A 144,179-nucleotide genomic window follows, 5' to 3' on the forward strand; every position below is an offset into this window, starting at 1 on the left:
GCTGCAGAACCAGTAGAGGGAGCACGTATGAAATAAGGAGGCCTGTTCCCAGCTTTTTCAATGCATGGGCTACAATAGAAAACATTTTCAAAGGTGAACCCTATTTCACATTTATTTTCTCGTATATCAAGCTCATTATTTTAATGGCAGTAACTGTTCCTTTCGGTATTACTTCAGATCAAGTCCTGCTGGTTTACAAAGAAGTGACTAATGTAGAACAGAGTTGGCTACTACTCTGTAAGGGCACATCTATACAGCAGTGTTATTTCAAAATAACTAGCATTATTTTGAAATAACTAAGCATCTACACAGCAAGCACGTTATTTTGAAACTAGGCAATAAGACTGTCATAAGATGAGATTTTCAGGTCTCTCCTCTATGTCGGTCTTCTCTCCTGAGCACGGGGACCAAACGGTCGCTTGCACCACTTGCTCCCATGTGACGGCCTGGCTGAGCAGCGCAGAAGTCAGCTGAGCACCACGGCGGGAGGCGAAGGGGGGCGGGGCGGTGACGTACACAGCCAGGGGGCTGGGCCTGGAGCCGCTGTCATGCTGCACGTCACCGCCCGCCCCCCTTCGCCTCCCGCCGTGGTGCTTGGCTGACTTGTGCGCCGCTCAGCCAGGCCGTCACGTGGGAGCAAGCGGCCGTTTGGGCCCCGTACTCCCCATGCAGCATGGACCGTCTAGAGGGAACAGCCAGCATTTCAGCATTACAGACTCTCAGACACTGGGCTACTATATATATGATAATAGGCATCTTATTTCTAATTCTGTAACCCTCATTTTATGAGGAATAACACCTATTTCAAAATAGCTATTTTGAAATAGAGTGTGTGTAGACAGGGCAGCTAGAGTTATTTTGAAATAAGTGGCCTCCAGGGTTTCCCACAGGTGCCCTGCTCCCCACACTCATCAGAACTCTATAGTTCCGCTTTCCCTGCAGTTCTTAAAGCCACAGGGGAAGGGCTTGTCACACCCTGATAGCCCTGTGCCACATTGCAGCAGCCATCACAGCTGTCCCTGCTGCCATGAGCAACCCCCGTGCTCTGTCTGAGCCCTCCATGGCTGCAGCCAAGTAGGCAGCCAGCTCCCAGGACCCCGTCTGGGGACCCTTCCTGGTCTGGTGTAGAGATCCTGGATGTCATTGAGGTCTGGGAAGAGGAAGCAGACTCCAGGATCTCCATACCAGGCGCAGGAATATGGATGTCCATGGCCGGATGGCTGGCAGCCTGGGCCACAAGGGCCACATATGTACCCAAGAGCAGGTGAGCATGAAGATCAAGGAGCTCAGGCAAGCCTATTCCAAGGCCAGGGAGATCTACCCTTATTACGACCAGCTCTACCGCATTGGGGGGGGGTGTCAGTCTCTTCCCCCCTCTTGTTGTGGACTCTGGGCTGGAGACGCCCATCATCACCCTCCTTGGGAGACAGAACCTGTGCAGAGGAGGAAGAGAAGCCAGATGAGGCCAGCACCATCTTGATGCCCACTAGCCAGGAGGTCATGTTCACCTTCGAGCCAGTACCCCCCCCTTCCCAAAATGTCTCCCAGGCTTCATCCAAAGCTGGGGAAGGCCTATTAGGTGAGTGCCATTACTTTCCCTAGACACACATGAGTGGAGGTAGCAAGCACTGAGGAGCTGCTACATGCTCCTTGCTTGCTCTTCTCGGCCTGGGGATCAGACAACAGCTTGTGCATGTGGGTGCACATGGACCACCAATCCAGGACACACAGCCCCAGCAGGCTACACCAGAGGGCCCTTGTGCTCTTGCTCACAGGGTGTCTGGAGAGGTCTGCCTTATTCCGAACACCGGGGTAGGACACCCTCCCATCATAAGCCACCACTATAAGAAGGCTGGGGACATGGACACACACACACACACACACACGCACAGAGCAGTGGTGCACACGGCACAAGGTCATGCCCACACTCTCAGGGCAGAATGTGCTCTCAGGGACAGCGCGGTTAGGTAGAGGACACTGAGCCCCTGCTAGGGGAGCCTGTTGGGATGGGAAGGAAGTGGAGGGGACTCCCATACACTTCCCTCCAACACCCTACCCCCACTCCTCCAGCAGGTAGGGATACAAATACTCTGAGGGACACTGCCATTCCTGGACCTGGTGTGTGCATAGCATGGAGGGAAGCCGAGCTGCCCCATCCCCCATCACTACCCTCAGGCTCCTGGCCTGGCTGGCACATTCCCATGCCTGCTTGTCCCCAGCATGGAGGTGGTGGGGGGGAAAGGAGTGAGGCCAAAGCAAGGAACTCTTTGATAGCAGGCTCAGCAGGGCCTGCATTGTTGCAGAGGGTGTCTTTGGTCATCTGAAAGGGAGGTTCTGTTGCCTGGCTGGACCTGGGCAATCAGAACATCCCCCAAGAGGTGGCTGTGTAATGTGTCCTCCACAACCTTTGTGAACATGGTCCCCACCTTGGATATTTCCTCTTGAGACGGATGTTTCAGAACCTCAGGCTGAAGGTGGAAAGGATTATTGGGGGTGCGGACCCTATGATGGACATCCTTGCTCCCAAGAGCCCTTCCACAGTTGTCCTCCCATTCATCACAATGATACAAATGAGCACTAAGATGTTGTGGCAAACCCCAACATCCATACCCCCTATGGCTAAAGGGGGGGGGGGGGAGGCATGGATACCATTACTTCATCCCCCATAAGGGGTATGAGCTAGCGAGGTAAGCAACTACTCAATTAGTTGACTACCCGATAAGGCTAGGCTTAAAAGCCAGTTCCCCCCAGCTCCATCTCTGTGGGGAGACAGGCAAGGCAGAGGCACAGCAGTCTAGGACCTGGCCTGATCCTGGACTGCTCGATACCAGTTACTGGCTGGGTCCTGGATAGCCAGATACTGGCTGAGTCCTGGATCTACCCCCACTGCTGCTCTGCATTTTAACTGTAATAAGAGCCCAGCAGCTCTTATTACATTTCAAATGCAGAGGTGGAGGTCTGAGACCTGGTTCCAGCTCACACTAGATCCCAGACCAACCCCTGCTGTGGCTCTGTAGTTTAAATGTAGTACATGAAAACTACATTTTAGCAGTCTAGGCACAGCCCCTGTTTATAGAAACCACTTACCATCCTGCACACCTGTGCTTCAGGCACCTATATTTTCTCCCTTCAGCCACCTGTCACCTGTGATCTTGACCAACAGCCTTCTTGAGATAAAGTATTTTATTTAGCAGTTATAACAAAGCATTAGAGAAAAATAAATTTTAAACAAAACACCTTTTAGGCATATTTAACCTTAGGTTTCACTATCAGCTAAGTTAGATAGACTTTCCATTTAAGTTACAGTAACAGAACAGAATGTATAGACCTTTAGCAAACCTACATCCTCCTGAGTCTCTGTGGCCCTCTATTTCTCTCATTTACACTGGTTTGGGTGCCTCCCACAAGAGCAAGCTGGTCATTGAAGCTACTTTCTCTGGCTCTGTCCTTTAGGACCCTCAAATGTAAGCTGTTACTAAGCAAAAGGGTCTCCTCTCCATATATATGATATCCACCCTGTCATGTGGTTCAATTTTTAGATACAAGAGGAGACAGTAAAAACACCTCAGATGAACTCTTGTTAACTTTATTGTGCACAGAATAGTAAAGGAAAGCAGTGCAGTTACACAGATCTATTTCAATACATGGGATAGTTAGCACAGACAGTATAGTAACACCTTTACCTAGAACAATGCACAAGCTACTCACTTATAAGAATATGAATATACATATACTTATTCCTTTGCATCACACACACACACACACACACACAGAGTTCCAATGCTGTTACCCTTATGATTATCAGACAGGAGGTCAAGGGCTCTTTCTTTCTCCACTTGCAGAGGCGTCCACAATGCATCGGGCAGTAGGAATTGGTTCACCTTCTTGTTGCAGTGAGTAAGATAGTGGGGACACCTTACTCAATCCCTCCCACTGATTAGATCTTCTACCCTTATATTTATAGCAAAGCGAGACTTGGTCGTTCTAGTAATATCTACCAATAAACTACATTTTGCATAAAATACCTATTATGCCAGTATCTAGATACATTTTGCAATGCCAAAATATTGCAAAAGCATTTCATTAATACTTTTTCTGGCTGTCTCTGGAATTTTTCTTTTATCAAAAAAATGGGATGTACTGGTTGAGCAGGTTGTTTCTGCTCTTTTTGGCCTGGTCTCACTGTCCTGTACAAGTTCTGCATAATTGGGCAGCACTCCTGACTTTCCCCTTTCTGACCTGGCCTGCGTGCGTACATATGTGTGTGCCCTGGCTCGAGTCAGACCTAGGGTGGTTTGTTAGAGATCCATACTTTGGACAAGGCCGGAACAAGGCCTAGCACTGAAGACATTGTTCTGGTCAAGGAAGGGCCGTCCAGGCTCCCCTACACACTCCAATATATGGTTCAGATAAACGATGCAGGTTGTTTGCAGAGCAGTTGTATTCATGTCTGTTCTGGGATATTAGAGACATGAAGTAGGTGAGGTAACTAAAAGCATATTTCTCATCAACGGAAGTTGATCCAATAAAACATATTACCTCACCTCACTACATAGGTGACAATATATAGGATAGTAATTACTAAAGAGTACCCCTACATTTGTACATCAAGGAATCCACGCACTGTTGTGCAATAAACAGTTACAGTTATTACTGAGTGGCATTCCTGTTAGAGAACAACTGCCTAAATAAATACACACCTAAAAATTTTCCCTAGGTTTTTTACATCTCTTCTTTTTCAAGTGTGATTCTACTTTGACTATTAGCTGTGTAAAAATGGCATAATGAGATTCTATATTTGAGTCAACTTTGTCAGCGTACAAGTAAAATGAAGGCTTTAGTAAATTTCAGGCCTGCAAAAAGCTACTAAAAACCCACAAGCTGTGTTATTTTTGGCTTGTGCATGAACACTGGATTCTGTAACTCAAATTACACCTGTGTAATGCAGCTACCTTCAAATTCCACAGAATTTGCCCCTGGAATTGGAACAAGCTGCAACACAAGAGAGCACTCTCTAAGTTGTACTGGACTGTTAGCACAGATTCAAATAAAAAATAGTACAAACATTGGTGTAGCTATAGTAGCTGATCTACATACAGAGAGGAGCAGATAGACAAAAGGTGGGGCAGAGGGGTTAAGCACAAAATCTATTTCAGAACTGTTTAAAAAGAAATTCTGTTATTCACAAAGGCTAAGGTTCTGTGCGCTGGTGAGCAGTGGATTCCATGGAAGCTACAGATCACCAGCACCTCTTAAAATTTGGCCCAGTGCAACAACCACAAGCCCATGTAAGGTCTTTCATAATCTTAGGCTTGGTCCACACTAGGACTTTACATTGAATTTAGCCATGTATGGTCGATTTTCTAAATGATGCATCCACACTACCAAGCCTATTGTGTCAACCTTAAGGGCTGCTGAAGTCAATGCTGTTACTCCTAATTTAATGTGAAGTAACACTATTTCCCATAGTCGAGTTTACAGTAGCATAGACACAGCGTTGGTGAAAGTTGAGGCTATTGGCCTCTGGGAGGCATCCTACAGTGCCCCACTCTGAACACTCTGGCCAGAACTTGCATCTCTACTGCTCTCTAGGGGTATGTCTACACTACAGCGCTATTTCAAATTAACTTATTTCGAATTAGTTAATTTGAAATAAGCTAAATCGAAATAATGCATCTAGACACAAAAACTAATTCAAAATAGCGTTTTTCTAATTCGAAATAGTGCGTCCATGTTGCGTAGACCTGAATCAAAGGTAAAGCTGGTCGTTACCAGTGCCAAAAGGGCATCAGGGTCGGACTTAGTGTGTGGGGCTGCTGTCTCAAGCTAGCCGAGGTCCACACCAACCCCGTGGTGGTGCATGAGCTCCTTGGGGCGAGCTGGGAAACACCGGCCCCCTGTGCATGCTGTTCGGCAGCTGCAGCCCAGCTGACAGGTGCAGGAGCCGGATGCCGGGGAAACCCTGAGCGTCAGGTCACGTCAGTGACGTCAGGATGCCCCCACCCGGAGGTCAGTGGGTGATGTCAGGGAGAGTGACGCCAACGGGGAATAAAAGGGGAGAAGGAGAGCTGAACGAGGGATGGAGGGAGAAGGAGAGTACTGGAGGAGAGTCTAGAGGAGGAGGCTGGGAAGGAGAGACGGGTGAGGAGAGCAGAAAGAGGGAGACAGAGCCAGGAGAGCCTGGAGATGAAAGGTGAAAAAGAGGAGCCCAGAGTAAGAAAGAGAAACCGGGCTTGAATCAGGGGAGGCAAGCCAGTGCAGGGAAGCACTGCTGAGGTCAGTGGGGTAGGAAGCAGCCCAGGGCAGGGCATACCAGGATTTGCCAGTGGGCTGGTAAGTTTCGGGGATCAACCCCACCAGCCGGACAGGACGCTGTGAGAGCCTGTTCTTAGGGCCCTGGGCTGGGGCCCGTGAGAGAGGGCGGACCCCTGACTGAGGAAAGAGGGGGAATTGTTATTCAGAACTCTCCCCGCACACCGGACAAGGGGGCATAGCAGGCATTGGACCTGCGTGCGCGAGCGGCACAGCTGAACTGAGAAGCATATGCAGGGGTGGGTGAAAGGACACCTTTGTATAATATTGAAAAGGAGAAATCCTGGCTTAGCTTTTTTTCGCTTTTTATTCTATTCTGAAGAAAGAATAATTTAAACGTTGCACACTGTGTCTGTATTTCTTCATTGGGGTTCCTAGCTCTGAGAGCCCATGGTTTTTTCTAAGCTAAGAACAACTTGTACAAACATCTTCACCTCCTCTCTCCTACTTTTATCAGCTTCCATTTCAATATTCCCAATGTATCTCTGATAGCAGAACTTTAAAAAGCCTGTCCCCCTCTCCCCACACACAGAATAATATGTACCTAAAATAGCATAATGCAACTGAATTTGTTAGGATGTAATCTGTTTCCTGAATGCTCTACAATCCTATTGTAATTAAATTGCAGCCACTAAAGAAAAGTCAAGCATGTTAGGAGTATAGAGTATCTATACTTTAAAAAGGCCTTATCCATGCCATTTGGCCAGAGGTTATGCACTAATAAGAGGCAAAAACACTCTAAGGGTATGTCTATACAGCAAAGTTATTTCTAAATAACAGCTGTTATTTCGAAATAACTTTCCTAGTGTCTACACAAGCCAACCACTATTTCAAAATTAAATCAAAATAGCGGAGCGCTTATTTCGAATTTGATAAACCTCATTCTACGAGGAATAACACCAAATTCGAAATAGCTATTTCGAAATAAGTGCTGTGTAGACACTTATTTTGAAATAGGGAGACTCCAGCCTTCCCAGGGTGACCTGATGGCCACCCAGCCTCAACCAAGAACACTCTTCTCCCTCCCCCCTCCCTGGAGCCCTTAAAGGGGTAGACTCAGGCCACAGTGCCTGTACCAGCTCCAAGCCTGCCAGCCCAGAGCCAGCAGTCACTGCCCCGACCCAAGTTCATGAAAATACGTGTATTTTATTGACATCAGGAAGGAGAGTTAGGGAGGGGTAAGTAGAAGGACGTGAGGGAGGAATGAGGCACAGGCCTCCAGTGGGGCAAACCAGGGAGGCTGTTAGTGCTCCTCAGGGTAGAAGCTCTCATGCAGGGCCTCCTGGATACTGACAGCCCCCCGATAGACCTCCCGGATGGCAGTCTGCAGGAAGTGCAGCCAGGCACGCAGCAATGCATCCAAGAGAAGCACCAGAGTGCCTAGGGGCAGCTCTGGCTCCATATTGCAGAGTGCTGTGGTGTCCCGAGTGAGGGCAACCAGAGCATGCAGAGACAAAATACTTTGCTGTCCCTCAGTGAGGTAGACAAGCAAGCAGGGAAACCTGAGAACTGGCTGTCCCTTTAAGCACAGACCTCAGGCAGCAGCCCCACACAGTAAGTCCTGTCCTGGTGCCCTGCTAGAACTGGTTCCGGCCAGCCTTAAATGCACTCAGGGTGGACATGCTATTTCGAAATAGCAAAATGCTGTTTCAAAATGCATTTTATGCATAGACACTTTATTTCAAAATGAGCTATTTCAAAATAACACCGTAGTGTAGAGATACCCTAACAGAGCAGACATAAGGCCATACTCTGCCCTCCATCTGTGCTTCGGAACTGTCCACTAATTTCAGCTGAGTTTCAGTTAGCAGCATATGACCATTTAAATTGTATTCCCATTGTGTTGAGATATTGGGATAATAAATGTATTTGCTTGCATTTGGTAGCCAATCATTGGCTTTTAAAAAAAAAAAAATGTTATCAGCACAAGTATTTCAATTTTGTCTGTACTAGCTGATGTTGTACATAAATTGTAAAATTAAACTAAAGTTTTAATTGCTTAAGCATGGTAATAGGAAATACTGCTTATTGCATATGATATAGTTATTTTATTGACAAACTGCCTCTCACTCACTCCTTCCAAATGACATGGGAAATACAAGAGGTATGAAGCTGCCATTTGAGTTCTCTGTAACCAGAGCTTTCATGATACAAGTTCTTTTTCCACCTGAAATTCTTTATGTCTAAGTAAAACAACTACATGCCAAGCTAGGACAGAAGTCCTTGCTGTACTTATCTAGAGACTAAGAAAAATCTAAGGTTGTGATGTCAGTAACAAACATGACATAGTAATCAATACTCAGCAGGATCAGACAGGGTAAGCAGATCAAACATGTGGATGGATAGACAGAAGCTCAGACTCAGTCAAAAATATCTGCAGTAATTTGTGAAGTAAAATAAAAACAAGAATGCAGGATTTTACCTCATTAGAGTTACAGTACCAAACAATAGCAGAATCCCTAATAGTGGCTAGTTTTGTATTTTTCAAGAGACTAGCAGAAATGGTACTTGAACAAATTGTTTATTAGCTCAGCCATCCTATCCCCATGAGACTTTTTTTAAAAGCAGCACTGTACATAGGGGAATCAGGAGGATGCAAAAACTGAATATAGACTAATTAACTAGAGACAATGTGCAGTAACAAACCCTTTACTCTTACATCTGAGGGATTCATTGTTTGTGTTACCCTTACTTATCAGGCAGTGTATAACTGCAGTCTTTTAAATGTATAGAACCTGTATGAAAGATTTTACTGCCAGGCACATCTAAGAACAAACCTAGTGCTACAATATGTTACTGTGCAGGGCAATATAAAAGATTTAATACATACTAGAAATAGAAAACAGGATTAGAATTGAGATTTCTGCCATTTTCTCTTCTTTGCCCTTCTAAACTAGGTTTTTAATCACTTTCAAAAGAAAACTTCAAAACTAGAGAACCATCTTTAATATTATTTTCTTAATGTGCATTTAGAACTCTCCCACCCATATTCTTCAAAATTCTTTGGAGTCTATAATACATGAATAATAGACATTTTACACAAGTGAATCCAAAATAAAGTCTTCAGGTTGTTTTGTCTTTTGCCCTCAGAGAAGATGATCCCAGTAGACAGACAGCTTCTACAAAGTTAAGTAAAAAATTGTCACTGCAACAAGTTGTATGAAGATTCTACAGTGATAAGAACTATCACAATAAGTTAGGCCATGTATGGTCAAGATTTCTAAAGACTCAGAATTTCCCATTAGAATACCACTTGGTATAAAAGTGATGGAAGCTGTTTTCTCCCAGTATGCAAGTTTACAGTTGCCACACACTTTATAAGGAAATGGCCAACTGAAATTTTAGAAATTCAGTTTTGAGAGTTCTTTTTAACTAGTATTAAAAGGGGAAAAATACTTACTTTTAACATATATTGATGTAAATGACTAAGTGTTCATGTTCCATTTATTTTAGAAGGAGTGTAGGTGGGCCTTAAAGCAACACAAAAATGCATAGAGCCTCTGGATACCATCTTTATAAAATTAAATATTGAGTTTGAATTATGGGCAAATTTCAGATAGACAGCAGACCCTAAAAAAGAAGAATTTGTTAACAGATTTCTGTTTGGCTAGCAACCACTAAAAACAATTAATCATCATGATCTTGACTCAGCCAAAAGGAGCCCAAAGTATTTTGTCCATATTCAGCATTTACCTCATTTTATAGCATCCCTTTCTTCTTCCCAGGGCTCAGTGACAATGTTCCCCAGGTAAGAGAGAACTGGACTGAATTTCTTTCAGAAGTCACAAACAAGTCTTCTTGCCATTGCTAGAGGTGTGACTGAAGAGAGACAAAAGTGCTTTTTCTTTTCAGATTTAAGGAATAGTAATAAATCTCAATGAAACTCAGCAGTGAACATTCAGGGCTTGAATAGTACATCAAAAAATTATTTCCTTGACTAACAACTGTAAGGGCAAGTAAACATCATGCCAAACCTAGTGCAAAATCTGACCTCTATTTTCCTAAAATCTATTTACAGAGTGTATAATTTTTCATAGGTGTTGTAAAGATAGTTATAGGAATTTTTTTAGCAAAACTGCACCTTTATTTATCTTTATTGTACATTATTTTCCATGATGTTAAAATGTGCTAAAACATATAAAAAAATAAGGTAGAGTCCTTTCTCAGATAAATGCTCATCATAGTGTTCTGTGGCTAACCTTATTTCTGAGCAAGAGGCATTGTGATTGTGGTGAGTCCAAGCGTTTGGGTATTTCAGGACACATTGCTTTTCAGTTCTGCAGCTTTGTTTAAATTCCCCACTTCCTTCTTCAGGACATTTAGCAGCATTCTAGAACTATCCAAAATCTTCATATAAGCAGCTTCAGTTTCTGCAAGGATTTTATCAAGCTCGTTCCGTGAGGCTGTCTTTTGGGTCAAAGTTTCACAGACACACTCCAGTTGCTCATTCAGGATTTGGATTTCATGCTGGAGTTTATTTTTTTCCACTTCCGCTTCCTTGATCTGTTTGTTCAGTTCTTCTCTTTGCAGGCATAAGTCTTCCATGAATTTCACCAGCTCATTATTGTAACCCTGCAGAACCGCTCCCTGCTGAGTCATCCTCCAGGCTCCACCCTCTAAGTGGACTCTGCCACTGCTTTGAGTTTTCTCTCAGCAACACCCTTCAGCACTTTTATTTAAAAAAGAAAAACAAAATAAAAACGCTTGTAGCTGGGCTTTTGTGAGCAACCCTATGCTAACAAACCAGTACAAACATAGCCATGATAGAACACTCTGCTTAAAAGAAAAAACACATCATCTCCTCAGACTTAAGTTTTACAGCCCCAAAGATACAATTTCTGTGGTGTTCCCAGGCTTTTCCAATCTAGAGAATAAATGACTAGGGCCAGAATTCAAGGTCCCAGAATTTCCATTTATTTGCTGAGTGCTTAAATGAGTGTCTTTTAATAATTATTGGATGTTTACATTAAATGAAGTCCAACCCTTCATTACAACAAAACTATCACAAACCAGTTTTCATTGTAGCTGCCTATTTATCAGACATGCATGACTTTCTTGGAAAAAAACCTAACTCCTTTTGGGCTCAAAATTTCAGTGTTTGATCACTGATATAAAACTACTCTACAAATATGGTCTTTTCTATTGAGAATAGAAATGTAGGGATTGTTACTAGAAATACTCAAAGTCAAGGATAAAGAAAGGTATTTTCTCCATATGATACTTAAGCATAAGTACCATCTCCACTCTCAGTACCTCCCAGGTCTGCCTATAGTGAATCAATTCAGTACTCTATTTTCAAATGCATATATGAGCAGGGCTTAGAAGGAGATTTAGCATTTCGATTAGAGAAGCATGTTTTGTGAACTTGCCCGCCTCTGGAGAGCTGCTTTTCTTCGCTCTCCTCAGGACACAGGGAGCAGTTTGGATAAGAGCACTCTGCAGTGAAGGATGCACATTGTCTACACGGAAGAGCTTGGTAGGGCCACCGAGACTGGAGCTGGTGCGAGTGCCAGGGATACCCCAACATTCACTGCTCTCTACCCTCTTGCTACTAAGTGTAGGCCAAAAAGCAAAACAAAAAACCCACCACCAAACACAACTGGAGACGCTAGAGAGAAAAAAAAACCTGCCGGAGACGCTAGAAACAGCTCTGAGAGCTACAAAAAGCCTGAGAGGAAACCCCACAGGAGCGGCTCTTCTTATTGCTACCCAACTCCCACAGCAACTATGGCGGTGATAACTAAGGCACATGCCTAACACAGATAGGAACAAAGCTCCGGCTTTCGAGTCTTAGGACTTACACATCCACTGGGGCTGCTACGAGACAAACAAGCACCGCAAAGGGCAGCGCATGGGACACACTCACAACCCAAGCAGCCAGCTGCGAGCCTCCCACAGGGTCGTTTTAACCTCTTCTCTGCCGCGCTTTCTCTCCGAACACAGGACGTATATAAGCTGCTTCCTAGGCTTGAGGCGGACCCTTTCCAGCCTCCCTTTTCTCAATCCGGCTTGGAGAAGCCCCTCTCTCTTGCTATTGCCCCTGCTGTGTCCGACCTGGCCAAAGAGCCTCCGCCGGCAGCCGGCAGAGCTACTAACTGGTAAGCAGCGCTCTCACCCCAGGCTGTCGGTAGCAGCGCGGAGCACGCCTCTCAAGAGCTTGCCATGCCCCGCAAGAGGAGAGGGGCTCTTAACCAATGAGCCAGCCCGGCGCTCCGACCAGCTGCTTTCCCCGAGCGCTCCAACCGGCAGTGGTCGCAGAGCTGGGGGGAGGGGGGGTGAAGGGTCACGGAAAACCCCGAAACTTTCCGAATACAGAGGAACGTTCTACGGCGATAGCCGATGTTTTCCCGGGGCTGGTTGCGGACTAGCGGAGGGCTGGTGGCGGAAAGAGCCGATGTTGCCCGAAGGGGGAAGATTAAGGGCGTTGGACTTGGCGAAAAGAGCCGATGTTTCCCGAAGGCACGGCCGCCCTAGAGCAGAGGGGACTGAGTGGGAGGAGTGTGCCGAAAACAGCCGAAAACACCCGACGTGAACCGAACACGGCGTCGCCCGAGTTTCCCGGATGTAGTTGGAGGAGCGGCGGCGGCTGTGGGCGCAGCGGGGGGAGGAGGCAGCGGCAGCGGAGTCTGAGCTCCTCAGTGTCTCAGAGTGTGCGGGGCCGAGCTGTGGCGTGTCCCCTTCCGCTGTGCGGAGCGGAGATGGGCCCGTGAGCGCTGCTCCCAGCTGAGCTGCCTGAGCCGCCCCCTCCCTCCCTCCCCTTCCCTGTCCCGGTCGGTGGTGAGGCGGAGCGCTGCCTCCCCCTCCTCCCCCCTCGGCGCCTGTGGCCCGGCCGCGGCCGTCCCCTCCTGGTCCCCTCACATTCACACACACAGGCCGGGCATTGATGGTAATGTATGCGAGGAAACAGCAGAGACTCAGTGATGGGTAAATCCCCCTCCTTCCTCCCCGCCACCCGCGGGGGGCTCCCCCAGACCCTCCGCCATGTTTGTGGTACCCCTCCCCCTCGGCGGCCGGTAACGGTTGTTCGCTAACGTCTCTTTCTCTCTCTCTTCCAGCTGTCACGACCGCAGGGGGGACTCCCAGCCCTACCAGGTACTTGCAGCGCCGGCCGCTAGGCCTAGGAGGAGGAGCGGGGGAGAGAGCGGAGGGGGGAGCTACTCCAGCGCAGGCTTCGTCCGCCGACACAGGCCGCGGTGCAGCCACTTCCCTGTCTCCTCCCCTCACAAGCCCCTTAGTCCTGGGGAGGAGGGCGCTTACATGTGAGGGGCGCGAGGTCCCAGTTACCTCTGCGCCGCCCGGGACAGAGGCAGAGAAGTGAGGCGAGGCCTAGCGCGGTCTTGTGTAGAGTTCGGCCTTCAGTGCCGGGAGGGGGGGGGGCGGGAGAATGAGTCAGTATCCAATTAGTGAAAAATAGATAGTAAAATTTGTTCTCTAAAGGCCCCTTTGGAAAGCACCTCCTGCTCCCCAAATCCCTGCTTGGGACTGTGACCTGAGCAGGGCACCCTATAGGCACCAGATTACTGGGGCTACAGGCTGCACTCAGAAATCTGCATCAAAATCCTTGTGCCAACTAAGAAAGTACTTTGAGAGGCATAATGTACTCCCTCTCCTTGTGCACATGGAAACCCAGTTCTTGGGGAGCAGTGGGTATTGCACTGTGTATTTTGAGGACACTTATCACCATGAGTAGTATAGTGGAGTATTGTGCTCTCTTGAGTGTACACATTTGAGGGGCTGTTATGAAATTTCTAGGCATGTGGCAGGCTGCTTGTGAAACAGTGTGACAACTGAAAGTTGTCAGTGACAGTTCACCTAAATGTAAACATTCCCCCATCCTGAAGTTTGCATTATGAAAGCAAATGGGTGAAAGATGTTGATCATGCTGCTTCCAATGTGTACATTTTCCAGAATGAACACAAAGTAAGCTTCCCGCTACACCCCGCACACCTGCTTATTCAGTCTCATTTTAAATACTATCTTAGTTCTTGTGCTCAAATAAAGTTTGTTATGGAAATTCAAGGTGGTGGGTGAGCTTAGGTGTCTTGATGAAATTTGTAGTGTGTACACTGTGGTTCAAGCAGAATTTGTAATCTGTTTTTATTCAGTTACTTATTAAACACCTGAATATTTTGTCCTCCCCAAAATGAAGAAAGCAGTCTGTGTAGTGCTGAATGTATGTAACACAAGATGAATAAGAATTCAAGGAATTGCAGTTTAATTCTAATACCCTATTATAGGAGATATTCCACACTGAAACCACAGTAGGAAAATTAGGTAAAAAAGCTAAATTAGAATTTTTTACTTTATATATATAATTAACATAGGAAAGCCTTATTCTACTTGTGTTCCTAAAGTGCTAATATGTGGCTTAAATATTCACTGAAGTGAAAATTTTTACTTATCTTGAAAAATTAGATTTTCTGTTAGTTGGAAGTGATGTTAACTGCTACAAAAATTAAATTAATTTAAAATGTATTTTCTTGCAGACTCTTAAATACTCATCAAAGAGTCACCCCAGTGGTGGTGATCACCGTCATGACAAGATGCGAGACACCGCAGATCCTTCACCACCAAATAAAATGTTGCGACGGTCTGATAGCCCTGAAAACAAATATAGTGACAGCACAGGGCACAGTAAAGCAAAAAGTGTGCATACTCACAGAGTTAGAGAGAGGGATGGAGGTGAGTTGTTTCTAATCATTTTTATTTAAGCAGTAATCTGATTTAAATTTTATTGAAATAATAAGTAAAACAGTTACAAGTGACATGTCTTACACAATGGTGAGAAGACTGTGCACTGGTACTCAGTTCCACCAGAGGTCATTGCCTTGAGTCTTTTATATTAAACTGATTCTTTTTTTCTTCCAAAAAATAGTAGATGTCAACAAAGACACCAAGAGATTAAAGCAATTAATTTTTTTTGGTATTGGTGCATTTTTAAGGTGACTTCTAAAGGTGCTGGAAAGAGTAGTTTATGAGAACATCTTAATTGGATTACATTTTAGATGTTTCCATAAGCAAAATACATTTTTATTCTTCCATTGGTTTTGAAGCATCAGAGTTCCAGCTGCTGATAGTGTGTCATCTGTTCAATTATTTAATTATTCATAATGTGTTCGTGCATAAGGAAATGTCCACAGATTAACTTGGATTAATATTTTTGATGTGCTGTTCATCTAAATGTTACATTTCCAAATATGATATATGCCTGATAAGCTTCTGTTCTGCAGTGCCATTTAATTTCTAGTTCTAGTTACTTGCTCTCGAAGGCCCTGATCCTTCAAACACTTAACACTTTTATTTTCCTTAACTTTTTACTGCTCTGAGGAGTTCAACTGATTTCCATGAAACTTACCATAGGAAAAGTAAGCACATGTGTAAATGTTTGAAGGGTCATTACAGAAGCATTTGGAAGGGAAGGAGTGGGAAGCTGAGTATTGAATACATTTTCTCTGTAAAATAGGAGAAGTAAATTGAAGTTTTCAAGTCCACCTGAACTGAATGGTTGGTGATGCAGGGTTTTATTGCATACAGTGGTGTTGGGGGATAATGTAGTGGATAATGTAGTGTAGATATTGGAATATCTAGAGGCAACAGAAGGTTACTTCTCCATTTCCTCCTCTTTCCCCTTTCCTTCATAGAGTGAAAAATTCAGTGTATTTTGATAATGGTGACATGTTCAGAGTGGTTTTAGTAGGTGTAACAAGTAGTCTTAAATGTTTGCATAAGTGAATGCAAGCCCTTTTAAATAAAGTTTAAATGACAAAAAGTGAAATAGATTGAAGTGATTGTTACACTCTAAGTATTCTTTACATAGTTAGAAATCATGTCTTCCTTACATTTCATAAACATAATATAATTGTTTCACTCAATGTTAAATTGTCAGTAACAGAAATTGTATAGAACAAATGGGCAGAGCCTACTTACGCTCTGGAATAGTTACACAAAAGTTTAAACTGCATGCATTTTAATTAATGATACCATTAAGAAGAATGGCATACTCATACTATTTTTATGAATTGGAATGAGCTGTTTGGACACAACTGGAACTTCTTGACTAGGTGTTGATATATCTATGTCCATAATGCCCAGTACATATAAAGGGCTACCTGATTTTAAACACAGGTTAGTGTGTTCTATAGTTGCACTAAACTATACTGTTGATTGTTCCAGTATGTGACTAACTGTATCCATGCTGAAGTAGTTACCTCAGTACTCCCCCTGTATCTCCAATTTCAGGGTTACAGAAAACTTACATAACATAATTTGTTGAAATGCACAGATATTTTTAAGTTAGTTTAAAATAAACCTTTACTTAAATGCTAATAAGACCTAAGACTATTAACTGAAGTAAAATTTGTAATATTTTCTCTTATTTAAATGTGCTTAATCTTTGGCTTTTTCTTAGTTTGGACAGTGAAAATAGATTAGTTTCACTTTTGTATTTATTCATTTTCTAGTCAGTTTCATTATCATGGTGTAGGAATGTTTGAATTGGAACTACTGCAAAGGAATGATTACATTTAAACAAAATAGCAGAAAGAAAAAATCATGGCAGTATTTCACTTAAGTTTTGTGTTTAAAAAAAGTGCACCACACCATGCTTGAGTGTTAAACACTCAGCTAGAAGTCTAAAATCACATATTGCTCTACTTTTAAAGTTAATGTTAAAAGTCAATTTTTCAGTTTTTCAGTCTCCTGGTTCCCATTCTTCTTAAGGTCATCTGTTTTGCTCAAAGTGGTGCAGTGTGCTGATGTTTCAAATGTATTCAGTCCTGAATCTGTTCCAGTATTCTGTGGTAAAGCAAAATTGACCTAACTTTATACAGGGCTCACCTATACGCAGAGTATTTTGTTTTGTACTATTATAATGTGCATTGGTTAAGAGATTAATATAGCTAAAGTGGAACAGCTATAATACCACTTTAGTAGATTAGTATGGATATAGTTATACATACATAAAAGCACTATTGATATAGCTTATTCTTGAAATAAGTGGTATGGATATAAACATCTTTGTACTGGTTAGGGATGTAAAAAGTAATAAGGAACTGTGTAACTGCTTAAAATCTTAGCGGTTACTTAGTTACGCACGCTGCAGGCTCTGAAATATTAAGCTAAGCTTTATACTGCAGAGCTTGCAGCGAAGCCTCCCTGGGAGTGGGGCTGCCAGCCCGGCTCCCAGGGACGCATCTTAACTGCCCTGCCTCAGCGAAGCTGCCTCCCTGGAGCCAGCTAAGTTCAACCGATAACATTAACCGATAAGCCTCATCACTTAAACTCTTAACCGTAGTACTGATATATAACTACATGTGCAATAGGATGTTATACCATTGTAACTATATTGGTTTCTAAATACAATTAATAGTGATATCAAAAGATCCCCAAACTGTGGATATGCCCTGTGTGTTGGGATAGTACAAGTAAAGCATGTTTTTATATTGGGTTGAGTAGTCAGTCTCTCTTTGTCCATGGAATGAACTTTACCAGGTTTATTGTAGGTTTTTGACACATTCTCTCCTCTTACTGCCCAAGGAAAGTCAACATAGATATGTTAAGACATATCAAACTAAACATGCAGCATAAAAATTTGGCTGCACTACCACTGGTAGAGGAGGCGATGTGAGTGTGGATTCAGTAGTTTACAAAAAAAATCATTGGCATGTGACCGAGTTAAAGCAAATATTCACAACTGTGTTTAGCAAAATTATTACCTTGTGTTTGTGTTCTTACTAGAGATGTTAAGTTTAGATTAATTGGCTAATCAAAGAGCTAATCAAAGAGTCAATGCAATTTGTATCAACTATTCGATTAGTCAATAAGGGTGCCTCCTCCTTTAAAGTGTAGCAACAGCCCTAGGGGACAGGGCTAGCGGGGGACTCAAGCTTTGAGGCTCCACGTGAGGTTTCAAAGTGGCAGATCCCAGGCTCCACATGACGCTGTAGTTTTGAAGCACCCCCATCTCTTCCTCCCCTTGCTGATGGAGGCAGCAATCGGAGGGAGGGGGAGAAGTGACTAGTGTGTCGACTAGTCATTCACATCCCTAGTTCCCACATATTGGAAGCATAATCCTTGTCCTGAAGAGCTTAAATTCTAAGGAGACAATCAATGCACAAAGTAACTGTGCCATACAGATCCAAAATGTATTATTTGTTGACCAGTTTCTTGTAGAAATCACAGATGTGGGTTTATGTATCAGTTCCAGGGGAGGAATCCATGCTTAGGAACAGCCACCCTGAGGGAAGTGAGCAACTAAAACTAGCATTGTTGGCAGGGGAGAGATAGCCATGAAGAGGCTTTAAGGTGAGGAGAAGAAACGTGAATTTGACTTAGTGGAAAAGGGGAAATCAGTGGATGGATTCAAAATGTTTTCTAGGGGAGAGGCAGACTAAATGTCAAGGCAAGTGATCCTAGCAGTGGTGTTTTCAGAACACTGAATGGAGAGAGAAGAATTTCAGAGAACCTAAATGAAACCTGGTAAGTACTTCAGATATGGGAATGGTAAAAGAGCTGAACTTAAAATAGAGGGGAAAAAAGTTGCAATATTTGAATACATCTTTTAGGTCAAGGGAGGCATTGTGAAAAATCACTTCAGGTTTATGCTTGGGAAACAGGGAGTGTGGTGGTATTGTTGTCAGGGATGGAAATGTAAGGAGGCAGAAATAGTTTAGACAGAGTTCTGTTTTGGCCATGCATACTCCAGATCTATCTAAAAGCAGGTATTAGTTGATATGTAATGATTTTAGGCATCCTGCTGTATCTTAAGTTTATGAGGATCTGTGAAAATCTATATGTTTTTTGTCATATTCTTAAAATACAGGTAAAGTGCTTACTTAAATTAATACTGTTCAAATTGTATTATTTTACACTGCATCAAACATTTGAGATCATGAGCTACATTTTCCCCTTCATAGGCTGATTCCATTGATCTAGTCTAGATATCAAAACTTAACTATTCCCAATCAACTAAAGTTAATGTTGTTGATTACTGTTAGTGACTTGTGAACAACAGAATGGAAGAATATTAGGTATAAGAAATTATGAATCTGAATTTTAGAATGTATTCAGTAATATAAAAAGCCACTTCTACCACTCCCTAATCCCTACTGAATGGCGTGGCTTGACAATACCCATTATAGCTAAAATGGAATATTTTACAACAGGAGTTTCTACATGGATTTGTGGAGCTTTTTCTGAAGAGTTGGTATGTCACAGGCTTCGGGCTTGCCTTGTCTACCAAGATTCCTGGATATTAATTGCAAAAAATAGACTACATTTCTATTGATATGTTTGGAAACGAGTTAGCTTGCTGCCTTGGGGGCCATTGCTATGATGGAAAGGAAGTGGACATTCACCATCAAAGAAAATGAAAAATCTGGCTGTAGGCAGACAAATGAAACCTGACAGCCTCAAAGCATATATTCAGGGGGGTGCGGAAATAGGGCAAAAATAGTGTTAAATATGCTTAATACACTAAAAGCAGTTAGTGTTAGAGACCTATTTTTTCAGCTACAATGGAAGCAGTGCCTTCAAGATACTGCTTATTCACAGATGGGAAGGAAGCAGACGTCTGCGTGATTATCAGTGAGAGGATGGTTGGTCTAGGAAACACTTTGGAAGACTGTAAATTCTCTTAGCCTTCAGATGATACAAAAATTTAATTTCGGATTCCAGCAATTCTTGAGGTATCTTTTGCTAGGAGAATGTGGAAGATTGGTGCCCTTTGCACCACAGGTGGGGGGCACTCTAGCCTGGTCAGAACTGTCCCCTCCTGCTGCGGGCCCAGCCTGGCTGTAGCTGCATTGTACCACTGGCAGGGGATTGTTCCTCCCTGGCTGGGTCTACCGCTCCTTGCCCATGGGACCCTATTTAAATGGATTACAATTTTAACAAAATATTTAATTGGTTAACTGATTAAATGGGATTTTACATCCCCACTCTTAACATATTTGATGACTAAGTTGTCTCTTGAGTCATCTTTTCTGAAGACTAATACCCATTTTTCTAAGCGTTTTTGTCACTTTTGTTACTTTTCTATAGACCAGTTTATCCATATCTCTGTTAGACTATGGAGCCCAAAAATAGACACTATACTCCAACTGAGACTTCACCACCCTTTAGTGGAGCGGAACATCAGCTACTTCCTGTGTCTTACTGTTAATACAACCCAGTATATTCGTCTTTTTCATATCTGCATCACATTTTTTCTCATTTAGAGATCCATTATAACTTCCATATTTTCTGCAGCATTATTTCCTAGCCAACTGTTCCCCTTTTTGTACTTATGTATTTGATGTATTTTCTTTTGTAAGTGTAGCACTTTGTACTTGCTTTTACTGAATTTTTATCATTTTGATTTCAGACCAACTATCTGAATTTGTCAAAGTAATTTTGAGTTTTAATTCTGCCCTCCAGTTATTGCAGCTCCTCTCAGATTGATGCCATCTGCAAATGGTATAAACTCTCCCCTCCACTTTCCAGCTGCGTCTAGACTGGCATGATTTGGCGGAAATACTTTTAACAGAAAAGTTTTTCCGTTAAAAGTATTTCTGCAAAAGCGTGTCTAGATTGGCACGGATGCTTTTGTGCAAAAAGTGCTTTTGCGCAAAAGCATCCGTGGCCAGTCTAGACGCGATTTTGCGCAAGAAAGCCCCGATCGCCATTGTAGCCATCGGGTCTTTTTTGCGCAAAACAATTCTTCCCTGTCTACATTGGCCCTCTTGCGCAGGTATTCTTGCGCAAGAGGGCTTTTTCCTGAGCGGGAGCGTGAAAGTATCTGCGCAAGAAGCACTGATTTTGTACATTTGTGCTCTTGCGCAAATTCAAGCAGCCAGTGTAGACAGCTGGCAAGCTTGCCAGTCTAAACGCACCCTCCAAGTAATGAAGGCAAATGAATAGTACAGGTTGAACCTCTCTAGTCTGGCACCCTTAGGACCTGACAGATGCCAAACCGAAGAATTTGCCAAATCACAGGAGATCAATTGAGATCAATATTGTCTAGCACATTACCAACATTTTCACTGATTGCTGAGCTCTTAGAAGACATTTAAGGGTAAAGTAGAGCTAAGTAAAAGCACAGAACATAGGGAGCCAGGACTGATGGTGGTAAACAAACTTTATGGGACTGCATTCAACTTGGCCACCTGTGTAGGTGGACATCCAGCTAACTAAAATCTTTCCAGACTATGGATGGTGCTGAATTAGAGAGGTTCAACCTGTACCACAACACCCATGACTGACTCTTACAGGAGCCAACTAGATTGGCCCTCCCAGATTGACAGGTGAACCGTTGGTAACTATTCTTTGACTATGGCCTTTCAGCCACTTTAGCACCCACGTGTTCCTGCTAGTACTTTGCCTCCCTACTTTGCTTATGACAATGCTATATACGATTTAAAAGATTTACTGAAATCTAGGTTTCCCCCGTCTTTACTTTACCGGTAACCCTGTCAGAAAAAACAAATAGTTTGGCATGATTTGTTTTTGGCAAATACATGTTGTCTTTTAGCACCAAGAAGATAAAAAGATAATAATTTACTGATTGATGTTTTATACCAGTATCTTTCCAGGTATTGATGTTAGGTTGATCTCTTTGATTCACTTTTTAAATTAAGTATTGTTTGCGCCCTTCTCCAGTCCTCCATGAGTTATCAAAATAATCACTAATATTTCTGAGATTGCTGTAGCTAGTTCATAAAATATCCTACAGTGAATTTCATCAGGGCATGAGAACTTGACTACATTTAACTTCTCTAAATATTTTTAACCTGTTCTTTCCCTCCTAGCATCCCTAAGTAAGTTTCATTGTGGATATGTTATATCAGTGGAGGGCAACCTGAGGCCCATGAATCCCCTTTGTCTCCCTCCCACATGTGCTTCTTGCACACTGGGACAATGGAGCCTCAGACTTTCTACTCCTCCCCTTTTCTCTCAGCACTTTTGGAATGCCACGAATTGCCTTATTTGCACACTCTCCCAGCTCCTCCCCTTTCTTCCCAGAGTTTGAAAAGCTGCAAACAGCTGATTGGCAATGCTCCATTTCTGGGCGGGAATGGGGAGGAGTTGGGACAGAGTACAAATCAGCAGATTCGAGATGCTCTGAAAGTTCTGGAAGGGAGAGAAAGGAGTAGGAAGTGTGGGCTCCAGTGCACAAGAAGAGCATGAGGGAGGGCGAGACAGGGAGTCCGCAGGCTATAGATCAAGACCCAATGGAGCCTGGGCTATTATGGCATACTCACTGTCCTTGGTTGCCCATCACTGTCTTATCTAGCCTGTCAATTTTCCCATTTGCGGTGTCTTTCACGTAACAGGGAGAGACGTTTTTGAAATCAGAAAAATGTGACACTAAAACCACAGTCAGACGATAGTCTTGAAACTACATTTTTTAAAAATTACTTGTTTTGAAGTTCATTGTCTTTAAAAAGCAGTTGTAAAGCTATGATATTAAATAGCAAGTGATTACATGAAGGTAAATATGTCTCCAACTGTATTTTCTCAAATCCACTTTTGAAGTTAATGCAGAGTATCCATAGTAGTATTTTTAATGCTTTTAATAAGTTTTATACCTTTTGAGAAAGGAAAGTAGTCTATTAATACTGCCTGTAAACAGGTCTTGTTAAATTTGCTTGTCAGAGATATTTACCAAAGCATTCCCTGATGGGTTTTCTCCCGTATTGTTTTATTTTCCCTTCCATTCTCTTTGCTCTCATCATTTATCTGTCTAATCTTTAAATCATCAAATACATTTTCAGGTATATCTCCTATTATTAAAACTATGCAAAGCTAAGAGGGAGCATATCATGTGTTTGTCTCTTTATTGGTGGCAGCTATGGCCAAAAGAGAAGCTGATTTTACTGAAGTATGAGGGATCACTTTTCTTACAAGTTTCACAAGCATCTACTGGGGAAAAGTTCCAGTATTAGAGTATAGAGGATAACTTTATGTGCATGCGTGTGTTTCCTTATTCTGCTAAAATAGCATTTTGGTGGGGAAAGAACCAATCAGTACCAATGCAGAGTCTCAGCACTCTGATATTTGGAACTTATGTTTAGGCAGTAGTAAAGTATTTTTTTTTAAATGTTGATTTACCTAAATAAAGGTCTTTAAAAAGAGTACACTCTCAAGGGACAGCTGTGTTTTATTTTTACGGAGGCAGGATTGATGATCTCATTTTCTTGTTCATTGTGTCACTGGGAGAAATGGTACACTACAATTTCAGCATTTTTGCTAATGTTGCAGATGAAGGTTTGCCATCCCCAAAGTGGGTATTCTACTGGGAGAATATCATAGAAGTATGTTCTTGTTTTGGTAACATGTCTTCGCTCTATTCTAAAAACCAAGTGTATATTTTAATAAATCAGCATTTGTATAAAACAAAACAGTTTAAGATCTTAAAATTTCAGCTTCCAAATCACATAGCTTGATTTGTAAGGCAAATCTTGCTACCTCCTTCCCCTTCGTTTTTTGGTTAGGGAAAACAAGTGTTTTGATTATTTACTTTGGAGGTTGTAAAATGTAGTTTTGGTTGCACTGTTAGTTGAGCTGTTCTATAATTGCATTTTGCAAAGATTCTGTAGTTTAGAAACAGTAGTTACATTTCTGCAGTGTGCAAAACGAAATCCATTTGTCAATGGGAAAAGATCCAGGAAGGATAAAACAGAAGAGAAAATATGTGGCAATTTTTGCTCTAAAATACATATCTGTTCACACTTGCTCCAGAAGCTTAGTGTGACTGATCCCCAGACGAATAAGACTATTTCTGACTGAGATGGCTATTTGAGGGGCTTTCAGTGCGCAACTCTGGCCTGCTGGTTCTGTCTCTTTACTCTGCCGAACATCTGCATTCTTCACCTACCTAGTGGCTAGATATGTTGAGAACTTCAGGATGCTTATTGTTACTCCGTTCATGTTAGCAGTATCAAAATAGTTCTGATGATTGACAGTGCTGATTTGTGAAAGCTTTTTAAAAATCTGAACTTAAAATCTTTAGATTGTTTTAAAGTTGCATTGACCTTGAACAGAAGGATTTAGGCTTTTCACAAGTGTATTTTTGTTGCATATGTGATTATGCTGTAGAATATTTATATATGGTACCCTTATACCAAAATAATTATGGAAATTATTGTTAAATTTTTTGGGTTGCAGTTCAGTTTACAGGCATTTTGTGGTAAAGTTTTGAATGACATTTTTATTTTACTAAAATTTTTAAAAAATTGGCAAGATCTAACTGAGTTGACAAAAGCCAGCAAGTTGAGTTCATTTTGCTTTTTTTCTAATGGGTTACAAAATGCTTCTGAAACAGAAGAATTTTCTTTGCATGTTTTCACCTGTTCTAAAATGGGAACCATGGTAGGCTAAATGAATTTAAATGTGAAATTTTGCTGTACCAAACTACTTTGAGGTGTCCTGCACTGTAATACTAACTTTAAAACTTAATGCACTTCAGCTTATTGAATTATAGCAGATTCCTTAACTTTGAACAATAAAATTACCGTGGAAAGCGGAGAAATGTTTCCTTTCTCCAGTGTAAGAGCAGTGCAGAAACCTCTTTATTGATAGTACCTTTTGTTTGTGCTATAGAGAGGTCAACATAAGGCAGCTTAAGTCAACCTAATTATGTCCATGTATACATCACAGCCTTGCTCTCACTGATGTAAGTTTCCTATTACACTGACATAAGCCCTAGACCTCTCCTGGTGTTGGAGTGTGCAGTGAGGGCAACACAGTGTCCATGTAAATACTTAAGCTGTTGACTGCCATTCTTGCCAATTTCATGGCTCCATGCAGAGCTGCACCACCAGTTCAGATCCTGCCTATCCCTTCCTCCCGGCTCTTAGACTGATTCAGTTTGGGAACATATATTTTTTCAATCTAAGAGGCATTAATGATTGGAACTAGGGATGTTAACAGGTAGCCAGGTAAACAGTTACCCACTAAGCATCACTGTGCGAGCAGCTAGGCCATTGCTCCAGCTCCACCAGACCCCTGCTCAGGCCTGCCAGCTCCCAGCCCATGCGGAGGTGCCAGGGGCAACCACAGCAGCCTCTGTGTGGAGGCTAGGGGCTGTGCTGGTGGCTGGGAGCAGCTAGTCTGGAGAAACCTTTGCCTGTGGTGGGAGCTGCTCCAGCCCAACCCCAGCGGGTGGGAGGGTCACTCCAACCCTGCTAAAACAGCTCCCCACCATGCCCGATTAATCTGTTAAATGCAGTATTAGCACTACATTTAACCATTTAACCAATTAAACAGGATTTTACATCCCTCATTGGAACAGTTTATCAAGGGTAGTGATGAATTCCATCACTGACAATTTTAGATCAAGACTGGATATTTTTCTAAAAGGTATTCCACAGAACATCCCCAAAATATTCTTAGAGCCTCTGTTACAAAGGAGGTTGCAGTAGATGAACCCAATGATTCCTTCTGGCCTTGGAATCTATGGTGTTTCAAGACTCAGTTTTGTAGTAAGATTTTGTAACTATCATCTGTATTTGATCATCTCATCTGTCAAAGATACTTAGTTTTAGGGCGAAGTAGTAGGGTAGAAGAATGTGTGAATCAAAATTATAACTTAATCCATTTATTTTCCTCACAGTTTAATCTAATTACTACTTTCAAGGCCTTAGGATGTCATTGTTTTGGATATTTAAATGGCAATTCTGCTTTGAAAAGTGATCCTGTAGAAATGATTATGACTACGAAATTTACCTAGTTTATAAGTAAAATTCACCTGCTGTTAATACTTGCACATTTCTGTTCGAGATTATTAGGCTTTCACAGAAGAATCTTCAAGCACTTGTATGCCCGTATCACAGTAATATGTGAACATGCCACAGTCATTAATGGGTAATGTGTGAAACGTTAATGGACAACCTGTGTAATAGAAATAACACCTTCCTTTCCATTTTATAGAAGAGGAACTGAGGTTTTCAATAGATAAATGACTTACCTGCAGGGTCACATAAGTCTGTGGCAGAGTCCCTGGCAACAAATGGCAGAATTGATCCCATATCTCCAGAGTCACAGTCCAGTGACTTAAGAACTAGACTCTCTTCCCTCCCACAGATGTAATTGAAAATACATTTATATATGCCAAATTGTCTTATTGGTGAAGTATGAAATGGAACAAATGGTTGTCAGATAGCTGGGTAAATGTTTTCTTCCTCTAAGTTGCCAGCAATCCAATCTTAAATTTAAAAAAAAGGAACAAATCTTTCATGGAGTTACTGGCGCAATGGCTTTGGAACATTGTTTACCGCTTGAAAACTAAAAATGCACTTTAGACCAAAATCACACTGGTATATCATCAGACCATGTCTCTGAAGCAGCATACCAAAGAGAAAAAGGAAGGTGTGAACATGAGAACATGATTATAGGAAAGTAATAGCTATTGATGGATGTCTTTAAAAAGAGCAAATTCTAAGTACTAATTAAATGAGTTCCATGTAATTTGCTTTGTTAGCAGTATTTAAAGTGAAATTCTTCCTACTTGTCCAAATCAGTGCTGAACAAAAAGTGTTCATCTAAATTTTACTAAAATGATACTTTTGAGATTGGCATCATGAAAAGAATCTACTGTGGTTTTATAATTTCTGATCAAAATACTCTTGATGTTGCTCCTTCAAGGGCACTACTACAGAAATTTTTTTCATAAAAGTAATAAGAAATATGTTTGTTCAACTGAGTGTTTACAAGGTTATGGATTATAAATTTTGATTTGAATCAAAATCTGGTTTCAGTGCAGTTAATCTCCAATATCTGAGCTCTATAATAACTAAAGTTAATAGTTTTGTTTTTTTCATAAAACAACCTCTTTGGATTTTTCACTAACCAAAACAGATGTTTTTTTTGACTGCTGTAATAGTCAGGGCTTGACAAACCCTGGCGAGAGCCACTTGCCAGCCCCGTACTGTGCATGCGCAAGACCAGCACTGAGCATGCGCAAAGCGCTGGTGAATGGGGCTCACGGAGCAACCGACTGAAATCTTCTCACCATGGGCGAGTAGAGTCAGTGGTTTGTGGAGCCCTGGTAATAGTCATATTTTTGGTTAAGACAGGCTGTTCATTTTTGAAGGAAAAATGTTGGACTTTGAATAAAATAGTCAGGAAAATTGAAGTATTTTAATTTTCTAGTAGTTCTCCCCCTTTACAGACTACTGTACCTCTTGCAGGAGTCTGGTATGTCTTGTGTATCACAAGTTTCACCTCACATAAAAACTTACAAGAATCAGACATGAAAGTACAAAACTGTCACAACACAGTGTTACTGAAAAATTGCATACTTTCTTGTGTTACTATTTTTAAAAGAAAGCAATTGGAATATGCACTTTGTGTTTGAGTCCTGTTTTTCACATGTGAGCCTTGTCTGAAGTAGGGATGTTAAATTTAGATTAATCATCTAATTGAACAGTTGATGCAGTTTGCATTGACTATTTGATTAGTTGATAAGGCCTCTGCCTTGGAAGTGTAGTAACAACCCCAGTATGTCTGTATTTATATATCACCTTGGAAATCTCTGAGAGATAAGGTGAAAATACTGAATTTTTTGAAGTGACTGGTCAGTTTTTTGGGTGACCAATTTGAGACAAATTTAAGGTACCTCATTTTTCAGAAAATGGGCACCCACCTCTGAAAAGTAGGTTAATGTTGTCTTATATTGGATACCAAAAATCGCTAGTTGCTCTGAAAATTTAAGGCAATACCTATAATCTTAAACTTATTTTTCAGCATTTTCTTAGTTATTCCCTAATTCATTTGGGTTTATGCAAAAAGCCATATTCTTTACAAAATGGAAATGCACTACCAGTTGAGGAAACACAATTTTGTGTCAGATTTAACAAAAGATGCTTCTATTGGCTGCCTACTAATTTTTAAAATTAGATACTTCTGTTTGCATTTGTCTTCATCTATTCAAGAATTCATCCATAAAATGCATTCCTTTTCAAAATGTGTCAAGTTTTGATCTAGCAACACGTTTGATTATATTATTTTTGGAAATCTGGTTTTTATGTTTGATAAAGCAAATTTATTTCATATACTCTTCTGCATTACTATACCTTGAAGCTTTAATTTCTAAACATTTTTTTTGTCAGGCCTCGTCTGTACTAGGAAGTTAGGTCAGTGTAATTACTTCACTCTTTAGTAGTATAGTTGAATTGATTTAACCTCTGGAACAGGCTGCACTCAGGCAACAAGAGAATTCTCCTGTGGACCTAGCTACTGCCTCTGAGAGGTGAACTGCTATGTCCGTAAGAGAAGCCTTCCTCTTTAGCCTCTTCACTGAAGTACTACATTGATGCAGCTTTAGGTTTCCAATGTAAACTAGCTCTTACTAATGTATTGGGATCGTTTAAGTATTGTGTTGGAGAGATAATTAAAGTAGCTCAAAAATTGGAAAGGTTGTAGAAAGAAGGATGTATTAAACATACGAAAGCAAATAATGGCCTCAACTTTTCAACTTCTGTAGTTTGCTGTGCTGTAGTTAAGGAAAGCTGACCAATCAGTTTTTAGTACCAATCGAGTTAGATTCTCTTATTCCACAGACAAATAGGGAATCGGAGCCTCATAAATTAGCAGTTTTATTACACTTTCATTTTTTTCTTTCATTTAAATGATATGTTTGTATGAGGAGAGCATTGTATTTTCTTGAGCAAAAATTTACATTTTTTTTTTATTTGCATCTACCTGATAGGAGTAAAGCTTAATTAAAGCTTGACATGACTACAGAATTAATCTGGACTCTTACTAGGGTTTGTCACTCACCCTGTTCCTTGTTGACACACACAACCTCTGACCTAAGTTTGATGCTTTAAAATTAGGTTAGCTTGTCTGTCTTGGAGTATAGGCTAAACTTGCATTGATAAACTGCCCATTTTGCAGTGAGCAAGAAGGCTAGGCTGTTTGGGCACTGGAGGACTGTCAGCATTCAATCTCACTTGTTCCCAGACAAAGTTCTCTCTCATTTCACTAAGAGAATTGTAGACTGCTTGAGCTTACAGCAGTTCTAAGAGCCATAGGATATGCTCCCCAAAGGCCAATGTCACACTTAAATGTGCAATACCAGGAACTGAAATACGGTTTTTCAATGTGGCTGCTCACACTCAGGCTGGGTCAACTAAAATATTGAAGATGTGTATTGAAAACATACCCTTACTGGAAATTACTATCTATCTATTTTCCTGTTAAATTACAGTTTCCAAAATAATTCTTGTCTATCCTCTATGACAAATAAAGGATAGAAGGTTGTCTGAGAAGTGGGATGACAGAAATAAGAGGTTCCCACTGTTCTTAAATTTAGGATGTCTAAAAAGGAATAGTATTTCTGAAGACCATACCATCTAAATTTGTAGTTTTTCTCCATTTAGCCTCATCGGAGGAAGACGTTCCTTACATATCAAAGTGATCCATAAAACTATTGTACAAATAGGTTTTAATTTGACTGCTTACTTTAAATGACTGCATTGCTTCTCATAGCTTTGAGTAAGTTTGACATTTTATCTGTGCAACTGCTATCTTACCAGACAGAGCAAAATTGGCGGTCTTATCTGTTCACCACTCTTATCCTTCAGCCGCGCCTCAATCTTTCTAGAAATGTACATCTCTGTATTTCTGAGCAGCTGTTCCTTCCCCACTAAGACTGAAAACTTATTTTGCTTAAACTTGGATCCTATCTTGCACATGCTGCAGATGGGTTGTGGTTGTATGTGTACAGTGATGTAGCTATATTTACATATAGGGTACGTCTAAACTACATGCCTCTGGCGTACGTCTAAACTACATTCCTCTGGCGACAGAGGCATGTAGATTAGGCTACTTGGCATAGGAAAATGAAGCGGCAATTTAAATAATCACCGCTTCATTTAAATTTAAATGGTTGCCGCGCTGAGTCAATCAGCTGTTTGTCGGCTCAGCGTGGTAGTCGACATCAAAGGCATTTGTCGACCTCCCAGGTATGCCTCCTGGGATGAGGTTTACCTGGGAGGTTGACAAATGCCTTTGATGTCGACCGTGGAGTGTCCAGACTACCACGCTGAGCCGACAAACAGCTGATCAGCTCAGCACGGCAGCCATTTAAATTTAAAATTAAATGAAGCAGCGATTATTTAAATCGCCGCTTCATTTTCCTATGCCGGGTAGCCTAATCTACATGCCTCTGTCGCCAGAGGCATGTAGTCTAGACGTACCCATAGTAGAGCAGGGCTACTCAATATGCAGCCCGTGGGCTGCTCGCAGTCCATTTGTTTGTGGCCCACGGTGCGGTTTGGGTTTATGCGGGGCTCAACGTGGCCTGTGGCAGGGATCCTTTGAACATGGCCTCCACTAGGAACACGCTCCACGATGGGGAATCGATATAATGGTCTTCTGTCGATACACATTTTAGTAGTTAAATTCCTGGACTGTTATTGCTTTTTAAAAGTGATGTTATATGGGTAGAAATCCGGTAAATATTGCATTTTATTAATATCAGCAGAACGGACTTAAATGGGGCCTGCATGTTGTGTAGTCTTGCCTTAATTTTTGTATTCATGCTCGTCAGTGTGAAAGAAGCTTTTTGCATATATTTGCATGTATATGCAACCACACTTAAGTTGCAGCCCTTGGCATGTGCTGTGAGTACCATTGTGGCCCCAGAGACTTCCAAAGTTGAGTAGTTCTGTAGCAGAGAAAGGTAGGCAATGGCTTTGTGGATTTCAGGAGTGATGTCAGCTGGAAATCAGGTTATTTAGGAGAAAAGCTTCCTTTTTGGATGGGAAAGAGCATCAACTGTGGAAGATAGCTTGCTGCAAACATAAGCTCTATGATTAGAACTTGGCAGGTGCATCTGTGTGTGTTTGGGAGAAAGTAGGACTTAGCTTACTTTGCTCTGTCCTTAGCAGATAGTCAGCTAGTCTATTAGTTGCTTATATCCCTATCCCAAAGCACTTGCCATATTTACATTGATACAAAACTATGCACTAGAATTACTTCATCCACCTGTGGAATAAAAGCATCTCTGAGTTGAAAAGTTCAGTTAGCAGTGATCAAGTGGCCCTCCTCAACAAGTTAGGAAATGTATGACAGGAAGTGGAAAATGCATTTTTCTGGATGAAGTAACAGAGAAAATTTTAGGTAGGTAGAATTTAATTTTAATTGAGATGTAATTTGGTCAGGACTTGTGAGTTACCAACCCTATTCTTCTTATAAATTTAGAATTGCTGAAGAAATGCTTGATTTTTGGATTTTAAATTTTCTGGAATTCATTGGTTTGTCTCATAACAGCTTTCAGATTTAATAAAGATATATAAAAACAACCAGTAACCATGGAATCATTAGTGTGCTGTTGGTCTGTGTACCTGGGAATTCTCAGTTGTCCCAAAACTTGTCAAGTTCCTTTTGATATGCATTGACATGCTACCCTTTTTACTGCCTCCAGCTCCCTTATATATTCTTACGTTACAGTTGTAGCCTCTCATATTGTTTTGCTTTTTTCTGTTGTCTCTCTCAAAAAATATTTTCCCTCTCTATTTATACATGACTTGCTTTTGTTTTAACATGTAGCTCTGGTGTATCTTCCCCGCTCTTGCATTCATTAGAATGTTTTTGGTGTGGTAGAACTAAGCTGAGTGCCATGAAAGCAGATAAAATACGCTCATGCTCATGGGCTGTTGCCTGAACTTGCAGCTCTATATTCTTGTTAATATTGGTAAACTTTATCATGTCCAACGTCTTAAATACATCTTAGCACATAGAATTGAACGGCACAAAATCCTGTTTAAAAGCACTATAGTAGTTATTGCATAGAGAAAGCTCTGAACTTTACTTGTATATTATAGTATACAAAATAAGAACTGCATATACAAGCAGTCAGTTTGAGAGAATTACTTTGTAGAGCTTGCCATTTGGAGTCATGTTTTTATAAATTCAAAGCTAATTATTGTATAATATGCTAAGGAATGTTGGGGCCTGTGTTTGAAACCATCTCTAAAGTTTGGCTGAAAAATGCACAAGTAATCTTGAGTGTTATTCCCCAGTGCCCCATGCTCTGAATTAGCAACACATTCACTTTCAAGCTATTGTCTGCTTGTTAATTACAGCACACAAAGTTCTTAATTGCCACTGTCCTGTCAGAATGCTGGTGATCTAATTTTTTTTCTGGGAAATGGAGCTATCTTTTGTAACTTTGGGCTGTCTTTCAGAACATTAATTTAAAAAGTAGAATAAAACATAAGCTTTTAGTACTTAAGGTTTTTCATGTAGAATCTGAACTTGTCATGGAGATGTTTGGATAGATATATAATATGCATATATGTTGCCAACATTAATATTTATGAAACACTGAAAATTGGGGTGGATCAGTATAGTGTTCAGGGTTCCCTCTAAGCTGTGTGTTTGTGCGGGTGCACAGAAAAAAATTCCACACTCTCCACCTCCTACACAGAGCCATGTGGTGGGTGGCAGGCAGCTGCTCTGGCGGCCAGAGGAGCTGTGAGCTGCATGATGGGCAGCAGGAAGCTGTTCCAGAGGCCAGGGCTGGGGCTGAAGCTGCTGCATGGGACCCCTGCCAGGAGAGTGGCAGAGCAGGTACCAGGGTTTGTACCAGTGGGAGAGGCAGTGGGGTCCTGGCACAGAGGCCATTTGGGTGCAAAGGCACCAGCCCATCGGTGGTGGTGGGAGGTACCGAGTGCAGGTTAATTCTGGGTTGGGGGAGAAGAGGGAAAGGTACAGGATCTTACACAGGTTTCTAGGCAATGTGGGGGGCGTGGAACAGAAGGGTTGAGGCACAGGTTTCTGGGTGATGTGTGGGGGGAACAGGTGAGATGTGGAGCTGGGCACAGGTCTCTGGTAAATGGTGCCTGGGCTGTGGGCTGTAGGCAGCACCAAAAGCTGAATGAAGTTATTTCGACATCACAACGTAATTGAGAGAGCTGAAGTTGTGTAGTTTAATTTGACTTTAGCCCTGCTGTGTTAAATCCTCAGATTAAATTAAATTAAATTAAATTTGTTATAAACTTCCTTTTCAAGGAAGATACAAAGCCCAGTTTCACTGAATTCAGTGCTGGATTGCAGTAGCAAATGAATTTTGCCATAGAATTTAGATCCAGCTTTGTGGGTTGTTTGTTGCCTTAGTGTATTTCTGTTTTGTAGAAATACATTTATTAAAAAAAGGTATAACTAAACATATTTCCTCATCTGGCTACAGTTTTAAAGTATTTCATAATGGAGGATGCAGGTATCACATATAGTTTCTATTGTGACCTCCTATTTTCAGATATTTATACCTGTCTTTAATGTTCACTTAGTGGTCTCCACTTTTTTCCATGCTTGAACTGTCCAAAAATGTGTGTTCAGATTTGAGTAAAATTCCTTGATCAATGTTCAGTTGAAAGGTAACGGGACAGTGAGCTATCATAATATGTATATAGCCCTACTTTTGACTGACTTTTTAAAGAAACCACATAACAAAAAGCTAATTACAGGGTAGGAGTAGTCAGCGAGTAGAGGGAAATTTTAAGTCCTGCTGTGTGTATGACTAGAGAAGATACTTAGAGCCTATGCAAACACAGACATTTCCAATTTTAACTAACTGAACTGTTAATATTTTTTAAAAGCCATGTACTTCTTTCGCCATGGGTTGTGTTCATATCAAGTTTCAAAGTTCAGTCTTTTGAGTTTTCCTTCTGGAGAAAAGGATTGCAACAGTGTTTTCTAATGGCAGAAAAACATGTTAACTCTTTCAGTTCAGATACGTTGTTAGCACTAGGTTAAACTTTTTAACATTGATTTTGGACAGATTAGAGTTATGGAAAATTCCTGTTGAAAAGGTTAAATATTTGGTTAGTCATGACCAACTGAAAGCAGTGTCCTAGGGTGACAGATCTCTGTAAATGAAGCTGGTCTAGGTCTCCAGTGCCTGAATAGGTGCTCCCAGTTTGACCCGTTAAAAAGGTGTGTCTGGACCTAAAGCCTGTAAAAGATCAGGGAAAAGCTGAGAGGGGGAAAGTCCCTGGAGGAAGTTGGAAAACAGAGAGTTCTAGTGAAAGAGTCAGGTAAGTGTGTGTGTGTGTGGGGGGGGGGGGGGGGGGGGGGGGGGGGGAATATAAGAGACTAGTTGACAAGCAGAAACTTATCGAATAGTTGACTAGTGATGTGACCAGTCACACTCTCCCTCCTGCTCCCTCTATCAGAGAGAGGCAGCTGGTGCTGGGGGGCAGCTAGATTAAAAGCCGGTTCCCCCCAGCATTGTTTCCATGGGGGGCAGGGGAGGTAGAAGCACAGCGGAAATGTCAAGAGGGGACCGAAGCAGTCTCTGATCGTGCTGCTTCTGCTGTGGTTCTGCTTTTGAACTGTACAAGAGCCCCAACAGGGCTCTTGTACTTTTGAAAAGCAGAAGCCCTGCAGGGAGCGCAGAGCCAGCTGGGGACTCCGCTCCTCCTTATCCCCCCGGAAGGATTTTGTATATTTCAGTGGCTCAGGTGCCGCAGGGAACATGGGGCTAGAGCAGTCCTGCTCCCTGTAGGACTTCCTTTTGAAATGCACAGGAGCCCCCCTGTGGCTCTTGTACATTTAAATGACTGAGGCGCTGCAAGGAGTGCAGGACCAGCGGGGGAGTTCCCTTTCTGCAGTGCCTAATGGGGCTCTTGTACATTTCAAAAGGAAGCCACGTGCTCCCTGCAGGGCTTCTGCTTTTGAACTGTATCACGATCTCAGCAGGGCTCTTGCTAGAGTTCAAACGTGGAGGTGCCGTTATAGACTAATAGTATGCAGGAGGCCCCCCGACTTATGACGCAATCCGTTCCTGGGGAAGCATTGCAAGCCGAGGGCATTGTAACTTGAGCCCTTATTTATGATAGGCGCCATGCACCTGTCATAAATGTGGGCTGAGGACATAAGTTGCGGGTTTCCAGCCCCCTTCCGCACTTACAAAAATGGTTGTAAGTGCAGGGGGTTGCAACTCGGGCGGTTGCATGTTGGGGACCTCTGGTAGTCAATGGAAATCCTATCAGCTATTTGTTGACTTAATCTAAATTTAACATCTCTAGTGGAGAGGTGTCTGGAGACAGCTGCACAAAGCTTTCTTCAGTCCCTCTATGGAAAGAGGGAAAGGATTATTTGAAAGCCAGTTGAGGGGCTAGCCAGCTGTCCTTTCTGAGGGTACAGCTACACTGTGGGGGAGTTTTTCGAATAAGGTATGAAAATTGCGTTTGCATTTGCATATCTTCTGGTTCTTTTTCCCGAAGAGGATTTTTCTGATATTTGGCCCGTCTACACAGAGTCAAATGTTGGAAAAAAACTCTTTCTGATGCCCCCTTATTCCTTGTAAAATGAAATACAGGCAGTCCCCGGGTTACGTACAAGATAGGGACTGTAGGTTTGTTCTTAAGTTGAATTTGTATGTAAGTCGGAACTGGTACATATTGTAGGGGAAACTCTAGCCAAACATTTCTCCAGAGCTCAGTTTTATTCTCCCACACCTCACTTCCCTCAGTCCTTTATTCTCAAGCTGAGGTGTCTGCTGAGAAAAGCCGCTCCACGTCTCTCTGGTCTGCTGGGGCGGGGGCGGGGGAGCGCTAGCTTCGCGTCTCCCTGGTCGGCTGGGGGAAGCAGCTAGTGCGAGGTTGCCTCACCCCGTTTGTAAGTAGGGATCTGATGTAAGTTGGATCCATGTAACCCGGGGACTGCCTATACAGGGGGTTTCCAAAAGACGGTTTTTTCCTGACATTTGGCCCCGTGTAGATGGGCCAAATATTGGAAAATCCTCTTCCGGAAAAGGAATCAGAGGAAGATATGCAAATGCAAGTGCAGTTTGCATATCTTCTTTGAAAAAAACCCCATAGTGTAGCCGTACCCTGCGACAAGGATGGAGAAGACTGAGACTGCCCATCCATCAGCCCTTTTCATGCTATCCCTCTTACTGTCTTCTCCCTGCTGTACCCCTTCACCCCCTCAGTCCTGCTACTCCTCTATATCTCGGTTGACAGGTTGCATCCTGCTCCCAGCTTTGTATGGAGAACAAGCCCCTGGTCAGATTATTCAGCTTGCCAACAGTCTGGTTGGTAGATTCCTTCCTTCCCCTAGTGCCCCTGGCTGGGCTGGCAGCTGTGGAAAGCTCAAGATCCGTCTGGCCCAGGACACTGGTCAGGAGGAGCCAAGCCCTGACTGTGCCAAAACTCCGCACAGTGCTTTCACAGGAAAGCTTCTCTGCCCCTCAGCTTCCTTGCCACCACTCTATAACTTAGCTATTTCCAAACCATTTGCTCCGTGATACTCTAGTGCAGGGGTTGACAACCTATGGCTCGCAAGTCAAATATGAGCCAGATATGACTCTTTTGAAGCTTGAGCCTAGCCCTCCTTGATCCCCCTGCAGCTGGGAGTCTGAGCTGGCACTATAGCCTTGTGGCCCCCTGCAAGATTTAGAGAGTCAGCGCTGGCTTCCTGTGAGGGGACATTGGGGGGAAAGCCCCGAGGTAGCCAGAAACAGAGGGCAGAAATGGCTGTGCACTGCTGCTGGCGCCCCTTCCCTCTCCTCCCTGCCAGGGGAACAGCAGCGCACTGACACACTTTCTGGAGCCGTTCCCCGCTGTTTTGATAGTAGCAGGGAAAGCCTCCAGTGCCTGGGAGTGGCACACAGCATAAGAGAAAGTAAGTGCCCCCCCACCCTCATGCTCGGACCCTGTACATCCAGCCCTCTCATGAACCCTCTTCCTTGCCAAGACCCCACACCCTGCTCCTGCCCCCTCCTCCCTGAACAGACACCCTGCCCCCAGCTTGCTCCTGTATTCCATCCCCTCCCAGCCAGACACCTTCTCCCTGGCAAGACACCCTCCTCCAGCCTCTCTTCTGGTCAAACACCCTGCCTCCAGCCTGCTTCTCCATGCTATCTCCCACCCTAATCCCCTCCTGCACCCCACCTCCCACCCAGATCCCGCACCCCCATCCCTATCCCACTCACTGGCATCCCTCTCCTGCACACTGAACTCCATATTTTTGGCCGCACTCCAGAACCTAGGCGGGCCCACAAATTGCTCAACCCTGGAACCCCAGAAGAGTAAATCTGACCTGAGGCCTTGAACCTCAGTCCCTCCTGCCCTTCCCGCCCCCCAACATCGGACTGGAGTACCTGGGGAGTTTCAGTTGGGGTCCACATCAGTGAGGATTTTTGGAGGGTTGTGTTTTTTCTCACTTGTGTGGTCCCTGACTGATTTTTTTTCGGGAGTCAGTGGCTCCTGACTCAAAAGGTTCTACACCCCTGCCACAAATGAAGACCGTGTTGGACATAATATTCTACTTTATTTAAAAATGAAGGCTGGCCAGCAAGCCCCCAATAGGGGCCTAATCCCCATGTGTCATAACACTCCTGAGTGCAATATACACCTGAACCTCCTGCCCTGAGCCCCTCATATCCCCACATCCCCAGCCCCCTGCCATAACACTCCTGCCCCTCCACACAGACTCCAACCATGTGCTCTGAGACCATTGTACACCCAAAACCCCTGCCTTGAGCCTCTTATAGACCTCAACTCAGACTCCTGCACCCACACATCTCCAAACCCCCACCATAAGATTGACAGAAGACATCCTGAATACATTCATGAAGCTAGATTTGACCAGCTATGATGTAAACTTAAAATGTGCAAAAAGATGCAACAGCAGAAGTCCTATTAAATAAAGTTTGTGAGTCTGCTCCCACACTTTTTCCTGACCCCCAGGCAGTGCAAGGCTGCTCTGCCCCCTAGGCACACTCTGTTGCTGAGCTGGCTCTTCTGGCTGATTTCTCTGAAGCCCTTGCAGTCAGGTTCTCTGGACCCTGCACAGTGCATCCCTTTTTGCCTACTCTGTAGCAGTGGGACAGGAGGTGACTGGGATATGTTGGTGGCCAGCAGCAGCTTGAAGGTGTTAGCTATCTTTGTACAGGCAGGAAGGGACAAGCTGCTTCTAGTCATAGGAGAGTGGGGCGAGGGTCGGGGGGAGAGAGAGAGATTCTCTGTAAAGACATGGCCAAGTCATCCCTGCCCCGACCCACCTATCCCTTTCCTCTTGCACAGTGCCAAAAGACTGCTGTTGACAACGTTCTGGGGTGTACCCTCAGAAATCTGGGGAGAGAAGTAAGGATGCTAAGGACTAGTCGATTCCGCCCCCCCTTCCCGCCTTGCTGCCTCTATTAGATAGAGGCATCAAAGGGTGGGAGAAGAGAGGGTACTTCAAAGCGGCAGCGCTGCATGGAGTCCAGTGTCAGCTGGGGACGCTCTAGCTGACTGGCCTCCCTGGGCATTTCTGTGGAACCTGGAGTCATCTGATCCTGGACTTCATGTGGCACTGCTGCTTTGAAATCCCACGCGGAGCCTGGGTCAGCTAGGAAGTCACGAGCTGATCCCAGGTTCTGCAGAAATGCTGTACAGAGCCTGGGATCAGTCCCCAGCTGACTCTGGGCTCTGTGTGGCATTTCAAAGTGGCAGCACAGCATGGAGCCCGGGGTCAGCAGGGGACTCTGAATTTCCCACTGACCCCAGGCTCTATGAGGGCACTTCCACTTTGAAATGCACAAGAGCCCCCACTGGGAACTCTTGTACATTTCAAAGCTGGCACACTGCCTGCAGCCTAGAGTCATCAGGACTTCCCGCTAGCCCCAGGCTGCAGGCAGAGTTATGCATTCCTCCTTTGAAATGTACAGGAACCCCCTCTGGGGATCTTGTACACTTCAAAGGAGGAATGCGGAACTCCAGGTGGAGCCTTGGGCTAGTGGGAAGTGCCTGTTGAGTAGTCGATGGAAATTCCATCGATTACTCGACTAGTACGTTACTCGTTACTTCCCTCTAAGGATGTTAACTATGTGACCCTATGTGCCCCCCATACATTTCCTTAGAAGTCGTGTTGCCACGTACCAGGAGAGGTGGATCCATTACCAGGAGAGGTGGATCGATCCTGGGGCACAGCCAGGCATGGAGGATAGAGAGTACTCGGCAGGGAGGGTTGGATCAGGTCAGTCAGCCAGCCCCCCTATCCTTGTGTGAGAGACGTGTATGGGAGTGATACCTTTTCCTGTGAAAGCCTTAAACTAAAGATAAGAAGGTAAATAAAAAGACTGTAGCTATGCAATATTTCTTTTTAACGGGGGCTCAATCGTTTGTACTGCATAGTTCTGATTGATTGCTGTTGAACTCTCTTGAATACCATTAACTTTTCCAGTTGTCCCATATTCAGCATAGGGAAATGTGGTCACCCTAATCAAGCTACTTTTCATATTTTGTAGTTTAAGTGATCAAAGGGTTTATATCTATTTTCTCTTTACAAACTAAGGAAAATAGAGCCTTTGTCCAGTGACCTATCACATCTGGTCAGTGATCTCAGTGTTTTTTTTCCTGTACTACTCTCAGGAACATATGCATAGTTTTGCTTTGTTGACATCCACTTTTTATTTCTCTTCGTATTCAGGATTTTTCAATATATTTAATAAAAAGTTAATGTAAATAATATAGGAGGAAATACGGACTTTAAAACTGGCATTCATCAGCAGTTCTGTATTTTCCCACAGATATTTACTGGCACTAGAAGCTGTGGAGTTAGTAACATTGCTCCCCTGCACTGAATATTTAACCTATGGTGCCTTCTGTGAGTAAAACTGATTACGTGTTTCTAGTCAGTTTTTTTTCTTATAGTAGGTGCCACGGGTATGTTAAACATTATTGGAGAAAGCAGATGGAATTCAGTGCTAGAAACTGTTTTGAACCTAAAGAAGAAAGAAATAGTCAAAGATGATGTGGGGGAACATTCAGAAAGTGACAATGTCCATACTTTTTAATATTCCTTGAATTTCATTTTTTTAAGCTATGAGATACTACAACTCACAATTAGTAGTTATATTTGGGGGCATGTTATGAGTCATGTAACCTTGCAAGTAGATCATAACTGGGAAGAGTTCATAAACCAATTCAAGAAGCTTTGCTTCTGCTCTAGAAGAAATTAATATATTGCTTCAAATACTGTAACTATTTCTTTTCTGTAAAAACATTTTTCTTCATTTCTAAAAAAAAATGGAGTCAAATGGAAATACTTTATATCCATGTCTATCTAAGCTGTTTTTATTTTAACAGAAGGATAAGTCCAAAAAGCTTTCAGATACTACAATGTATTTGCCTTACAAAGTTAGCCAAAAAAGGCTTCATAAACTTATTGCATTAGACATGCATGTTCCATTTTATGTAATGTAGTTTTAAATGGGGAAGTACAACTTAAAACTATTTTTGCCATAAATGAATACTTATAAGACTACTGCAATGAATGAGAAATTAGTTGAAATGGGACACACAGTTTGTGTAGATCTTAGTAAGCATTTCTGAGACTCCTGTTGCTAGCTAATAATACATAACTTGAGGGTTTACTTTTTATTTAGCAGTCAAAGGTGATGTATCAGTGGCAGAAGAACCCAGAAGAGTAGATATGTAAAATAAGTGACATTATGTGAAGTGTTTTGAATTCTAAATAAGAGATTACATAAAAGTCTTGGGGGGGAGAAGGAAAAATACTGGTTTTAGATTTTTCTTTGATATAGTATTTTCCCTTTAACAGGATTGTTTTTAAACATCTGTAAAGGCAACTAGTTTTATAAATGAACTGCACTTTCCTGTTTACTTTTGAGTGGGTTCAGTATGTTTTAGATTAAAAAAAACAGGAGCATTAAATATCCTCACCACCAGTTAGCTGGGTTTCACCTGTTCATGAGGCACAGTGGCCATACCTTGTTTCAAGTGCCTGTTCTTTCTCTCTAATTACTGGATGATAAATTTTATGCTGCATTTTGTTTTGCTGTCACCCTGCGCTGCTGCCTCTGGCAGCTAGTCCTTGAGGGGAGTTGGTTTTTAAACTGTCTCGCCTCATGGATCAGCTCCCACCTGGCACCCCATGCTCCTGCCTCTGCATCAGAGGCAGAAGCGTGGAGTGGCAGGGGTTCCTCTGGAGTAGGGCCAGAGAGCACTGGCTGCTGGCTCCACCTCCGGGTACTATAGAATAGTCAAGTAACCGATAAGAATTCATGAGGTTAATCGACTATTCAGTTAACTGATATTTAACATCCTTAGTTGCCGGACCAGAGAATCCTAGATTTTAGAGGTGCAACCTTTAGATACTTTTTTGCCATGTTGTATACATAATATATCCTAATAAAATATTTATTTTATGTGTATTGAAACTCTGATTTGGTCAGAGGAACTGATTGATGAAGTGTGTACTACTTGTTTGAGGAAATTTAGAATTTCATAATCTTAGATGAGATATTCAGAGCACAGCAACATTATATCAGCCTAGATTCAAGAGTTAATTTCACTCCAGGCCATAGGAATTCCAGGTAATTGTCTTTTCCAGCTGTTGTTGTTCTCTTGCTTGAAGTTACATTTTTTACTTTACAACTTCTCAGTGTTTGCTCTGGAAATGGTTTGATAAAGAAGATAACATCGGATGAAGAAATAGAAACAGTAATGTTTCATTGGTCATCTTTCATTTTTATGTTCCTCTTCTCAAAAATCCTGTTCCTGTATTGGATGATCTTAGAGAAACATTATTATTATCCTTTAAATGTCTCGTAAAAATAGTATTAAATAGATAATATTTTGAGACAGAGCCTGACTAAAGGTGGTTTTTGTGTGATGTACTGTTTTACCTGATAAGGGACAGTTAGCAGCAGTGTTACACCTACTATTGTGGGACAATAAGAAGTGATTTTTTTTATCCTTATACCCCTCCTTCCAGTAATTCAGCTTGGCAAGAATGAGGGACACACGAGAATTTACAGCAGCTCATGCGAAGGGAATCCATGAGTCCAAGTGGATTCTTTGCTATAGGTGCACTGAACCTCATCTTTTTCTAGGGCGGGGAGTGGGAAGGTGCTTTCTATCTGTTACCTGTGGCAGAAGCATCACTTCATACCTAATCTTCTTACTTCAAATGGATCCAGAAGAGGAGCAGGTGAGAACTGGTACAAATTGATAGCTAATGGTGATATCTACGCCTACTGTGTTGGTGATAATAGCTGAGTAAACAAAATGAAAGAAAATGACTCTTTGTATCAATCTGTTACATGGGCGGGGAGGGAGACCCTACTTACTTTGTATCTCAGTGATGGCCCCATATTATGAAACACCAAAAAGTAGGTGTATTTGTGTAATGATGATAGATGGGACATAGGACCATATTTAAAATCTTTAAAAACTAAAATTCTCTTATATTTGTGTCCTCAACAATTTAAAGAGGAGGAGGAAGGGTAAATAAACAAAGTTTTGCTATATAAGCAGTATTGTTTTAAAATGGCTTTGTTTCAAATGTGTTGGTGGGTATTCAAAATAGTTTAATATTGCATATGTTTGAAATACTTGTTGTTTTAAAATTCCTTTCTTATGGATATTTATTCATAGGAACAGAATTGTAAATCTACTTTAAGGGAGACAAATTTAAAATAAGGTGACACATGATTAAAACCAGTACATTAATTCAATAGTATAGCAATTTTTTTAAAAACAGTGATTTTACCAATGATTTTAATTGTTAAAAGTAAAAAATTATCCATAGTGGCTACTACTAGAGCCAAAATAGCTTACTTATTAAAAGTGTGGGCAAGCCTATGGATAATAATTACTGGTGGTGTTTTGACAGTGTAGTCACTTTCATGCTGATAAAGTTCAGTATTTTGTGTCATAGAAACCATAGATGCTTTAGATTTCTGCTGTCATGACCATCAGTGAAATAAATAACATCTTAAATGCTGTTGTTAGGGTTCAAATTTTGAACATGTCTATTGAAATGAAAGGGAGCAGTTAACTGCTCTTGGGGTTTCTGAGACTTTCTACATATTCATCATTAACCATTGTGTTGGTTATATTAATTTCTTCTTTCAAGGTTTGTCCTCATAACCATAAGGGTTAGACTAACTTTATTTTAAAAGGAAAGCTTATATTCTGAAGTCAATTTCTTCAGCCAGTTATCTATTTGTACAGCATTTGTGTTTGCGTATAATTGTATTGTTTAGGGCTTCAGCCTAGACTATCTGTCATGCCAGTATTTCTATTTGATAACGTGTGCGCGCGCGTGCCTCGTTCAAGAAATGATGTGGCTTAACAGAGAACCTTTTCTTCAGACTTCTTGTTTGGGAGGGGAAAGTGGATGTTACTTTACAGAATTATTAATTTATCACAATAGAATATATTATATTTTTATTAGAATTAAACTTAAAAGCTTCTAAAGCAACAGTTTGCAGTTCAACTTCTATCTTTATATTTGGCAGGCTATCATTTGAAAAAAATGTACTAGCACTACTTTCTTATCCCTATGGGGGAGCTTTGTGTTATATATACATATAAAATAGGAGGAAATAAAATATTCAGACTGTGTATGGTTGAACCTCTCTAGTCCAGCACTCTTTGGTCTGGCAACATGGTCCAGCATGATTTTAATTAGACTTCTCATATGTGTGGTGAAATTTCCCAGGGTCCCATAGTTTTACAGCCACAAGTCCTGGCTCTCGGGGTTCTGCGCTGTTATTTAGCACTAATATCCCTAAATATCGTCTAAGAGCCCAGTAAGCAGTGACGGTGTTGTTAATGCTGCTAGACAATGTTGACTTGCTGTGGTTCAGAAAATTCTCTGGTTTGGCACTGGTGAAGTCCCGAGGGTGCCAGGCTAGAGAGGTTCAACCTGTAGCATTATTGTCAACTTGATAACTAGCACCCTTTCATAGCTTTGATTCTTGCTATGTCTTGGTTATACTCATTATATTTGATTCCTGATTCTTTTTGGCACTGCCAGTAGGTACAGGAACATTTCCAAAACATTCCCAAATCCATATTTCTGGAGGGCTAGAAACACAGAAAATTCCCCTTTTCCCTCCACCCCCACACTCACATTCACATTCACACTCACATCGTTGTGCAAGAGTTTACTGATGGTAAAAGAAGCTCTAAAATTACACTGGAAGTTTATTCAAAATAGATTCCAAAAATAACTCTGTTCTGCTTGAGCGGGCTGGGAGCCAGTAACCTCCCCCATCTCCACTGCTACTTCCTTCCCTCCCAATCCTCTGTGAGGCTGCCGGCTCCCAGCCCATGATCCTGCGCAGGCTGGGAGCTAGCAGATGCACTCCTTACTCCCCATGTGGGCTGGGAGCCAGCAGTTCTGCGGGTCTGGAGCGGTCCTTCACTCACTGTAGGGTGGAAGGGGAAAATCCTTTTTATCAAGCTTGGGTTAAACACATTCGGAGTGGGATGTGGCATAGTAGAATAGAGTCTTCCTTCCACAGACTGCTTTGCAGATGCTTCTGTAACTCTGTCCTGTATGTGCTGCTTCCTTCTTGATCTGCGGATCCATTTAGTTATTCAAATCAGTGCTGTCAAAGAGCTTTTACACTGGAACATAGCATCCATACCCCATGTTACACAAAGTTATTAGATGGTGTGGAATTTCAAAATACCACCCTTATCCTAGATAGGGGAGTTTATTACATTAGATGAAAAGATGGGTGCTAGCCTAAAGTTGTCTCAGAGCTCATCGACACAGGCTTTAAAAAATATCTTCTTTTGGGATGTCCTCTACCACCCATCACGGTAATAGCTAAGCACTGTCCAGTTTTATTGATCATGTCATAGGTGGGATTGGGCATTGAGCTATGTGAGCTCTATTGTTTGTGTTATGACTCTACTTGACTGTTACATATTTAGAATGATCCATGCTCACATTAAATTGTTTTTTTCTTTCACATGTATGTCAATATTAGATAATTAACCATAATAGTTGGTTAAAACAAGCCTTTTATTTTTAAGTGGTTTTAAAACAAATATGCATATATGCCATGCCTCCAATTCAGTTGCCTACCATATGCCTGTCTGTCTAGTTACTTTTCGGGCAACAGTGGAATCTGCTTTTTGTGTTAAGAGTTCTCATTTAGTGAACTCCTGGTATTCTCCCATTATTTCTCATGACCCTGAAAAGATTTGTCAGTTTTGCATTGTCTAGAGGAATATTCAGTGTTGCATCATGTTTGACCATAGGAGGATCTCCTTTAAAAGGATCCCAAATGGCCTTCTACCTCATGCTGATCTTGAATTCCTACAGAAAAATAGGGCTTATTAAACTAATAAGGTTACTCTGTATGAATTCTTCTTTAACATTTTATATCCTTTTTACTGTTTACAGTTTATTTCAATGGATTGTAACTGTTTTTGTTACTGGAAACAATTTATTTATTACTAGTGGTTCTTGGAATGATTTATGTGAAGGTCTTATTGTCCTGTTAGTTTCTGGGAGTGTACTGAATAGTAGTTGAAATTTCCTAAAGTTTAGGAAGATATTCCTATGACAGAGTCTACATGGCATGTAAAATATAGCTTTAGAACACCAGTTATCGGTAATGGTTTGAGGAAGTTGTAATGAATTGATAGATATTTGTGTTTACTCTTATGACTATTTTGTGGCTTATTTTCCCTGTTTAATTTTTGTATTTCTTTCTACTTGGATTCAAAAGGTTAAGCCAGGCTCAAGGTAGGCCCTGGCATATTTAGGAAGCAACCAAAGACTCAGGCCTGGTCTATACCCAAAAATTAAATCCACATCACTAGATTACTCAGACTCATGAAAAATTTGATGCTCAATATGACACAGTTAGGGCACCCTATTCTCTACTTAAACACAGCCAGATTGACAGAAGAATTGTTCCATTGACTTATCTGCCATCTCTTAAGAGAGGCAAGTTTAACTACATCCAGGGAAGAACTGCTTCCATTGAAGTAGGAAACATCAGCACTATTACAGTACAGTTACAGTGGCTGTGGAAATACCCACTGTCTACAGTGCACATTTCTTTTGTTGGTGTATTGTGTATTTGAGTAGCCCCCAGCCCAGGTTTTAGTAGCTGTGTAGATAGTGAGGCACAGCTGAAGCATGTAGTGCACAGATATGCCTCTCTACTTGGCCAAGCTGTGCCTTCCTACACTGTCCTGATTCTCAATTGCTGAAGTGTTCCGTTGTCTCAAGAAAAGATGCCAGTAGAAGAAAGGCTCTGCTAGCTCCCTACTGCCTTCCCATATCAGAGCCCTTCATTGACATGTGGTTGCATATTACTAAGTGGACACAGTTTATTTTTCTTGACACATGGGGACATCGTCAGTCTCTGGTGTGTAAAGTAGTATAACCTTAGTTAAGACGGTTTAAGGCCTACGCTTTCAAAGCAGCTAAGAGAACAATAGAGATACTACTTCCAAGTATCTGCAAAGTGAAAGCTTTTGTTTTTATTTAGTTTAAGATACTAAAGATAAAAAGATTATATAAAACATAACTGGATGTGTTGGCTTGTCAAGGTTGACTCCCGAACTAGCTAGCATGCTACATGGTGCTCAACTGTCTATAATAGGTCATGTTTAAATGCAAGTTAAGTTTTTTATTAAGACTGCCTTTTCTATAATCTAGACACAGATCAAAGGCATAGAATTAGAAATAGTTCATTGTGTTAGCGAAGGCTGTCATAGATGAGATTGGTCAATAGGAATCCCATGGAGGGATGATAGGGAAACATCAGGGGGCCTCAAATGACCTCCCCTGGTCTGGAAAAATCCCTCATTTGGGACCAGTCAGGTCCTGAGGGTGCTGAACTAGGGAAGTCCAACTTGTATAAGTTGTCCTGGTTTTTCAACTCCCAGTGGATTTCTTAGATTTGTGTTACTAATACTAAACAATGAAAATCTCTCAGTGCCTGTAGAGGAAACTACTGCTATGAAAAGTAGGGGTATAAAATTCCATTTAATATGTTAATCAGTTAAACTGTATGTTTTAAATGGCTAGTTGGCCCATGGTTCGGTGGGCCCAGCTGGGCAGGAGCAGCCTATAGCACGCTGCGGATAGGGGACTGCTCCGGCCAGGTTCTGGTTAACCAATGTACCCTGATAAGCATTCCAGTAAAGTAATGCTTATCAGGTAACTGGTTAACCTGTTACATCCATAGTCAAAAGCTGTCTTAGCAACTGAAGGATCTCTGTTTCAAGGTGCCTGGTTAAGGATACCCACCAGTTCAGGGAGGGTGCCTTTGTTCAAAACATCATCTGTAAACATGTACTGATTATATGGTTTTGCTCCAGCCTTGAAATGTATTATGACTGGTATAACTGAGGAGTGACTTTGAGATGCCCGTGCCATCGCAGCATCAGCATCTTCAGAAGTTAGGCATCTGCCTTTTTTATCTGTGGTTAAGAATGTTTGCAAGAAAATGAGGTGGTGTTTGTGCTAGATCCATTTGCTTCTTTATTGCCTGTAGTAAAACTTTCTGGTGAGGTATTTTTTTTCATCAATATCTCTTGAAGTGCCTTACAAATTTCAAGAGCATCAGCAGTGCAGCAGCCATTTCTCTGAAGTTTGTTAAAGGTTGTGGATAATAGGTTTCTATATACTGAGCATATCCTTCACATTCCTCTTTATCCCACTGTTACTTACTTTGGATGAGATACCTCCATCTGTGTAATTATGGTTTTCTTGACAAAGTTCTATGAGAATAGGTCAATTCTTAATAAATTGTTCAAAGCAGTCAACCACAGAATTCCATCAAATATTTTGAAGGAGAATTAGTTTGGATCCTCCTGCTTTCCTCAAGTGAAGCAGAAGCAAAATGGCTGTTTTGAAATTATTTTGTGACTTCAGCAACATTTTCTTTTATTCCTGGAGGATACATACTTAAATCTTCTTGCCCACCGCTGCCATAAGCATAGAACAGAAACAATCCAGCCTTTGTCTGTTTTTACATTCTGTTCTTTGTCTGTTACTTCATTCTGCTATGAAACATAATTTGAAAGCCTAGAACTTTCAAGGAGTAAGAGCTGGTAGTTAGACTGGACAGACTAGAGCCATTAATTTGTTTTTATGAGAATGTAAGCTTAGGTGTAGCAAGTTTGTGATGAGATTGAATTGAAACTGATTTTATTTTTAAATGGGAAAGTGTGTGTGTAAGTGTAAGCTTGTTAGCCATATCCTGTTCAGATTTTCTGTCTTTTGGCAGAATAGAGAGCATTGAGGCAAATGTATTACTAACTTATTGAGGATTTTGTTGCATTATCAGTATGTTCATTAAGGGCATGTTTACTGTAGGGGGAAAAAATGGTGTTTTTATAACAAATTACCGCATGTTGTAAATTCCTAGTGTACAACATATCGGCATTATTAATGTATGTTGACTCATGCAGATTCTGTAGTTATCACCTTGTGCATTTCATACTTGGCTCCCTGTGTTGGTGGTGCATGTATTCACTAGGACTGCTTGTATCAATACAGAATGTGGTGCACCCTGTAGAGCTGTTAGAGTGTACAACTCACCATCTTCCAGTACACTGTATTTTGAGAAGTTTTGGCAGCGTGTAATGGCAGTAAGGGTTCACTTGCTAGTTTATAGCTGTCTCTCTCCCATAATGTCATTTGTATCCCATCATTTTGAAGCCTTTTCCCCCCAATGCTTCACAAATCCACATGGTCCACTTCGCTGTTTGCCATCTGGCACAGTATGGAGCCTGTACAGCTCTGAACTTTTGTCATGAATAGAGCCCTGCAAATCTGTGGATATCAGCTTTATGTCCGTGGGCATCCACATCTGCAGACATGGATGCAAGTATCCGCAGCTCATTTTTGCAGATACAGATTCATATGCGGATACAAAATTTTGTATCCACGCAGGACTCTAGTCATGAGTGTTAAAAGAAGAGGGTGCACAATCCTGTGGTATTTGCAGAGCTGCAGGGAACGTGACAGTTTCTTGGAGAACAGAGTATGTGACAATTGAAGATTGTTGGTGGCATTCATAGAGTAGCTGCATATGGTGGTGCCGAGTTTCTGGGACTGAGAAAAAATCACTATGTGGTGTAATTGCATTAGTAATACATTTTGGGATGATGAGCAAGGACTGAAGAATTTTTAAAAATGAGAGGTCACGTTCCTATGTCGGTGTGTTCAGGTTGCCCCAGCCCTGCAGCATAGGGACACCAATATCAGATCTGCACTGAGACAAAGGAGAAGCAAATGGCAGTTGCACTGTGGAAACTTGCAATGCCTAATTGCTATCGGAAGATAATTTTGGAGTTGGGAAAATCCACCATTGGGGCTATTGTATTGCGAGTGTGTAGGGCCATTAAATGCCTCCTGCTATGTAAGAGAGTGACACTCAGATATGTGTGGGACATAGTGAATGAGTTTGCAGCAGTGGGGATCCCACATTTGTTGTGGAGCAATAGATAGGCATGCATTTTTCTATTTTGGCAGCAGACCACTTTGCCACAGAACACATCAACAAAAATGGCTTCCACTATAATTACATGAGCATTGGTGGCGCCTGGCCAATACTTCTTCAATATCAGCGATGTCTCATCTCGAAACACACAACACTGGAAAGCTACAAGCATGGGCTTTTTTCCCCTGATTGGCAGATTAGCTCTGGACATGCTGAAATGCCAACCTATCCCTTACTCCTTAGTTCACGAAACTGAATGCTGACCCATTCAGCAGCAACAAACAATGTTTAAGTCTCAACAGGTGAAGAATGGCAATTGAATGTGCATTCGGTTGTTTGAAGAGATGCTGTTGGTGTTTACTCACTAGTTTTGACCTCAGTGAGGAAAATATCCCAGTGTTTATAGCTGTCTGCCGTGTTGTGCACCATATCTGTGAATCAAAGAGGAAAAAGTTTCTGTAGAGGTTCAGGGCAGTGATGGAGCTTCAGTCTGCTGAATTTGAACAGCCTAATAGATGGGCTATTAAAAAAGCTCTATGAAGGGCTGCATTGGTTAGGGAGGCCTTGAAAGACCATTGTATAGTGAAACCTTTGTTATCCGGCACTCTGTTAACCAGAAAACTTTGTTAACTGGCATTGCCCCCAGCCACAATACTGTCACATCTTCAGGCGCAAGAGCCTGGCTTGGCTTACCATGATTGGCTTAACAATTTTTTGTATTAAGTACTACTAATCACCTTTAACTCAAAATAGAAATTTGAGACCAACTGCCTCACATACAAAACTACTGTTATTAAAAACTTGAGTTTTATTGTTGTTGTCCATTGGTTTTTCCTAGGTTGATGGGACCCTTAGGTAACTGGAATGTTTAGATAACTAGAATGCCCTAATCCCCAGGTGTGCCAGATAATACTGTATTCTTTTTTACTGTATTAGTGAACCAGAGTGTCCTGTGGGTTTCTAGTTGCTCTACCTGGCTCTGAGCTTTTGTGGCCTGGTGTGAATCATGTAGTGATTTGTTGTACGTGGATGTAAATAACATTGTTAGTGCACCTATTAATTGTGTTTGTGAATGATCTTATGAGTTGTGTGAAACTGTGCTTGAAGAGGTTGGTCATGTTCTCAACTGACAAGTTCCAGGAAACATATGTTGTGAATGGATAGACAAATGACATTCAAAATTTTATTCTGTAACAAAATCTGTGCAAAAAACCTTTAACTTAAAAGCAAATACATTAAAAACTGTATTCTGTTTAAGGTTGTTAGCATGTAACTGTCTGAGCAATTAACTCATAAATTTAGGTGTATTGATTTAATCCAAACAACTGCACACAATCCCCCACCCTTGCTGCCACTGTATCAGAGGGAGCCGGGGAGGAAGGGGGCAGGAACCAGTGGAACAGCCTGCTCCCTCACCCCGCTGCCTCCCACAGAAACAGCATTACAGGGTAGGCAGAAACTGGTGCTTACGGGGAGCAGGCTTAAAAGCCGGCTCCCCATAAGCACGGGATCCTACAGAGCTGTCTATCAGAGGCAGCAGAGTGGGCAGGCAGGAGCCGATATGCATGGCTTGCCACTGATAACGGCTGCTCCCTGGGATGCCTCCCCATGCTGCTGTCTGTATGAGAAGCACAAGGCAGGAGCCAGTCTTCGTGGAGAGCTGATTTTTAAACTATCTCCCCTTATAGACCATTTCCACTTGCCACCCTGTGCTACTGCTCCCTGGGAGTGGGGAGCTGGAAGTATGGTGGCTGCCAGCTCTGCCCCCAAGGAGTATTTTCGTAACTGTAACTGCTAAAAAATTGTTGCGTCTACACAATTACTAAAATACACAATATCTAATATCCCTAGTTCTGTGTTCTTAATTTATCGTGAAGGGGAAAGAACATTGATAGCTTTCACAGGTCAATGTAGGTGAAGCTGTGATTGTCTTTAATGTCCTGCTGGTGCAGTGGAAGCAACCCTGATGCCCTTATATTAAGTGTATGCATAGGGGAGGGTACAGGAAGGTCCCAATTGATTGTGGTGGGTGGGAAAGAATCATGCAATTTTTAAATCTGTAGGTGTACAAGACTGCATCATCTGTGTTTGTTGCCTGAGAAGCCCCATTTCATTCTGGTGCATCTTTTCTTGCTGGGACTTTGCCCTCTCCGCTCTATCCTTCTCCAGGCTGTCTGCAGTGTTCATCCTACAGTCCAGTACTGATTTATAGGATCTCATTGAACATGTCATCCTGACTCCTTCTGCTTTCTCATTTTTATCTGGGTTAGGTGTTCTGTAGGTGTGGAGAAGGAAGGTCCTGAAGGCCACAATGGCAGCAGAGGCAGATAAAAAACAGAGGGATTATTTTCAGTGTATTCACTAAGGAAAGTGAAACTTAAAAGGCTGAAATAATTCCCTTTGCTCCCCATGTTTTAAGTGCTACATTCTCACATCTGCTCAGATACTAGTCACATCTGTGTTGGTGAGTCTGGCCCACTGGGAGTTGAAATAAGGAGAAAATTGCTCGGTTGCAAGATTCTAATAGTATAGTCCCATGGCACTGCATACTGGCACTGTTTTCTGCAGGCAGTGGAGATTTTTTTTTGATCTCTCTACTCCTGGTGGTAACAAAGACAGAGAGAGCACAGCTGTTGATGGCATCCCTAATCTGTCCTTGCCTGCATCCTGCTAGACTGTGTACTGCAATGGTGCCTGCTGAAGTTATCACTAAGTGGCATGGGAAAGTGTCTTACAGTGGAGGAAGAAATAAGACAGTTCTCTCTAGAAACCTTTCGGAGAGGATTGGAAGGTACCTCTATGATAGTTTCACTTATGATCTCTCTGGAGTAATGATGGGCAACAAAGACTAGTGAGTGGGCTCCATGAATGGCCCTCATGATTGCCAGAGGTGGGTAGCCTGAGGCCCACTGAGTTCCACCTGCAGCCATTCACCTCCTGTATACCTCCTTCTCCACACCCCTCATGCAGTGGGGCACTGGAGCCCTACATTTTCTACTCCTGCCTCTCCCTACCAGCACTTTCCAAGCACCATGAACCTGCTGATTTGTGCTCCGTTCCTGCTCTCCTCTTCACTCCCCGCCCCAGCTTGAGCAGGCACAAACAGCTGATAGTGCTGAGAGGGAAGGGGAAGAGTAGGAAGTGCAGGGCTCCAGTACAGGAGGGAAGCAGTCATGGTGTGTGGGCCACAGGTGGAACGCCACAGGCCGCAGGTTGCTCCTCACTGCTCTGGAGGATTCATGGGATAGCCCTGAGTACATAATTTGCTCTGCATGCCTGTGCCTTCCTCTCTCACCTAACCTTAGAAAGAAAGAGAAGGAGGTAGTAATTCTACCTCACTTAGTTGTACCAATACCTCTTTTTTTTTGGATTTGTCATAAATTCATGTGTGCTAAATGTGCCTTGCGCTTTGGGAGTGCCATCACTGAAATTTAAAATTAAACTACACACCTGTGTCGGGCTCAGCTTTACTATTCTAGATTGTTTGATTCAAAAATAGGTCCTGACTCACTGCCCAGCTTGATCTCCTGGTCACCTGTCCCCAATACTCTTCCTCCCTGTCTTTCACCACTTCCTTGCTGTTCACAGCAGGGTACTGTGACTTGGACTCTGAGGTGTCCACAGTGATACTGGCAGTAGTGATGGGATCTGTGCTAAGTATGGCAGGTAGTTCTTTGTAAAAGCAGAAAGTCTTCAGCTTTGCACCAAATCAGTCATTGGCTTTCATGGCCTTCTGATGTACCTGCTGAAACTCCTTGCTTTCATGTGGCACTATTGCTGGTCCCTGTCATACTCCTTCTACTGCATTCCCTGAACAATCTGCTTGTAGATGTCAGCATTTTTTTTTCTGGTTCTGAATGGTGCCTGCACAGCTTCGTTTGTTCACAGGTCCAGAAGATCCAGTGTCTCCTGTTCACTCCAGGCAGGAGCACATCTGGTGTGTGTAGCCAGCATGATCAGATAGGCAGTTGCACTCAACAATGGAGAGTTGCTAGATGTGCTTAGCAAGCCAAGCAATCAGGAAAAGGAATTGCAAAAATTTTCAGAGCTTGAGAGAGGTGGGGAGAGCAGGTTTCCTGTCACCATAACTCCTGGGCAGCTGAGTTCATCATGGGGAACAGAGGGTTAATGTGAGGCATTGTGGGACAGCTGTTGGAGGACAGTTAGGTTTGACATAAGTAATACAGTGGTTACATTTACACTGTGTTGACTTAAGTAGATCTAGTGTGTCTTCAGTGTAGATACATGCACAATCAAGTGGACCTATGTTGCCTTGTGTCAGCCAAACTTTATAGTGCAGACCAGGCCTTTAGGACAAGTTTCCTGTTTTCCTAGTCTAGACATGGCCCTAATAAATAGTCCTGATATTAAAATACTTCAGAGATTTGAAGTGTTCAGTTCTCATTTGTAGGTTTTTGTATTGTTGCTGGTCTGTCCCCAAACATGAACCGAAATAACATACTGGCTTTCATTCATACATTATTTTGAAATAGTATACACACAGCTGCTTGGATAGAAATAACAAAAGGTGTGAATTAATCATTTTAGTTATTTTGACTGCAGCAAGATAATTTCCCCTGTGAAAAGTCATGGGCTATTATCACGGCTTGACAAATAATGTAATCTACTCGCCGATGGGCGAATAGATTACAACCAGGAAGAGCCGGTGCAGAGCGATCTGCGCATGCACAGAGCGCAGAACCGCGCAGCTGGCAAGCAGGGCTCGCCACCACTTGGTGAGCCCTGGCTATTATACTTATAAATATTTAATGTCAGTAAGTCTGGAGTCACTAAGTTTGAATAAAAACTGAACTTTCTTCAATTATCACAGTCAAAAATCATTTCTATATTAGGTGAAAATGCAAGCCATCAGCTAGTCATATTACTTCAGCTCACATCACATAAATTGGCTCAAATTAGCTTGAGGTGTTGGTTTTGTTTGAGCCCAGAATAACTAATGGAAGCACTTAGTAGTCAGCTATGTTAACCTTAACTGAAGTGTCATTACTTGATCTTTGTAAAAGTAGTTTCACAGTATTTCAATAGAATTTTCACTAATTTGGCTTCCCAGAAAATGTTGAAGTGGGTATAGATTTACACATTTGTTGTATGGGTGTATGGATAAAATGAATTACTTCATGGAACACATTGAAAGTTGGGGGGAGTAGGACTCCTACTAAATGTTTGTACTGAAAAACGACAGTTTTGCAGATCATTTTAATTTAAAAAAGGTGGTTAGTGTTTCTGCTGTGGCATATCCTAATGACACTATATAAGGATGTAGGAAGCTAAAGGCTGTCGATTTGTTCATTTAAGATTATGGTGTTGGGAAGAGGGGAGGGTTTTGAAGGAATAACTGAGTAGTCTTTGTTCAAACCAGGTAGACAAAAAAAAAATGCATCTGAATTAGGTATGTTAAATAGTGGTTAGTAAGCTAATGGAGTAGTCAGTGGCATTTCCATCAACTATTTGATTAGTCGATAAGGGGGTTGGCTGCGTCTCTGCTTTTTAAATGTAGTAAGAGTCGCCACTTATGCAACTGTCTGGGACCAGGTGTGAGCTAGGACTGCTCAGTCCTGGTTTGCACTAGGTTCCCTGCTGCACCTCTGCTCCTCCCTCCCCTCCCGCGTGGAGACGGTGCTGGGGGGCAACAGGCTTTTAAGACGGCTCCCTACCAGCTCCGGCTCCCCCCCCTTTGCTGCCTTTGATACAGAGGCGGGGAGCAACTAGTTGAGTAATGACTCGACTACCTGATAAATCTAGGCCTATTGTGTAGTCGACTGCTCAATTAGTCACATCCCTAATCTGAATACAAATTGTATCCTCCTCTCTCCTCCCCCCCCCCTTTTTTTGGTACTAGAAGCATAGAAAAAAGAATAAATTAAAATAAAAACAAGAATAAAAACGTATATTCAGGGGATGACAAGAAGTTCAGTTTTGGTTGTGGAATATACTACCCTTCATTGTAAAGCAGCTAAGAATGCTATGACTTTAGTCCATGAAATAAATGGTGTATCGTTTAACATAAACCTTTGTTAAAAATGAGTCCATGTTGCTTCTTATTTTGCCTTATACCCTTCTAGAGCATAGAAGTTCGCACTTGAGCATTACAATTTTTAAAATCAGAAAGCAATAAAGTACAAAGGTTAAAAACCAGGAAATGCAGAGTTAAGGTAATGTCTGCCATACCACAACACTATTTCCTTCAAGTCATTTTAGGGCAGTGGTCTCCATCCTTTTTAAGCATGAGATCACTTTTTGAATTTAAGTGCAATCCAGGATCTACCTCAAACTCAAATACCTTTGCCCTGCCCCCTTTGTGCCCCTTCTCCAAGGCACCACCCCTGTTCACTCCCTCCTCCCTCCCTCCCTCCCTTTCACCAGGTGGGGGCAGCAGGTTGGGGTGGAGGCTCTGGTCTTGGATTAAGGGATTTGGAGTACGAGAGGGGCTCTGAGCAGAGCCTGGGCAGGGAGTTGGGGTCCCGAAGGGGTTTCTAGGTGTAGGCTCTGTGAGGGTGTTTGCATGCAGGGGTACTTGGGGATAGGGCAGAGGTTTGGGGTGCAGGGGGAGGTACATGATTGGGGTAAGGTTTCAGGATGTAGGCTCCAACTGTGCCCTGTTTACCTCAGGTGGCTCCTGGGTGGGGGTGCAGTGGGGCTAAGGCAGGCTCACCCCTGCCCTGGCCCTGCCCCACTCCCAAAAGCAGCCAGCAAACTCTATCCCAAGTCCTGTTTGTGCCCCCCTCTCTGCTCTGTGGAGATAGGATACAGGGTGGGAGAGGGGGTACCTTGACATCAGTGCCCCTCTTCTCCCTGCCCTGCACAGCAAACAGGAGGCTCGAGGGGTGGGGGGTGGGGGACTCCAAGGCAAAGGGCAGGAGCTGTGCAGCAGTAGTGGGGAGGGGTGGCAGAAGTGCTGGCACTTAAAGGCATAATCTAAAGCCAGAAAAAGAGCGAAGGTCGTGCCCACACAATTTTAGGTCTTCCCTAGAAAAGATGGGTTAAGGCCTAGGAATATGACCTAACATTACCTTGCCCTAAGAAAACTTGCCATTTCAGTGTAGACTACAACTCCAAATCCTTGTTCCTATTTATAATATTATGTGTAGTACGGATGTTGGTGGCTGGTCGGCTAAGAGTTTAACCGATAAGTGATTGCTTATTGGATAATGGTCCTGGTTAACTTCAGCACCCCTGCCCTGCATGGTCTGCATTTAAAACTTGGACTGGCAAGCTGGCTCAGTCCCAACCTGCTGTCTGAGTTTTAAATGAAGAACATGCAGGAGAGCCGCCTGCTGCCCTGCACTGCTGCCTCCGTTACAGAGGCAGTAGTGCAGGGTGGCAGCAGCTCTTGTCTGTGGGAAGCCAGAGCTCCCCGTGGACAGAGGTTGCTCCATGGGATGCTGTATCTGTGGCAGGCAGGAGCTGGTCTGAGCAAGGAGCCAATTTTTAAACTGGTTCACCTCACAGACTTGCTTCCGTCTGCCACTTGGCGCTGCTGCCTCTGCATCAGTGTGGGGTGGCAGGGGCTCTCTGGGAGTGGAGCTGGGAGCGTACTAGCTGCCATCCCAATCCCCAGGATGAGCATTTTAATAACCATGTAACTGCTAAGAATTGTTGCGGTTACACAATTACTAAAATAAAAAATTTCTGATATCTCTAATATGCAGTAATTTTCATTTGGGGAGTATTTGCAGCAGCTTATTAGAGCTGAAGCAAGCACATCAGGAGACTTGTGTCTGTGGCAGTAGACATCATTTACTTCCAAAAACATTACCTACTAGGGATGTGAAGGTTTAAGCGGTTAACTGGTAAGTCTACTCTTAATGGGTGACGCTTACCAGTTGAGGTTAACTGGTGGGGCTGGTGCAGCTACTGCCCTGCCTGCAGCTGGTGGGGGGTTATTTCAGCCCAGTGGCAGGCAGTAGGGCTGCTCCAGCTGGGATGTAACATCCCCCTTGCTCACTCCCTTCCAGTCAGTTAACTGGTTAACAATATGTTTTAACCGGTTGGCTAATTAAACAGGATTTTACATCCCTATTCTCCAACATCTTCCACGTGTTAGGGATCCCTGCTGTAATTTCCCTGAGGGCCTCAGTAGAGCAGCAATGCCATTGTAAGGTAAAGAGACAGAGTTAAGGTTTAAGGCAGGGGTCAGCAACCTACAGCACACATGCCGTAAGTGGCAGACAAGCCAATTTTGAGCGGCATGCAGGGAGCTCAGCCCCTTCCCACCTCCACGCCGTGTGGGTCCTGCGCTGCCACTGGAGGCCCTCACCCTTCCCCGGCAGCCAGTTAGGCTGCACTGCACTTGGCGGTGGTAGGAGGGGCAGCGCTGGGACTGAGGTAACAGCTTCTCTGGCCTCCAGAGCCAGCCTGGGACTGTGTGTGGCTGTGGCGCCTCTTGGGCTGCAGCAGCTGGCAAGTCATCCCATGACCATAGCCCCAGCCTCTGCCCTGGGAAAGGGCTGGACCTGGGCTGAAGCCACATGGGAGCTGTTCCTGGGGCAGGTTGTGGGGTGGCTGCTGAAGCTGAACCTGGGGCTGTGGTGTGGCATGAGAGTGCCCAGGAGCTTCTGTGGCAGTGGTGGCTGTTCTTCTGCCATCATCACTGGCGTAGTGGTGCTAGAGACAGAGGCTTGTGTCCTGCTTGAAGTATCAAACTACAAGCTCGAGATCAGAGAACTAAGCAAGGCCAATGATCACACTAAATGGGAAGTTCCTTTCCTTTCCTTTCCTTTCCTTTCCTTTCCTTTCCTTTCCTTTCCTTTCCTTTCCTTTCCTTTCCTTTCCTTTCCTTCTTTCGTCACTAAGAAAGAAAGAAAGAAAGGAGGACTTTTATTGACTTTAAAAAGTATCAGTGGCATGCAGACCCATAAATACAAATGAATAAGTTAAATCTCGGCATGCCATTTCTGAAAGGTTGCCAACCCCGGGTTTAAGGGATCAGTGTGCATAGGAATTGTGTACAGCACTATTAATATAAACCTAATGCACAATTTAATAAAAGTTTTGTTAGCGAGGGTTTGTCTACAGAAGAAATTTTTTGCCAGTTATAACAATATAATTATATTGCTGTAGTTATGCTATTCTGACTCTCATTGTATGTTCTACTTTTGTGGAATAAAAATTGCTATTTTGGCTTTAACCTGCTTCCAAAGCAACTTAAGCTAAACCAGAAAAAAGCACTCTCATGCCCTAGTAAGAATAGTCAGCATAGGAAGTGATAGTGTTGTAATTATCATGATTTATATTTATACTGATGTTTTCCATGCAAGTAAATCCTTAATTTCCCTTGGGGTTTTGTCAGAAATGGAACTAGTGAGAAAGGTTTGAATGAAAGCCAAATGTGAAAGTGTTTCTGGGGTCTCAGTATTGCAACTATAAGCTATAGGAGGTGTAAGGTAAGACCCAGGCTGAATACCCTGCATCAGATTTGATGCAAGGCAGGGAGCACAAAGGTGTTTAGTATTATCCTTCCCCTATGAGTAACATGAATGAAGGCAGATGTGCCATATTCTTTTTCCAATGATTGCTTATCTCCATTCCTCGCAGCTGTGTGCATGCCACATGCAAAGTCATCGAGCAATTTTTCTCCTAGCAATATCTGTTAGGTCAGCAGTGGAGCCCCTTGGAGTTGCGTCCTTATGATGGTGTATCTAGTCCATTGCAGACCCTCTGCCTCTCCTGTTTCGTCTTGCTGGATACAGAGGGGATGTGGGTTATGAGAAGAGTTTCCTGTAAGCTGCATGGCAGGCTATTAGTAGCTTCATAGATAGAAATACCCCAGCTCAACCCTGCCAGAGCTCCCGTGGTTATGGAGGGGCACCCCTCCCCCAAACTGTCCCAGCCTTGACAGGTCTCCTACAGCTGGGAATAGGTGCCTCTCACCTGGCCCCAAGCGGCTGCCACAAGAGAGGGCTGGGGATGTCCTCTCTGCCTGCTGAAGCCCTGTGACAGCCAGTATCCCAGACCCCTCATCACTATCCCCACCCCAGAGTGCACACCCCTAGCTAAGACCTTCACCCAAGTCCTCTGCCAGAGCCCTCAGCCTTCTCCCACACCTCAAACCGATTGGTCTCAACCATGCCCACACACTCTCTCTCCCCCCTCTTTTTATTAAATGCGAGATTTTAGTGTGGTGAACTCATTGGCACTATGTCTTTGAAAGCATGTGCCTGTTGTATATGTTGTTATGCTGTATGGTGCATATGCAGCAGTTCTGACTCTGTTTTACTTCATTCCTAGAAGTTTCCTTGTCCATGTCTCAGCTCCTTTTCCCCACACCAGTCCCACTCCTTCTGAAATACCATTGCTGGTTAAAATACACCACTATAGTCTGTGAAACAAGCTAAAAGTCTAAACACATTTAAACTGGCATAATTGCACACATGCTAGGGGACTTGATCTTAGCTAAATTGTTTTTATGCAGGTTTAATTAAATAAGTACAAAACCATGTGTAGACGGATAAATGTCTTTATTTCCCCATCAGTGAAATGGGAGTCGTTTTATTGAACAGTGGAGATAAATAAATATTTGTGAAGCATTAATGATGTGGTCATAAGTGCCTTAGAAATGTCCATGAAGAAATGAATAATAGAATGTCAGTGGCAGAGTTTTCATAGTATATAGTCAATTATGCAGAAAATCCTAAGAGAATGATAAAAGGATTGAGCAGCTACCTCATTTTCTAAGTAATATCTGTTCTGTAAACTGAATGAGGCAAGCGTCCTTTGGAAAATACAGAATATTGTTGGATCATGTTGTGTGCACATAACAAGGGGCAGAATTAAGGTTACACAAGCAATCTAAGTTCTGGTGCTTGCTAACTTTCAAGTGCTTTACTTTTACAACCTAGTGTTCTTAATGTAGGTTTTCATGTACTATGTGGAATGTGTTACTGCCCACATGAGAGCAACACATGTTATATTTTGTGGGTGACTCTGTAACAAATCTAGGCAGCAGAGTGTCAATCCTCATAACTCCCTGGTTCACAGGATGCATATAGCATTGACATAGTCACACATAACATGCTTTGAGAGAAGCTCAGTCACAGGTACTACCATGTTTACATTGTTAATCTTAATGTGTTGATAGTGATGGATATGATGATAAAAGCTTTCCCGCTATTACAGAATTGAGTCAAAATAAGCAACAGGAACTAATGGAGTTCTAACTTGTTTTATTTGAATATTTCTTCTGACCCCTTTTTTATTGGATGCAAAGAAAATTATAGCATAACCGGATAAAACGAATTTTTCAGTTTCCAAAGAATATAAGGTCTTAAAAATGAGGTTTTAAGGCAGTGGTCTCCAATCTTTTTATATCCAAGATCACTTTTTAAATGTCAGGACAAGCCAAGATCTACCCCATCCCTTCCTTAGGCCCCACCCTCTCTGTTCCCCTCCTCTCCATCACTTGCTAGCCCCAGCTTACACTCTGAGGCTGTGTCTAGGCTGGTAAGTTTTTCCACAAAAGCAGCCGCTTTTGCGGAAAAACTTGCCAGCTGTCTACACTGGCCACTTGAATTTCCGCAAGAACACTGACTTCCTACTGTCTGAAATCAGTGCTTCTTGCGTAAATACTATGCTGCTCCCATTCGGGCAAAAGTCCTTTTGCGCAAAGCTTTTGCACAAAAGGGCCAGTGTAGACAGCTCAGATTTATTTTGCGCAAAAAAGCCCTGATCGTGAAAATGGCGAAATTTTGCCTTCTCACTCTGCCATTTGGTGCTTCCATGATTTGGTCCATCAACGTAGAATGTTTTCTCTTTTGCTCTTAGCCCTTTCCTGCCCGCCCTTTCCTCCTTTGACTTGGTCACCTCTGTTCTACACATTCTTCCATCCTTAATTTTTGTTTTTCTCTTCCATTGCAAGATCTGGTCTATCAGTTCCCATCCCTGGTTCATCCAACACCTGTTTTCTCTTCTGCCAAACTGTCAGAAATCCCATGGTTATATTGACTTCTTCCACTAACAGACTCGTTTTTTCCTTCTTCAGCTTTATCTTCTTCCTAACTAACCATCTTTATTTCCCCAGCCTAACTGAATTCTGAGCCTGAAATCCTAACTGTTTTATCCCATGAGTCACTGCTTAAATTTTCTTTCCTTCCTTTCTCCACTGTGCTCAGCACATGACCTCCTTGATTTAGTAAAAAAGACAGATGAACTACCGTGTTACTCTACTTCCTACACTCTGTTTGCATTCCACACAGCTAAAATTCTTGTTCAACCCTCATCATTTGGCATCTTGACCACTTTAACATTCTCCTCTTTGGCCTTGACACATGCTTGCCTCATTCAAAATGCTGCTGCAAAGATCTTAAACGTTCACTGTCTTTTCGTTGTAGTATACTGCCCAAGGGGCTGGCATTTAAGAAAAAATAACTTTGTAAATTTGTGAACTGACACTTTTAACAAATCTCCCTTTAAAAAAAAGTATTCCAAATTTGGTTGGATGTCAAATTTCTTGGTGCTTTTTTTTTTTGGAAGTTTTTTTGTCTTGCTCTAATTGCAAGAAAAATCATGAAAAATGTTTGAAGTTTAAAATACCAATATTAGAAAGCTAAGAAATTACTGTTTTAATTTATAAAATGTAAGTTACAACATTCACAGTTAAGGTCACCCAAAATACCTTAATTGTGTACCATCTACCTTGTCCATCTTCCTTAAAAGTAGATACATTTTATTGTAAGAAGACTGAAATAGCATAATGTGCTAAATGTGTCATGATGCAGCTTGTGGAGTATAACCATGATACCCTGAATTTAATTAGCTCGCTAAAAATCATGAGTAGGATTTGGCTGTGTCTAGATGAGCTGCAAATCACACCTCATCTGCGATATAGATGTGACTTTAGAGCTGAGGTCGGGAACCTAAGGCCTGGGGGCCGAGACTCACGGCTCCTCCGCTCCCCAAACTATTGGGGAGCTTGTGCTAGCACTTCAGTCCCATGACCCCTCCAGCCATAAGGCTGGAGCACACAAAATCTAGTAGCCTGGGCTTCCGTAGGCTCTGGTGTGAGAGAGGAATGCGGGAAGTGTCTTTTTTTCTTTTCAGTCAGAGGCCACGTCAGTGAGAATTCTGTGTGTGTTTTGTGTGTGGTGTGGTTTTTTTTGTTTGGTTGGTTTTTTGCTTCTCACTTGTGTGTGGCCCCCAACTGATTTTTCTGTGGGTCACTGGCTCCTAACACACAAAAGGTTCCTTACCCCTGCCTTAGGAGAACAATGAGATTCAGTTAGAGGAAGATTTATTTTTAGTAAATAGGCTTTGTGATTTCTTTTCTCTGTTTCTTTTCTCCAGAAAGCCTTGTCTGATTTGCCTCAAATTTATTAGTCTATGTTGTCCACGTGTAAAACTTCAGGCATATATATAATTTTGGAAAAATGAGGAGGATGGTTAAAATCATTCTTCTGGGGGAATTGAACTTAATTATGGAGAGACTTGATGTCTCTCTACCACTAATACTTTAGGTCAAGGAACATTCCTACTCTGACAAGGAAATGGAATTAAATAGTTTACATAATTTCACAATCTTTTACAGTTTGCAAAGAATCTCAAATTAAGTTTGTATAAAATTAAAACTGTGTGGACATGGCGCAATGGAGAGAGATAAAACCATGGGGGAGCCCCCAGCTTTACGTGCCTGCACCCTACTGAGAACCAGATTTGGGTCCCGTGGGAAGCGAGTCCAGTGGGGTCTGAGTTATCCTGGAGCTCCAAGGCCCACCTCATTCTTACATCCCTACCCACACCTCCTTCTCGCTGCCTCCATTCCTACACCTACCCATCCTTCCATAACCCCTCCCCAACCCACATTATCCATACCCCCACCCCCTTCCTCCATTCCTACACCTCCATACTCCCCTAGCTCCTCCTCCCTGCCCTCCCACACTGCCCATCCCCCTGCCACCATTCGTATATCCTCTTCACCCCCACCATGTCCCCTTACTGCACAGCCCATCCTCACATGCACTCTGTCCCCCTTCCTCCCTCCCTACGCACGCCCTGCTCCCTCCTACTCATTTGTCGAGCTGCGCGCTTGGGCTCAACCCAACCTTTCTGAATGGGCCTGTTGGTGTTTGTGTAACCAACATGCGAACGGCCTTTGGGGCAGTTTTGCTCTGTGGCAAACCCAGGGAGCCTGGGGTGCAGCATAACTGCACTGTCCCCAAAGGGCTAGCTGTGCAGTGTGGCCAAGACCTGCCCAGCTCGTGGTGGGCCTGGAAAAACTCGCCTGAGCCAGAGGTCTGATCCTGGTGCTTCAGTGGGTGCACTCCTTCCCTGCAAGGCTGGGGTGCAGCGCTACGAGCAGGGCCCCGGTGAGAGCTGGAGGGGTGAAGTGTTGAGCCAGGATCCCAGCAAGTAGGGGGCAGTGCTTTATGGACAGAGGGGCAAACAAGGTAGCCCCAGACGGTTAGGCCTTCCTTAGGAGGTCCAAGGGGCCCTGAGGCTCAGTCGTGGCAAACCCCCAAAGGGCTGCACCTCCACAGCATTCATTGGAGGTTGGATGTCTCGGGAGGAGCTGTCTATGCAAGGGCCTTGCGGAGCCCCGGGTGTGGCCAGGCAGGAGGCCCCTTGCCGTCTGCAGACCTTCAGCCCCTCGCTGCAGGGTGGGCCCCATGCAGGCCTTGTCTGCTCTCGATCTCCTGCAGGATTCGCTTGCTCAGGGAGGCTCTCCGTCATCTTGAGTGGGAGGAAACTAGGTAGCTCCACCACCATGGGACACGCTGGAGACGTGGTGCTGTAGTGGCTGCCAGGGGCTGGGCCCCTGCGCTCCTCGCCCCCACCCTGAAAGCTGCTTTGCTGGGTTCCACCAGGGCAGCCAGGAGTCACTGCTAGCACCAAGCCAACCTGCTCTGCAGTGGGCTGCTGGTGAAAGGGCATGGGGTTGTTGAAAAGGCAGGAATTGGAGGGGAGAACAGGGACTTGGGGGAATGAACTGGGAAAGGAAAGGGGACAGAAAGGATTAGGGTGAAAGGGGAGGCCGTGTGGCTGAGCGTGCAGGCGGGAGGTGAGATGGATAGTGACATAATGATGTCACTCCATCCTGCAGGAAATTTTTTATATATACATATTAGAGAGAGAGTTAATATCCAAATATACTTTTAGGCATTGAAAAATTATGATTGTGATTTTACTACTTTCTGCTCACATTAATTCTGGGGACAAAACAGTATGTGGAGTCTGCTGTGTTTTGGGTATCATAAGAAAATGCTAACTAGCATCAAATAAATCCTCTTATCCTTTGTATAGCCATAATCATTTTCTCATGAGGTACAGTCAGGAAATACTATTTTATTTTCAGCTGAGTTTGTAAGGCATGGAAACTAGGAAAACTCTCATTTTTTACTTATAAACTAAGCAAATTCTTTTTGAAATTTATTCTCACATTTAATCTCACAGTGCAGTTGTTAGTGCTTTTAAGATAGAACTGCACTGTTTTCTAGGATTAAACACCAGTCACCAGTTTTATAGTTAATACTTGATAATTTTATTAAATATTATACGTTTTATAAAGTATACTTATATTGTGTGTGAGACTCAGATTTTCCATCATATTTATGACTGTTGAAATATATCACTCCACTAAATTGCAGGTTTCCTCTTCCAGATAGAGTAAAAACTTTATCTGGCACTTGAACATCTGGAAAACTTGGTTAACTGGCATTGCCCCAACCACTATACCCAGGCCATAACAAGGGCAGGGCAGGTCGGGCATTCGTCCCGGGCACATCATAATCGGGGGGGCAAAGACACAAAAAGTAAAAAATAGTAAATTACACAGTAAAGCGCACGACTGATGCTAACCTAAGGCGAGTGGGCGCATAATTAATATTTTGCCTGGGCGCAAAAATACCTATTGAGGGTGCTGACTATACCCTTGCATCATCAGGCATGCATATGCTTGAGTCCCACCTATCTAGCAAGGCAGTGTGATACCTTCGGCTATTAATGGGGTTTCTGATAGCTGACACTGCCAGATGCTGTCGCTGTCAAGTGCCTCCTTCCCCCTCAGCCTCCCTTCAAGCTGTTTGGGAGCCAGATCTGCCAGAGGGCTCCCAGGCAGCTGACCTATTCGTGTATGGCCCTGTGTCTCAGTGGGAAGTAGAAGAATTGCCAAGCGTTTCTAAGGGGGTGGGAGTTGGTTGCTATGGGATTCTCCTGGTAGGGCATGGGCAGAGCAGTAAGCACAAGTACCTGGCACACTCTAACCAGCAACCCCCATTCCCTATGAGTGCCAGATAGAAAAGCTTTTACTGTATTTGATAAATGTTATATCAAAATGAATGGAAAGATGCTATTCAGTCCACATTTAATCCATTGAAAACTCCTGCTTTTGTGGTCTCTCTTAGTTGGAGCTGTAGTTAATTTGCTTTCAACTCCCTAATTTCTAATGACTTTGATAGTTCAGTCTCCTTTGAAGAAACCTGGTTTGAACTACTCCGATATATTAAATTGAATCTTACCAATAAAGATTTATAAAATTTTGTCGTTAAATTATTGGTAAAATGTGGGATATTTTCACATGGCTTCATCATATACATTACACATAAACCAAATACTGATTGAAAATTCTATAAACTTCTTCAAATTTTTCCTTTTAACTTGGATATTCTTCCAAGCTCTGAAATACAGGTATGTTTAATTTTTATAGAAACATTCATGATGAACTATGTTTGTGTATTTTAGGGACCAGTTACTCTCCACAAGAAAATTCACATAACCACAGTGCTCTTCATAGTTCAAATTCACATTCTTCTAATCCAAGCAATAATCCAAGTAAAACTTCAGATGCAGTAAGTATTAAAGGTCGTTATCATCAGTGTCTATGCCTTAAGCTGGTTTATATGTACTAGTTTTGCTATTTTCAACGGAATTATAGAGGATGAATTTTCTGCATATTTTATTGAATTGTATTTTAAAAATAGAGGGAACAGTATTACAGATTGCATTTGGCAGAGTTTATATGTTAATACATGGCTTCAGTATATTGTTAGTTGATTTCAGTATAGTTAATTGTCAGTGTGCATTCCAGATGTACCTGCCTTGCCTTTGACAGTTTTTAATCAAAAAGACACATAATGAATAGAGAAGTACTTTCCCTAAATATATAATACTCAAGGATCTTACTTTAATATTTTGGTTCCCTAGTAGTAGTCTAACATCATACCCCAGGCTCTTGTGTTTTTTGGAATTTTGGGGCAACACTAATAGATTTTTGAGCCTCGTTACTTACTGGTTAGCACACATCATTTCCTATGCTTTAAACACTCAGTTCTAAAAATTGCTATAATCATATCGGTCTGTGCTAAAAATTGTTCTGGAGTATGGGAAAACAGAGAATCCTCCAAATTATTTTATAAAATAATAATGTAGCTAAAAGGCTACAAGTTTTTGATTTACATTATCTGGACATTTTGAGGAGGTTCTTGAGCGGTAGTAATAAAAGATCTGAAATCACCAGCATGCTGAAGACTGATATAGATAAGAGTGAGATTACAGTGATCTAGTGAGTATAGCACCAGATCTCAATTTATGCTGTAATTTAGTAAGATGAGGTAGGAGAAGCAGTGTATTGTTTGAAGCAGCTGGAATGCATTACAGGCAGTCCCTGGATTACGTACAAGATAGGGACTGTAGGTTTGTACTTAAGTCGGAACTAGCGTCCAGATTCAGCCGCTGCTGAAACTGACCAGCGGCTGACTACAGGAAGCCCGAGGCAGAATTTCTCTGCCCTGGGCTTCCTGGAATCAGCCTCTGATCAGTTTGAACAGCAGCTAAATCTGGACGCCTGGGACAGAGCAGCTGTGACGCTGCCGGGTAGGTCCCCACAGCACCGCACCCCAGCTGCACTACCCCAGGTGTCCCCAAGTCAGCTGCTGCTGAAACTGGTCAGCCCGCGTCCTCCGGGGTGAGAAAAGCCCCGTTTGTAAGTACGGATCCGACATAAGTCGGATCCGCGTAACTCGGGGACTGCCTGTACTGTTGTGGGAAGTGATAGAGGAGGGACATTTGTATTATGCTCTAATATAGCAAGAACATTATATTGTCCCCTACTTAGTGTTTCAAACTTAATCTGAAGGAAAAGAAAACACCTTGAGCTTTTGAATATATTAGAATGTCTAAAACTTATTTAAAAACTGTCAGGTCATGTGTTCTCTAACATTGTTGTTCATATTTTTGAAGTCCTATGATTCTGCGGATGACTGGTCTGAGCACATCAGCTCTTCTGGGAAAAAATACTACTATAACTGCCGAACAGAAGTTTCACAATGGGAAAAACCAAAAGAGTGGCTTGAAAGGTATAGATACGCTTGTATTTTTTAATTATAATATATAATCTGGAAAGCATACTTGATTTGAATGTCTTTATTTGTTTTGGTTTTTTTTTGCAGAGAGCAGAGACAAAAAGAAGCAAGCAAAATATCAGTTAACAGTTTCCCAAAAGATAGGGACTACAGAAGAGAGGTGATGCAGGCAACAGCTGCCAGCGGGTTCACCAGTGGAAGTATGTGTAGTTTTTGGTTTGTTAGCGTTTTTTTTTTTTTTTGTTTTTGTTTTTTTACAGTTAAATGCATTTGGTTTATGTGCTTTGCTTACTTTGTATTAATACTTTTCTTTGCCAGACTAAAAAAGAAAACCCCTCTTCCGTAGCCTGTGCTTTTTGAGGCAGTCAGGGTGGCCCAATTCACTCCCCCCCCCCCTCCAAAATCTAACTAGAGAGAACTTCTCCAATGATCATACCCACCGATGTCTCAGAGCAGCTTTGAGGCTGTTGAACTAGAGTATTCACTTGTATATTTGTTCTGTGTTGTTATTCCTTTTATGTATTATTATTCATTGTGGGCTATTATATATGCAGCATTTATCCTTCAGTTTTGACTGCACAATGCTTTTCTCTAGCTACTGAGAGTCTTCTCCCAGTGTTCTTTTTTCAGTGCTTAAGATACTAGAGATTTATAAAGGGCCTGGTGATTATCACTATTTCTTTATAAATCACAGATGAGCAGCGTAATAATATCTGGAGAAAATATATTCTGCTTCAACAAGTGTAGAACGAAGTAAGGAAAATGCACATTTCAAGAAAAAAAATTGTATTGCAATTAGAGCTGCCAGTTAATCACAGTTAACTCATTTGATTGACTCAAAACAATTATAAATTAATAATGATTTGTCATAATTTTTATAAATTTTAATAATAGTAAATTTGTTATAAATATTTTTGGATGTTTTTTCTCCTTTTCTAATATGTTGATTTCAGTTACAACACAGAATACAAAGTGTACAGTGCTCACTTACTTTTTACTGTAAAAATTTTCTGTTGATGGCAGTCTGAATCAAATGATGAAAATGAATGTGCTTTCGATCGTTATCGAGTAGAACCAATCATTGGTATGGAAGCATGTCCTCTGGAGAGGGATAGTCAGAGCATGAAGGGGCATAAAATGTTTAGCATATCTGGCATGTAAATATCTTGTAATTCCAACTGAAATAGTGCCATGTGAATGCTTGTTCTCACTTTCAGGTGGCATTGTAAATTAGAAATGGGCAGCTTTATGTCCTGTAAAAGTAAACATGTTTCTCTGTCTTAGCAATTGGGTGAGCAAAAATTAGGACCGAGTGCACTTGAAGGCTCTAAAATTTTACTTTGTTTTATTTTTTGAGTGCAGTTATGTAAAAAAGTTCTCAATTTGTAAATTGAACTTCTTCAAGTGATTGTTCATCTCGATTCCAAGTAGGTATGTGCATACCGCATGCGTAGTCATTGGAAGGTTTTCCCCTAGCAGTATGTGTCGGTCAGCAATGGAGACCCTGGGCCATTATGGTGTTGTATATAGACCACCGCTGACCTTCCCCTAACTCAGTTCCTCCTTACTGCCAGTGAAGGTCGTTCAAGCTTTCTTTTCTCTTGCCTCGGCCAAGTGTATCCCATAGATCTTACTGTTTATAGTGTAAATAATTAATAGTTGAGTAGTCAACAGTTCTTAGATAGTGTATGTAGACAGTCTTCTTAGTGGGGATCAATTTTTTCTCCTCCCCTTTCCCAAGGACTGGGGCGTGCCTTGGTTCCATGACTTTAAATGCTGTTCTTCATGCCAGAAGCCAATCCCCACAAGGGACCTCCCCGCCCCCTCACCTCATGACTCTTGCCTTAAGTGTTTGGGGGAGGCACATCTTGCTGGTAAGTGCAAGATATGCCAGGGTTTTTGCCTGAGAACCAGAATGGAGAGGGACATTAGACTCAAACTCCTTCGGCTGGCCCTGAAATTTGCTTTGTCAATGCGTTGAATGCTGTCTTCGGTTGAGGGCACTGCAGAAAGATTCTGCTTTCAAGATGCCTCTGCTCCACCATTCTCTGGAGCTGGAGGTCAGAGGAGCGGCCTCCCAGCACTGCTCACATTCACCAGTGCTCACATTCACCCTAACCATGGCGCCGCAATTGGAGCACAATCTAGCACTGAGGTACCACCCACAAAGGCAATTAACCTGCCCAGTGCTCTGCATCAGCCAATGCATCTGGAAGTGCAGAAGGACTTAGGACAGGACTGATGGGACTTTCAGTCCTTCCCTGATGAGTCAGTGGCAGGCTCATCTTTGTCTATATCACCTATTGGTAGTAGAGCCCATCAGGAGCTGCTCAGAAGGGTAGCTCAGAACTTAGGCCTGCAGGCTGAAGAGGTAGTTGAGGACCTGCACCCTATGGTGGACATCCAAACCCATGGCGGACCCTTTAGGGTGGCTCTGTCCTTTATTAACATTATTTAAAATACCACTAAGACCCTTGTGGCAGACCTCTGCTTCAATCCCTCCCACTGCAATGGGAAAAGCAAGTATTTTGTCCCATCTAAGAGGTACGAATATCTCATCTATATGTGCATCCTCAACTGGGCACTCTGGTGGTTGGTGTGGCCTATGCCAAAGAGAGAAAGGAACAGCAAGGGTTGACCTGTAAATCCAAGGAGGTAAAGAAAATGGACTTCCTGGACCATAAGGTCTATTCGACTGGGGGACTTCGGTTGAAAATATCAAATAAGCAGGTGGTTGTTTACTCCTGAGTGTTCTCAGGGAAGTTTAACGAACTCCTTCCAATGGAATTGTGTTCCGAGTTTTCAGCCCTCTTGAAGGAGGGTAAATTATTTTCAGTTCCTCCCTTCTACTGACACTGGGTGCGGCTGACTCTGCCATGCACACAGTCTCCATAGGCATTGTCATGCACAAGAGTTCCTGACTCCAGGTTTCTGGGAGTCCTCCAGAAGTGCAGCAGACAATCCAGGATTTTCCCTTTGATGGCTTAGTGCCGTTTGCTAAGCAAACAGATTCCAGGCTCCAAAATGTAAAGTATGTTAGGGTGACCGTAAAGTCATTGGGTCTCCATATACCGGCCCGCCGGAGAATGCCCTTTGAGTTCCAGTCTCCCCTGCATTACTTCCCATCTCTGCAGAATCATGACTTTGGGAGAAGGGGCAACCGCAGGAACAGGAAGAGGCCTCCTAATGCCTCTAACGATCAAGGACAATCCTCCAGGCAGTCCCCTGTTTCTAAAAGAAATTTTGAAGGTGGTGCATTTGGAGATGGTGCTCCACTCGCCATTCTGGATCCTTCCCCTATGTTTGGGGAGCAATTATCCCACTTCTACTGTGCTTGGGCCCAGATTACTTCAGATTGCCGGGCCTTAAGCATGACAGAACTCAGATATTCTTCCCAGTTTTCCTCCCTCCCAGATTCCTTCTCTGTCCTTCTTCAGGGACCCTTCTCACAAGCACCTCACAAGATAAGTAACAGGAGTAAAAACCCATGCCCTTGAAGTCTTGGGGACCACCTCTTCCACCACTTCCAACTCCTGTTTCTTTCTTATCCCAAAGATTAATGGTGGCCTTTGGACCTTTGCACCCTTAACCAGTACATATAAAAAAAGCTGAGGTTCTGTACGGTTTCCCTGTCAGCTATCATTTTCTCACTGGATCCGGATGTTCAGAACTAGGGATGTGAGCATGTAATTGTTTACATGATTAACTGATAAGCCTGGGCCACAAAGGGGGCAGGGAGGTGGGAGCCAGTGCCTGTAAAGCCCACTCACCCACGTGTGCCGGCTCCTGTGGAGCCTCTGATAGAGAGGCAGCAGCGTGGGGGTTGGGGGACAGGTGGGAGCTGATACATGTGGGAAGCCGGCTTTCTCCGGGGGGCCGGCTTCCTGCGTGTACCAGCTCTGCAGAGATGCCCTTCCCCTTGGCACTGCTGCCTCTGTGTCAGAGGCAGCAGGGGGAGGCAGGCAATATGTGTAACTGCTGAAAAATTCAGCAGTTACACGTTACAAAAATAAATGTTTGGTAACATCCCTATTCAGAATGAGTTGGCTGACAGCCTCTGCTGGAAGTTCCACTGTCACAAATGGTTTTTCATCTGGATATCGCAAACTGCATATTCCAGAGAAGGGGCTCTCCCTAAATAGACCTCTTTGCAACATGCCAGAACAGGAAGAGTCAAATTTATTTCGTTCCTTCCTCAGTCTCAGCCTGGGTACTGTAGCAGACACCTTACACATTCCATGGAAAGCTAGCCTGCTGTATTCATTTCCTCCATTCACACTCATCCACAAAGTCCTGCTCAAGATCCTCCAGGATGAGGCATTGGTGATTCAGGTGGCACCAGCGTGGCCCAGGCAGTATTTGTATACAATGCTAATGGGCCTATTGGACAAGATGCTACTCCTGCCTCTGATTCCTGAGTGGTTCGCTCAGGACCATGGCTGTCTTCAGCATCCAACCTGCAGTCCCTTTATCTCATGGCCTGGAAGTTCTGTAGGTGAACCAATTGGAGCTTACATGCTCAGTAGCGGCTAAAGAAGTTCTTTTAGGCAAGAGAAAACCACCTACTCAGCAATATACATTATCCAAGTGGAAGAGACCAGATGGAAAACCTTTTCAAAAAGGTATTCAACCTCTGCAAGACTTGGTTATGACAATTCTGGACTACTTTTTTTCCCACTCGAAACAACAAGGTCTCACTGTAGCTTCTGTAAAGGTGCACTTAATGGCAATTTCTGCTTTTCACCCAGGATAAGGGGCCAATTGTTGTTCATGAACCCAGTGGTGAATCACTTCCTGATGGTCCTGGATAGAATGTATCCTCATGTGAAACAACTATCCCACAATTGGACTTGAAGTTGTTTCTGTCTAAACTAATGGGTCTGCCCTGTGACCCTCTAGTGACCTGTTCTCTACTCTGTGTCTTGGAAGGTGGCATTTCTAGTGGCTATTACTTCTGCCAGAAGGGCTCTGATGTAAGGGCTTTTAAGTTCAGAGATACCTTGTCCTTACAGAAGATTGTATAAGTTGCTGCTCCAGCCTCACCCAGCATTTCTGCTAAAGATGGTCTTATATTTTCATACCAACCAGGACATATTCCTGCCTGTTTTTTTACCCAAAGCCGCACATGTCACAAAAGGAGTGATGGCTTCATAGTCTCAATGTCAGACGTGCCTTAGCTTTCTATCTGAAGTACATGAAACCATTCAGGAAGTCGATTCCAACTATTCATTTCCATCACAGGTAGAACAAAGGGCTTCCCAGTCATCTCACAGAGGATCTCCTCCTAGATACTAGCCTGTATTAGGGTTTGCCCATGTTCCCATCCAGGACATTGGTAGAGCAGTGAGTTGGTCTTTAGTGCATACTTTTACATCTTGCTACACCATTCTTCAACATGCTAGAGATGGCGCTGCCTTTGGAAAGTAGTACTTCAGTCTGCCAATCAGTGATTTCTTAACCCCCTCCACAAGAAATCTGCTTGAGTCACCTACTTGAAATTAACATGAGCAATCACTTGAAGAAAAAATGGTTACCTACCTCTTGTAACTGTTGTTCTTAGAGATGTGGTGTTCATGTCCATTCCAAGATCCACTCCCTTCCCCTCTTAGTTTCTCCAGCAAGAAGGAACGGAGCCAGACAAGGGTCCACGGCTGTCTATATACAGCACCACAGTCGTGCTACTCCAGGGTTACTGCTAGAGAGAAAGCCTTAAGACTGTGCACGCAGGATGCACATTGTAATCAACATAGCAAAGCACCTCAAATATCAACAGTTATGAGAGATAGGTAACCATTTTTCCATAATTAATAGATGACACTACAGTTGTATGAGGTGAATTGAAAAATAGCTTTTATCTTTTTTAAAATGCAAATGTATGCAGTCAGAAATTGAGGTGAGTAATGTCCACTTTGTATTGTGTTGTAATTGAAGTGAATGAATGAATATATTTGAAAATGTAGAAAAATATCCAAAAGTATTTAAATAAATGTTTTATTATTAACAGAGCAATTAAAACTACAGCTGTTATTATTTTTAAATCATTTGGCAGTCATAATAACAATAACTATTTGCTTTTGTGAATATCCAGGTGTATAGAAGAGAAATTCATAAAATGTGAAAATGTTTTGCATGGATCTGCAATAATTTAGTCTTGCAGACTATATATAGCATATGCATATATTTTATTTTAGTTGGGGGTGTTAATGGACTCTTTTTAAAAAAAACCCGTAAATATAGAAGACTCACTACAAATAGTTTGTCCTTAAGCAGAGTACTTAACTGGAATTCTAAATTGGACAAAGGTCTTAATGGTGTTTGAGAAGGTACATGAATAAAATCAGGTGGTCTTGTTTGCCAGCACCCAACTGCTAGTAGCTATTGTGCTCGCAGGTGAGAGTTTTAAAAAATTTAATATCAGAGTGGTAGCTGTGTTAGTCTGAATCTGTATTGCACCTTATAGATTAACAGATTTATTGGAGCATAAGCTTTCGTGGGCAAAGACCCGCTTCATCAGATACATCTAGTGGAAATTCCAGAGGCAGGTATAAATATACAGGCATAAGAAAAGAGTTCCAACCAAGAGTAAGGTTAGTGATAACGAGGTCAATTCAGTCAGGGAGGATGAGGCCCACGTCTAGCTGCTGATGTGAAGGAGTGAACCTCAAGGATATGTCTAGACTATGTTCTATTTTGGAAAGAGGCTATGCAAATTCCGCAGGAATCTTCTGATCTCCCTTTCGAAAGCCCTTTCTTAAGTGAAAGTAGTCTGGATGCTTTTTTTTCCTGGGGGGAAAACAATCCTTTTTGAAAAAACTGCTCTTCCTTAAAAAATGAGGTTTATACATTTTTTTCAAAAAAGGGTTTTTTCCCCAAAAAAAGTGTCCATACTACTTTCACTTTAGGAATATCTGCTTTCGAAAGTGAGATCGGAAGAAGATATGCAAATTCCCGTGGAATTTCCATATCCTCTTTCGAAAATAGAATGTAGTTTAGACGTACCCCAAGAGAGGAGAAACTGCTTTTGTAATTGGCTAGTCATTCCCAGTCTTTGTTTTGACACTATCGCCTTAGGATTAAACAAAAACTGTGAATGGCTAGCCAACTACAAAAGCAGTTTCTTCTCTCTTGGTGTTCATACCTCCACATCAGCTGCTAAACGTGGGCCTCATTCTCCCTAACTGAATTGACCTCATTATCTCTAACTTTACTCTTAATTGGAACTCTTTTCTTATGCCTGTATATTTATACCTGCTTCTGGAATTTCCACTACATGCATCTGATGAAGTGAGTCTTTGCCCATGAAAGCTTATGCTCCAATAAATCTGTTAGTTTATAAGGTGTCACAGGACTTCTCGTTTTTAAAAATTTAATGAAAGTCTAATCACATTTAATGATGTGTATGCTATTGAATTAGTCATAGTCTTTGCACTGATAGTGAAGCTTCTAACTGAATCTTTTTTCTTATTGCATCATTCTTTGTGAACTCTGAACAACAGTGGAAGACAAGCATTCCAGTGATGCCAGTAGTATACTCCCTCAGAATATTTTGTCTCAGACAAGCAGACACAATGACAGAGACTACAGACTGCCAAGAGCAGAGACTCATAGTAGTTCTACTCCAGTACAACATCCCATCAAACCAGTGGTTCATCCAACTGCTACCCCTAGCACTGTTCCTCCTACTCCATTTTCTCTACAATCTGATCACCAGCCAAAGAAATCCTTTGATGCTAATGGAGCATCTACTTTATCAAAACTGCCTACACCCACATCTTCCATCCCTTCACAGAAAACAGAGAGAAAAGGTATGTCATATAAAACAGAGAGAAAAGGTATGTCATATAAACTGTTTTATGTTGCTCAGTATTGCAAGTTGAATTTTGACCTTTGATCATCTAGTCTGACCTCCTTTATATGAAGGCTTCCCTGATTTAATTTTCCGTTGAAACTAGAATGTATCTTTCAGAAAAACAATTGCTCTTCTGGGTTTGCCATTTACAGGCATATACTGCAAACTTTATTTCAGCTGACCACCACTAAGAGTGCCTAAAATCCTTTTTATGTTATTGAGGAACTTTACAATTACTCCAGTTTTCAACATAACCGTAGTATCCATGTTTCAAAGCCCTCTTGGACTCATGTATTTTCTATCACAGATTGTATCTTGTTGGGATTCCAAGTGACAAAATATTTGTTTTCCTATAATGCAACATGGGAATATGGACTGGTGCATATAAAACTGAGCAGTTACACTCTTATGTATATCAGAAGTATAATCTTGAAAAAATGGGTGGCATTCTTTTATTTTGGTAGCTGTCTTCATAGCAAAGGGAAGGTTCTCAAACAGCTGCTGAACCTTGGTGGATAACTCAGAGATAACTTTGGTGGATAACTTGGTGGACCCCATTGTGGTTCACTCGGTGCTTCCAACCCACCCGCTCATTATCAGGAGTTTCGGAGAGTCTGGTGGCCCTCCCTCCTAAGTCCATTTTTTTTTATCCATTTGTCAGTCTCATTTAGCATCTCGATCATCCAAGAGCCCACTGGCTTTTTAGCAGGCTTCCTAACAATACAGACACACATTCTCCCAGTAGTTGAGAGTTAAGAAACCTTTTATGCAGTGGTGAGCAGAGATTCCCCTGCTTTCCATTAATGGCATTTCTTTGTTCTAGTAATACTAAAGTGATATACACGCAAAGCAAATGCACATGAATTGAGGTGCATGCTGATTGCACATAGCATTGACTGTAAAAGCTCCATCTGCATCCAGTGAAAACGCTGCTACGGTTCAATCAGCACACCCCAGAAATTCTAAGTATGTTACGTGCAGTTAGCAAAACTATCTTATCCCAGGACATAGTCTTGGTTACAACAATCTTGTGGCTCATTGAGATGGAGGGTCACTCATGCAGCTCATTCACTAGTCTAAGTTGCCCATTGTTGCCGTACAACAGTCCAGTTCCTTTTTCTTTGCCCCCTCCCACCTCTTCCTTCACAGAGCCCAGCTGTGCCTCTACTCCTCCACTTATGTTCACATTCACTGCTTCCCAGAAAGCAGACTCACAAACGTACACACCCAGCCCAGACACACTTAACCCTTTACCCCTCAAAACCAAGTATCCAGAGGGAGAAACAACTTGTTTTTGGTGCCTGAATTTGCATGGATTTTTCCTGCACACTGCTTCCTTCCTTCAGGGTGTGCTGGGAACTGCAGCTGCTGGGAGCCCTCGAGTTCCCTCCAATCCTCTGGTCTTATTTTCTGTTTGCATACTGGACTCTGCTGGGTCCATCAGCCCTTACTGGCAGCCAGCTTCTGTGCAGCTCGTTTCTAAAACCCTGCTTATCTGTGGCTATTTGCTTCATATTTACGGATAGTGGAGCAGGGCTTTATTTTATATCTCCTGCGTAGGGCTTCCCCGCCTACCTGGCCATCAGGTGGAGGGAGGTCGCCAGCACAGGCCCCTGTATGCTGGCAGTGAAAGGATGCAACACACTCTATCCTAAATCTGTATGCAGGAGGGTCTGACAGCTAGCCTACCCAGCCCTCTGCTGTCATGGGTCCCTGCTGTCCCACCTTGCTGCCCCTTATCTCCAGTCTACTACCCTTTACTCCCAGTCTCTGCTTTCATACTGCCTTACCTGCCTCTTCCCTGCATGACTCTGCCCCTTCCTTATTCATCTGTGCTTCTTTCTCCCTCCCCTCCAGATGATTTGCTGTGTTGATGGGGATTCAAGTAAAATCCAGTTTGCACACTGAATAATGAGTTGAGGCTAGTGGATGCGGATCCAAGTTTTTTTATCCATGCAGAGTTCTACCCATTTCTGTGGGGGAAAAAGAGATTCTGGATGCACATTAATTTCCACAAAATTCTGCATTATGTAATGCCTAACTATTATTAGATGTCAGTACTGTAGGTGTAATTTTTTTGGGTGGGGGGGACGGACATGATGAAGTGTTGATTTTATGGATTTTTTTTTTCCCCTGCACATGGAAGAGGTGGCATGGGAGAAAGCGTAAATGTGGTTGTGGGAGAAATTAATGTTCCAATCCTTGGGACATTTTCACATCAAGAACTGCAGGTCCCGCCATCATTCCCTGAGATGGCTTCCACCATATTTTGGGACGTCCCCTGGCATCTGGTCCATGAAACTCCTTGATTTAGGTCTCGCTCCTTATCCTGGCACAAGTCTTGGAATGTGACATATGGATCACTGGTCTCCGGTTGCAGATCCGCCAAGCAGCGGTGGTCACCAATGTTCTCGGGAGGGGCACATCACAGTTGGACTGTTGCTTTTTTAAATGCAACTGTGGACACTGTAGTTCTAGTAGATCCTGTTTGCTGGATACTGACCGCTCCAGATACTGCTCCAGTATGGAGTTAGGGCCCAATATTGTTGGGGCAGTCTCCTAGACCTTCAATGTCATGTATATCGCAAGGACTGAAAAATGCCCAGTGGCTGGCTCTGTGATACTACTGGACCCCATTGTGGTTCACTCGGTGCTTCCAACCCACCCGCTCATTATCAGGAGTTTCAGAGAGTCTGGTGGCCCTCCCTCCTAAGTCCATGTGGATGAAGGCAATCAACCTACTGGACCACCAGTGAGTACCATGGAAGCCACAGTACCTGCCTTCTGATTGTTGCAAGACAAAACCATCAGTGGGACCCGTCACCCTGTAGCTCAGGATGATGCCAAGGCACCACCAGGAACTTCTAAGAAGGGTCATATCCAACTTTAGGCTGCATGCTTAGGAATTGGAGGAGCAGGTGGATTTCCTGTTTGACATCCTTTCCTCCATAGCCCCTGCAAAGATGCCCCTTTCCCTTCATGAAAGGATATATAAAATAATGCCCTGTGACAAACCCCCTCTTTTCCCCCCCCCGCCAATCTTTAAGCGGTAAGTACTCTGTCCTGATAAAGGGGCATGAATACTTCTGTTCCCATCCTGCCCCAAATTCCCTGGTGGTTGAAGTGGTTAACCACAGGGAACGTCGGGGACAACCCAGAGCTATGCTCAGAAATAGACACCAAGAAATTGGTCTTGTTTGGTTGGAAAATGTCTTCCTCTAGTCTTCAGTTGAGGAAGGCTCACCACCAGACTCTCTTGGGCTGCTATGATTGTAATGTGGGAGACCTGAGGTCAAATTGAAGAATGCCGCCTTATAGGGCTCCTGCAAAGAATTCTAGGTGAGGGCACGGCTACTGCCAGAGCAACTCTCCAAGCAACTTTGGATGCCATAGATTCCGCAGCTCGCATCATGCCATGTGCCCTGTCCATGTCGCGAGCTTTCTGTCTCCTTTTCTCGTGAGTTATCCACCAAGGTTCAGCAGTTGTTTGAGAACCTTCCCTTTGCTAGCCAGGCCCTTGTTTGTGGAGTAGACAGATAATAAATTACATGGGATGACAGACTCCTGTACCACCCTGAAACCTTGGGGTTCTGTGTGGTGGGCCTGGTGTGTAAGAGGTTGAATCCACAATCACCCCAAAGGCCAAAGGAGCCAGTGCCGGTAGGACACGCCACATAAAAAGCCCAAGCACTATAGACGGCACACGAGGCACCTGCCCTTACCACCTTCTCAGTCAGTGTTGACTTGCTCCAGACAAGGAACTAAGCAGTTGTTTTGAGGGTACACCTGAGGACAACACACTGAACTGTTCTCTGGATCAAGTCTCCCTAATTTTTGGTAGCCACCTTTTCAATTTCCTGTTTGCATGGTCAGCAATGACTTTAGATTATGGATACAGTAGTGCTTAGTACAGTAGTGCATAGCTACACCTTCCAATTCATTCTCACCCCACCTCTCTCTATCTCTTCAGGGACCCTTCTCATGATAGTCTCCTTGAGGGAGCTGGTGTCTGATGCCTCAGATTAGGTCTGGGGTGCTTACTTGGGATCACTCCAGATGCAGGGATAGTAGTCTACAGAAGAGAGGGCCCTGCACATAAACATCAGGCAACTCAGCATAATCTGAAACAGATGCAAAGTGTTTTTACCTCACCTGTCAGGCAGGGTGGTTCTAGTCCTTACAGACAAAATGGCCACCATGTTCTACATCAGCGTTTCCCAAACTACTGGGCCACGGGAAAAAATACTGGGCCTCAGCGTGGCTGCCAAGGTGTTCCGGGCTGGGCGGATGCAGCCGTATGTTTCAGGCTCCTGGCAGAGGCATAATGAGGGTTACCAGGTGAGCTCTTATTGCTGACTGTGGAGAGGAAAAGGGGGGTTGGATATGGGCCGCAGGGAAGCAGGGTCGGGACAGAGGAGCTGCCCGGGGGAGATAGGGAGAGGAACCTGCCGGCGGAAGCAGGGCTGGCTGGGGTAGCAGGGCTTGCCAGAAGAGATTGGGAGAAAATCGGCTGGCAGGGACAGCGGGGCTGGCCCAGAGCGGGAGCGAGGAAGGTGGGAGGGAAGTGGGGAGAGAATTGGCCAGCAGGAGCGGGGTGGTTCAGGGCGCACACAGATCCTGAATAAAAACTTAAAAGCAGTGCCTTTTAAATATCCCCACTGCTGACAGTGAGGTTTAAAGGCACTACAGTGTGTCAGAATGGAGAGAACCTGGTGCATTCACCATCCGGAATGAGAATATGGATAAAAAAATTCCAACGATGGTGTCAGCTTTCTGAAAATAAATGAGCTCCTTTTCAATACACGATGTGATGGTGCAGGGTTTTATTGGATTACAATCCATTTTTCCAATCCATATTCCCTTAACTTGCTGGTAAGAATATTGTAGGTGGCCGTACCAAAAGCTTTGTTAAAGCTGGCCCTCGGGGCTTTGGGAGGACCAAAACCAACGTATTTGCATATTTGTCATTTGCTTAATGAATATTCAAATGAATGTTACCGGTCCTCTGAAAGCTCGTGAATGGATTTACTGGTCCCTGTGTCAAAAAGTTTGGGAACCCCTGTTCTACATCAACAGACTTGGAGGAGCCTGCTCCGCGCCTGTCTGTGAGGAAGCATTTCAGCTCTGGATTTCTGCATTCTCCACGGCATCTTCCGGGAACCTGCAACGCGGTTGCAGACCACCTGAGCGAAGAGTTCTCATTTCACCATGAGTGGGCTTTACATCCCAAAGTGGTGAGAGTTGGGCTTTCCCTGAATAGACTTGTTCACAGTGAAACAGAAATCAAAGCGACCCAGGTTCTGCTTCAGGCTAGATCTGGAAGAAGGCTCCTGGAAAATGTATGGAAGACGTTTTTCTTTTCCCTTATCTGGATGGTCTCCTGAATGTGCTGTCCCTATTCCTTTTGATCAGCAAGGTCCTCCAGAAAATCAGGCAGGACGCGGTAAAAGTAATATTCATTGTACCAGCAAGACCTCACCAGCACTAGTTCAGCCCACTCATGAGTTTTCTCCTGCAGTCCCCTCATCCATTTCCGCTTCACCAGGATGTATTGTCCCAGGATCAAGGCTGCCTCTTCCACCCGGACCTGCGGCCACTCCTCCTCATGGAATAGTTACTTCCTGGTTGAATCTGTGGGAGTATGCCAGTTTAACTGATGCACAACAGGTGCTTCTGGAAAGTAAGAAGCTCTTTACTTAGTCTAACTGAATGACAAAGTAGACCTGATTTTCGATCTGAACTGCACAAGGAGGAGTCACCCCTGCTATGCTCTGCTGCAGCTGATCTTTGATTATCTCTTACACTTGAAGCACCAACATTTTGCACTAGCTTCAGTCAGAGTGCATCTTGCTGCAGTCTCCATGTTCCATCCCCTGATTCATTGTTGCTCAGTGTTCTCCCATAACATCACAAGCTGTTTTTTGAAGGGTCTGGAAAGACTATTCTCTTAGGTCCCAAGCCCTCTTCCCAGTGGAACCTCAATCTGATTTTGGCTAGGCTCACAGATTCTCCATTTGAGCCAGTGGTCTCTTGCCCCCTTTCACTTTTCGCTTTTTTTGTGGCAGTTACATCGGCCAGAACAGTGTCAGAGCTCGGTGCATTGACTTTGCAGTGGGGGAGTAGCTCCTAAACTCGCCGTGAGCCGGGACTGAGCCAGGCTTCTTGTCCGCCAGCTTCTAAATGACTTTCCCTGCAGAGGTGCAGTGGGTTAGCTTCTGGGAGCCTGTCACAAGCTGAGACTTGAGCTAGGCTGCTGACCAGCCCTCTAAAAAATTTACTGGCAGAGCTGTGGAGAGATAGGAGGGAGGCCGCAAGTGAGAATGCGTTTAGTCGGTAGCATTAACCAATAAGCTTTCTCTTATTGGTTACTTGTTTAACTGACTACACTATTATATTCCTAATTGACACTTGGGTTAAATCAAATTAAACATATAAAGGATGCAAGTCCCAATGATGCTTTTGGGACATATAAAGCAAATTCCAAACAGAAATAGGGGAAAAAACTTTCTCTGTTGTCACATCATTCTATAGCTACCTATTATGAGGATTCTGGATGCTTTCTGTCATACAGCTGCTCAGTGTCAGAGAAAGGATATCACACTATATGAATGCTCATTTTTATCCCATTTGGCTGCTCCTATCTTTGTTTTTTGGCTGCTTGAATTCTGATATGTAGTGAAGGTCTTGGTTTGTAACCCAATATGTGACACGTCATCCCATTTTTTTGTCAATTCCATGAAGTTCTTAGAAGTGTTTGTTACATACCTACACTTTCTAAAAGAAAATGCCCAGCGTTCGGGGCAGACGTGCAATAAACGGGAGTAAGTGTACAAGGGAATTAAAATTTAGCAAGAAAATTAAGTTTCATAAGGTAAAAAAAAAATCTTGTTTTGTGAAAAGGATGCTCAGTGTGCCAAAAGTATGTGGTTGTATCACTGGCAACTTTCACTATGATTTAGTAAGAAGATTGAAAACCCTTATATTAATGGAATTCATGATAAGCTATTTTACTGTTAAAACTGAAAAAACAACGAATAGTCTAGTAGCACCTTAAAGACTAACAAAACATGTAGATGGTATAAGCTTTCGTGGGTACAACCCACTTATTCAGATAACTGGAGTATTAAAAGTCCAGATCTAAGAATAAATAAGGGAGGGGTGGGGGAAGACAGTGAATATATTGTTCAAGTTACGTATTTTACTGTTGTTATACCCAAAACACTGCAGGCTCTGAAAATAAGATTTTGATTCCTTTTTTATATTAAACTGCAGAAAAATAAATCCCAGTAACAGTATGTCATGAGGTCTTTCAGTTTTTCAGGCACATACTCGTGAGTTTAGTATCCTTTTTGTGAGACAATAAGAAAGAAGCTAATCCTTCATATTTAATGTGAGGAGTGTAGTAATGATTTGTAATAAAACACTTTATTGGTAACGAAAAAACTGAATTAATCTTTGTCTTCTGTTCAGAGTCTGCATCTGTGGATAAGTCTGTATCCCATTCTTGCACAACTCCTTCCACATCTGCTTCTGGACTGAATCCAACTTCTGCACCTACTACTTCTACAGTCCCAGTCTCACCTGTCCCACAATCACCAATTCCTCCATTACTTCAGGACCCAAATCTCCTTCGACAACTGCTGCCTGCTCTTCAAGCCACCCTGCAGCTTAATAATTCTAGTGTAGATATATCCAAAATAAATGAAGGTAAGATTTCTACACAAATTTAGTGTAATGTTACATTATAACTTTTATTGATGGAAATCAATGTATAACAGAATATAAAAATCAAAATAGTTGGGGTTCTGTTTAAAATAAGGGGAGTATAATTGTGTAACAGACAAATGAATACCTTGGCAAATTTAGCTGTGCTGTTAAGGTTTCTAATTTACATTTTTAAACTTGCCATAGAAGTTACTTTATAAACTATCTGATGTACCTACGCATTTTTTTCCCGGGGGACGACAGAGTGATGTCATCACGTCACTCTGCGTCTCACAGGAAAAGCTCCACCCACCCCCAGCCTGGCTCTTCCCAGGTCCCACATGGAGGACTGGGGGCTGCCTATGGCTCCAGTCCTCCCCTCCCCTCCTCTTCCCAGTGGCTGGAGGGAAAGCTGAGCCGGGGTCCAACATGACCCTCCCAGCAGGACAATCGGGCCGGTGCAGCTTGGATCTGGGCCCTCCCAGTGGTGGACAAAGGGAGGTCGGGGGCATGCCCAGCTCCTTCCAGTGAGACAACCAGGCCAGCACTGCTCAGATCTGGCCCCTCCTGGCGTGTGGGGGGAAAACCAGGCCCAGGATCCGGGGTTAGAGCCCAGCCTGGCGTGTGCCACCTGGCTGCTGGAGTTACTTAGGCTGTGGGGTGGGGTTGGAAAGGTGAAGGGGAGCCCTGGCTGGCAGAGGAGGGCGGGAGGCGGGGGGGGGAGGAAATGCTGGCTGGCAGAGGGGTACCCTAGCTGTCGTGGAAGGAGGAGGGAGGCTGGGCCGGTGCAGCAGGGGGAGAGAGAAGGGCTGCCAGGCTGATGCAGCTGCAGTTTGGCCTTCCCTGGTGGCCGGGAGGAGAGCCAGGGTTGCCTTCTACCCGCGACGGGGGCTGGTGAATACAGCAAGCAGGAGGTACAGTCCCCTTGTAAAATGTAAATGCTTAATTAGCAAGATAATTTATGTTCATAAGAAGTCTCATTGAGATTGGGGACTTGGTTGGTTTTTGTTCCGTTTGGGACATATAGATGGCTGTCGATATGGAAAAGGGTAGGCTGTGTAACTTTAGAAATCTTTCTATAGGTGCTCCACTTCAGGTGTGCATGTACCCTACATTCCTTTGATTGGAGATTTGCTGTAGCAGTGCTTGTTTTTGTTTCCTCTGTACTCCAGATATCTTTGTTCCTCAAGCTGAACATATATTGATCTGTGCAGGATAACCATTGGCCTAAGATGGAGCATTTCGTGTTTTTTCATAGCATTCACATTTACTGCAGCTTACCATAAATTGTTCAATTCAGTCCAGTTAGTTGTCGTTATTAGTTGGATTGATCCCTTTTCCATTTAATACTCTCTCTCCCCCACTTTTTGGAGAGGCATTTTTTAAGGATTATCATTGCATGTTATGCCATGTTTACTGCCTTCAAGTGCTGCCTTTACTGCTAGAAGTTCTTCATGATCAGTTGTTCTTGGTGCCTCTCTTGTTTAGAGAACACCCCTATATCCATTCTTTCTGCTCCTCTGAGGAATGTAGATAGACGGAGATTCTTCTGTTGCTTCTGTTCCTCCATAGCCTCAGAAAGAAACATGCAAAGAGCAAGAGGCAGCAGCTGACATAGGTAATCCCCTCCCCCCCCACACACACACGGGCAAATCTTCCTTTAAATGCACCCACCACCTTCAGAAGCTGATGAAATGTATTGCTGAGTTGCCCCAGATTCCACTGGAGAAGGTTCAAGAGATGTAAAATGATCTTTTAGACATCTTGCATTCTACAGTCGCTGCTTGAATTTCATTACCAGTAAATTAAGCTCTTTTGAAACCTGCAAAAAAATTTCTGACCGACTTCTGTCATGGCAGGCCTCTCTCCCACCACCCAAAAAATTGACAAAAATTGAGTTTGTCCTTTCACCTACTGAATTCCTTAGTCTTGGACGCTGTCAGTGACTGTTACTTTTATCCAGCTGTCATCTTCAACTAAACATCATGATGTTCTTGCTTCAGGAATTTGCACCTGTACCGCCTAACCTACTTAACATCTTAAAAATCAGTTTTCCTGTTTTTTACCTGTCTGGGATAATATTACTTTTGACAAACGGTTTTGAAGGCTGTAACATCATGTTACTCCATCTTACCCTACTGTTTTTCAGAGCCTCATGTAGCAAACTACCCATTATATTGCCCTTCTGCTTTAGAGATTCATTTCATGAAACTTACTGGTAGAGAAGGAACTGAGGGCAGTTTGCTAATACAACTGTATATCTCCTGTGTCCATATGTGTATGCACCATCAGGTTGTTTGGAGTACATGCATGGGCCAAATGGGTGCGGTTACTGAAAATCTCCAACGAAAGGCACATGAAATGTGTGCATATTTAAAAATGGAACACTAATAGGTTTTTTAATTAATGGAACAGAATCTTCTCTGGCTTTGTAGAACAAAAGAAGTGAGCTATAGAGCATTTGCATGTTTCCAGAGAGCAATGATACTTTTGCATTCTGACAAATGAGATGTGGACAGGTTTCAGAGAGGTAGCCATTTTAATCTCTTTCAGGAAGAGCAACAAGGAGTTTAGTGGCACCTTAAAGGCTAACAAATTTGTTAGGGCATAAGCAAAACAATGGAAATAACTTAAAAACTCTCAAGAGGCCCTGATTCAGTATTGTCTAGATCAGGGGTGAATAATAATTTTTGTAGAGGGGCCACTTCACCATTTTTGGTAGTGGTTGTGGTCTGACACTGGAAGGGGTGGGGCCTTAGGCAGAAGAGGCAGGGCTTCAGGTGGAACTGGCGTGTCCTTAGTGAGGAGGAGACTTCACATGCTCCCCCGTGGGGCGAAGCATGTGAGGTCCCCCACTCCACCCTGCCAGGGGCGCACAGCACCCAGAGGGAACCACCAGCTATTTTGAACAACTGTCAGTTCCCTCTGGAGCCACACACCTCTGGCGGGGGGGCGGAGAGGGGGAGAGACGTGGCCCACTCCCTCCCCGATTGTCCTGGAGGAGCACATGAAGTTTCCTGTTCAGCTGGGGCATGTGATGCCTAGAGGGAACAGCCAGCTGTGGTGCCGTTTTGCACCACGCAGCCCTAGCGGGGTGAGGAGACTTTGTGTGCTTTCCCATCCCCCAGTCTCAGTTGGCCTGGGAGCAGCAGGGTGGTGCTACATCAAATGGCTTGGTGGGCTGGATCTTGCCCACCCCTGTCTAGATCAAGGCACAATATATGGCCTTTTGATCTATGTATTCTAACGTTATTTAAGTTTTTAAGTTCATCTTCAATCATTCATCGGCAGTTAACACTTTGTGTATAGAATCCATATTGCAGTTAGTGAAAATCAGTCCACTTATTCAGATACCTAAATGTGGATTTTGGAGGGTAGCTTTAAGCACCCATATTAGACAGCCTTTGTTGTGCTTTGCTTTACAATTTTGAACATATTTTATGTTTGAACCAAAATTTAGAGAACAGTACTAAAACTTACTTCTTGTTAGTTCTTACAGCAGCTGTAACACAAGCCTCTCTGCAGTCTATACTCCATAAGATTCTTACTGCTGGACCATCTGCTTTCAATATTACTTCTCTGATTTCTCAAGCTGCACAATTGTCTGCTCAAGGTATTTCAAGAATCACTTCTTGTTATATAAAAATGTCAGATTACATTCTACAAGGGTCTGTATAACTATAACTTAACGACAATGCTGGTAATGGAACTTCTTATCTAAAGTTGTATGTTACCCTCCCTTTGAGGGTAGGATGTCTGATGCACTAGAAGCTGAAGGCTTATGTAAATGTAAGACGTGACAGTAGCCTATGCTCAAGGAATAGTTGGTTGATGGACTAGATTAGTTGAACTCTATTCTGTCTTAACTTCTCTAATTTTCTAACTTGACAAATAATGTATGGGTAAATGCCAAACTCTTTTGGGGGAACTTGGCATTTATGTGCTATGTGTTTATGATCAAAGGTTTAGATTAATATATTGCATGGAGGAAGTACAGAATATTTAGCATTGAATACCTGACTCTGGTTTCTTACTAACACCTTTTTCTCGTGATACTTCTGTGTTTTTGATCAGTAGAGGCTCTTAACCTGCTGTCTGTCAATTTAACCTTGAACCTCATTTTAAGTGAGATTGTGAAACTGTATTTTTTCTGAGAGGGATTTTTTACTCTCAAATGTATTTCTTTACCCCTGTCACTTTGGTCTTCTAGAGTTTTGATGTTAACTACTTGGTGCAATACAAACTCTGTTTTTGGGTAATTTGGGGAAGATGCTAGTTTATATATAGTAGAGCCGTGGTCACCAACCAGTAGATCGCGATCTACCGGTAGATCTCAGGGGCTCCAAGAGTAGCTCTTGAGCCCTCTCTGAACTGCGTACCTGCGCAGTACATTTACATTAGATTTCCTCATGTAATGTGGGCGGGGCTTCAAAGAAGGGGTGGGGCAGTAGATCTTCGCCTGTTCTGAGACTTAAAAAATGATCTTGGGTGTAAAAAGGTTGGAGACCACTGCAGTAGAGTGACAGATTGAATGGTACTTGATAAAGTTGTGCGATGGAGTAGCAGAGGGTTGTGATCTGTGTGGGTAGGGTTTTGGTTTTTTACTACTTCAGAATTGAAGAACCTACTGGAAGCTTTGAGTGCGTTTTATTTTCCCTGAAAGGTTGAGGGCCTTCAGTAGCTGCTGCATATATATTTTGTTCTTCTAGAGAAGTATTTTAGAAAAATTTTTAGATTAATTGGATTGAGCATTTTAGTGTTACTCAAAATTCGTAAACTGAAATTCTTCTCTGCACATTTAAAAGTCCGGACTTCCAGAAGTGCTTAGCAGTCTGAATTGAAATCATATTTGTCAAAAGAGCTGTATCTGTATAAATACCTAAATAAATTTGTGAGATTTTTCAAAAGTGCGCAACATCCAATAGCTTTTGCTATTCTCAGAAACTGAGCATTTTTGAAAATTTGACCACTTTGTAACTTCTCTTCTGATCACTTAGGTGGCTCTATTTTTTCTTTGGATATTGAGAGAGTGTTATTTTATTATGCATTTTCTTCTGAGTTTCCTTTCTTGTTAAGCAGCTTTTACGCTTAGTTAGAAAAAAAAATACTATAAATTACTGCAATTTTACTTTTTTAGCTCAGCCATCTAATCAGTCTCCAATGTCTTTAACATCGGATGCCTCATCACCAAGGTCATATGTTTCTCCAAGAATAAGCACGCCTCAAACCAATGCAGTTCCTTTGAAACCTTTGATGAATACACCCCCTGTATCATCACAGTCAAAGGTAGGATGTTTAATGAAGTATGTGCAAGTGGTAACAGTAAAGAACTGAATGGTGGTACTATAAGATTCAAAGAAGTGATAAAGAAACCATAGACAAAAAAATTGTAAATTAGTGATGAATAATTATGTATAGATACATAAGCATATTGATATAAGCCACAAAAGCTCTTTTGTCAGTATAAAATGAAGAGCACAAAGAGGTATTATTTTCTTTAAAACTGTTCATGGTACTGTTCAACTTCTGTTAAAAGCCTGACTGGCATTATGTAGTTTGATGATTTCCAGTGATGTGTTTTTGAACAGAATGTTTGTCATTGTCTGACTTTTCCGCTTCCCCTTTTTTTCCTCTTCTGATTTTATTCTAATTTCACTCAGCTGTCAAACTGTCTGGAATAGCTCATGAGCATGAGAGCCAACCTCAATACATACGGTTACAAACTAGGACACGGACCCTAAACTGGTTGTGAGTTCTGTACTTGGATTTCTCCAACCAATTTAAGTGTGATTTTTTTCAAGCACAGTAACAGCCTTAACATGGGGTCACAGACAGTCCCCTTGGGGACTCTAGTCTGTCTTGCCACCCCAGGCAAGTCTGTCTTTGTGATAGACAATCCCTTACACCAAAAATTACAACAATATTCAGGTTACTTTCAGACCCAAAGGACCAGTCACTTATCCTGGGTCAGTTGCATTCTAGATCTCTCATCAAACACAGAGCTTGTAACCAGTTGAGAAAATGAAATGTTATTTCCAAGGTTAAAGCAGATGAATATAAACACAAATGAGTTAGTCTTGGGTTCGAAAAGATAATAGAAAAAGCTATGTTATGTAGGTTTTTTTATGTTTTCTAAAGGTGTAACCCAAGGTGAGCAACTAGGGGATCTCTTACTTAGGCTTAGAAATATTGCTCTCTACCAGTTCCAAGCAAGATAGTGATATAAATATTTCTTGTCAGTTCTTATTCTGTTCCCCCAGAGTTAAAACTGATGTTTACATCCATCTCCTCTTCATGGATGGATGTGTTATGGGTGCAGTCAACAATATCTTTAACTTTGATATTTCACAATAGCTCATTTGACTTCTGGTGTGTAGAACCAGCACTTTATTTTAATAATACTTGTTTCCTGTTGGGTGAGTTACACAGTTTCAGAGGTTTACACTATGAACTCTCTATACACTTTTGCACTGTGGAATACAGATAAATGATGTCAGCAAATGGAGCATTCTACAAGCAATTCATCAAGTCTAAACATGCTCATTTCAACCATTATTAAAACAGATGTTGACACATAGGTGAGCCAGACTAGTTTTTAGCTATGTGTATGTCAGTGTTCATTCATACCTAAGGGCTGTCACCTAGTCTTCCAACATCACAAGAGTACGAAACAGAAAATCTACAGTTATATTTGGCTGCCACTTCTCTCTCAGAAGGCTGAAACAAGTCTTCCTCCTGACCCACCGTCTGTGGTGTCTCTTGCAGTTGCACTTGCTCATCAGACCTTAATCTACCCCCCCCCCCCCCCCCCAACCCTCTCAAGAAGAATTGGCATTATCATGGTGAACGAGGCAGTGTGTAAAGTGATTTCTGGAGCTAACTGACAAAACTAGCCTATTAGTTTACTTAAATGGTGAGAGAAATGCCTTCATACGATCATACTTGTTACTTGAGCTAGCATCTTGAAGAGCGTTCCGGGCTGTGATCAATAAAACAAGTTTGTATGAAGAAAGACACTTACACATGTTGAAAAAAGCTTTTTCTGGTGCAAAAGAGGAGCCTCAGACTTTGTGAAGAAGTTTCTCCCAGACTACTATAAAGTAAGAGATCATCCATTTTTTCTGGACAGAGAATTGTTTGAATGGATCAGCAACCAAAAAACTAGACTTTGGACAAACAGCACCCCTCAGTGGTAAGAGAGAGGCCCTTTCCCGACTTTTTCAAAGGCATTTTCCTCAGCCCGAAGTATTTGCTGAGATTTATCCAAGTAGGTCTCAATTATTGTTTGTTCTGGGCTTCCAGACGAGGCCTCAAGATGAGTTGAGACAAATTTGTGCTCACCCTGCTAAATGTGTAGTTTATAGGGGCAGAACTGGACTTGGGGTCAGCAAAAGCATATCTTCCTCAAGGAAGACTTTTTCCACGATGGACTTCTCTTTTCATACTTTTACTCTTGTCAGAGAGAGATTCTGTGAAAGTCTGTATATAGCATCATATGACAACTCGTGTGACTCAGGATGCAAGATTGTGCCTCCAGCCCAGATGAGAAACCAATCTTAATCAATATACACAGGATGGACTTACCTGTATAAGTTCCTCTGAAAGTGCTGACATTGCTAGCTTCATGGGCTGATGAAAATCTGCCAGATATTTTTCATACTTTCTTTAGTGCTTGCTCATGTCCATTCAACTTAGGTTTGTGTACTTGCTACGTGCACCAGTGCCAGAAGTTTTCTCTAAGCAATATCCATAGGGGACTTAATTTAGCGCCCTCTGGAGTTAGGTTCTCATGCCACAGTAACAGTGACGAACTGTTGCTGCTTCAGCTAGAACTGTTATTTCTTGTTCATACGAACTTGTTTAACTTTTGTATTATAGTGCATATAGATTCCGTTAGTGTTAGTAGCCCTAACAAATTGATAGACTTCACAAGCCCCATATGGGATACTGCCTCAGGATGAGGCATACCCTGGTCCCCAGGCTTTAAGCCCTGTGATTGCTTAAAAAGGCCAGTGCCCATTACTGATCCACATAACAGCTATTTAGGCTCCTCTGTTCTAAAACTGTCTTGGACTACTTGTTGACTTTGAAACACTCAGGACTCCATTATTCTTACTAGCAGTCACCTATCTACTATATTAGCACATCACCCATCTGAGCAATTTGATTTTTTTCTTGCTCTATGGTATGGAGATTTCAAAAAAGATTGACTTATGTATTTTCATGATTAAGAAGCCATTTGCTATTTGGGACTAGAATGTGGTGATTCCATATTGTCCTGTTAATTATATAACTTCTGTATAAAAACAGCTTTTAGGTAGTCATCACATTGGCTCACAGGAAGATCAAAATTCAGGCTTTTGGCAAGCCTTCCAATAAACTATGTCATAAAGATATTTCCTCTCAGGCCTCATCCAAAAGCTTTACCAAAAGTGGTTTTCGATTTAAAAAAAGCAATTTATACATTTTGCCAGTATTTTTCCTAAACATCATAGCTCTCTCGCATAAGCTGCATTTCACACACTAAAAATTCTTAAGGGTTTTGTCTCTTTAATCTTACCAGAACAAAACCATTCTGTGAATCATCCAGACGTGTTGTGGATTTTGGTGACAAGTATAAACTTTTTCCTCTGCCTTTGAGTGGGTTACAGACTACATTAAGATTTCTTATGCATTATATTATTATATATTACATCTTTCTCAATGTAGGACTCAGTCTGCCAGGGCTCAGTAAACATGTTATTTCCAAGATTTATCAGGTTCCTACTTTGAGTTCTGTTCATATGTTTACTAATCACTATTCCATTGTGTAAGATTTTAGATCACAAGTCCAGTTTGGAGGGGTTAGATCTCTTTTCATCAGCCTCCTTGAGGGGTTATTTCTAATCTGCCACCCCACAATGACATTCAGATAGACCTGTTTGAAGAAAGTTTACTTAGCTTACAGTAACTGGAGTTCAAGATACATTTTTTTTCAGTTGGATGCTCTGATTCACCTTCCTTACTTGTTGATACTTGATCCTCACCTGGATATTTTGTATTAGTGAAGAAATAGTGGTGATAGAGGTTGCTTTGCCCTCTGTGTACTACTTGTAGTTGACACAAAGGTGAACAGTGGCACATGTGCAACATCCGCAGATGCAGCTGCCTAAAAGATTTCAAGCTTGTGCGACTGGAGTGGGGTCAGTGCAAATAAAAACAAAACTTCCACTTACTCTAAAGTAAATACCATCGTGACAATGAACTTCTGCATATTCAGAGTTGCTACTCACTTGTCTCACTTAAGGGTTTTAGTTTGGGAATTTCCATGTTAGTGGAATGAACAGAAAGGAGCCCTCTGGTAAGGGAGAGAAAAGGAAGGAGAAGCAGGTGTCTCTAACAGACACTGATCTCAGGATGACTGCAGTGGCTTGCAGTGCAGGCACCTTGATTTTTTAAGTGTGATTATCCAGAGACTTATCTCGAGCTCTAGTTACTGGTTTGGGAAGAATTAATGTAATCGCATCAGGGCCAAACTGATACACATTTTTTATTTTGAAAATGACTTTTTCTAATAGAGATGTCATAGTTGTTACTTAATTTGTCTTGGTATTCTCAAAAAATTATTGAAGGTTCCTATTTGAAAATGTAGAACTACGGCATTAGAAGCACATCACAGTGAATAATACCTTTTCAACGTGAACCATGGCATAGTATGGCAGATGTTGTGTTAGAAGCAATGCTTTGGAAGAATGATGTTTGACTTTTAGCAATTAAAAATTAGAAGGTTATGTCGAATTTATCCAAAGAAATTGGTGATACCAGTGCTGAGGTATTGAGGATGATAGCAGTTGGCTTTTATCCAAGTTAAATTTTAAAGAAATGTACGTTTCATGAAATGAAAGTTCTGTCAATTCAGAGCCAGGAAAGAAATGGGATTTACTAGACCATCCTATGAGACTTAAAGTACTGGACTTGCGCAATGCCAAACTAGAGAGATCGTTGATCTGATTGTACCTGGTAATTCCTGTGTTTGTTTCTTGAAAGTTCATAAGCTTGAGATTTATGATGCAAAGGAAATATGACCAAGTTTTGAACATTACAGGTTACTACTCCAGGTGTTAAGCAAGGACCAGCTTCACAGTCAACACCTCAGCAGTCGGTAATAGCTGACAAGCAGGCAGGTCATGAGCCCGCCTCTCCTCGAAGTCTTCAGCGCTCGAGGCAAGTTGAAATATTTGCATTGGTTTGTTGCTAGAACTCTGGATATAACATATATTCATTACAACTATTGAGCTTGTTTTTTTTTGGTATATTTAAGATCACTATAAAGCATATTAATTAGCTCTGCTATTGCTGACAGGACACAGCTACGTAACTTGTTTATTACGCCTCTCTGTTTGGCTCCGCAGATCTCCACTTTGAGTTATGTGTCCTGCCAGGTGAACCACAGAACCATTCACAGCAGCAAAATTGAGGAGTATACATTAGTGATTCTGGTTCATCATTCTGGAATTGAGAGTACAAAGGATCCCATCCTCTAAACGTGCTTCATTTCCTCTTTATCTGTCAGTGCAGTTACAGGACAAAATGCTGTGCGCTTGGCACATTACTGGATTGCTGTTTCTTTAGAAGTTCATGGTTTCTTGTTTTGGTATTCATTTTTAAGTGAGTTTTTAGTGAGTTGACAACTTCTGTTCACTATGACTTTGTTGCTTTAGTAGTACACTTTAAAAAGAACAAATTTCACAAAATGCTCTTTTCTGCTCAAAATGTATTTCACCAACATCCAAACTCTGTCTGAAATGTTTGCTTGGTGTGTGTATACAAATTCTGCCTGTGATTGTAAGGCACATGGGTGTTTGCCTCCTGCACCAACCTTTCTTTTGGAGGAAGACTTGGAGTCCAAGGATCTATGGGCAAGTTCTGTTGTGAGGAATTGAACATGTGATTCAAAGTTTGACTTCTAAAACCAAGAACTTGTCTTAGTAGCCATCTGGAGTGGACTCAATGTCTTCAGAGTCTGAAGATGCAAAGATTCCAGGAAGCATTGAAGTTCTTTTAAGGCTTGGATTTACCAGTCTCTGAAAAGCAACTGCACAGGCATCTTCTAGGTCAACAAAACTAGGGTGTTTTTAGAAGTTGGGTAAGGTGTCTGATCTGAAGATTGATTCTGATTGTATCTTTGTATGGATGACTTGCTTAAGTCGTTGGGATGCTGAATGAGGTACTTTGGATATGAAATGCTAGCTATGGACCTCTTTACCACAAGTCTGTATTAAGATTTCCCTCTAGAACAGACAGGGTTCTGAACCGAGCGCTGTTTCTTTTACAGTGCAGAAGAAAGGACTCTGTTATGCCTTTCTCCATCACATCCTCTGTTACCAAAGATTCTGCTGTAAGTAGAGGCTTTGGCTTGTCTTTGGAATTTACTGTCTGAGTTAGAGAGGAACTGTGGGTGCATAGTCTGTCCCAGATTTCAGCATCCAGTGATAGTGCATACACTCTTGAATAAATTTACTATTTTAAATGGTTCTGTGGCTCATGCTTCAGGGCACGTGACTCCAAGTGGTGGATCTGCACAGGCAGTATATTCTGGGAACGATGGTAACTTTTCTTTCCCTGTTGAATTTCTAATGGCACTTAAAATTTAACGTGACTATTATATATGTATATCCATTTCTCAGTTTATATTTACATAGCTTCTTATACCAAAAATAACCTTTTTTGTGTTTTCAATATTGCATATACAGCTGTGAATATTAATGAACTGCTGCTAAATACAGTACTAACCACTTCTATGTACCCTTACAAAACAATGAGTTAATTACCACTATTTCCAATAAAGTAAATCAAAATGATTAGCATAAATTATCATATATAACCTGCGGGTTATACACATTTTTTACAAACCCCGTCCCCTTCTTCGCGCCCCCCCCCCCCAACATGGTATACATGTCCGTGGGGTATATAAATTTATTTTTATTTACAAGCAGTTCCCCTGCTCAGAGGAGGGTGGGTTGTGCCTAGCTGCGGCTCCACGGGGCCTGGGCTCCCCTCCCCCAGACCGGTCAGCTTGCCTGCGCTGTGTTTTCTGCTCTCCCTCCTGGAGGAGGGTGGGTTGTGCCTTGCTGCAGCTGTGCTGGGCCTGGGCGTGAGTGTGAGTGTGGTAAAGGCTGTGAGTGGATGAATGCAGCAGCCATGGGGCTATACCCGTTTGTGGGTAATCTAAGGGCTTTTTATACAAAAAAGAAAAATTGCGGGTTATACATGGGTGCGTGTTATACATGGGTGCGGGTTATATTTGTAAAGTACGGTAGTTGAAAGCCAGATAACTTTCTCATCTACCTATTCTAAAAGTATAGTAAGTTAGATTTTTGACATAAAAATCTTGAGCATCCTTTTGTTTCTGTAATACCTTAGGGGAATCCATGGTATCTGACAGGTATAGTTAAACTAAAAGGAGCTACTGAAATCTAGAGACTTTAAAATCTAAGGAAAGGACAATTGATTTTATCAGTTAACTCCATTTTAGTTTTTCAGTATTTAGAATGATTCATAATTATATTTTTCTGTATCAGTCTGCATCTTAACTTCGCTTTTAGAATTGAAACTTTTAAAATATCTTAAAATAGTTTAAATATCTGGTGATACCTGCAGACTGTTCTTTGACTTACTTTGATTTTTAAAACTTGAAAAAAATTTAGAGGTGTGAGGTATACAGTTTTTTGTGTGTCATGGTACTGTGAAAGACATTCACATTGGCATAATAGAACAGCAACAATGGGCTATTCTTAAAAGAAAAATATGGGATAGGAGGAATCCTATTTAACCTACAGTAATCACGTGCACTTGTTAGAAAAAACTGAGGCAAAACAGGCTTTTGTCTATATTTTGATATCTGTTTATGAAGCAGAAAGCTTAGTACAGTAAAACTCCCAATAGTCCGGCACTCCTGATAGTCCGGCATCAAAATGTCAAGAGCCTAGTGAGTGAGCTTCGGCAAAAAATGAGTCACAAGGTAACACAGCAGCAGCTGAACTGAGCAAGAAGGGTAAAAAAGGCTTAAAAAAACTAAAACATTACAGTATATTGTATACAGTATGTACAATAAAAAGGGTTAAGAACACTTTATATACAATATATAATGTATAAAGTGTGTATATATATAACCATCTTATAGTACCTCCTGATAGTCCGGCATATTTGATAATCCGGCACCGCCTAGGTCCCATAGGTTCCGGATTATCGGAAGCTTACTGTATTTCTTTTTGTGGCAGGAATACTAAAGAAAAAAGATTTGTCCAAAAATAACTTTACTCAAGCGTGTTTTATTTTAAAAAGAAAATCATTTTAACCTGCTATCTTAATACCTTATGTCATGGGGTGGGTACACCTGTGCCCCTCAGAGGCAGGGTGGTGGGCCTTTAAAGGGGGAGGAAGAGACAGAGTGTGTGCGTGTCCATGTCCCCCTGTAGATCCAGGCCTCCCCTGAGACAGTCTGGCCTAGCGTCCACCATCAGGAGGGTAGTGAGCCCCAGCAGCCAGAGTTAATAGTAACACTCCCTTCCCCCAGGGCAGTGAGGCATTGTGAGCAAGGTCAGTTCCCACTCTCTTCACTCAGGACTGTGAGGCCTAGGGGCTAGAGCCAGTAACAACCCTCCTTGCTCTCAGGGCAATGATGTCTAGTGGCCAAAGTCAGTAGCAACACTTGTAGCATGTCCCTCCCCTTGGTGGTTAATGGGGGTAAGGCAGGAGGACCCGGGTCCACCCTTTCCACCGGGTCCCCACCCTTATGGTCCCACCATTAGCTCAGCAGAGAATCCGCCCCAAACATGCTAAGCTCTTGAGGAAGTCACGTCCCATCCTGGGCCTCTGTCTCAGTCTATCTGCAGCTCTTCCTCCAGAGCTGTGGCAGCACCTCCTTCCTTGGTGACAGTCAACCCAGACTAAGCTGCTCCATTGGCCTTCATTAGGGATGTCAGATATCATATAATCGAATAGTCATGTAACTGCATAAAATATTTTCAGTTACATAACTATTTGATAGTCCCCAGGGGCAGGGACGGCAGCAAGTGCACTCCAGCCCCACTCCCGGAGAGCCCACTACCACCCTTGCTGATGCCTCTCTCTGAGGCTTCAGTGTGGGGTGGCAGGCAAGAGATGGTCCGTGAGGGGAGCCAGTTTAAAAACCAGCTCCCCTCGCAGACCAGTTGCCTGCTGTCCTGTGCTGCTGCTGATGCAGAGGCAGTAGCGTAGGATGGCAGCAGCCCCTGTCTACGGGGGTCCAAGCTCCCCACGGACTGAGTCTGCTCTATCTGCGGGGAGCTTAGATCTCCTGTGGACAGAGAGGCTGCTTCACCGCAGCCTCCTCTGCCCCTTCCACTCCTGCCTCTGATAGAGACAGCGGCAGATGGCACCGTGGAGCTGGTGCTGCAGGGAACTGGCTTTTAAGCTAACTCATCCCCCTGTCCTCCCAGCTCCAGTCTGCTCCCCCCCCCCCAATTGCGTTGTAGGAGGCAGCAAAGGGGGGCAGGCGGGACTATGGGAGCCAATACATGCAGGGAGCTAGTCTGAAAGCCAGATGTCCGTGTATATTGGCTCCCGCCTGCTCACCTCACCCTCTGCGCTGCTGCCTCTCTATCAGAGGCAGCAGCGTGGGAGGGAGGGTCAGATCTGGTGCTTGTGAAGAGCCTGCTTGAAGCCAGCTCCTCACTGGTGCTGGCTCCCACTCTCCCCAACTTTGCTGCCTCTAACACAGAGGCAGCAAGGGGAGGGGGGGAGTGCTTGTAGTTGATAAGATTAACTGATAAGCCTAGGTTTATCGGTTAATTGTTTAGTCTAGTAAACAGTTATCCCTAGCCTTTATATCTCTCCTCCAGCTGGAGTATGCCTAGCAGGGCTGCAGGGGCAGGGATCTCTCAGCCCAGGCCAAGCGTGGTGTTGGTATACCCTTTCACACCTTGTTAAATAATTTTAAGATTAAAATATGGTAAAGAATAGTAGCTAAAAAGTTGGTAATATTTTAAATTTTGATCCACTGTTTATATGTTCAGGGAAACAATTCCATGCAGAAACAAGTGAACATAAAACTTTCTCATTGTCAAGTAGGTTTGTTTCTTTATATAAACGTATTGGGCCTGGTAAAAGTCTTTCTGTAAAATCTGATTATAGAGAAGGTTTGAGAATGATTGATACTTCTAATTATGGAAGCATTGGTTTTGGTTCCCTAATTAAGGTTGTATCAGGATTTTTCTTTTAATGGTATCTTTTCAGTTTTCTAATTCTGTTCTGGCCCTTAAAAAATATTGATGCTATATACTTTAGGTAGCATGTTTACATTTTCTAAGTTATCGTTGGTCTGGGAAGTTATTGTTAAATTAGTATTTCAAATATCCCTTTCCCCAGATTTTGAAACTGAGTTTTGCTTTCGTTTAACATAAGTTTGGTTTACCATGGTGCACAAAACTCTTATTTTTTTTAATAAATGTGATAATTAGGAAGCCAGTAGCTATAAAAATAGATAAGAGAATGGCAGTTATTTTGCAAGTAACTGTTTGGTATTGCTGTAATTACAGCTCCATTTATTAGCATGTCAGCGCTACCTGGTCCTGTCCTACGGCATGTAAATCTTGCTTAAGTTATCTTGCTTTGTTTTTCATATGTTTTGGTTTTATTGAGGGAAGTGACATAAGGTAAGTGTCTCAAGTTAAGGATTCTGTTGTAAACTGATAATCCCAAGTAAACAGGAATCACGTTAGCCAGGATGTAAGTTAAAAGGGAAAAGAAACAATGAATTGTTATCCTTACTAGGACACTTAAAGAGAATACTTCAGTCCTTCCAATATAATAGATGCAGTCTCTTTTCTTCAGTGTCACGATGCCCTACAAAAATAGAGAATTTCTTGTCCAGAAGTACATTGAGTTGTGAAACTTGGTATTTGCCTCTTCTTCCCTCCCCTGTTGGAGTTTTGGGCCTCAGTGAGTGATTTAGCTTTGCTTGCCCAGGGTCTCTTGATAGCTCACCAGGCAGCCACATGTTAAGTATTGGTCTCAGACCAAGGAACAGGTGGCTGAATACTCAATGGTGACCATGTTCAAACACTTCTTGTTGAATGACCGTGACTTTTTGCAGTACATCTTGGTTTGTTTTAAACTCCTAGTAAACTTGTATATAGGGGAAAAGTGTGCATATTCACACTTCACTTACCCATGAAATGCATCCACATCTATGGTGACACATGAAATCTTAAAACAACTAACATTGAAATAGTTTAGGACAGGAAGAAAAACGATGTGTCCAGTAGACAAGTAAGAAAAATGCAATTATCAGAACATAACAAGTACACAAACACCGTACCATACGCTTGTGAAAAGTGCCATAGGACATATTAATCAAAAGTGGTTGGAGTATCAGTTTTAATAATGTTAAATGTTGTGAAGTTTGTAGAGGTTTAATTGATTTGCTACAGATTTTATAAATACTTCAAAAATGTGTTTTTAAATCTTTTATTTCCTTTTACCAGTAGTCAGAGAAGTCCATCACCAGCTCCAAATCATACCTCCAGCACTAGTGCATCAAATTCAGCGACTGCACCACAGAATGCGTCTGTTCGGCCTACATGTTCATTAACACCTACACTAGCAGCACACTTCAATGAAAATCTTATAAAACATGTTCAAGGCTGGCCTGCAGATCATGCAGAAAAGCAGGTGGGTACACATTCAGATTATGTTGAAAATATACACTTTCCTGTGAAGGTACTAGGAGTCTTTCTTAATACCATAATAATTTATTACTTTGAACATGTCAGGTGAGAAGTATCTATCTGCTACTAAAGAGATGGTTTTAGCTGTTCAAATAGAACATCCCGTGGAATAGGTGCAGTTGTAGTTATCATAAAAGCTAGTGATTTTTCAAGCCATGGGTAATTCAAAACTTGTATGTATTTGGTAGAACTATTAGGTTTGTATTTGAGCTTTGACATTTTTTCAGGAATGTTTCTGCATGTGGCTGCATTGATAATTCAGTTGTAATAGAGCTACTGGAGAAATCTTTACAAGCGCATTTAGGCCATTGGGATTCCATATGTGTATACTCAGCTTTCAGACATAACAATTTACTTCTGAATTTCTGTTTCTACCACTACAGTGCTATTTGAGGATACATCTACACAGCAACATTATTTCAAAAGTTATTTTGAAATAACGTCTAAATATTTTCAAGCAGGAGGACTTCTTACTCACTTCTGTAACCCTCATTATATGAGGAGTGAGGGAAGTCGGAGGAAGAGTGCTATTTCGAAATAAGTGCTGTGTAGATGCTCCCAATTTTGAAATAAGCTACGCAATTGATGTAGCTCAATTTGCATAGCTTATTTCAAGTTAAGACCTGCTGTGTAGGTGCACCCTAACAGTTCAGATATACAGTGAGATAGTCCTTGTGCTGTTTCAGACTACTGTCAGTACTTTTTCTTTATATACATTACTTCATTGTATATGAAATATGCCTATCTACCTGTTAAATTTGAGTTATAGTTGGGCGTATTGTATTTTAAGGGTTAATGAAAAGTAATCCCCAAACTAAGCATTGTGAATCCAGAAAAAAATTCTGAATTAGTTACCTCAATCATACTAAGAAAGGGAAAAGCACAGTTTGTGTTAGGATTACTTGGGTAATCCTGTAGTGACATCCTGAGGAGAAGCGCTGAAAATAAAAAGTTTAAAAATCAGCTTAATCTAATCTGGGACTACAAATACTAATATGCTTAAATCATAAATTATTTTATGGTGTCACATTGTCTGTTGGTGTGCCTTTAATTGTGCATTTCCATACCATTAGAAAAACCCAACAGACTTTTCCCTTCTTAGTGTTTGTGCCCTTGTAATATTTGCTTGGCGTTGTCTTCATTCTTGTTTGATGAATTAATACAGACTTTATTATTTTAATCTTCTACAATTGTTCTTTCAAACTTCCTTCTCGTTTCTTATAAATCCATTAGTAAATCCACATTTTTTTCTACCAGGGTATCCAGTAACTATAGTAGCGTATCACTAATTTGAAAAGTTCTTGTCACTTTGGTCTCTCATATGTTGCTATGATTTCACTTTTTCTGTCCCACCATAATGCATATGCAAGTCCATATACACACTTTGTGTTTTGCCCAATGGCTCATTCAGTGCTGCTGCTTTTTAAATAATTCTCTTGTATCACATCTTTGTTTCAGATTATTTTTTCAGTTTGGACATTCCTTTTTCTGCCTATATTGTGCAGTAAGGTATTCCACTTGTAATTTCTTTATCCCAGCACTTCAGCTATGTAAACTATTTTGTCAGTACCATGTTGTTTCCAGGCTGGTTCAAAACTTATTTAGAAAGAAAAGCTTCAGGGGGGTAGCCGAGTTAATCTGTAACTAGAAAAACTTAAAAGTTTAAGTTTTAAGGTTTTTTTAGAAAGAAAAGTTATTCAAAGACAAACTAAGATGCTGTGTGAAATTAAATATATTGCATCCTTCTACATTCCATTCCCTTTGTCTGTTACTTTGTCATTTAATTCAACAATGATTGGGTCTGGCACAATCTATCCATATTAGATGTTTATATTAAGACTGTTGAAAAAAATTTAACATTTTCTTATGATTTGGCTTTCCCGTTAAAATTGTAATGGCCTCCCCATTAATTCTTTTTTAATCAGAGTTCAGTCTCCTTGGACTATGTCCATTAGCTTCTAGTAAGTAACCTGAAATCCAGGCGCTAACTTTCTGTTTATTTTTTTATTTAATTCCTGCAGGCATCGAGATTACGTGAAGAAGCCCATAATATGGGAAGTGTTCATATGTCAGAAATTTGTACTGAATTAAAAAATTTAAGATCTTTAGTTCGAGTATGTGAAATTCAAGCTACGTTGCGTGAGCAAAGGTAAGTGTTTGGGCCCCTACCTTCAAATTATTTTTAAATTGCGTACTCTGGTTTCCTGTTTTGTGCAAGATTGGTTTACTGACAGCTTAAGTTTAGGTATATTTGCCTTTTTCAAGTATAAAAGCTACCTTGCTTGGTATACATTTTAACTATTTACCACACAGATACCTCTTAATCTCCAGTGAATAGATTAGCTATGCAATGTCTGTACATCTTTTTATTAAATGGGTAGAAAAAAATTGTTCCACATTAACATAATAGATAAATCCGAGCAGTGTACACAAATTTAGATGCTGCTTACAAAATATCTAGTTATGAATAAATCATGTGTAAATTTTGTATAATTTATATAGTTACACTTTATATGACTTCTGGGCATGAAGTATTTATTAGGTCTTGAGCCACAGCAAGTTGAACTGCTCTTGTATGATTTTACAAGCTAAAGAAAGTTAGTTCTTGACAGTATTCAGAGGAAACCTCCTTCTCCCTTCCCCCCTCCCCAATATTTCAAGTGTCTTCAGTAAATACTGATGACATTGTCACCTTTTGAGTTATTATTGGCCAATGGCCCTTGCATAGAGCCTAGTACACTGAGCTGTTAAAAATACCACCATGATAAGGCATAGTTTTTAAAAAACTTGGATTTTTACGATGGATAGTTTTTTCTAAATTATTTTTCACAACGGAATGTAAGAGATGGAGATGGCAAGTCCAGAAAAAGGAAGCTTTGTGCAAGTCTGGGATTTTCAAAATTTTCCACAGTATTTGGGTATTTAGATCTTTAATCTCCGGTATAGAAACAACTCAAAATGTATAAGTTGTTATTCTTGAAAAACACATCTGTGCTTCTTCTTTAGACAGAGCAAGTGTTTCTCTTGTGTGTCATTTGGAGCAACAGAACACCTTTCCATTGAGTGTGTGAAGTGGCACTCTGTTAGTTGCACACCCATTGTGTTCTAAATGTGTAAACTGCATCTCTGGTTATTTTCATCTGCATTATAATATATTAAGGTTCAAAGGGCAGTTGTTTTCATTGCCCTTAATTGGATACATTTTGGAAAATATGTTTCCAAAATTCTGCTAAAATAGTATGCTTTTCAGTCACTTAAAATTATTGCTGATTATGGAACATTTGTATAAAACAAGATTTCATGAATATCTTGGCACCTACATAAATCATTCATTACCAACCTACAAAATACATGTTAGTTATGAAAAAGCAAGTTTTATGTAAGTTCAGTAGAAGAAAATGATTTTTATAGTGGGTGCACCAATGAAATTGTCAGCCCTAAAATTTAAACTGTCATGACACCTTTCTTTATATCAGTGCCCACAAGGATTCCATTGTTTTTAGACAGACATTTGCTCTAGAATAGAAAATACCTTTTAAAAAATTCTGTTCTACCATTATAATGGTAAGAGTGTATAAGGTTAGAATGTCTAGACAGGTTGTGTGATATATAAAAGCTATAAATATACTATAACATTAATTACACTTGACCAAATTATGGCTAGCCATTACAGTTGTGCACTCTAATTTCTCTAGCATGAATTAGCTCATCCACTGTCACAGTTGGTGGGTGAAAAGTAGGGTAAGAAGAGTCTGTGCAAGAGAGGGCAAGTTTAGATGGATGTGTTGCCATGTCCGTACCCCAGTGAATTGGCAAGGGGGCTGCCTGAGAGGGAGGTATCTGAATATACCTTATTAAAGGGCATAGTTAAATTGCAGGCCAGCACCAGGATAGTACTGTGCCATATAAGGCATAATGCCTTTCTTTGTAGCATTCAGATACTAAATGTTCTCTTCCCTTTGGCCTTAATTTGACTTGTGTATTAAGGTTAAGTGTCAAGATGTGTTAATTGTATTTGGAGCCAATAATCTTATGCTTTTTTAAAAAAAATTAATCAAAATAGTTGATTTACACAGTCACATTCTCTGATGGTGTATTATACAGGATCTATTTAGTAGAGTTAATGAGAAATGAATGTCTAATTTGATTAAGGTGTCATTTAAGTATGACTTTAACTGAAATGTATGGGACATGTTTTGAATGTGAATATTAATCTTAAAAATAGATTAGTATATGAACTTTCATTGTAACTCTCTTTTGTCTTGCAGGATACTATTTTTGAGGCAACAAATTAAAGAACTTGAAAAGCTAAAGAATCAGAATTCCTTCATGGTGTGAAAAGTTGTGAATAATTGCACATGGTTTTGAGTACAGGAACTGTAAAACTGATTGCCCAGTCTTAACATTTTTGAGCTGCATTTGAGTAGACTTTGGACCGTTGAGCTGGGCAAAAGAGATGACAAGGGGAAGGGGACAGGAGGGAGTCAATTCAAGGGGAAAGATACAAGAATGACTTAAGAAACCCTTGAAATGTAGATTTCTTGTAGATGTATTCTTCACGTTGTAAATATGTTTTGTAGAGTGAAGCCATGGGAAAGCCATGTGTATCAGAGCTTAGACATCCAAAACTAATCAATGCTGAGGTGGCTAAATACCTAGCCTTTTACATGTAAACCTGTCTGCAAAATTAGCTTTCTTTTTTAGTTAATTTATCATTCAGAAATCTTGCATTTCCTAAAATTCAATGTGAGCGCCAGGCGATCTGTATGTAAGGCTGCAACAATTTGGAACAGTTTGGGTAATGTACAAAATATCATGAAACAACTGTTTCCACACTTGCACCGAATCAAGAGCAGTGCTTCTCCATTTCTGTTTTACAGAGAAACATTTTTCATTTTCAGTGTTCCATTTCCCACCCACCTGAAACCTTAAATCTGATTTTACCAGTTTTTTTTAATGCTTCTAATTTTCTCCTTTTAAGGCACTGTTGCTATGGCACTTTTTCTATAATCTTTTCATTCCTGTGTACAGTAGTTTAAAATTGCAGTGATTGAACATAATCCACTGTTTGTATAAATTATTGAAACGTATTTCCATTTGCACCCTGTAAGAATGGTCTTATAGTACTGCTGGGCATGTGTGCTGAAAGTACATTACTTGCTCAAATATAAGGAAATAGCCCAATGAACATGTTAACATGGTTGTGGGAGGGGAAAGAGGAAAAAGGTAGTCAGATGTGAATTGTATTTGTTGTAATAAACATGTTAAAACAACGAAATACTGGTTTTCATTTCCTTTGGTCAATGCATATTAGAATTTGGTCTATTTGGAGATTCTTTATCCGAACTATTCTTGTTAAACATTTTTGTACTTAATTGAAATAATTTCTCAAGGGAGGTTTTGTTTAAAAGTTGTAAACAAGAAATTGTGTATAAAATATTTAATTAAATATGAAATTCAACAAGGATGATTAAGATACCTCCCCAACAGTTGTCATATGTTAACTCCTGGTTTACCTGTCTTGCTATTATGACATTTCATTTCAAAGGATGTTTGTGTTGTAGCTAACTGTTCAAGTCTGGTGCTGACTGCTGTTCTTAGCCATCACAAAACGCTGAATTTGTGTAATTGGAGCAACCCACTGTTTGAAAATGGTGGAAAAGCTCAGCTTTGTATATTGTTTCCTAAAGTATATTAAAAATAAAAAAAGAAACTATTGCTACTATAAAATAAATTTGCCTTTTTCTTTTCAGAAATCTTCTCAAGTCATGACTTGATACTACTGTGATGCTGCCAGAAATGTGTAAATAAAAAAATATTTTGAAGAAGTTTGAAGTAAACTAAAGTCCCCTTCTTAAAATATTAATACCACTGATGACTGAAGTGAAGGTACTTCAGTTTCTATATATATTCAAAAGTACCAGCAATGGAAAGTTTATTCTATAGAATCATGGTTTTCCAGTACCAAAGAGATGCTAAATTATTTTTATAGACTATTGTTAAATCTTGTAAGTGGTCTCAAAGACATTTTTGACCTATGTAAATTTTAGGTCTCACAGGCACTGCTTTCAGAAATCAAAATTTACTGTAACTGTCCAAAACAAAACAGGAATATAAGTAACATCATTTAAAACTGCCAAGTAGTTCTTAAACTGGGTTTGGACTTGCAGTTTGTTTGTGGTTCTCTATTTTGCAAGTTTATAATCATATTGAAAGTTAGTCAGAAATATTTAGTGAAATTGTATTTCTGAAAGTGGTAATGAATACCTTCTTGACCCAAGCCTAAAATATGTACATTTTCCTGCACCAGCTGTTCTTCATATCCTGTCTTTGTGGGTGCTCAATGTCAGAGTGTGCATGCACCCAATACTCTTTATTAAGAGATTTTTGTCAGTAGTGTCCTCAGTTCCTTGCTTGCATCTCAGAAATTCACAAGTTTCAAACCAAGAGTATATGTGCAAAGGTGGACCCTTCTCCACTCCATTTCCTTCTCAACTGCCAATGGCTTCAGTTAGAACATTTCATTTTGTCTGCTTTTTCAACCTTATGTGACTCACTATAACTATTGCTTATAATTGTTTATTTTTATATATGTTCAGTTAATTTAGCACAGTCTGTGTGTGACGTGACACTAAGGAGTTTGTTGCTCTTTGTCATGCCCTCTTATTCTTTACCCACTTCAGGCCTTTTTGTTCTGCAAATGCTTGTATGTATCCATTCCAGTATAGATGTGTGTGCATCCCAGTATGGTCTCTGGAAATTTTTTGCTCAGTTGAAGTAGCTCTGGTATCATGTGCGTATATTGGCGGTATAAAGGGCCCAGTCAACCCTGCACCTCTTCAGTTCCTTCTTACCATTCATGGTGGTCGCTGAAACTGCTCTTGCTCCTCGGTGGTCTTTATTTTTCATGACATTTGTTTATCATTAGTGTTTGTACATAGTTTTTATTCTTAGTCAGAACTGTTGTTTTTCTCTGTTAGCAAAATTTTGTGCGTTCCCAGTGTTGAGGTATGCCTCAGTCTCCTTGAGGTACCTGTGCCTCCTGTAACAAGGCTATGCATCTGAGTTGCTCAAAGTGCTCGACTGAGGCTCAAGTCAGAGTTAGATGTCAGATCTGCTGTGAATTTAAATGGTGTGCAAAGAAAGATGAGTCAGACTCAGCACTGAACATCTCTGTGCTGGGGAATCCTGCCACTGTTTCACCATCCCCGGTGCCAAGGAAGAAGCACAGAAAGCAGCCATCTGAGGTGAGGCATTCCTGACACTGAAAGCCAGGCAGAGGGAACAGAGTGGAGTGCGATCTACTTCAGACCCCTCTTCTGCTTTGACATAACAGTCAGCATTGTCAACTGACTTTTATGTAGGTACCATTGAGTTCAGAACAAACAAAATTGTCAGCACCAGAGGCACAGTACAGCACCAGCACCGTGCAGTGTTGGCAATACAGGAGTTGATGGTATTCATGCAAGTGGTCAGAAGGGAGCATGTAATCCCTGGCACTGCAATAGCATTAAGAGGGAAACCAACCATGCTAGTTCCCATGCAAGCTTTCCTGTTTCAGTACTGATTTCTGGCACCAGGTGGGAACCTCACCTCCCAGGTCACAGGAGGGAGGTTCAGTGGAGTCGGAGTTTGGGTCATATTGTTCTCATCCAAGGAGACACCGTTTGTTACTCCTCCAATCATCCCTTCTGTATCAGGGACCCTTGCAGAAGAGCCATTGAGAGGTTGACCTAATGGTCATTGGCCTATGCCAGTTAAGTTGCCCTTTGGGAACCTGTGGTGGTTCACTATGATTCCAGGACTCCATTTGAGATGCTCCTAGGTGGTGGCTTCCAAGAGAAGAGCCTCTCCATCTCATTGGGCAGCACCCAAAACGGACTGTAATACTAAGCCCAGAGCCAAGTTTCAGGAACCAGAATTGCATAGAAAGGGAGTAGTGCCCTAAACTGGTGCTGGTCTCCTCCCTGGATGAGGCTGTGTTAGGAACAGGCATGTTGCATCATCAGGATGAGTAAAAGGCCCACAAACTGCTGAAGAGTGTGGTCTTAAACTTGGTCTTAAAGGCAGAGCTAGTAGAGGAATCCTTCCACAGCCTGGTTGACATTCTGGTCACAGCAGACCAGATTGGGGGCTTGTTGGCTAGATCTCTCAATGAGGCAATTATAGATGTGGTGAAAGCCCTATGGCAAACCTCTTCTTGTACCTTGAGGAATGTTCCTGGGGCACTGTACTGTAGGTATCTCAGTGCCCCAAACCTCTAATTCAGGGGTCAGCAACCTTTTCAAACCAAAGGGCCAAATTACAGCAAAATTTAGAACATGATTAACAGAGCTGTATATGAGTGCCTATTTGCATAACTGAAAATACACAACTTAATGTTGATAATTGACATGATTAATGGCATAAATGAAACCTTGTACTCGCAGATTATTTAATGGGACTGCTGCTGCTGCATCTTTTTGCACATTTCTTTGACGTTTACATCATAACTGGTTAAATCCAGTTTCATGCATGCATTCGGGCTGTCTTTAGTCAATCTTATGGCAGGAGGCTGGGGCTGTGGGGGTGCAAGAGTCTGGGTTGGGGTGTACGTGGGACTCAGGGCAGGGATTTTGCGTGTGATGGACTCAGCACAAGGTTAGATGTGTGGGGGTGCAGGAGTATTATGGCAGAGGGCTAGGGATTGGTGATGCAGGAGTCTGGGATGAGGGGCTCAGGGCAGGGGGTTCAGGTATATGATGGGCTCAGAGTTGGGGTATGGTGGAGTGCAGGAGTGTGACCAGATGGGGGCTGGGCCTCAATTGGGGGCTTGGTGGACATACTTTCCACTTTTAGCTTCACAAGTATTATGGTACATACAGCATGTAGCTATGGCCATGGGATTATCCACACTGAGGTCTAATCTGCCATAAAGAGATCACTAGCATGCCTGGATGATCATATGTTCCACAGTCAACCTGCATCTACTTAGTCTATTGTTAAACCGCTCCTTATTGCCATCCAGGTTTCCTGTGTTAAGGCATCATGAGCCTTGGCATTAAGGGGCACACTGGGTCTCACAGGCTCACTCTGGACATTTCCACATCCTCCCACTTTGCACTTTTCATCTGGACAGTCCCCACTTCCAGCTTTCTAGTGTTCCTGAAGATATGCATGTCATGCGCCTTCCTAGACCACTCCACATTGACATCAGTGGAACATCTGGGGTGATTCACAGGTCCCTGCAACACCAAGGAGAAGTAGCTTTTCCTATTGAGGTACTCCATCACAAGGTGGTCCAATGCCTACATTGAATATCTGTGTCTTCTATTGCCTCTTTGCAGTTAGGGAAACCCATTCTGCAAAGCCATCCACTATTTCCTTTGGTATATATGGTTGTGACAATTTTCTTCCACTATTTGATCTAAGGAAGTGAGTCTGGCCCACGAAAGCTCCACCTATTAAACCATCTTGTTAGTCTTTAAAGTGCTACATAGTCCTGTTTTTTTGTTAGCAGAACACAGGTGAGTGCTATGGAATCCAGTCTTTCGCATAGAGATGGCAGGGGGCGAATAGCAAATAAAGACTGAAAGACTTGGAGTGCTGGGGCAGAAAGCAATGCATCATGGGACATTGTACCTGGACCTATCAGTGATACACCACAATCCTCTTCACTTTCCCACAAGACTCAGTGGCAAAAGCTGGCAAGCTGAACTGTGGGATAGCTACAGTGCACTGCTCTGACTACTGATGCTAATGCCCCAATTGTAGAAGCACTCTGACAGAGGAAGCACAGTGTGAATGTACAATACCAATTTTCTTTTTGTGCTGATTGTAGACAAAACTTTTACTAACAAACTGCAATGTAGAGAAGACCTAAGGCATTGGAGCTGGGGGGGGGGGGGGAGGGGGAGGGGGAGGGAGAGGGGGAGAGAGAGAGAGTGTGTGTGTGTGTGTGTGTGTGTGCGTGTGTGTGGAGGGGTGGAGTGCAGTAGCACTCTCCAGCTTGAAGTGGTTTCCATTATATTCAGGGTTTACAATTGGGTTCAATGGCTCTCAGCACACCTGCTATAAAAAAAGGTTCCAGCGCCTTGGGGTGTAAGGTTTGTTCTTTTTCTTTCCATCCCCACATTTAAATATCTTCAGCTCCTCATTACACCCTGCCTTAATGACTCCCTCTAGCCACTCTCTAACATCTACATTGCCCCCACTTCCAATCCATAAAAAATGCTGCAGTAAAAGACACTTGTCTAATGCTTTGATCATGTGATTCCATTCTTTAATTAAAAAGGAAAGTCTCTTCATCGCTTTGCTAAATTTGATCTTCTCTCCTGGTTAGAGAAATTCTGTACTTATTCATGGAAAGTTATTGTGTAGTCAATTTCAAACAGGCATTCATTTCCTCAATTTACTTTGTAACGTGGCCTTGACTGGGGCAGAAAAATGGCAAAAGGAGTCACGGTAAATCCAGATTTTGCAATTTTATTCTGTCTTGAGGTTAAAGAAAGTAATTTAAAAGTTTTCCATGAGCTTACAGGACAAAATCCATGTCACCAAAATGACTACCCAGATTAGTCCTCTTGATGATGATCTCAAAGGAGAATGAACATGAAGACTGAAACTCTCAGCTATTCATAGAGCATTGCATGGATACAAAGTTTGGCATCCATAACCGCATCATATCTGCAAAAATGAGGCACAGATACCTGCAGATATAAAGCAGGGTTCTAACTATTCATGTTGTTTTAACTTTGTTACATGTCACTGAAGGTCAAGGTGATGGCACATTAGTGAGGAACCATGCAACTACTCATGCTATCCTCGTTCTGTGGTTGAACAGTTTGATTCTCTAATTCTGTGAATTTGGCACTTTCACTAGCACTACAAATAGTCCTATGGCACCTTGGAGACTAGCAAAATATACATGTATCATGAGTTTCCATGGGCAAAACCCACTTCTTCAACTACATTCACTTATTTTTTTAATGGAGAAATATATGTTGTTGGAGATACAAAACATATGCTCTTAGGACAAGAAGCAATGGGCTTAAAATGCAGCAAGGGAGGTTTAGGTTGGACATAAATAAAACTTCCTGTCAGGATGGTTAAACAATGGAATAAATTGCCTAGGAAAGTTGTGGAATCCCCATCACTGGAGATATTTAAGAGCAGGTTGGAAAGACATCGATCAGGGAAGATCTAGATGGTGCTTGGTCCTTCTGTGAGGGCAGGGGATTGGACTCAATCTCTCGTGATCCCTTCCAGTTCTAGTATTCCATGCTTCTATAATACTTTTGACTTTTTAGACCAATCACTTTCTTTTTTCCGAATTACTTGCAACTCACTTTTCTGTGCAGGTTTGAAGATAGGAATCCTAATGATTGTTTGTGATTTCACATGAATGCTTGTACATTAGAACATAGAATGAAATCACCAGTGCATATTTTGAAAATTTTGTTACCTGTCAAACAAACCAAATTTAAAAATGTAAAAAACAATTAATAGTCTAGCAGCACCTTAAAGACTAACAAAACATGTAGATGGAGTCCTGAGCTTTCGTGGGTACAACCCACTTCTTCAGATTATTTCTGTGCCCAGTGAATTATATTATAGAGGCCACTAGATGTCACTACATGGTTAAAGATTTAGTAAAACGACATCATAATAATGCAGTGATACCATGCTGCAGTCACAGTCTAGAAAGGAATGGAGAGTGTTGGTTACTCTCTATTTTGTTCTTTGTTTTGTCTTTTGGTTGTCTGTCTTCTGCTGTTACTGTCGCATCCTGCCTATTCTCCTACCTTCCTCACATGCCCCTTCTGCTAGTAGTGATGCTTGCCTCTATTTAGTCTCCATTTATTGATACCTGGTCTACCCTGGGAAATTAGTCTGAGGGATAGCCATGTTAGTCTGTAACTTTAAAAACAACAAAACTGAGTAATCCTGTGGCACCTTAGGGCATGTCTACACAGCAGTGTTATTTTGAAATAACTCACATTTATTTCAAAATAACAAGGTTAGTGTCTACACAGCTAGCCCGTTATTTTGAAATCATTTCAAAATAATGGGCTTCTTATTCCAGAATAATGAATTTTCACATCACAAGGAATTACACCTATTTCAAAATAGTTATTTCGAAATAAGGTGTGTGTAGATAAGGGCAGCTGGGGTTATTTTGAAATAAGTGGCTTCCAGGGCTTCTCACAGTTGCCCTGGTGGCCACTCTGTCCACACCTATCAGAACTCTACAGTTCCTCTTCCCTTGCGGGCTTTAAAGCAGCAGCCAGAGGGGAAAGGTTTTATGAAGAAGGAGCAGGTGGAGGAGGATGAACTCTAGTCCAGCCAAGAGATAAGCCTGTCCCTGGAGCTGGTACTCCCTCCCCCCCTGCTGCCAGGATGTCACCCAGGACTCAGATGAGGCCGGGGAAGGCCCATCAGGTGAGTTCCATTACTTTCCCTAAACACGTGCGGTGAAAGGTGGTGGGCTGAACACTCCTCTGTTGGCCTTCTCGGCCTGGGTATCATATAGCCTGTGCATGTGGGTGCACATGGAGCACCAGTCCGGAGCACATATCTGCATGAAGCTACTACAAAGGAACTTTGTGCTCCTGCTCGTAGGTTTTCTGGAGAGGCCTGCCTTACTCCCAACCCTTTGGTGGGACACATTCCTATTACAAGTCACATGGGGGATGTGGTCATGGACACACATAGCAGTGCCGCATATGGTCATGCCTACACTGCCAGGACATCATCTGCCCCCAGGCAAATGCTGTGAGGGGGAGGACACCAAGCCCTTGTCATGGGAACCTGCCAGGAGAGAGAAAGAAGAGGGGACCCTAGTAGCACCCTCCCTGGCAAGCAGCATTTGCCACTCACACTCACCTCCCCTAACACCTGCTCCTCCCCCCCCCCCCAAAGGGCAAGGATACAAGTCCTCTCCCTATGGGATGCCACCACTGTCAGACCCTGCATATGTGCGGCATGGAGGGAAAGCCAGTCACCTCATTTCCCCCCTACAGCCCGCAGGCTCCTGGCTGGCACCTTCCTATGCCAGTTTATCCCCAGGACATGGAGGGAGTGAGGCTCCCCTGGGTCACCTGCAGGAAAGTGCTCGCTGACTAGCCCACAGATGGCCTTACTCGAAGCACATCACCTTCATCTGACCATAGATCTTTTGGTGCCAGCTCAGAGATTAGGGCTAGGCTTCATGCACCATGTCTCCTGGGATGACTGCCCTTCTCACTTTTCTTCACAGCTGGACTGGCTGTGAATGAGGTGTTTCCACCACCTCCCGTGCCACCCTGGTGATCCTGCAAGACCCACAGGCACCAGCGATCATGGTGTAAGCTCGGTCAGGATAAGCTCTACCCTGACATCTAGTAGTGAATTGTGGCAAGTGGTGCAAAAAGACTTCAGGGGCTGATCTTGTTTGCATAGGCACACCCACCCTGCTTAGTATGAGCTCACAGCAGCCCAAATGGTCACTTTGGCCGCTGTGGGCTCCCCAGTCTCTCTGTTATTGAGGCGGGGGTAGGGGATAAAGTGGTGTTACCCTGATTATGTGAATCAAGGACAGTGGAACTGTTTTATGACAGAGGGACTCAACATCAACTAAGTAGCACTCATTAGACAAGGGGCATGGGTTCCAAACCCAGTGAAGTGAGAGAGGCTGGAGACAGGTATTTGTACTTGGTGGTGGGGCCTCTGTCTGAGGGCCTGAAACACCAATTGCACCCTCTCCTCTCTCCACTGTGGAGTATCAGAGCTAATTTGCATTCCATTAGGAGTCTAATTACAAGCTGCTGAGCTGACTTCACTTTGGGCCAATGGTGCACTAGCACTGAGGCTCCTCTACTATGAGCTGAAATTGCTAAAGAGCTGAAATCAACTATGAGCTGAAATCACTGAGTGCTGTGGGGAGCCTGAAGCTAAATTGCTGAGCTGCTAGCAGAGCAGTTTGCAGGACGGCTGGCAGAGCAGTTTGCCGGGATGACCCAGTGCAGCAGCTGGAGAGAACAACTGGTGGGAAGCCTGCAGAGTGGTTGGTGGGAACAACCGGCAGGCAGCCAGTAGGAGCGGCGGCAGATGGACTGCAGAGTAGCTGGTGGGAATGACCAGCAGGCGGCTGGTAGGAATGGCAGCAAGCAGTCAGCGGAGCAGCTGAGGGAACAACCGGTGGGCGGCCGGTGGAGTGGAACAAGACGGAGAGGCGGAGCAGGGCAGTTCGCAGGACGGCTGGAGCAGCTCGCGGGACAGCAGGTGGAGTAACTCATGTTAAAGGCGGCAGCAGAACCCTGCAGAGAGGTGGGGCCACCAGTGGACCACATAAGGTGTATCAACCTCCTTCCCCCTCCATTCCACCCAGGTGGGGGGGTAAAAACCCTGCAGGTAAACTTTTGAACCCTGGGGCGGCACTGACCCAGGACAGAGACTTTTGGGGTGTTGGACTTTGGGTGATTTTTGGGCTGCTGGACTCAAGAGACTGTTGGGGTATTGGACTCTTGGGGACTTTGGGTGATTCTTGGCTGGGGGTGGGTCTTTGCTCATGGTTTGGTCTATGAATCCTAGTTGTGGTGTTTTCCCAATTTAATGCTGATGTTACTTACCTCATGTTGTTAAAGACTTGCTGCTATACTGAGGCTCTGTGCTTGTGAGAGGGGAAGAATTGCCTCTTTGAGGTGCCCAGGGGTGTATGTAAGATTTCCCAGGTCAATGGGACCCCTAAGTACTGAACCCGGCCCTTGCTGCTATTAATTCAGCCTAGCAGAAGGGTTACAATGGGAAGACCTTGAGGGGGAACACATTGCCCGGCTGCGTGCCCTGCAGTGGTCTCTAGAGCAGCCAGAGCAAAAGTTGGACACTGACTAGGAGCTGTCACAGCAGGAGCAAGTCCTACTCCAAGGCTGCAGAGGGCCCCACATATGAGGCAGTGGGATCACCTGAGGCAGGTTCTAGTCCCATCTCCATTCCTGAGCCCCTCCTCTCCACTCCTCCTGCATCCATCTCCCTCCTTCCCCACTCCCAGGTTCTTTCCCCAGTCCCTCCCCGTTATATTTACCCCCAATAAAAAAAAGTGTATTCTTTCGAAACATAAAGTGTTGTTCATTGTGTCTGCAGGGGAGGAGAGGGAGAGGGGAACATAAGGGAGGGGTGGGGGAAGAAAGGCACTCTGGGGCAATGCAGAGGCTTCTTGTGGGGAGGCCCAGGGGAGAGTGTCACAGAGTTTTAGACAAGGACATCTCCCTCAGAGTATCCCAGATGCTCATAGCCCCCTGATGGGCCTGCCGGATGGCAGTGGTGAGCAGCTGTTCAAAGGCCTTTGTGACCTGCTCGGCCTCTGCCCCCACCCTGACAAGAACGTCTCCCCCTTGTTCTGCACAAGTTGTGTAGGACACAGCAGGCCACCACAACTTGGGGGAGGGTCTGTTTGCCGAAAGCCTGGTGGGTGAGGAGACAGTGGAATCTCCCCTTCAAATGCCTGAAGGCACTTTCCACCGTGATGTGGGCCCGGCTCAGCCTGCCACTGAAACATTCCTTCCTGGGTCCAGGTGTCCAGTGTAGGGCTTCATTAGCCAGGGGAGCAAAGAGTAGGCTACATCCCCCATGATTCACATGGGCATATCCACATCCCCAACCTGACAGTACAGTCAGGGAAAAATGTACAGGTGTACTTCTTCTGGAAGAGGTTGGAGTTGCGGAATATGCAGGCTTTGTGTGCCTTCCCTGATCACACAACATTGATGTTGGTGAACTGGCCTCAGCGGCCTGCAGGACTATTGAAAATTACCCCTTCTGGTTGATGTAAATTGGAGCTCTGGTGGTTGGGGGCCCAGATGCAGATGTGCGTGCCATCAATGGCTCCCCCATGGTTGGGGAAGCCCTTGGTCAATGGGATCCACGTCGCCCAGGATGATGATCCTGCACAGTAGGATGGTGTTGATGGCCCTCATCTCCTGTAGAAGGAGACAGAGGTTGCCAGAGCCCTCAGGAATTCCCCGAGCCCAAGCCCCTTCCCACAGCAGGAGCAACCCCCAAGTCTCCCATCCCTGTTACGGTTTTGTGAATGCGGGACTGCAAAACCTCTCCAGGGAGGGAGAGTCCGCACCCCTCCTTCTCTAGGGAACCCCAGTCCAGTGCTTCACCACCCTCCTAGGACAATCATAAGAGAATCAAACCTGCATGAGTACAGCCCCGACTGTCAATCTCCCCATGCTGAACTGGTTCCCACTGGAGCAGTAGCTGTCCAGTGTGACGAGCTTCCGAAGTGCAATGGTGACCTGCTTCTGGAGGGGGATGGCAGGTCACACATGGCCATCCCACTGCCTGAGGGCAGGGGCAAGCCACTTGCACAGCTCCAGGAAGGTGTCCTGCATGTGGAAATTCTGGAGCCACGGCTGGTCATCCACTGCTCCATGATGAGCTGGAACTGGTGTTCAGTCACCAGAAGTGGCAGTGCACAGTGTGCAGGGGAGGGTGGGCTGGCGGTGCCCCAGACTGAGCTGTGGGTCCTGGTTCTCCAGTGCCACGTGGACAGCCTACAGTAACTACGCCAGGAGGTGCAGCGTGAGGTCTAAGAGCCGGCGAGTGCTTTCCAGCAGGTCCTGCTCCGTGGCAGAAGTACCGTGGTATCAGCAGGGGCAATCAGAGCAGGCAGTGAGATGAGTTTGTTGTCCCTTGAGGAGGCAGGCAAAGGTGAAGAGACACAACAGTACATGGGGGGGTCCCTTTTAAACACAACCCTCAGATAGCGTCAGGCAGCAGCTACAGGAAGTGACTGTTGTCCCGATGCCCTGCCCAGAAAGCTTCAAGGGGGCCTTAAATGTGATTCAGCCTCTAACAGTGTGGACATGCTATTTCGATATAGATCTGCACTATTTTGATGGGCATTTGCAGCGTGGACGTGCTATTTCAAAATAGCTATTTTGGGAGTTATTCTGAAATAGCTTATTTCAACATAAGTGCACAGTGTAGGCACACCCTATAGAGACTAACAAAAATACAGAGTATCATGAGTGGGTAAAACCCACTTCCTCTGATGAAGTTCATATTAAGGCTTATCATTCTTCGTGTGAAGACTTAAGTAAATGTCCCTCAGGTTTACATTTAAGACTCAATACTGTTTGAAACTTTATGTGGAAGGCTTTCTGTTTTCTGAGCTATTGTGCATTGTTTCCATCCAATCTTCATTACCTTCAGCTCCTTACTGTCTCCTCTGTCACACGTCCATGGGATCTGGCAGAAGAGAAAGCACAAATGTGTCTAAATTCATTCCTGATGTGGGTAATTAGAACCATTGTCTCTCTCCAGCAGATGAAAATCCCATTCATTCCCATTGGCAAAACTCAACATTCTTTTCATTGTTACAATTGGCCTATTGTAATCCCATAGTGCTTATAGGGGAAGAAGCGGGGAGGACCAGTCAATTCAGGGAGAGTGTTGCCTGAATGGATATTAAGTAAATGATCACAGATTGGGTCCCAATTTTTTCTCTCGAAAAGACTATTTGAAGCAGGGTTTCTTAAATGCAGCCACCATGTATGCTGACGCTAAGGGGTTTCCCTGTGCCAGGACAGCTTTCTGTACAGTGATGGAGGGGGAGGAAAAGCTTTGCTCCTCCCTCCCCCATTCCGCCTGGATGGAGACAGACGGGGCCCAAGGCTGCAGAAGCACAGTGCATTCTCTAGCTGGGGCAATGGTGCTATGGCTGGGAGGTGAGCTCCAGTAGTAGGATGTAGGGGTCCTGGTTGCCTGGACCAGGGCTCTAGCTATGGGGTTTCAGGTGCCAACACCAGCTCTGACTGCAGGGGTTCGGGTACTGACCCCAGCACTGGCCTTTCAGACCTGGGGCTTCAGTTCAAGCTCCATTCCCCATCTCCGACCACACAGAAATGGTCCTGATTTTAGCAGCAGCCACAGGCACCAACTCACCGCTGCTTATTCCAACCTCTAGTCCAGGCCGCTAACTCCAGGCTGCAGTTCTGACCTGTAGTCCCAGCTGCATGGCAGCAGGAGCTAGTCCCAAGCACCAATCCCCAGCCCCAAAATAGCAGGAGCTGCTCCCTGGGCACATGGCAGTGGGTGCTGGCTTTGGGCTTGTAGCTGGAAGCACTGGTCCCTAGCACCCATCTAGGGCCATGGATGTTGATCCTGAATGCATGACAGGGGGTGGCAACCCCCAACTCCAGCCATGTAGCTGTGGGGATCATCATCCACCCTCCTCTTTCTTTGCCCCACATCTATGCCCCCCTCCCTATTGCCCTTGGAACCCACTGCCTTCTTGGCCCCACATGCACCCCTCCATCGTCCCAGGCCCACACTGCTTCCCTCCACCCATGTGCAATCCACCAAGTCCTCCACTCCTTTTTCACAGTCCTATATTTGTATTTTATTTAAATAAAAATTATTTATTATTATTTTTATTTTAAAAAATCCTACATAGGTAAATTACAATGATGTGGCTGTGTATATGTCCTATTTGTCTCTCCTAAAGTTAATCAATTATTTTAGGAAATAGTGCCAGTGAGATCATCAGCAAGAGATGATGGCCATTTTCTGACACCACCAACAAATTGGTTGCGAGATCCTCTGGTTTTAAGTTAGTTAGTTTACAGATTTAGTGATTTATGGCTATTTGTGTTTCTGTGTATAGATATAAAAATGTTACATCCATAAACTGTCCTGTCTTTCTCTCTGGGGAATTTTTGGTGTGTGTGGTGTGGTGGGATGGGGCGGGGTGCCGCGTGAATGCTTGCTATTACTCCAGATGGATGTTATCCTGGACAAACCTTCTAGAATAAGGCAAATGTACTAAATTTAGCTAAAACATATGGAATTAGCTTTAGTACAATAGGGGTCTGTTGTATTTAAAATGCAGTTGTGTGTGTGTGATTGTGCAACATCATATAACTTCTCTAACTCCCATCTCCCCTTTAAATATTTGTGCTTAAATAAATAGGCTTTTGACTTTGCGATGACAGAGAAATGTACCCAAGTTTTGCCACTTTTGCGAGATGCCATATATGCCTTATGGTAGTGGGTTGCTGACTAATCCTTTTTCTCCTGATCCACCTCCTTTTCCCACATTTAGCTGTCTCTTTTCTCTGTATCCATATCCTCCCCTAATTTCTTATGTGTCTGAGCAGTGTTACCTCAGCTTGTGCTCCCATGTTTCACACTCAGAAAGGCAGACCGAGCCTGGTGAGTGCAAGAGCAAGAGCAAGAGCACAACACAACCTGGCAGCTCCTTTTTAATTACAATGATCTAAAGAGGTTCTTCTTGTTTGCAGCAGTACAGGTCTTTTCTCAGTTCCACCTTAAAACCAGAGGCACTGACTTTCCAATATGCAGGAGGGGCTCCTCCCACTCCCTGCCCTACCTCGCTTCTTCCCACCCTGTTTTGCCCCCTCTCTCAAGAGCGCCCCCACCCCTTCTCCCCTAGCATGTTGCAGAACAGCTGGTCATAGCAGGCCTGAGGAGCTGGATGGTAGAGAGAAGCATTATTGGGGGGGAGGGGAGAAGGGGGAGAGGAGGAAAAACAGATATAAGGGCTTCTGGATGCTCCAGTCCAGGAGCACCCACAGACCTGGTCCCCATGCTTAAAGCAGGATTTTGGTTTATGCTTACATAGCCCTTGTCATCCAAAGGTCTTCAAGACCTTTGTAAAGGTAAACAGATATTTTTATCTCTCTTTTACCAATTGGCAAACTGAGGCACAGTTACGTGACTTGTCCAGTCACTAGGGAGTGATCTGAGACCACCAATTCATTTTGTACTGACAACCAAGTAGCCATCTAGTAGTATTTACTTTGGAGCCCTGCTGATACCTTCCAGAAATGGAAAGAGCTGTCCCCACCAATTCCCTTAGACGTTCTTGCAATAATATCTGCTGCTTTTTCTACTCACACATGTTGCTTGCATTCTCTCTGCAGTAGCAGGGAGCACGAGCAGAATAACACCATAAGGTGTCAAGGAGTCCGGTGGCACCTTATAGACTAACAAATTTAATGGCGCATAAGCTTTCGTGGGCAAAGACCCACTTTATCAGATGCATGTCATGTCTTTGCCCATGAAAGCTTATGCTCCAATACATCTGTTAGTCTATAAGGTGCCACAGGACTCCTTGTTGTTTTTTGCAGATCCAGACTAACATGGCTACCCCTCTGATACTTGACACCATAAGCTGTGATGCTCACCCTCCAACAATCCAAAAGGATCAGAGAAAGAGCAGCAAATGGATAACATGGGTCTGGCCAGCTCTGCTCCAAAGAACTGCAGCTTGACTTCCAGCTGACCTTAAAGCTGTTACAAGCTTAAAGAGAAAGAATTACAGAATTGTTCACAGCTATTATATCATCTTCTAGATTATGTGAGTTGCACTTTATGGGCACACAGCAGATTTTTGCATTGGCCAATCATGTCCTGTTTAATTGTTGTGTTGGTCCTGACATGTTAACTCCACAACACCAGGATTTCCCACTATAATAAACTAATACAAAGACAAAAGATTCATGGCATAGAGGCTTGCTACACAAACCTGTCCTCTCTGAAGCCTTGAGTTTAAAAATTCAGATTGGGTCACAACAACTACATCTTAATTTAGTTAATTGCATGGACACATTGCAAAGCGACTGTCTGATGTAAAATGATGCTAGTCTCTGAGGAGTGTGCCATGTCAGGGATATGTACATGGTGATGGTCAAGATTACAGTATATCAGAAAATGGGTGCCTTATAGTAATCCCAGTGAAGCTTGAATGAAAGTGATCATGAATGAGAGAGTTCATGATTCCGAGGAAAAGTAGGAGAACAGCAAAATAAAGACAATGGATGTCAAGAAGGCAGACTTTAGTAAACTCAGGGAGCTGGTAGGCAACGTCTCATGGGAAGCAAGACTAAGAGGAAAAACAATTGAAAACAGTTGGCAATTTTTCAAAGGGACATTATTAAGGGCACAAGAGTAAACTATTCCACTTCATAAGAAAGATAGGAAGTATGGCAAGAGACCACCCTTGCTTAACCAGACCTTGAATGATCTACAAATAAAAAGGAAGTTCTATCAAAAAGTGAAACTAGGTTAAAGTACAAAGGATGAATACAAACAAATAATACAAGTATGCAGGGGCAAAATTAGAAAGGTCAAGGCACAAAACGAGCTCAATCTAGCTAGAGACTTAAAGGATAAAAATAAGACATTCTACAAATATATTAGAAGCAAGAGGAAGACCAAGGTCAGGGTAGGCCCATTGCTTAGTGAAGAGGGAAAAAACAATCAACTTGAAACTTGAAAATGGCAGAGGTGCTTAACAATGTCTTTGTTTCGGTTTTCACCAAGAAAGTTGGTGGTGACTGGATGCTTACAATAGTGAATGCTGCAGAAAAGGAGGTAGGATCAAAAGTTAAAATAGGAAAAGAACAAGTTAAAATTACTTAGAAAAGTTAGATGTCTTCAAGTCACCAGGGTCTGAAGAAATGCATCTTATGAATACTCAAGGAAGTGATTAAGGAGGTGTCTCAGCCATTAGTGATCATCTTTGAAAAGTTATGGAAATTGAGAGAGATTCCAGAAGACTGGAAAAGGGCAAATGTAGTGTCCATCTATAAAAAGGGAAATAAGAACAACCCAGGAAACTACAGACCAGTCAGCTTAACTTCTGTGCCAGGACAGATAATAGAGCAAGTAATTAAGGAATCCATCTGTAAACATCTGCAAGATAATAAGGTGATAGGTAACAGCCAACATGGATTTGTAAAGAACAAATCATGTCAAACCAATCTGATAGCTTTCTTTGATCAGATAACAAGCCTTGTAAATAAGGGGGGAATGGTAGATGTGGTATACCTAGACTTTAGTAAAGCATTTGATAAAGTCTCACGTGACCTTCTTATCAATAAATTAGGGAAATACAAACTAGATGGGTGTAGAACTGGTTGGATAACTGTTCTCAGAGAGTAGTTATTAATGCTTCACATCATGCTGGAAGGTCATAACAAGTGGGGTTCTGCAAGGATCAGTTTTGGGACTGGTTTTGTTCAATATCTTCAACGATTTAGATGATGGCATACAGAATACACTTAAAAAGTTTGCAGATGATACCAAGCTGGGAGGGGTTGCAAGTGCTTTGGAGGATAGGGTCAAAATTCAAAATGATCTGGACAAACTAGAGAAACGGTCTGAGGTAGACAGGATGAAGTTCAATAAAGGACAGATGCAAAATACAGTAAAACTCCAATAGTCCGGCATCCAATTGTACTGCAATCCTGACAGTCCGACATCAAAATGGCAAGAGCCTAGTGAGTGAGCTTCGGCAAAAAATGAATCACAAGGCAGCAGTGGCAGCAGCTGAACCGAACGAAAAGGCTGAAAAAGGGTTAAAAAACTAAAACATTTCAGTATACTGTATACAGTATGTACAATAAAAAGGGTTAAACACACTTTATATACAGTATACTGTGTGTATATATATAACCATCTTATAGTACCTCCTGATAGTCCAGCATATCTGATAATCCAGCACCACCTAAGTCTCAAAGGTTCCGGATTATTGGAAGTCTACTGTACTTCACTTAGGCTGTGTCCAGACTCAGGGTTTTTTTTCGAAAAAAGTAGCCTTTTTTCGAAAAAACTTCACCTGCGTCTAGACTGCAGCTGTGTTCTTTCGAAATTAAATCGAAAGAATGTGGCTTTTCTTTCGACGGTGGTAAACCTAATTCCACGAGGAAGAACGCCTTCTTTCGCAAGTGCTCTTTCGAAAGAAGGTGTTCTTGAAAGCAAACAGGCTTTTTAGAAAGAGAGCATCCAGACTCACTGGGTGCTTTCTTTCGAAAAAGCAGCTTGCTTTTTCGAAATTCCGCGTGCAGTCTAGACGCTCTCTTTCGAAAGAGGATCTTTCGAAAGAGGCTCTTTCAAAAGAGGCTTGCAGTCTAGACATAGCCCCAGGGAGGAACAAACAGTTTCACACATATAGAATGGAAAGCGACTGTTCAGGAAGGAGTACTGAAGAAATTGATCCGGGGTCACAGTGAACCACAAGCTAATATGAGTCAACAGTGTGACTCTGATACAGAAAAAGCAAACATGATTCTGGGATGCTGTCACGGAGCCGGAGCGTGGGAGCGGCTGAAACGGTGCCACTTCTGTGGTGCTTAAGTCAGGGAGGGGGAGCGTGCTACCGCCAAACCATGTGGGAACGCAGCTGGGAAAAGCTTTAGAAACCACTGAAGAGGAGAAGAGTGGGTGGGGCTTGATGTCTGGGAACAAGGGAACAGGGCATGCAGAAAGGGGAGACAGCGAGGACGCAAGGGGCGGGGCACAGCAGATGCGGGGCATAAAACAGAAGGCACTGGAAGGGGAAGAGGGAGGAGGAAACCGGCAAGGAGGGCAGGTGAGCAAAACCCTGCAAAAGCTTGGGGGAAGGAAATGATCCAAGGTAGGGCTGAGTGGACACCCGAGGGTTGCTGTGTTTAGGGGTAACGCCCCGCCAACCAGAACGGGAAAGGATCCCTGTCCTAAGGGCCCTGAGTCGGGACCTGGAGTGTGGGCGGGCCCAGGTCCCCCTTCCACCCCAGGGTCAGAGTTGCTGTATAGTATGTCAAAAGTGGCTCTTGTATTGGACGTAAGGAACTCTAGATAAATAAAACACATGTGGGAAGGTGAACTGGTGTCCTGAGAGGGTGATTGAGTGTCAGCGGGTCGTATGGGGGAGGACACACCGAGGTTTGGCGTGCCACAGATGCATTAACAGGAGTGTTGTGAGCAAGACACAAGAAGTCATTCTTCCCTCTACTCTGCGTTGGTTAGGCCTCAGAATATTGTGTCTAGTTCTGGGCACCATATTTCAAGAAAAATGTGGGCAAAATGGAGACGGTCTAGAGAAGAGCAGCAAAAATAATTAAATGTCTAGAAAGCATGACCTATGAGAGAAGACTAAAAGAACTAGCTTTGTTTAGTCTGGAAAAGAGAAGACTGAGATGAGACATAGTAACAGCTTTCAAGTACCTTAAAAAGGGTTTATAAGGAGGAGGGAGAAAAATTGTTCTCCTTGGCCTCTGAGGACAGGACAAGAAGCAATGGACTTAAATTGCAGCATGGGAGATTCAGTTTGAATATTAGGAAAAACTTCCTAACTGTCAGGGTGGTTAAACACTGGAATGAATTGCCTAGGGAGGTTGTTGAAACTCCATCATTGGAGATATTTAAGAGTAGGATAGGTAAACATCTGCCAGGAATGAGCTAGAGGATGGTGCTTGGTCCTGCCATGAGGGCAGGGAACTGGACTTGATGACCTCTCAAGATCCCTTCCAATTCTAGTGGTCTATGATTCTATATTTCCTATGTAATACATATCTGATTCTGTACTCCAATGAGCAATGAGGCTGCTCAGCACCTTGCAAAGTCCAATTCGAGTATCTTTAATATGTGTCTCCTTCTTTCAGTTTTCTCCACAGTAAAATCTATGAAAGAAAAGCTAATTTTTTCCAAACAACTCTCTAATTAAACACCCTCTATTCCTATTGTAGTGGTGCTCTTACTGGAATTGTAATTTTGCATATTGCACTTTCAACCTTTTCCCTTTTGTTTTTGCCTGTATTCATACCTCATTACATGGCAATTTTTAAAATAACTGTGAAGTGCTCATGCCAAAGGCATTCAGTATCATAATAATGTAAAGTTTCAGTAGGAGTGTGTTTAAATGTTGGTGATTAATGGCTAGTGCCAAAGGCACCACATACTATTTACATTTTAGTTATTTTCTTCTTAAAGTTTTAGTCTCACACTGAGAAATAAGATTACAAGGTGACTAACTCCAACTAGTGCTATTTCCATAAGGGGCCTGGATGACCGTAAGGCAACGTTCCTCAAACTATGGGTCCCGACCCCCCAGGGGGTTGCGAGCAACTTAGAGGGGGATCGCAAACAAATTAGAGGGGGGTCGCAAGCAACTGAGAGACTGGTTGCAGCAATGGAGAGGGGGGTCGCGGTACGCGGTATCACAAGTTTGACAACCCCTGCCTTAAGGAACAGAGTAGCTGTGTGATGATCCCATGAGCTGGCAAGTAAAGGTGAGTTAAATGGCACTTTCTAGAATTATAGGTTAAACCTTTAAAATCTGGGACTCTCTGGTCTGGAACATCCATGGTCCGGCAGGACCACAGATATTGCAGGGTCAGAGAGCTGGCCAGGTTCAGGGGCTGAGGGCTGGTAGTGGGAAGTGCAGCCCCAGCAAGAGCAGGCTGGCATGGTGGAGAGCAGAGCCCCTGGGGCCGGTGGTGGGCAGCACAATCCCGCCAGAGCTGGAGGCAGCAGTGCCCACGGCACCCAGGAGTACAGCCTGGGCCAGGACCGGGGCACAGTGCAGCAGGGAGTGCAGCCCAGCACAGCAGGGAGTGCAGTCCTGGCCCAGCCAGAGGCAGCATGGAGCGCAGCTCTGGTCGGGCTGGAGACAGGGTGGCCTCGTGCCCCCTGCACACTGGGGAGCACAGCCCCATGCCAAATGGGAGTGCAGCTCCAGCAGGGATAAGGGCGGCAGGGGAGCTGGGCTGACATCTGGGAGGGAAGCCTTGACCTTGGCTCCTGTATGTTTGACTTTCCAAATTCCCTTGAAGTCCCATCCATGGATAAAGACTCGTTTTATCTTTGCAAAATATCTTCTTTGTCCTATTTGTCAGGAAAAGCAGTTCTTCGGGTGCTTGTTCATGTCCTTTCATCACAGGGGTGTGTGCCTGCCACATGCCAGCAGTTTTTCCGTTAGCAGTACCCATAGAGACCAGGGTCCCCAACTCGCTGGAGTGGCGCACGTATATCACACTATATAGGGCACCCCCAACCCCTCCTTCCTCAGTTGCTTCTTGCTGGAACTCCAACAGAGGGGGGAAGGGTGGGAGGTTTAATGGACTTGAGCAACACGTCTCGAAGAACACCGGTTACAGAACAGGTAAGTGTCTTTTCTTCTTCCAGTCCATTTAACACAGGTGACTATAAGCCATCTCTGTGGAGGTGGGTAGGAGTTATGGGAATGCAGACAGCAGTACGGCCCTGCCAAATCCTGCAGGATCCTCTATGGCCTGCTGCTTCATGGCATATTGAGATGTAAACCTATGTACCGACAACCATCTCGCCGCCCGACAAATGTCCTGGATCGGGACATGCACAGGGTAAGCGTGTGAGGAAGCCTGAGCCCTGGTGGAGTGGGCCCTAATCAGCTCCTGTGGCTGGGCCCCTACCAACTCGTAGCACATGCAGATTCAGGAAGTGATCCATTGGGACAGTAGTTGGGAGAACATCAGGGAACCTCTCCCAGCTCTGCATAGACCATGAACAACTGCATGGAGCTGCAAAAGACGTGTCCTCTCTAGGTAATAGGCCAGCATCCAATGCACATCCAGTGCATGAAGGTGCCTCTCCTCATTATTCGCATGAGACTTGGGGTAGAAGACTGGCAGAAAAATGTCCTGGTCCACGTGGAAGGCAGAGACCACCTTGGGGAGAAAGTCCAGATGAGGCCACACCTGGACTGTATCCTTGAAGAACCAGGTGTAAGGCTGTTCTGATATCAGTGCTTCGAGCTCTCACACTTGTCTAGCAAGTAATCCAGGATTTCCTGAAGGGAAGCTTCAGCTGGGACTACCTCCACTGCTGCGCCCATACTGAGAAATGAGTCCATTTGGCTGCATAGGTGACCACAGTGAGGGCTTTTTGGTCTTGAGGAGAACCCTCTGAACATTACCTGAACATGCTAGCTCCTGGAGATTCAACCATAGATGAACCACATTGTCAGGTGGATCAAGCTGAGGTTCAGGTGGAGCAACCTCCCTGGTCTTGGGAGACCTGAATCCACGAAAACTCACTTGGGAATTTCTTCCTGTGGAGTAACCCAGCCTCCCTCAGGAGAAAGCTTGAAAACAAAGTGTAATTTCTAATAGCTGACCTTTCAGTCTCAGGCATGTACACATAGACTCTCCTACCTTGTAGGACACAGAAATCAGATCATAGTCTTAAAATAACACTGCTGTGTGTTAAGGATATGAATTTTTGAAACCCTAAGCTACATAGCTAGGTCAACCTAACTTTCTAGTGTAGATCAGTCCTTAGTAAAGTACTCATTAAAAATTAATGAGTAGTTTGGTTCATGTTTGTACTAGAGCTAAGGGATGCTTTAGAAGAAACGTGCTATAGCAATAAAAAATATTTATTAAGAGATTATCTGCCAATATCTACTGGTAGTTGATAGGAAATCATTTGCATACTAAGGCATTTTTAAGAGATCTGCACTTGGGGACTGTAAAGCAGCTGTGTAGCTTTAAGAATTAAGGTGGGACCCTGGCAAGCTTATGTTTCCAGATTCCTGACAACCCCTTTCTTTCAACACAAATGAAATAAATCTCGGACACAGGCTCAGTGGTGAGGGCCATTCCCAGCTGGCTGGGTCAGCAGTAGGAAAAGGAACATGCATTTTCAAAGAGCCAAATCATTTGTGTGTGTATTTTTTTAAAATGATGTCATTTTAATTGGAAAAGAAAACAAGTCAGTTTCAATAGGTAGTGGTAAAATTTTCTCCATCCCCATGATTCTACAATGCAATAAGCCATGAATGAGACTTGTTTCCTGTACACAGTAAAAAAGACCAAAGTTTGGGATAATGGGAGAGAGACTCGATTCTGCTGCAGATAAATGAATTTCTATCAATGCACAGATTGTCATAAAATAGTTATGAAAGGTCAGTTTTATAAAAACAGAGACATTAAATGATCAACACTAAACTGGGTTAAAATGTGAACATAGATTGGTGAGGAGGAAGGCTTCAGCTCTTTAATGGGATTTGTAGGCAGCCGCCTGCTATAAAAGTGTGTGGTGCATGCGCAGGACTCTGGACACACATCTCAGTGGGGGATCTAGGCCTTCACATGTTATTTCTTTGTTTGGACACACACCTCTGATCATTATTCTTTATGTGCATCTATGTTTAAAAGACACTATTGGTTCAGTGGTGCTGGAGAATGAAGAGCCAAGCTGCCCCAGCCAGCAGTGTCCCAAAAAGCAAGCAGAAACCAGGTAGGTGACTGAGTGAGAAGTTGGTGGGCATGAGGGGTGAACAAACGTCCTGCCTCTGTAGGGGAAAAAAGACATTAATGCAGAATCACATGCACAAGAGGATGATAGACCAAGGGTTATTCTACATGGTGCCGCAGTGTGCAACTGAGGAGTGCAAATATCACTGGCATATGTGGACCTTGTTGATGTGTGTGAAAGGGATACACGCACTTCAAACGAGGCTTTCTTGGGGCTACGTCTGGGGATCAGTTCTTGTCCACTCTGGCACCTTCTGTGGTTACTTTTGCTGTGACCTCTCTAGGACTTGGGGTTCTTCTTCAAAGCTCAGTCCTCTGTCCAGGTCACTATGTAGCCCTCCCTTTCTAGAGTAATAAAGTCCCTCTGGCCTGGCTGTCCAGATAGCATCTCTGGCAGTCATGTTTTACTGTGTGCTCAGTGGCTGGCAGGGGAACCCAGCCCCAGCTCCAGCCCAGGGACCTTATACCATGCATCCAAGGTCAGTGCAGTCCTATTCCTTGCCACTGTTTCCTTGGGCTTCTTCCTACCCAGGCATCTCAGCCTTTCTTTCCCTCCAATACCAATGGGGTTGACCCTTCTTGCAAGGCTAGCATCCCAGGGCTTATTCTTCCCTTGGGGGTTTCTCCTTCTCACTTCTCTGCCCCTAGAGAGTGAATGCAAACTCTCTCCCTACAAGCCCCTTTCACTCTCATCTTGGCTTTATACTAACCTGCTACTCCTGCCTGGCTGGGCTTCATAAGCAGTTAACTCTGCTTCTCTCTTCAGGTGCAGCCAGATACCATGAGTGGCCTTGCAGGCCCACATGTTCCCTAGTGCACATTAAAGTTGTTCCATTTCAAACAGTACTGAGTTAATCCATACTAGGGGTCTTTTTGTGCATGCCACCAGGGTCCACAGTGGGCCAATTAGTGCTCTGCACACAATTGCAGACTAAAATTGACACCCCTCTGGTCTGGGCCAAATCACTATGTAGGTGAAAGTAGCATCATTTACCATAAGATAACAAATCAGTCATGAGTTGCCTACAGGGTTATTCATTTAAGGCCTGACCTTCAACTAGTGCAAACTGGCATAGTTCATTGGAGCTATACTGATTTATACTCCCTAAGGATCTAGTATATGGTCTTACATCTCCATGTTAGGGGTCTGGAAGTTATTGTCCTAAGTAAACGTTTGAAGAGAATTAGAAGCAGATTCTTTAGTCTTGCCAAAATGTCGGGCACTTCATCTACAGTTTCTAGAACAAGCCCCATGCAAAAGAAGTAAGGGTATGTCTACACTACCCCCCTAGTTCGAACTAGGGGGGTAATGTATGCATACCGAACTTGCTAATGAAGCCCGGGATTTGAATTTCCCGGGCTTCATTAGCATAAAGCCGGCGCTGCCATTTTTAAAAGCCAGCTAGTGTGAACCCCGTGCCGCGCGGCTACACGCGGCACGGACTAGATAGTTCGGATTAGGACGAGGAACGAGGTGTACAGATAGTTCGGATTAGGAAGCCTAATCCGAACTATCTGGTCCGTGCCGCGTGTAGCCGCGCGGCACGGGGTTCGCACTAGCCGGCTTTTAAAAATGGCGGCGCCGGCTTTATGCTAATGAAGCCCGGGAAATTCAAATCCCGAGCTTCATTAGCAAGTTCGGTATGCCTACATTACCCCGCTAGTTCGAACTAGGGGGGTAGTGTAGACATACCCTCAGTTAGTGCCAGATTTACATAAATTATTCCTCTCAGCACCATTTTAGAGTTTAGTGTGTGGATTGTTCATTCACAATGGAAGACATAACTGAGTAAGGAAATGGGATATGGAACTTATAGTGACATATGATTGCCTTGGGAGGATTGGTTCCTTTAAGCCTATACACTCTTTATTTTTCATTCACTGCCTTGTTTAAATATTACCCAGAAGAAGTCAACAGAAACAGCTGGTTTCCCTGAAGGTTCTACATTTTAGCCTAGGTTTGCTGAGAAGAAAGGAAGGTCAAGCATTGCGAGATGCAGAAGATTCAGAGGAAATAATGAACCTTTATACATTTGGATGTTTATTTGAATTCTTTGAGGTCTTCTCCTTCCCCCCTTAATCTTTCTCTGACACTAAATTTTGTCCCCCTCCCTACATAGCCTATATCCTTCTGCTGACCCCATCCTTTCCTTCCAAGCACCACAAATTGAGACTGTGGTCAGAATAACTAGGATAGAATTTTTCCGAGATATTTAGTTATGCCAGTGTCTTTCAGGATATCCTTTGCCTTTATTATTGCATCCTTTTTCCTGGCATATAGCATCATGTTCTCTTTAACTAGTTTCTTGGGCCAGCTTCCTCACTATGCAGTCACCATTCAGGCTCACTTGCTAGTTTTATTTCTGGTGGCTTCTTTTCAAATACTCTCTATTTGGTCAGCGGTCAGGCTACTATCCATCTTGGCCTGTTCTCACAGCTGTTCCTCCTCCCTGTCAAGTCTGGAGTGGTTTGGTACACATTTTCCTTCTCTTACTTCGTAGCTGAACATATTATTCCATTCCTAAGTACAGCCATACTGGATCAGACCAGTGGTCCAGCTAACCTAATAGTCTGTCTTCTGACAGTGTTCAGTGCCAATATTTCAGAGGGAATAAATAGAATTGGGTGATTATTCTAGTGATTCATCCCTTGTCATTCATTTCCAGATTATGGCAGTCAAACTTTTAGAGACAGCCAGAACATGTGGTTGCATACCTGACAAACTTGTTTAATAGCCATTGATAGAATTAGATAATTTCATGGAGGAGACGTCTCTTCTGAACCAAGTTATACTTTTGACCTTCACAATGTCCCCTAGCAATGAGTTCCACAGGTTCACTACGGATTGTGTGAAAAGGACAACCTTTTGTTTATTTAAAACCTGCTACCTATTAATTTCATAGGGGGACCTCTAGTTCCTGTGTTATGATAAGGAGTAAATAACACTTTATTTTCTTTCTCCACACCAGTCATGATTTCATCCATTAATGCTCCCCTGAGTCATCATGCACCCAACCCCATATCAAAACCATTAATTGTCTTATTGCCCTACATATCCCCCTTGTCAGTTTTTTGAACAGTCCCAGTCATTTTAATCTCTCTATATATTCTCCATATGGAAGCTCTTCCGTGCCCCTGATTATTTTGTTACTCTTCTCTGTAGTTTTTTCAAATGCGAATATTTTTTTTCCACGATAAGGCAACCAGACCTGCACACAATATTCAAGGTGTGGGCATACCCTGGATTTATATAGCAGCATTATGATGCTTTCTCTCTTATTTTCTATCCCTTTCCTTATGGGTCCTAACATTGTTTGCTTTTTTGACTGCTGCTAAACATTGAGCAGATGTTTTCAGAGAACTAGCCACAGTGGCTTTTAAGATCTCCTTCTTGAGTAGTAACAACTACATTAGATCCCATCTTTTTGTATGTGTAGTTGGGATTCTGTTTCCCAAAGTGCATTACTTTGCATTGAATTTCATCTGCCATTTTGTTGCTCAGTCATCCACTTTTGTGAGATCCCTTTGTAACTCTTTGCCACCTCTCTGTTTTACCCTTTTTCATTTTTGAATATATTCAACACCAGTGGTTCCAGAACAGATCTTTGGAGGACCCTGTCATTTACTTTTCTCCACTGTGAGAACTGACCATTTCTTCCTCCCCCTATTTTTTTCTATTTTTCAGTTTATTACTGATCCACAGGAGGACCCTTTCCTTTTACCCCCTGACTGCTTACTTTTCTTAAGAGCCTTCATTGTGGGGTCTTGTCAAGGTTTTCTGAAAGTCCAGGTACACTGTATTCACTGGAACACTTTTGTCCACATGTTTGTTGACCCACTCAAAGAATTCTAATAGATTGGTTGAAACTATAATAAAAAACCGACCTAGCAGACTCTCAAATGAACACAATATCATGGGGGAGATAAATGTTGCTTTTGTAAAGGGGAACCATGCCTCACCAATTTACCTTGTACTGAAGTTAGGCTTAGCCAGTCTGTGGTCTTTTTAAAAATTGGTGTCATGTTAACTATCTGCTAGACTAATAAGAAAGTGTATTAAAATACTAAAGGTGTACTTTGATTAGTGTGTATCCACAAAATGTGGAGGGTATGGGAAAATGCTACAATTGTTGGTTTGCACTTGTATGCAAGCCATTTCATCCAAGGATCTTAGAATACTTCCCAAAAGTAGATACACATTATTCATCTCCAGTTTACAGATGAGAAAAGTGAAGTGCAGGGATTAACTTACTCAAGATGTCACAGTCTGATAGTAGCAAAACCCAGATCTCTAGCTCTAGACACTGGTTCATAAGGGATGCCTAGAAGTTATTAAATGCTGGGGATTATAATCTAGTGGGTTGATATGAAGATGTTGAATATTAATGATTGGTACAATCGTTATAGGAGGCTCAGAAAAGAGAAGCCCCCAGATGGGTAGCAGAGTATGGTATATTTCAGAAATAGTTACTGCACCAGTAGGATAAAGGTTGACAGCGAAATATTTGGTGGCACATTAGGTAATATAAAAATATGAGGGATCAAAATCTAACAACTGTGATCCTCTACTGTGGCCTAGCAGGACTAGAAAAGGAGAGAAAATGAACAATCCCTTCATTGCAGGGGAATTTTGACTAGACACCTGACAAGTAACAACGGCAGCAAAGATGCATCATCAACAACCAAGCTCCTACTTTACACAGAGGTAAATGTTGTGACCTGTTTCTTCTCCCTATCCTGTCCTACGCCCAGACTCTCCTCTGTGTGTACATTTCCCTTTTGCTTGACTGCATCTCCTATAGGAAAGAAACCTAATTAAAACAAGGCCAATTCCATCAGTTTGCTTATAGTTCATACAGAGAGACAAGGCAAAAGGACAGTCCATCCAGGCTGACTGAGACTGTGCAATGGGCTGAACCAAATGGCTGTTCACGCTACTGGGAGTTACAAAGAGAGCTATTTTCAATTGGCTTTTGTTCTATTAGAGCATGTTGTTTTAACTTAAGGGTTTCAGGAAGGTAAATGATTATGTGCAATGAAATAAAACTGGTGTTATAGTTGATTGTGACACACAAGCCAAAGTTGAGGCCAGTGTTGAAGCTTGAGCTGAGCTCCTAGTGCCCACAAAATGAAAGCCCAGAGATGTGAGTTAAGGAACAGAGCTTGGGCTTGAATTGTCATTGTTTTTCCTGCTTGGTGTTGTGAGTTCAATATTGTTGCCCCTTTTTGACTCAGCTGGTTAGTCACAGTGTATGACCCTGTGGATGTTCTTGTTGAGTGCAGAATGGATGATGTTGTCTTGTTTATTTGCAGGGCATGTACAATATCCTACTCCTCTGAACACAAAAGGAACCAGTCACAAAATAATAGTTTCTTTGCTTACAGCCTCAAGCCTCTTGAGCCAACACCAAACCCCAAAACTCTCTCACTAGCTTCTTTCCAGGATTGTACATGGTGCTCAAAGGCTGCTGCTTGGTTCCTTGCTTTTTGCCTCTCTTGTCTGCCTCTTCAGAAGAATTTTTTCCACACCCACAGACACACTGCCGTCAGAACAATGTCCACTGGAACCCTCCAATGACATGTGGCTTGCTCCTGGGCCAAATGCCAGACGCCCACATCAATGGATAGGAAATTTGATGGGGCCAGCAGCAAAGGGGGACAGTCCCAGGAGGGAGGAAGAGACACTCCCCAATAGACAAGAGAGAGCTCCTCCCTGTGGGAAAGCCAACTTTGTGATTCTGTCACTAGATTTAGCGACTTTCGGATTTCCTTAGTGAGGAAATGTGTAAAATCTAGCATCTTTTACTGCCAATATTCAGAGAAAAATCACCAATGTGTCACAAAATCATTCACAAGCAGCTCACTAGTGTTAATAAAATCCATTCCACACTTTTCATCCTTCAGTCTGTTACACGCTATATCAACATCATTACGTCTCACTTGGGCATGTGCTTGGGCTGAGAGGTGGGATTTGACCAGAGTACCTGTTGGCAGAATAAATGCTTAATGCGCAAGGAGTTCAGCTTTGATTTCTTGGTGGTGATAATGAGGGTGTGTGTGTGAGAGAGAGCAAGCGAGAGAAAGAGAGAGAAAGAGAGCAGATCTAATGGGGAGGGAAGGCTCAGGAGAGGGGAGGATACAACTCCCCCCAGGGGAATATTTATGATCTTCTGCTCAGTAAAAAAAAAAACAATAGGGGCCAGGCATCGCTCCCTGGCTGAGGGTGATGCAGGAAAACTGATTGGCAACAGTGGCCAGTAAACTGATCAAAATCCCTCTAGCTGAACGATTCTGGGGGACTCTGCTGAATGGGCTCCCAGGACTAGGTTCTGTGATCACCCTGCCGGGGCAAGAGGATACTCCCAGCTGTTGAACAGAAAGCAGCAGCCATGCGGAGTCAGTGCTCCTTCTCTATAGTGCACCGGGCCCACAGGAGGGCAGCTGCCTGGCAGCAGGATCTCAGCCAGGCTTTTGTGTCGAAGCTGTTTGCAGCCAGAAGAGCTGTGCAGTGTAATCAGCTCATGTCACGTCTGCACTCACTGACAGATGGGGCAGGGAGCGGACCCAGTACATGAGGACAAGACTAGAAAGAAAGCCAACAAGAGGGTCAGCAAGATATCCCCGGAGAAAGGGGCTCAGTGATACAGCAGAGGGACACCCACTACAATCACCTGGTGGTTTTTTGAGATGATGGTGTTCATCTGTCAGATGGAGGCACTTACTCACAGCTATGCCATGCGCGGGCATGGACTGGACAGTCAGTGTCTATACCAGGCAACATGGTTGTAGTCTCCGGTGAGCCTGTGGCTGGTTTCCAATATGGTTAAGAGTATAAAATAAATGGTTCCCAGATTAAAGAGACTTTGGATTTTGGTGATGGACCTTGGGGCTCATGCACTAGTGTGAGATCTTGTGGCCTTTGTGGGCTGAGTTTGGAACTTGTGGGCCAAGGTCTGCATCTTGCTATATCCTTTGTATCCCTTGTGTGTGGGGGGAGGGGAAATGGTAGGCCTCAGAGCTGAGTCTGGGAGGTATACTGAGTACAGTCGACTCCGCATTATGGGTTATATGGTAAGGAGCCCATGACCTCTGCATTAGAAAAATGAAATGCCCATCACCTATAAACTGCCATACAAGGTAAGTGGCAACCCTGCTCTGTGTTGAAGTTTAATAAAAATTGTGTCCTGCTACCTAATTTCATGCATGTGTTTGTATTTTACAGCTTTGTTTTAGGTTTAGCGCCTGAACTGGCTCTTACAATGATCTTGCATGAAGAGTGGGTTCACACACCATTTTCAATGGTTTGATTTAAAGTAAATTATACTCTTATGAGCTAATTTAAAGGAACATGTTAAAGATAAACACTTTTAACAATACAAATCCGAGGTGACTAACAAGGGTGCTAATTAATGCCACTTGTTTTGGTGGGATTTCTCACATAACCCTGTCAGTCTCCATAAGAGCAGAGTGCTTTGCTCAATCTTACTTCTGAAATCAACTCTTATGTTAGTTTCCATTGTATGAATGAACAAAATGAATTTCAAGATCTGTATTTAAGAGAATGACGTGGTGCTACTAGATTTTGATAGTTGCTGTCAAACACAGCAAAGCACAATCCAAGAGGTACAGATCAGCTTTCAAACAAGGATGAAGTTAAATGTTGCTAATAAAAGATTCAACTCTATAGTTTACATTTCCTTTGAATTGCCTTTGCATGCTGACACATGGTGACGATGGTCTTGATTCAATAAAAGGGCCATTCACTTGAATATGACTTTAACATGTACTTGAAGTTAAGCATGTTTCTGCAGCAGCAAGTTAAGCATGTTCATGTGCTGCTCCTGAGCAGGAATGCTTTTCTAAACCAGGGCCTACATAACAGAACATTACAATGAGGCATTTGATACAAAATTTAAGAGCACTGTTCTGCTGATATCGATCACAACTAATTGACAGATGAGTTTAGGGTAAAGGTGAAAAAATGCATTTGTGCAAATGTTTATTTTCTCAGTAATGTTTCCTTTTGTACTTTGATAGCACCTTCCATGCAAAGGTCCCAAAAGGCTTTGTACTAATATTGATGAATGTAGCCGGGCACTACATTTGTCGGTTAGGTGCTACTCCCCAGATTCAGAAAAATGAAACACAGAGGTTAAGTGGCCAAAGTTGTATGGGAAATACCAAAGGATTTTGCATTTTAAGATTATTGTATCTGGATAAAAGCTTCCTTACAACCCAGCTAACTTTTCATCTTGAGCCTGCAACCAAGGCAGAGTTGTGTGTTTGCACATCCTTGAGATGTCACAAATTTAGCATTGTGATTTCAGGGTAAGAATGAATCAACAGAAAAAGCAAGATGTGAAGGGGACAATTTCTCTCAACACATGCATTTCTGATTAACAGCTTTCCCCTTCCTCCCTAAAAAACAGCAGCAGCAAGGAAAATCTAAATGAATGTATGATATTCATATAGTACAGTAAATGGAAAAGTAACATGTTACATTCAACTGCAACTTACATCACAGTAATCAGAGCATCTGCTGCTGCTGAATAGGGTCCCAGAGGGTTTCAGGAGAGGGTCACTGATCTTGTCTAAGCTAAATTTGGCTTCTATTAGGTGTTTTTAGGACATATTAAGAGAGATTGTCTATCTCCTAGAACTGGAAGGGACCTTTAAAGGTCATTGAGTCCAGTCCCCTGCCTTCACAGCAGGACCAAGTACCATCCCCAACAAATTTTTACCGCAACTCCCTAAATAGCCTCCACGAGGGTTGAAATCACAACCTTGGGTTTAGCAGGCCAATGCTCAAACCACTGAGCAATCCTGCCCTGCCTTTGAGGCTGCCATCACCTCTAGACCAGTCCCACTCAGGCTGGTATGCACCACACAACTGGTAGCGACCAGCCATTGAAATTCCTGCCTTGCGCTGAAAACTATCCCTCCTCAGTTAGGCTGAGAGTAGGGTTACCAAGTGGGTTAAAAAAAAATACCGGACACACTTTATCTCAGATGGGAGGAGAAGGGGGAAACTGGCCGGGAGGGGAGCAGGGCTGGCCGGGAGGGGGTGTGTGTGTGTGTGTGTGTGAGAGAGAGATGGGGGAAACTGGCTGGTGGGAAGCAGGGCTGGCAGGGGGGAGGGGTCAGGGCAGTGGGGCTGGCTGGGGGAGATCAGGGAGTGAGTGGGGGGACCGGCTGGCAGGAAGCAGGTCTGGCCGGGAGGGGATCAGGGGGAGCGGAGTTGGCTGGGGGAGATCAGGTGGGGGGAGAACTGGCCGGCGGGAAGCAGGGCTGGTCGGTGGAAGAGGGGCTGGCTGGGGGAGATCAGGTGGGGGGGACTGGCCAATGGGAAGCAGGGCTGGCCAGTAGGGGGCTGGGGGGAGTGGAGCTGGTGGGGGGAGATCGGGAGGAGGAGGAAGGGAGAACTGGCTGGCGGGAAGACGGGCTGGTCGGAGACAGCGGGGCTGGCTGGGGGGGAAAGCGAGGGGAGAGAACCTGCTGGCGGGGCGTGGGACTGACCTAGGTACATGCAGATCCCGGGGCGCTGCCAGTTCCGTACACAGTCCCGGTGAAGAACGAGCGAGTCCAGCCCAGGGGATTCCCTCCCGCCCTGGCCCACCCCCACCCCCCACATATGTCTGGTATTTTTTTAAAAAATTTCCCGGACAGAACCCTCAAATATTGGACTGTCCGGTTCAAAACCGGACACCTGGCAACCCTAGCTGAGACAGCGGAACGTGGCACGAGCCACGCCCGGATTCGAGATGCCCTCTTTGAAGAGGAAATTCTGGGCTGATTCTCCACCCGAGGAATGAGGCCGGGGTTGGGTTGGGCCTGGCTCCTGGGGAAAAGAGGGAATCAGCCCCAGCCTTCCCCTGGCCAGCTGGAGCACTGGGGAGGGATGCTGGGGCAATGCACTGCTTCTGCTTTCCCCCAGCTGGCCAGAATAGGCCCCATGGTGGACCGTGAGGGACTGTTTGGGGGGGGAGGGGTTTGCACCCTTCGCACTCCCACTGTGTACGGACCTGAACTTATTGTATTAATATAACTTTGTGAGCCTTCCCTTGTCCCAACTAATCAAAGCAGTGAAAGCCTTTGGGGGGGCCATTCTGGAATGACTGAAAGCATTTTGGTATCGTCTACAAGGTTGCAAGATAGTAGCTTAGCCTGCTCTAACATGGCCTCAGCCTGCTACAGCCGGTGGCTTCCAAGCCTCTCCTGGACTCATGCCTGAGAGCGAGCACTCCTCTCTCCACAAGAGTGCAAGAAAGACATATGGTGGGACACCCAAGGAAGAGCTCTGCAGGACAGCAAAAGTTTGTTCCTCTCACCAACAGAAGTTGGTTCAGGAAAAATATACACTCCCCTTCCATGTCTGTTTCATACCCTGAGATCAACACAGCTACAATAACACTGCAGAAATGGTGTGACACTGACAGATCTGGCCGTCCATGAGACCAACTGCACCAATAATAAACACAGCAGAGTTTCTGTGCTTTAGGGACACTCCCTTCCCCAGCCCTCCGCCCAGGAAATAAATAGGAATAGCGGCAATGGGCTTGGTGCGACACCTTGCCCAAAGAATAGCATGGTGCTGCTTTCCTCAGACATACATGTTTTCTACTGGTAAAGCACTGGTTCCAGTGCAACCTGCACTAATGCCGCCTCCAACCCTCAGCCCCCATCTTAAGTGTCCACTTTCCCCCCAGGTTTCCTGTACTTGTTTAGTTCAACCTTTAGCTAGAAATCACTGCTGACAGGCAAACTGGTTATTGCTGGTTTCTTAATGCAGGCTCTGCTGTCTGAAACAGACATAGTTTTGTCAAACACCTGTAAAAGGTACCTGCAGCAACTGGCAATCCCTTTATGTAAAAGCTGGTCTTGTGCGGAAGGAAATAAGCACTAGATGGATCTAATGTAACACTAGAGCAGCTCTGGGAGGGTGTTGTATACCTCCAGCATATGAGAAGACCCCTGCAGTAGGCTTGATTCAAGGCCCTTGTTTCTCTTTCCTAAGGAACCACATGCTCAAGACTAGGAAAGGGAGGCAGTTGGGAAGCTCCTCCTTGTAGTGAACAGTGTCCCTCTTTGGCTGATACAGGAGCCTTTCTGTCCTGGTAAAGTGGTACTAGAAGTCCTTCCCAATCTAGAGGCCTCTAACCACAGAGACCCACATTGGGCTGTGGCCTGACAGCATCTCTGCCAACAGGCTGCATCTATCTAGAGCAGGAGACTGAAGCTCCTGGGAAGGACCCACACAAAAAGATGCCCCAATCAGCAATATCACAGTCAAAATGAGGACTTTAACTAGTGCATCTAAGGGACTGCTGCCTTGATTTGCCAGTGCGTTCCCTGCAATATGTAACCCTCGTCAATAATCAGAGACCATGCAGATTATGCATTTTCTAACCATGCTAGAACTCTATTTTTTTTAAATTACTGTGTTAATTTTAACCCCTGCATTACTGCTACATTCCATATCTGGTCATATGGTCACTGTAATCTCTGCCTTTCTCCCCCGATCCTTTGTCTTTCTTGATTGTAAGTGCTTTGGGGCTGGGAACCTCTCTTACTATAAGCTGGCCCAGCGCCCAACCCAGTGAGACTGCTTCAGGCCTCAAAGTGCTACTGAAATAATAAGCTGTCAATACATTTCAAATCATTATCTGTTTATCACATATCATTAAAGTTTTGACTTAACACTCAGAGGCTACGTCTATACTAGCATGATTTTCTGCAAATGCTTTTAACGGAAAAGTTTTCCGTTAAAAGCATTTGCAGAAAAGAGCATCTAGATTGGCAGGACACTTTTCTGCAAAAGTACTTTTTGCGGAAAAGCGTCCATGTCAATCTAAACGCGCTTTTCCGCAAAAAAAACCCAATCGCCATTTTCGTGATCGGGGCTTTTTTGTGCAAAACAAATCTGAGCTGTCTACACTGGCCCTTTTGTGAAAAAGCTTTGCGCAAAAGGACTTTTGCCCGAACAGGAGCAGCATAGTATTTCCGCAAGAAGCACTGATTTCAGACAGTAGGAAGTCAGTGTTCTTGCAGAAATTCAAGCGGCCAGTGTAGACAGCTGGCAAGTTTTTCCACAAAAGCAGCTGAACAAATCAATAAAAAGAGACAAAACAGGTGGCTACTTAGGGTAGAGAGGTTCATCTCAAATCACTTTTTGCTTTTTGCAGACAGATGGCTAAGACCCAGGTTGCATGCTTCCTTAAAGAGTTCCTAAGCTTGCAACCACAACCAGGAGAGAAGAATTTTAAATGATAGCTTGTAATTTTAATACAGTTTTCATTATTAGTTATTATGGTTATAAATTAGGAACTTCTAATGGAAACATGAACAGATTCTTAAAGATCATCTGCCAAGGATTTTTCTTTGTGTCTTTTATTGAACCTTTATGACAAGAGAACTTCAAAACGTTAAAAAACCTGTTTATTCTTTACTTTAGGTATAAAAGTAATATCAAGTCTTAAATTCTTGTAACTTGCAAGAAGAATCTTTGGAGAGCTAGAGGAGGAAAGTGATATCACAATTGTAGTTGCTCCAGTGACAAAAGAGGTTTCTGCGTTACTATAGTAAATCCAAATCCTAAGAAGGAGCTAGCTAAAATTCATCTTTCAACCTAGTCTACACTGAAGCTTAAGTTGGCTTAACTATATCTCTCAGGGCATGTCTTCACTCATTGTGCAGGAAACTGACGTTCTGACATTCGATTTAGTGGGTCTAGTATAGACCTGTAAATCAAATGCTGAGGACAGTCCAGACAGTATCCTCTCCTGTCGGCCTCTTGCTGTGAAGACGGCAGCACCAAGCTTGGCTTAAGGTAAGCTGACTCCAGCTACATATTCTACGTTTCTGAAGTTGCGTACCATTAGCCCAGTGGTTCCTAACCTTTTTGAGCATACAGACCCCTTTTCAAACTATTAAAATTTCACAGACCCTCTTCTCCCTGAGAAGAAAAAAAAAGAAAAGGAAAAGAAAAGTAAGGACAGAAAAAGAAAAGAAAAGTAAGGATCCTTGTTTTTAAACTTTCCATGGACTCCCTGCAGTACCATCATGGACCACCAGGGATCCATGGCCCACAGATTGGGAACCACTGCATTCGCTGATCTTCCACATCTGATGCACACCTGGCCTACAGGTTTAATTAGGTGCGAATTTTTCACTCACACACAATGGAGATAAGTCAACCTAAGATTCAGGTGTAGACCAGGCCAGTGATCATCTTTCACAGAGAACTATGCTCTTGACTGTTTCTCAGGGGTTTGCATTAAGTGGGGTGGTGGGATTTAACAAAGCAAAGGTATAGTCTAATTAATTACCCTTCTCTCAATGAGAATTAAATGGCTGCAGCCTTTCATGTTTCAGGATATTGTGATTCCATTTCCCCCTCTTCCCCCCCCCCCCCCCCCCGCTCCCAGGTCTTGTGTTGGGATCAATGAGGAGCAACTGCACTGATATCCTAGAAGGCACGTTGACATACATTTGGTGGGGGGGGGGGGAGCTGCAAAATCCAGATTCTGAGATTTAATGTAAAAAACAAGCAGAAAAATTATTTTGTTAAAATAAATCTTTGAGGGCGTCTCTGTGCATCCTACAAGCTAGAAATAAAAGAGTAGAAATACAAATATCTTCTCCCTTGAGACTGGGGTAAGACCCTCTCTATTACCTGAACTGTAATTTCACTGATAAGCTATTGATGTGGATACTGATGCATTTGGTGTCACAAAATAAATTCCCAGCCAAGCCAGCAATATGCATTCTCCTAGGCCTCTGGTTCTGATGTGTATCAAATGACAGCCTGCCCCAACCCCCAGGAAAATAGCAGGGGGAACAGAGCTGGGGGAGGCAGGCAGAAGGGGAAGTTCGTTCTTTGATCCCAAATGTGCAGAGAGGAAGCATGGTGCATTAGTCAAGGGATTACCTGGGCTTTACATTCTCTGTTCTGCTACAGGCTTTCTGTCTGACCTTGGGCAAGGCACTCTGTACCTCAGTTCTCCATCTGTGAAATAGGGCTGATCATAATACTTAGCTCACTGGGGGGTGGAATTGGGGAGGGAATGGGTAGATAGGGTATAGCTTGGCAGGTACTCTGATGATGGGAGACATACATAAAAGACAGCTAGAAAGGAAGTAACTGGATCCAGACTGACTCACCTCATTTCACTTTGGATTCTTTGGTGACCACAAGCACATCAATGCCAGAAAATTAACACAAGCAGGGAAACCTGCCCTGCGAGTGGCCATGCTGCTGCTGGATAGGGAGCTGCAGCCAGGAAACCTCTAGTCAGGGGCTGGGGCTTAGCTGTAGGCACAGCAATGGAGAGAGTTGGCCGGGGGGCTGCAGGCAGGGAACTTAGTGAGTAGGGCTGAGTTGCAGAAGGAAGAGTTGGGCTGGGCTACGAGTCTCCTGGGTCTGTGTCTCTCTCTGTACTGAGTGAGGCTAAGTAGACCAGGAGCTGGCGCCTCGGCCTCATTACCTCCAATTACAATAATTGTTGCCTCCCTCCCGTGTTTTACATTTTCCCTGGGGGAATTTTGCTGGCTGCCTCTTTTTCCAGCCTCAGTTTGGCTTCCCTTTTTCGATCTCCCAGGCCCTGCTCCCAGCAGTGATTCCTCACTCGCAGTTGATGGGAACCAGGCACGAGTAAGGCTAGTTGGGCTTTTGGTTTGAAACGGGAAATGTGCACTGAGGAACGCCACAGGCCGTTATTCCCTTTCTGGACTCTTTAAAGAGTCTCTTCCCTACAACCTCCAGTGCAAATGGAAAGAAACCGAGAAGAGCTGATTAATGTGCTCTGGGTAGCAAATACAGAGGATATGAAGAGCCTGAGCCTGTCAGGGACAGAGCAGGACAGGCGGTGCTCTGGAAATACACAAATTATCTAGTGTGCACCACGTGAAACTCAGTCACCCTTAAAAGACTGGACTAGCGCACGGTTAGCATTGGCCCTTTGCCCAGTTTGAAACGTAGGGCTGGCGTGGAGCCAGACCTGTGGCCCTCACTGCCGCTCCCTGAAGCTCCTTGGCATAAGAGGTGAGGCTGGGAGAGAGGGTATGTGGGCTCTATGCTCCGCTGCTGAATGGCTAACTGATGGCAGAAACCCTTGGAGAGACCCAGAAGTGGGAAACCACAGAGGAGAGTCCCCAGCTCCTGAGCACAGCCAGGCCATACTGAGATCTGGGGTCCTTAACATTCTGCCTAGAGCAGCCATAATATCCTCCAATAAGAGTATTTATTAAGGATTAACAGACACTGATCTGAAGAGCTTACAATGTAATGACCCTATCCTTGTTCATGTGATTAACCCCACTGAAGTCACATGAATAGGACTTTGCAGGATCTGGCCTTAAATTAGACAATATTCGGGAGAAAAGAAAGGGAAGTTGGGCCATCGAGTCATGCGATTTGGACTGTTAATTTTGTGCAGCCTTCTTGTTGGTTCCCAGGTTTGAAGGTGATTTGATTTTTTTATTTACCTATAATTTTAGTTACAATTATTTATGGTAATGTTATTTATATTTAAAAGAGGACGAATGTAACATTTTTAGCATGTGTGGATTTTTTCCATCCCTATACAGAATAATTTTTAATGTGCACTGAGGCATGTGTGAATGAACACCACCAATACAAACACAAACCTAGCTGTGGGAGCTCTGCTAATCAGCAGGGCAGCATTGCAATCTCTCCTGAGTGGCCAGACAAGCACACAGCCTCCAGCGAACACTGGGCTAGAGTTGAGTGAGAGACAACTCTGTACAGAACTGTTCCAGCATTGTGATGGCATGGAATTACCATTAGAGGGAGACAAAGGATTTGGTGAGGTGGGAGAAGTTAGCAGAGCAGATGGCATGTGTGGAAGTGTGCTAGGAAGTAAGCACTGAGAGAGGAATGGGCAATTTTGTGCAGAGCATTGACTGTAAGGAGTTATCAAGAATGCAAACGGGTGGTAACAGAATCTGAACAGCAAACAAGAGAAGTGACTTTGGTTGCAGTAT

General features: G+C 43.1%; 1 protein-coding gene and 1 long non-coding RNA gene across 5 annotated transcripts; one reads left to right on the forward strand and one right to left on the reverse strand.

Annotated features, from left to right (window-relative positions):
• Positions 1-8,672: 8,672 nt before the first annotated feature.
• Positions 8,673-10,570, reverse strand: LOC102459566 (uncharacterized). Of its 2 annotated transcripts, XR_012902086.1 has the most exons (3): positions 10,006-10,570; positions 9,713-9,882; positions 8,673-9,431 (listed from the first exon to the last, which is right to left on the reverse strand). It is a non-coding gene; the product is annotated as an uncharacterized LOC102459566 (long non-coding RNA). The 2 variants fall into 2 exon arrangements; XR_001368403.3 differs by having other exon boundaries at positions 9,713-10,570.
• Positions 10,571-12,814: 2,244 nt separating this feature from the next.
• On the forward strand, positions 12,815-104,830 carry WAC (WW domain containing adaptor with coiled-coil). Of its 3 annotated transcripts, none has more exons than XM_075922588.1 (14): positions 12,815-13,236; positions 13,368-13,404; positions 14,799-14,994; positions 66,212-66,318; positions 67,709-67,824; positions 67,918-68,030; positions 75,327-75,635; positions 83,150-83,386; positions 86,874-86,996; positions 88,521-88,669; positions 93,468-93,590; positions 99,896-100,075; positions 102,153-102,280; positions 104,400-104,830. In XM_075922588.1, exons 1-14 carry the CDS (start codon positions 13,196-13,198, stop codon positions 104,467-104,469), a joined length of 1,929 nt encoding a protein of 642 aa, XP_075778703.1. In that variant the 5' UTR covers positions 12,815-13,195; the 3' UTR covers positions 104,470-104,830. The 3 variants fall into 3 exon arrangements, with proteins under 3 accessions (XP_075778703.1, XP_006124841.2, XP_006124838.2); XM_006124776.4 differs by having other exon boundaries at positions 12,818-13,236; positions 93,468-93,586; positions 99,889-100,075; XM_006124779.4 differs by lacking the exons at positions 99,896-100,075; positions 102,153-102,280; positions 104,400-104,830 and adding an exon at positions 93,775-95,302 and having other exon boundaries at positions 12,817-13,236; positions 93,468-93,586.
• Positions 104,831-144,179: the final 39,349 nt, after the last annotated feature.

This window comes from Pelodiscus sinensis, chromosome 2, assembly GCF_049634645.1.
Source record: "Pelodiscus sinensis isolate JC-2024 chromosome 2, ASM4963464v1, whole genome shotgun sequence".
In the NCBI taxonomy this organism is placed as follows: Eukaryota; Metazoa; Chordata; order Testudines; family Trionychidae; genus Pelodiscus; species Pelodiscus sinensis.

Bases quoted from the DNA above. Each gene is read 5' to 3' on its own strand.
- WAC (XM_006124776.4), top strand. From the start codon at position 13,196: ATGGTAATGTATGCGAGGAAACAGCAGAGACTCAGTGATGG. The intron at 14,995-66,211 runs GTGAGTTGTTTC...TGTGTATTTTAG, and splicing joins AGTTAGAGAGAGGGATGGAG to GGACCAGTTACTCTCCACAA. The intron at 93,587-99,888 runs GCAAGTTGAAAT...TCCTTTTACCAG, and splicing joins CGAAGTCTTCAGCGCTCGAG to TAGTCAGAGAAGTCCATCAC.